This window comes from Amia ocellicauda, chromosome 10, assembly GCF_036373705.1.
Source record: "Amia ocellicauda isolate fAmiCal2 chromosome 10, fAmiCal2.hap1, whole genome shotgun sequence".
Classification (NCBI taxonomy): Eukaryota; Metazoa; Chordata; class Actinopteri; order Amiiformes; family Amiidae; genus Amia; species Amia ocellicauda.
This window is the reverse complement of record NC_089859.1, coordinates 12,556,268-12,700,446: the sequence shown is the minus strand read 5'-3', so window position 1 is coordinate 12,700,446 and position 144,179 is coordinate 12,556,268. Positions and strand designations below refer to the sequence as shown.

At 37.6% G+C, this 144,179-nt stretch overlaps 1 protein-coding gene across 4 annotated transcripts; it reads right to left on the bottom strand.

Moving 5' to 3' along the window:
- Window positions 1-27,283: 27,283 nt before the first annotated feature.
- Window positions 27,284-88,396, bottom strand: pcdh19 (protocadherin 19). Of its 4 annotated transcripts, none has more exons than XM_066715006.1 (5): window positions 85,128-88,396; window positions 79,947-80,079; window positions 54,809-54,867; window positions 52,655-52,827; window positions 27,284-30,116 (listed from the first exon to the last, which is right to left on the bottom strand). In XM_066715006.1, exons 1-5 carry the CDS (start codon window positions 87,275-87,277, stop codon window positions 29,548-29,550), a joined length of 3,084 nt encoding a protein of 1,027 aa, XP_066571103.1. In that variant the 5' UTR covers window positions 87,278-88,396; the 3' UTR covers window positions 27,284-29,547. The 4 variants fall into 4 exon arrangements, with proteins under 4 accessions (XP_066571103.1, XP_066571104.1, XP_066571101.1 ...); XM_066715007.1 differs by having other exon boundaries at window positions 79,947-80,061; XM_066715004.1 differs by having other exon boundaries at window positions 79,734-80,079; window positions 85,128-88,394.
- Window positions 88,397-144,179: the final 55,783 nt, after the last annotated feature.

Here is a 144,179-nt window from a genome sequence, read left to right as displayed (position 1 = left end):
AGAGATGTATGCGGGCTAGATAAGTCCTCACAAGCAGCCCCTCCTTACGAGGAGCATTGACCTGTGAGTGGTCAGGTATACCTGCCACTGTGAAGGCTTCGTAGTAATAAATTAGTAATGATTATAATGTGTAAAATAGTGAGAGTATGAGAGAGAGCGCTCACTGAATTTTGATGCATGCGAACAAACAGTAATAAATTGCTGATGTCAAGTAGGAAACAATGATCCTGTGTATCTGTGTTCAAAAGCAATATGAATAAGCGAGGGTTTTGAAATGCTATAAATAAAAATTAAAATGTGTTATTAGGAAATGATATATGGATGTTGCAACGAGCGAGATCTGGGGCCTTGTCACAGACTGTAGGCATCTGTCCGGGAGTGGCTGTAATTGGCTGCAGAGCACTACAGTCTCATTAATACTGAGCCCAGGGGAAGGACACATTTTTTCTCCTTCCTTGTATTTGGCTGTGACTCAATTGATGTTAAACGTTGAGATCTTCAGTTGCCTGGAGCCTGTTGCCTGGTTTGTTAAAATAAAGAAAATTAAGAAGGTATCATATGGACATAAAGCTGTTTTCCCCCATAAAAAAAGCACAGCAGGGAGATGAGAATATGGATTTTATTTCTTATTCATGCTTTCAGGGTGTCCTCATTAAGTGCAACAGGGACTGATTTAGCCATACTTTGTCATGTTTGTTATAATTGTGCCCAGAAAACGCACACAGTCACTTTATATATAGAGAGAGAGTTAGAATCAAGGATCACCTGAATGACAATGTGATCCCGTTGAAAAAGAGCAGGTTAGTAAAAGCGGTCAGTTCTGTGCAGATGTGATATGACATGACTTAGTTAAACAAGACATCTTGTGATCTTCCACCCCCACCTCTCCAGCACTTAATTTGCTGAGTTTCGATTTGTGTGAAAGGGGGACCAAGTTAGACCAAATTGTCTATTTTAATGAAGACATGTCACACCACCTCTTTAGAGAACTGACCTGTCATACTAACCAGACCTTTTGACTGATCTCACATCTTTATGTGACTGTTCCTGATGTGCATGTTTTGGTCAAATATCACTTGTTTGATTTAATCTATATTGTGTGTTTGACAGTGATAGCTGAGATCAATACATTTTAATGCTGAAGATACATTTGCTGGTATATTTATCTTATCCTTATTTATTTTCTTTAGCATAATTACTGTACATTTTTGGACAAAATCTTTTAGCATCAGTTTGGTTATGTTTATATGGTTATTGTTGACAAATATTTTTTGTATTGTATTTTTTGGACCAAACAAACAACAACCTTCCCCCTTTACCATGATTGAAAATGTATTTTAATTGGTGTGGTTCTAATCAGCACCATTAGCAATTGTGTCTCTTTGTTCTTTCATTTTATTATGCTCACCATACCTACAATAACACCAAATTCTTGGCTAATTTCCCACTAATTTCCTATAGGATGGTGCTGCTGTTTGTTTCATTATGCTCGAGTCTTCTCCTGCCTTAGCTTTGAGACATAACATATTGGATAGTCAGCATAATTACTTCTGTTTAACAGTTTTTGGAAAAATAGCAGCTTTTAATTATGTATATAGTATGTATATAGGCATGCATGTATGTATGCATGAATTTATGCAAACTCAGCCACATTTGAGGAAATGTGTACAGTCTGTTGAACCTCAAACTAATGTCACTAACCATTTACCACTTTGTTTAATTACAACCATTTGGCTTATTTGTATCAAAAGCTCACTAATTAGAATACTCCCTATTTAAAAACCAACTCAATTTAATTAAAAATATTAATTTCAAAAATGTTTCCATCTTGTTATTATACCATTTCTAACCGCATAATATCATGAATAGGACCATTTCCTGTTGAGGCAATTTGGTAGCGTAAACAGCTGTGGAAAGCTGCACTGTTTTATATGTTGTGTCCATGAGAATCAGGGAAATGATATAATTACGAAGAAACTGGATTACAGTGTTAAAGGTGAATAGTTTTAAGGCAATCATAATTAATTGTATCATAATGCACTTTGATTGAAATCTATGCTTTGCATTGCCCTCTGGGATGTGATGAAATCATCCTCTGCTGCTCCATTGCTTGTAGACGCAAACACACAAGTCATTGACTAAATCCAGATCACAATCAACCTTTGGACATCACACTCTAGTGAAATAAAATGACACATATATTCAGTCATGGAGACTTTAAATAAATAAAGGTGACATCAATGCAAAATCAAAAACTTGCTGAAGCACAGAAGTGAATTAAAATGAGGGATAATTTGGAGATTTACATAATTCTGACTAGTGTGTGAAATGTTTCTCAGATCTAAAATCTAAAAATCTAAATCACTGAGTTCTAAATTTATATATAAAAAATATTTTGGAGTTGGAGTGGAATTATAAGTGTCTAAACAATGTATGTACACCGATCAGCCATACCATTATGACCACTGACAGGTGAAGTGAATAACACTGATAATCTCATTATCATGGCACCTGTCAGTGGGTGGGATATATTAGGCAGCAAGTGAACATTTTGTCCTCAAAGTTGATGCGATAGAAGCAGGAAAAATGGGCAAGCTTAAGGATCTGAGCGACTTTGACAAGGGCCAAATTGTGATGGCTAGACGACTGGGTCAGAGCATCTCCAAAACTGCAGCTCTTGTGGGGTGTTCCCGGTCTGCAGTGGTCAGTACCTATCAAAAGTGGTCCAAGGAAGGAAAAGCGGTGAACCGGCGACAGGGTCATGGGCGGCCAAGGCTCATTGATGCACGTGGGGAGCGAAGGCTGGCCCGTGTGGTCCGATCCAACAGACGAGCTACTGTAGCTCAAATTGCTGAAAAAGTGAATGTTGGTTCTGATAGAAAGGTGTCAGAGCACACAGTGCATCGCAGTTTGTTGCCTATGGGGCTGCGTAGTCGCAGACCAGTCAGGGTGCCCATGCTGACCCCTGTCCACTGCCGAAAGCGCCTACAATGGGCACATGAGCATCAGAACTGGACCACGGAGCAATGGAAGAAGGTGGCCTGGTCTGATGAATCATGAGTTCAAGGTGTTGACTTGGCCTCCAAATTCCCCAAATCTCAATCCAATCGAGTGTCTGTGGGATGTGCTGGACAAACAAGTCCGATCCATGGAGGTCCCACCTCGCAACTTACAGGACTTAAAGGATCTGCTGCGAACGTCTTGGTGCCAGATACCACAGCACACCTTCAGAGGTCTAGTGGAGTCCATGCCTCGACGGGTCAGGGCTGTTTTGGCGGCAAAAGGGGGACCTACACAATATTAGGCAGGTGGTCATAATGTTATGGCTGATCGGTATATGTACTGAACAGGATACATTTATTATATTTGGGGGGAGGGGGAATAATCGTTAGAAACTAGGCCAAGATTGCATTTTATCTAGAAAGAATTCTTCCCATTTAGAACTCATTGAATCATTAATGGAATCGTTATAAGCTGAAGAGAGTCTTGCTTTGCAAAATTGATATTTATAACATTGATGTAACAATGCAACATTTGGATGCGAGTAATAATGCATTGTATTCAGTTTCCTCATTAATTATCCGACCAGTTGAAAGCTGAGAAAATAAGTTAAGGCCTTTTGATATTAATTAATGCATCCTTGTTGTGACTAATTAAACTAATTGGGCGGGATTAATAAAACACAAACTTATAATGAGGGTGTAGAAACCCCCTTCAAATTTTCAATCAAATATTTACTGGTACATCCTTATCAGTTGACGATGAATTATTAATTAAAAAATATTAAGTGCACTCAGAGGTTGAATCACTGGAGGAATATGAAGGTCAAATTAAATAGGTTTCCACTTGAAGTATTTAATGATAAAGGAAAACGAAAATTAGCTAGAATTGGTTTAAAATGTCTAAATGTAAAGGGCCTCGCACCCTGCAGTCAAATTAACATCTTCTTCAGTGTCTTTGAGCAAAGTTAATAACTCTTCAATTAACCATCAGGGGTCCAAATTTCATCCTATCTTATTCATTAAGCCGAGGTGCTTCCAATTCATTTAGATGGTGTATCACAGAACTTTTGTATTATTATTATTGTCCCTGAAAAGAATACCTTTTCATGCACAATAGAGGAATATCATTTGTATTTTAATCTGAAAGCTCCTCTCACCTTTGCAGCACTCGCCACGACAACCTGCTCCAGCACTGTCAATCAAATTCACTGCAGGTGACACGAAACATGAATGTTACAAAAATAATGTATGTTTATTATCGTCATTATATTTTACATTACTAATTCACTGTCACAAAGATGGAGTCAGGAAGCTTTGGTCTTGTGCTCAAATAATGAAACATGTTCAGGCTGTACTTCATTTCTCTGAAAGGTCTAAATTGTTGAAAGAAACATTTATATATAATGTCTTCTTCTATTCTCCCTTTCTTTTTGGAAAAATCATAGTAATGGTAGAGATTAGATGCAGTCAATTTACCTCGGCTTTTGTCAGGTGTCACTTCTTTGTAGACTGCTCAGGTATGCTTCCTAGTAGACTTTCTCAGCACCAGTCTTTACTTTTGCAGTTTAAGAGTGTCACACTATAGCATTTCTTCTTAAGAAAAAAAAAATTATATATATATATATATACACACACAGTGGGGGAAAAAAGAATTTGATCCCCTGCTGATTTTGTACGTTTGCCCACTGACAAAGAAATGATCAGTCTATAATTTTAATGGTAGGTGTATTTTAAATTAAATATAAATTGATTTGCATGTTAATGAGGGAAATAAGTATTTGACCACTTCGACTTAGTACTTGGCAATCACAGAGGTCAGACGTTTCTTGTAGTTGGCCACCAGGTTTGCACACATCTCAGGAGGGATTTTGTCCCACTCCTCTTTGCAGATCCTCTCCAAGTCATTAAGGTTTCGAGGCTGACGTTTGGCAACTCGAACCTTCAGCTCCCTCCACAGATTTTCTATGGGATTAAGGTCTGGAGACTGGCTAGGCCACTCCAGGACCTTAATGTGCTTCTTCTTGAGCCACTCCTTTGTGGCCTTGGCTGTGTGTTTTGGGTCATTGTCATGCTGGAATACCCATCCACGACCCATTTTCAATGCCCTGGCTGAGGGAAGGAGGTTCTCACCCAAGATTTGACGGTACATGGCCCCATCCATCGTCCCTTTGATGCGGTGCAGTTGTCCTGTCCCCTTAGCAGAAAAACACCCCCAAAGCATAATGTTTCCACCTCCATGTTTGACGGTGGGGATGGTGTTCTTGGGGACATTCCTCCTCCTCCAAACACGGCAAGTTGAGTTGATGCCAAAGAGCTCGATTTTGGTCTCATCTGACCACAACACTTTCACCCAGTTCTCCTCTGAATCATTCAGATGTTCATTGGCAAACTTCAGACGGGCCTGTACATGTACTTTCTTGAGCAAGGGAAACTTGCGGGCGCTGCAGGATTTCAGTCCTTCACGGCGTAGTGTGTTACCAATTGTTTTCTTGGTGACTATGGTCCCAGCTGCCTTGAGATCATTAACAAGATCCTCCCGTGTAGTTCTGGGCTGATTCCTCACCGTTCTCATGATCATTGAAACTCCACGAGGTGAGATCTTGCATGGAGCCCCAGACCGAGGGAGACTGACCGTTATTTTGTGTTTCTTTCATTTGCGAATAATCGCACCAACTGTTGTCACCTTCTCACCAAGCTGCTTGGCGATGGCCTTGTAGCCCATTCCAGCCTTGTGTAGGTCTACAATCTTGTCCCTGACATCCTTGGACAGCTCTTTGGTCTTGGCCATGGTGGAGAGTTTGGAATGTGATTGATTGATTGCTTCTGTGGACAGGTGTCTTTTATACAGGTAACGAGCTGAGATTAGGAGCACTCCCTTTAAGAGAGTGCTCCTAATCTGAGCTCGTTACCTGTATAAAAGACACCTGGGAGCCAGAAATCTTGCTGATTGATAGGGGATCAAATACTTATTTCCCTCATTAACAAGCAAATCCATTTATAACTTTTTTGAAATGCATTTTTCTGGATTTTTTTGCTGTTATTCTGTCTCTCACTGTTAAAATACAGTCAGTGGGCAAATTTTACTGCTTGTGCTACCAGACCACCCCACTTAATTCCCAAAGGTCTGTCACACTTCATCAAGAATTCTCATTCAAGTGTCTTTTAACCTACCCCTTGATACCGCAGGAATAGTTATTTCAGATGAAAACTCAAAGAATGCATGCAGATAGCCTCTCTCAGTCCATAACTGTGATGTCACCTCCAATAATAAAATGTCTTTAAAGAGGTTTCAATTATGCAGCCTCTTGATGAAACCGAAATAGCTGCTTAACTGTTAAGAGGTGACATCAATAAGAAGGAATTCACTCTGTAAAACTCAAAGGGCAACAGGTTACAAATCTTTTTCACAAAAGTTACTTTTAATGAGGGAACACCCTTCCCCTCCCTTGTGTGTGCTTCACAGCTAGACCCAGCTGGGTGTCGTCTGGTTTGATGATGTTCTCGTTTGAGTGAGGTGAGCAGCACTCTCTTTGGAAACCTATGGCCAGTGTTATAAATTCTCTCTCATAAATGTACGGACAACGTTTCAGGGTTTTATATGACTGCTTGCTGGTGAGAGCAAAAATCTATTTGGAACACAAGTAAATGCCCAGTGTCCAGAATGATCCATTTATCTTTACTTTCTTTCTTTTTCCATATCTATCCATCCATACATTACTCTATCAGATTTTCTCAGAAATCATGCGGCTACAGTATATATTTCCCGTCACAGGGTCAATACTAGGAGATGATAGCAAGGCTCCAGCTAATGAAATCTGAGTCGATGCTTTCCTGCAAAGACATCAACAGAAAGATTCCTTGGGCAAGACTGATGTCCAGGCATTCATTGTTCTCATAGAGCACTAATAAACTAGTTCTCACTCAATTCTCTTTTGTTTCTTATTGTTCCTGTGAGGCACGGAAATAGACCCGAACTGAGAATTCGTTAGGCAACGGGGCATTTGTTCTATCTGGAAGTTTAAAGGAATTCAATATGTTATAAAACTTTAATAATAAAATAAAAATAAATAAATAACTGAGAATTTCACCTGGAAAGAAAAAAAAAATCAATGGGCTATTGAAGTTAAAATCTGTGTGAAACCATCAGTCAGCCGAGGGTTTGAAGTGCAAAGACAAGGTAGCTTTCAGATAAATGTGAGATGTGCTGGGATATGTAGAAGTATTGTGCATCTTGAGAAGAGATCAGAGTTCAAATTGCTCAAGCACTTCAAGTTACTGCAATTTCCATTCACACTCCAGTCATGAAGTATGTAACAACAATGGAAGGATACAGTACACTACACACACTTTTAAATATTTTTCATGCAGTGAGTCTTGACTCGGTGAAACTGTTGAAATGACTTAAGTGTACAGTTTAAATATTACAGTTATTCCTCATTTTCATATCGAGTGTATTTGAGTCCACTAAAGCTGGGCTTCATACGCCTAGATCTTGATCGAGAACCTGAGCTGGTTAAGAAGTCTTCACATAAATTCTCATTACTGAAACTTACATTAAATGCCGTATTCTGAGGTTATTATGAATGAAGTGAGACTTGGTAAAGCTCTGATGAGTTTATTTATTTTTCACACGTTTTATTCTTGAAAATATTTGGAGTGTTTGCCATTTCTTTGATGGTCCTTGAACCCAGTATAAATGTATGTGTTTAAAGGCTCACCAGTGCATAATCACAAACAGAAATTAACTTCATTGCTTTTCCCATGAATTTATAATTATCTAAATTGTCATTTATTTTTAAAAACATGATGTGCGTTGTTGCCATGGCTACCATTTTCAAAGGGGTGTAATTCTCAATGATCTTGACAGAACATAAGGTTAAAAGTTCACAGAGTAGGTGATTTCAGGACTATATTATAACTTTTAATCTCTGAGCAGAAAGGAAGAGAGCGAGAAAAAAACAAAAAGCTTTTTGAAATGGCTTTAAATGTGACAAAGTGGTGAAGTACAAATGCTATCCAGGCAGATTAATTATAACTCTAATTTACTGCCACCACGCCTTTCACATTCAGATCCATCCTGTTTAATACAATGGGCTCGGAGAATCAAAACACTCCACTCTCTGCAGATTCAAAACCTATAGTTATTGCACACCCTACCTGAAATACGGGCTCGTACATTAGAAAGAGAGCTGCCCACACCTAGATTTTATTGCACTCCCAGATTACTACTGCATAGCTGTTCTTATTATCCTGTTGTGCATGAATGCTGCAGAGTGATAACATGATATATTACATGCTTCAGATTATGTAGTATGGTCTCATAACTGTTGCCTTCAAGTGAGAAAAACTGCCAGATTGATTAAGTGTTTTGGCCGTTGCCAGGATCGGACAATTTCCATTTGCTTTTATGTGGATTTAACAGTTACATTTATTTATTTATTTTTACAAAAAAAAAAAATAATAATACTTTATAGTGTGTCTTGAGAATTTGTATACCACATGCGTTCCATGGCCTAAAACTTCTCCATAATAAAGTTCAAGAAAAAGTCCCACTAGTTCTAAAATCACAGTCACTGGATGCAACTTTTAAAGATTTTAACTTTGCTAATTGCAAACAATCTCCACTGTGGATTAATCTCCTCTGTTTTTGCAAAGTATAAAGGAATAATGCTGTCTTCACTGTTTTTCCTGCAGCCATGGACACATACACTTAATTTTGTTATAGGAAACTATAATTATTATCAAGGATTAACACCATGATGCTTAACCACGGTTGACTTAACCACAGTTGATAATAGTTGCGGTCGGGAAGACAAATCTGGTGATTAATATTTTTTCCACTATCCAGGAAGTTGTGACATGACACATCTGAATGAACAGAGAGAGCATAAATGCTTAAATTTGACATCCACCATTATTTGGTAAGTTTTACATTTTTAAAAATGGCTTATATGATGGTGAGAGTGATATGTATCCTACTTATACAGTATAACAACTAATAAAGATGTATCAAACCATGATTTTAGATTTAGTTGGACTTTTGTTTTAGAGAAACTAGGATGAATGTTGTACACATGATTTCTTGTTGAGATTTACATAAGAATGAAGACTATATAATAATGACCAATGTAGGCAATCATCTACCTGGCAGCCAATGTATATCAATGTATTCAATATGAGGCTGATAAAGGAATATAAGGCTTAAAGGTATATTTTGAATGGCTATACAAAATGTGCGTAAGATGTATTCTCAATCACCAATATTGTTATATGAATCTGGATTTTAAATTTACCCTTCACCTGTTCCAATAGTGGAGTCTCATTTGAACAGCTCGACCCACATTTTTCATGATTATGTGATGTGTGCAAAAGTTAGATAACCAAATCTGAATATAAATAAATATTTCAACATCAGATTTTGAAGCAAACCTGTATTATGGAAGCAGTGCCCCATTCCTCACCTCTGGGAGAAATAATGAAGAAGGTTGCTGTACTATGCTGTGCCTTTTATAAATAAAACATATGAGCTGTGACAAAAAGCAACAGTACCAGAAGAAGGCTCTGAGAAAGTATCACCCAAATGTCAGAGATCTTTCAATCTCCTAAAGTTTGCAAGCACATATTTTACTGCCCTTCACTAGTAATCCTCTTCAAAGCTCGTAATACATTTAATTATATAGTGAATCACTAAACATATTCATAGCCTCAAACAAGATTTCCTTCCATTAAAGAATTTTAATTTGACTTATAAATCCCAACATGGCACACTGCCGTGGTATAGTACAATTCTGACTAGGCTCTATGCCCTATTGGAGAGAGGCAAGGTAATGAAATTGGAGAGAATTTACACATTTGTCTGGCACACCTCGACCACTCACTTCAAAACTCTTTCTCAAACGCTGTGCAGTTACTAGTGGAACTTGGCATCCTGCCTCTATTCCCCCCTGTGCCGTACTCCTGTATTTACCTATTCAAATAATCAAAACAGCAATAATTAAGCAAATTTGCTTGGTGCAGGATTATGGCTATTATTGCGGAATTATCACTTCATTAAAACCGGCAAAGATAAATTATCTTGGGTGAAATGTTGCTTTGGATGCAAAATAACGATTTAAGCAAAATATTTCTTAATTACTTTGCCAAGATAGATAAATAAATAAATAAACATTATAAAGGACTGTTTCTCTGAGGCTTAGTAAAGTATTTTTCATATGACAGAATCTCTCAATTTGATGAGGAGTTGTGGAGACCACCTAGGCCACTTGAAAACAGTGATTTTTCTATTAATTCTCAGGGGAATGCTTCATACATTAACATGAATACTGCAGGCATCCATTAATCAACAACAAATATATATATATATATATATATATATATATATATATATATATATATATATATATATATATATATATATATATATATATATATATATATATATTATATATATATATTACGGTATACTTCTCCAGTTTAACAAAGGCACTCACTGTGTTCTGGTAAACACTATGCTTGTTAGATAGCAGAATGTATTTTATATATTCATACGCTGGCATTCCGAATTATTGAGCCAAATGGAAATCTCATTGAAATGCAACATAACTATCTGAATGTGAACTACATCCAGTGTGTGCCCCCTATCTCCCCTTAGGGAATCAAGGTGTTAGTTGGCTAATGACATCCCAAATATAAACAAGCGATGTCTAGACTTTGGGTGACCATGTGCACAATGAGCATTGGGCTTTATCTAATGAGCCACTCAGGAGCCCAGAACACCAGTTTATTCCGAAACCATGCGGGACGCTGAAATAATGTATAGTTTAATACTTTTGGTGTTCCATTTCTTTGTCCCAGTTGCAATGAAGAAGAGGTTTGCTCGGACACTGTTGCAATGGACGACTCACAGTAGCTCACCGGGACTTAGTGTGAGTGATGTTAGATGTCTAGACTCTCTGTCCACATGTGAAATGGAGTAATGGTTGATATGTGGTGCTCAGGAAAGATGGGCAAGACAGATGTGGAGCAGCACTATCAGAAATGGATGTGCCAGCAGAGAAAGGGCCCTTCATCTTATCTACTATAGACTGGAAAGCCCATTTGGGAGACGTTGAAATGGATATGATTGAAACTTTTTTTATCAAACCATTTAAAGAAGGTTCTTGTTTCATCTAGTTTGGTTTGTTTGTTTTCCAAATGCTGCAACAGACTAAAGATTAAGCGAGAAGCTGGGAAACTGTGACCAGGATCTTTTTGTTTTCAGTATCATATAAACCTTCAAAGATAGAATAAGACTATGAAGGGATTGCACAGGCCTAGATTGGGGTTGACTTTGCAAGAGGAATGTAAATAACCTATGTAAAGTGGGCGGTAATGGATTTGAATAAGCAACTAATGGAAATGAAGGTATTATGTTGAGTCATAATACAAAATGTCACAAGGTCACTATATGTCCTTAGAGGTATAGGGATAATATATATAATCTCTAATAAGGGAAGTAGAGTCCTAATTATACATTACACTTGTAGACCTCATTTGGAGTATGTTCAGTTGTGCTCATTTTACAAAAAGGACATTTTTGTAAAAGAAGCAGTTCAAAGCAGAGTTACCAGTATGATCCGTTGTCTCAAAGGAATGTCAGCCAGGTTAAATCCCTTTAGTGTTGAACTAAGGAGATTGTAAGGGGATGTGACTGAAGTATTTAAAATCCTCAAAGATACTGGCAATGTCAACTCAAGGTCTAGGGGCCACAAGAAACCATTAAAAGCAGACAGATTTATGGCTGTTAATAGAAGTAGCACTTTGCCTAGACATATTGTTCCAGCTGAGACAATGGGATCCTTAAGCTTACTGGATGAGATTATGGGATAAATTAGCTACTAGTTAAATGAGTAAGACAAGGGTCCTGTAGACAGCAACCTGATTCACAGATAGCCTTTGTTTTAAACTGGCACAATTATTGCCCTTCAGCACTTCACCACCTGATCCCTCATTCATTTTCTATCATTATCAATATGTGAAACACTCATGCAAGCTATGGAGTGACAACATATCAGATTTCATAACGGAGAGGAGGCTGTCCAGGATTATCTTGCAAATTGCAATTGCTAGAAAGTTGATCATCGAAGATTTCCCCATCAAGCTTATTCTTGAAAGCACCTGTGCAGTCGATAATTGAACTGGACGATGAGTCTTATTTTTCTCTTCTGTTTTAATTAACAAACTAATCTCACATTTTGTGTAGACACTGATGTTTATGGATAGATATAAATCATAGATAGATTAATTGATAAAAGTGACTAATCCTAGACATTAAACTCGGGCACATCTCGCTCCGCACATCTGTTTGCTGTCTCTGCTCTTTTTACATTGTAAACCATGTAGCCAATGGCATAGGAGCCTACCTCTCTTGTTGCATGTGAAATAACCAAGATGCCGGGCAGTTGTCCGGACTTCGCTCTTCTAGAGAAGTCCAAGCAATTCTCTGGTGCACTGGCATTAAATAAAGGGGAGCTTGATCACTATGGCAACCACAGAAATACTATTCTTTTCCTCCACTCACGTCTATCTTTGGTGGCAGATAAAAGCTGTGGAGTTGATTCAACACAGTCAGCAGTCAGGCTAATAAATGTGGGCATCACTTGAGTTAAATAAGGAGCTTTTTGAAGGCTGAAATCATTGGAAGCCTTAGTACCATTATTACTTTGTGGGCAAAGCTGCAATTAGTAATCCCCTGCCCTGCAGTGAACCGCATCAGTTCCTGGTTGATAAAATTAGGGTGTTAAGTGCCAGATCACTACTTGAGCAAGTCATTTGGGAGGTTCAATGAAGATGAAAAAGAAAAGCATGTTATTTTTGGTCGAAAAAAAAAAAGATGAAATGTGTACATCACCCTGCTGATGAGCATCAGATAGGCGCTTCTGTGACCTTGAGTTTCCTCTCGATGAGGATTGAGGATTATAATTAGGTACCAGGAACATAGTTACTAATTGACTGTTGCTGTGCCTTTGAAGGATCTGTGGTTTGCAAGATCTGTTTGATAGGGTGTAATTCACCTCCTTATCAAAGACACTGTACATTTTGTGAACCATTACCAACTGGAAATTACACGCAAATGCAGCACTCACCTCACTTTGGTGTATATAGAGTAAAAAAAAATGGAGAATCAAAGTTGGCAAAGAGTGGAACTCCTCCAATAAACAATACTGCGAGATAATGCCACCACAAGCCATAGGTTTCGTTATCATCATTTCTTCTCTGCAATAAAGTTTTGGATATTCCAAAGTCATGTTTAACCCAGTGCAACTCCTGTGTCTCTTCGGGATACGTGTGTGAGTTCTTTTTAAGTTTCAGTGGAGATCAGACATCAATAACACCACTCATCTTTATTATACAACTGTGTACTCACTAGGTCCCCAAGTTATTTCAAGTCAACCTTAACAGAGAATACATATATTTTAAGACTGTCTGATCTTTTATTCCTTTCAGGGCTGAATCTAGAAAGAGCACTATCAGTGAGTATAGTTTCTGTTGTGGAAATCATTATCTTTTTATATTAAGTCATTTTCTGTAATGTGCTGCCTTAATACTGACAGATTTCCATAGTTGGGAAAAAAAAATCTTCAGTGAGTTTAAATATTTAATTGCTTTTGTTCTTTCGCCATATGCTTGCAAATGCACCTTGTTGCAGACTTTGCTCCCTTCTCTTTTTGTGTGTTTCTCTGCGAGAGAGATTCAACAAGTGTGTGCATCTATGTTTTCTTAATTTGAAGAATAGATACCTAATTGTAAAATGTCAGTTAAGACATTAAATAACTAGCTTTGTTTTTTGATTGTCATATTTGCCGTAAAGTGTGTAGTGCTGTTTTAAAACCTGTCTTTGCAATTATTAATTAGGATGTTTGCATTATTTCCTGTATTCTGTTGATGTACATAAGCTTTCATCTTTAGGTTTCAAGAGATATTTCTTCTTCATCTATATATACAATAAAGTCTGCAATGCTTGTTTCCTAAAATTTATTTATTTATTTGTGCAATCCTAGCTTCTGCATTACATAATAATCTGTTTATTCTATTCTCTGAAGTTCTCACAGGAAAGATCATCTTTGATGCTGTAGCCAAACAGGGGGAATAAAAGCTTTGTGAAATGGGAATGCAAATGGAACTAAGTGGAACAGAAATTGAGTGAATTTATTCAGCAGTTTATTCAAGAGGATGCAACTGTGTGTTAAAATGCAAAACACTTTTCGGCTTGGATCTGTGCATACAATTTCAATTTAATGAGAGTGACGTTTGCGGTCATTAGTTTTTTTCCTGCACTGATATTTAGTTGAGTAAAAAAATGTCAGCCTCCTGAAATTATATTGTTATTCTCATTTTCTTTCATAATTGTGTCAATGCAAATTAAAACAGGCTTCAATTTCATAAATGATTGCAGTGACGATGTACAGAAATATGTCTAGACAGAGTAATGAACGTTTATTCCAATCTATACTCTTAGATTGAGAATAATTTGGTAGCACTTTGTGTGTATCGTTAAAATCTTATTAGCATTATAACATTCGTTAATTGTGTTAGTACTTAAATAGGCCTATATAATGTACATATCCTTATTTCCACATTGGGTCCTTATGTGTCAACACAAGTTTGACATGTTTTATGTAGTTGAAGATACGGGTCAGTTACAAAACCAGGACAAATTATTAATAGTAGTGAATGTGCCTAATTTTGGGGAACTGAAAAATAATAAGAATGACAGAAACCCTGTGAATACATCTGTACAGATATTGAGTTATTTTTTCTGCCTTCTATCATATTTTAAGGTTACCTTAATAGTAAGTCATTCAAACCCCCACCTGTAGACCCAAAGAAAGTTTAGATTGTTAACTTGTGCCCCACAACGGTTTTCATCCTGTAAAAAATGGTGTCCATTTTTCACACTTTCACCCAGAAGCCATTTTGTGGAGCCATTAAATGAGTAAATTAGGTAGACAAAGTGCAGAATATTGAAAGGCAATTTAATTATGAACACCAATCTGCAATCAAAGTCATTTGAAAGACACTTTAGAAGAAAATAGCACTTAAATGTCACTCAGGAATCTGATCATTTAACTTCTAATTACTATTATTATTATTATTATTATTATTATTATTATTATTAATTGGCAGACACCCCTTATCCAGGATGACGTACAGGTTACATGAGTGTTTAGTCCTTCAGCAATACCACAATACTAAAGCTGAAATAATGTGCCTTGCATGGATTCTACAGTAGACCTAACTGACCAGAAACATTTACTGGGCTCATTAAATTAATATAATATATTGATATAATTTTTGGTCCTAAAAATTCAACACATTTTGAAGGTTGACTGCCGTATCTCAGCAACTATTCTTCACTGAATTTAAATATCTGACCTGGATTTAAATCTGTATATTCCGCTAAATAAAATAAAGATTAATCAAACTCTTCAGGTGGGAATTGCTGAATTCTGAAAAATGGTCCTCAAAGATTTATAGAATGTTAACACTTTCAGTCATGCAAGTCTGATCAAGCCCAATCTGGCCTAATTGTAGACTACACTGTTATTTACCATATTCTTTTGAGCAGGAGGCCTTGCTGAAGTCTAAGGTTTGGAGAAATCAGCACACCTACACTAGACAGCGAGCTTGTGACAGCTCCTTAAAAAGGGCAGCATTTCTCCAAGGTATCCACTGTCTCTGTCTCCGTTTCTCTCACGCTCTGTTCTCCCTATTTTTCTCTCAGAAGTGATGCACAGAAAAAGGTTTTTTCTCTAAATGGTGTTTTCCCCTGCCCCCTTTCCCTGTGTATATTTATAATGTTCTTCTGTTTAAAGTGCAGCACTGCAGTATTATTTTATAAAATCCCTCAAGGATAGTCCTCCTAATAACAGTATGCTGTTCCATTAAAAAAAAGCAGGTTGGCTTTTGAATTGAAATTCAGGTTCATTAGCTGCATTCCTGTTGAATTCAGATTTCTGCTCCCCGCGGGGGACAGGAGAGAGACTCCAGGCTGCAGCCGGGGCTGCAGAGCCACGTCACAGCAATGCTGAGAACAGCGAGCATCACTTCGCCCTCGAGTCACTGCCTCTGCCGGGGAGATGGATTGCCTATCGTCTGTGTACTTTCCCCCTTAGCTGTTTGACAGGAATCTGGGTGTTTGTGCTCACTGGGTGTCTGTTGTTGTTGGTGTATTCCTGCATGCTGCTCATCCCCGTGCTCCCCTTCCCCCCAACTTGTTTACATATGTATTTGCATGTTTTTTCCTTTTTTTATTCATTTAAAGAAAGAAATAAAGGAAAAAAGTTATCTTGTTGTTGGTTGTATATGCAATAAAAGATGACAAGATGATAATATAATAAAAAGACCCGAGCATACTGCTACATCCTATGGGATCTTGTGCAATTGCCAGTTTGCTCAAGTAGCTCACAACACACGTCATAGGAATCGGAGGAAAGGAATTACTTTTAAACTAGCTGGGAGGGATTTAAAATAAGCGTTTTGATGAGGAAAGGTGTTAACGATGATATCCATCCCAGTCTAAGCTTGGATCCTTTCCACTGCTCTGTATGATGCTGCAGAACAATGAATACTTCTTGACACATCAGATCCCAATGAGAAAATCGAAATAAAAATAAATATTGGGTAAAACTGATTTTGATTTCACCAAGCATGGTGTATTTTTTTCATCTTACCTTTCGAAATTGAGGTTTCTTCAACAGAAGATGTGTTCCCAGGGTACTTTATTTCCAAGTGGTCCGATCCCAGTCTTAACTCCACTGATAACACTGTGCTGATGTTCTCCTGTGAGATATAGTAAAAAGAAACACATCGCAGGGGACGTTTAGTTTACTATGAAGTACCTCAAGGCAAACCCTCAAACTGCCTTACCTCATGCTATGTCTGGCAGTGTTGAGAACCTCTAAGAATCACCAAAGACACAGACTATTTATTTTTATATATCTTAATCTAGCCCATACACTTTGGTTGGTTGTTCTTTCAGTATTTTTTTTCTAGTTCTAGTTCTAGTTGTAATTCACCTCTAAAATTGTGTTTATCAAATTGTGCATGAAGTATAATTAGCAAGCAAACTACTGTGTACAGGATGGCCAAAAATGTTACTTGGTATCTAGTCATTTTAAGATTTCCTCTTAAGCAACAGAATAAGAGTATTTGGGGAATGCTTTTACAGTCTAATTGTTAAGTGAATGAGGCTAGTTTCATCCACCATTGTAGACTGTGTGTGTAGATACCTTGTGTTTATGAATGGCATCCAAAGCGGGGTCCAGTCTTGTAATACAGTTGCGCTCATCTGTATTCAATGAATTGCTCAAGTTGATGGCAAAGTGCACACCTTTCTCTGCGTAGTTTAGCATACTTGTCTGGAAACAAAGCCAGATGATGTAAACAGTAGACTGTCTGTCTGTGTGTGTTTTTGTGTGCATATGTATTATAAATGGATATTAACTTTTCCCTTTGGTGTCTCCTCTCCTCTTCCTTTGATCTTGTGATGCTTCCGACTTCCACAGTGAATTTCTCCGGTGCTCAATCGGTCCTGCAGGTCTCTTTGCAGGCAGAGCGCTCTTTACAATTGCACCATTTGCACTTGGCATTAACAGCTTACGCAATTAAAAGCTGATGTTTTCAACCTGACCCACTTATTGTACTCTAAACATCTGTCGAATAAAAAGGCATCCAAGGTTTTTTAAAGGATTAATTATGTATTTAGGAAGTAAATGAATATAGCAACCTGGGGTGTAATTCATGTCTCCGGGGTCTGCCTGAGAGAGTGTGAAATAGCTATAGAGATGTAGGGTTTGGAGAAGGATGCACAGGCACTCATCTTTCATATTTCTCATTCTCACAAGGCTGAGGTGTAAGGGGCTTCTTCTCCTACATCATCTTTAAGTTGATTGAAAAGGACTTCAAACGAGCAGTTTGTTTGATTAAACACCTTAACTAACAACATGAATTGCGCCTGATGGCTTGTAAAATGCTAACTTACATGCATTTTACTTGTTCATTTGTTCATCTTTTTGTCTGCAGACATGCTGATTGTAAGAATATGCATATTGCGAGAGGTCTTTCATTTCGATTTTACATTCCATGTTCTTTATAATGCACAACTTTTCAAATTATAGTTGGGCATCTGTAACACATGAAACACACTATTCCACTCTGTTTTCTCACCTATAGAAAAGGTTTGAAGACAATGGCTTGAGATGGGTGGTTGAAACTGAACAAATCATTTCACTTGTTCATTTGATATGCCTGATGATTTTGTCGAAAGTGACTTACACATTCATGTAGTTGTTTTTTTATGGAATAGTTGAGCTAGATTGCCTTTGCTCAAGGGTAAAACAGCAGTGTCTATACCTGGAATGTGATCTCATGACCCTATATGTGCAGAGCCACAACCACTACTCCATACAGCCACACTTAAGTCTCACTACACTATATATATACAAAGTGGAAGGTGATAATATCAAGTCTCTATGGAAGCTACCCAAGTATTTTCTTACCTTTTTGTTTTCTCAGTTTTCACTCTTTCAAGGCATGCTTTTTGTAGTATCTGAAAAGAGTAACATCATTCATTCTCACCTTGTAAATTCTTGAATGTGTGGCTGAGATCATTTTCTAGGAATTAAGATTGTTTAGTGTGCAAGTTAACTGGCATAACATAACTGGAGTAATTAGATCTTCCACCACTATGGAAGCAGAATTTGCAAAAAAAACAAGTAAAATTCAATCAAGGACAATCATTGAGCCTTGGTTTTATTTCATTAACGTAGCCAGTGCATGACTGAATTTCAGCTTTAGTCTCTTGTTTTCTTTTTACCTTTTTTCTTTCCTTTTTCAAGCCAAGATAGGCTGAGATAAAACAACAACAACAATTGACTACACCTGTTTTAGCAAGAGCTCTGTACACCTGTCCTTAAATCTCTTGGCAAATGCAGTTTGTTTGTTTTGTCTGAACAGAAAAGGTTATAAGGGAGGGGAAAAAAGATTAAATGAATGCTGAGAATGTCAAGATATTTTGCAAACAGCATGAGTATTACTGTGGACTCATAACTACTTTAATATATGGAACTTCTTTTGATGATTTTTAACGCATATGAAATGTACACATTACTGCCAAAGTGTATGAAATCAGTAACACTTTGCATAGATAGCACTTCTACTGATGTATTCATTCTTTATCAATGAAAAAACAACTTAAGTGCTAGTTTCTCAACTGTAAATGCCTAATGCATGCCTTATAAATGTTAACCAATCAGTCTTACTTAAGCCAATATTTATTTAATACTAATGTTAAAGTAGGAAACCAAATGTAATGTCATGCTGTCATTTTGTGTGGGCATATCAGCACGGAAAGCAGAGAAGTTTAATTGACCAGCATTTAAAAAAATCCTTTCTGTGTATGTGCCTGAATCTGACATTGTTAATAGTACTAATGGACATTTAAAGATGGAAAACAATTTGAAGTAGCATAATGCATATCACTAGTAATAGCACGTTTAGAATGCATTAATACATTTGTCTTTCTATCCGTAACCTAAAGTGTTATTTATTTATTTATTTTTAATGTGCCACATTAAATACGTTCTGTATATAGCATGACTAATAAGATAATAAGGGCTTATGGAATCCACCTAGTTTTGCCCTCTTTATCCTTTATAAGACTAACAAACAGTACAGAATTCAGAACCATCTACAAAACGAAAGCCTAACTTTTATACATTCCCTTTAAAAAATTAACAATACATGGGCAACTGTACAGAAATGTTCTCCTTTTGACCACTTTTTTTTTTTTTTTTTTTTTTTGGGGGGGGGGTGATCAAACACAGCTGTCCTGAGAATATATTTTATTCACTTTAAAACATGCAATTAATGTTGGAAAGTAAAGATGACTCTGCTGCTTGCACCTGCATTTCTTTTGTCATGATTTTAATTGACTAGAAGCTGTGATTGCCTGGTTATGTGCCAGATATGGTGAATGTTTGATTGGGTTTTGATTAGTGATTGTATCACTCATTGCCTTGCTAGGCTGGTTGCTAAATCCTTAGCTTTTAGTAAATATTGAATTCCTTAAATATTTAAAATAAACCCAAATACATCTTCAAAATCTCCTGTATTCTGTATGTGCCAATGTGCTTGCTTACTTTGAACACATTTGATATTTGTAAATGTTTAAGTTTCTGTAATAATGCATGTGAATTTGTTTTCAGGCCAAATAAGTATGTTCAGTGTGATTTTGTTTCACATTGTCAGGAATATTTCCCATGTGTATTTCTTTCACACTTTCTAGCAGCAAAGTAAAGAGTTAAAGGTCATATTTAACGTTTTCTAATATATTAATCATTGGCTGTGTAAAATCACCAGCTTCACTTTCTATTTAGAACCCATGTGCTAATTAGCAAGAATTAGACCCCCAAATTCTAACTGAGTTAAAAACTAAGCTGTGAAAACGGAGGATTGCAAAAGCAAATTAATTAGAAAACACAAAAGGTGTAACATTTTTCCACCTGTTGCCAATGTTTCATCTCTGTCTACAAGGATTGTATTGGCAAATGAATACCAATCTCACACCAACTTTGTTCTGTGTTGATACATAAGAGTTTTCTCCCTTTGTTCCCAGTTATAAATACTGTATTTGAACATGGCCATGAAGGCAGTGGTCAGAGCACAGCAAGAGTTTCAATATTCAATAGATCCTGCTATGAACTCTCAAGCTTTGTTGTGGTAAAAGTGTACCTTAACTACAGGACAAATGCATGCTAAGATTTTAGTACTGGGTAGGCATAGACATAACCACTGAGAAAATACTGTTAGGTTTGATGAATAGGCCTACTTTCTTGGAAAAAATGACAATCTAGGTTCAGACTACTGGCCACACTACTTTGTTATCCAGTGCACCTCAAACGAACACACTTTATTTTGCATCATTGCTTTAATCAGTGAGATGTTTCTCACTGCAACAATGAATTATTTAACGCAGCCTGATTTAATTAAATTATCTGAACATACACATTCACTTTCACTTCAAGTCCAGCGCTCTTGCTCTCTTCTAGTAGTACTTTGATGCACCAACACTATCAATGTGTAGATTTCACACCTTACTGTCACTATTTCTCTTCTTTCTTAAAAAAAATTCTGAGCTGAAACTTAAAACAAGGTAGTTTGTTTTTCAGTTGAACCTGGGCTATTCCTGTACATCATTTTTCCATTCTCTCTTCCATGCACACAAACACATTTGCACATTCATCTAGGGCTGCCACCTCTGACTTACAAAAAACTGGGACAGAACCATTTCTTTAAAAAAAAGTGCATAGTACTATGATTAAGCCTATGCATTACAGTCTAACATTTGCAGCAATACGTCTTACTTATATTTAAGTAAATGTACGGGCTGTTGCTTCAGGTTGGTCCCTATTCCTAAGAAAAATACATGTAGGATTATTATAACTTTGTGTTAATTTTTTAATGCTATGCTACATTATGTATATACATACTAAATATAAGGTATTTCAGTTAAGATAATTTATTATAATCATCTACCACTTACATTAACTGCAGCACGACATGCCTGACAGTGTGATAATGAAGCTGTCTGAACACATCCTGTAAATGAATGCATCCCCAAAAGTCTACAGCTCTGCAAAGCACAGTGATGTTAGTCTAGGTCACGTGCCTTAAGTGAAATGACAATGGTTGGCATAGCTATAACCAATAGAGTGCAAGCACTAACTTTCTTACGGTAAATAAGATGTGTTTTTGTTTTTATGGGCACGCAAAACCTGGGATGCAGAATTGCACAGCATTCACAAACAGAGGGGAACAACACATATAAACATAATGTCCACAGGAGTCTAAATTCAAAACTTTGACCCACCCGCTAATAGCAAACTACAAACCTGTACATCACAGTGGTTACATTTCTGATTAGAAGAAAGTGGCATCTAACTAAAAATGAAGCCGCTACTGAGTACAATTCTGTACTTTTCTATTAGTGGGTGGGTCAAAGTTTTAATTTAATCTGGCCCTTAGCATTAGAGAGCTGAGAAAAAAAGAACAAAACTAGGATAGGTGGCAACCTTGCATTCCACTGCTATAGCCACACTGTAAAGAAAATGTACTAATTTACAACTACATTTTTGCAATATTTATAACAAAAAGGCACATTTTCCCCCTTAAGATGTGCTCGCAGTAGATATCTTGCTTTGAATTTCCCGTCCATTAATACAGTCCATATTTGAAAACATCTATGGTATGGGATTTTAGATAAAACTATGCAATAAAAATAGAGCTATTAATACACAACCTTACAAGGCGAATCAGTTTGAAATAAAGGGAAAAGAATTGTGCTTTTATATATATATATATATATATATATATATATATATATATATATATATAAAAAGTGAAATTGCATATTACAAGATATGACTCACATTGTTGTTACAGGTCAGTGTTGACTTCTCGCAGATGAAATGGAAATCTGGGTATTAATTGGTTATTTAAAAAGGAATGCAAGAAATACACGGCATTAACGCAGACCTCAGCTCCCCAGTAGATAATGAGCGCAGGGGAGTGAACTTCAGTTCTCAAAGAGTTTTACGTCTGCTAAATAAAAGAATATGGCACCATTTCTCATCCTCACACATACAAAACCTCTGGATAAAATTCTGCAAACTATCAGATTTTTCTTTCTTCGCCTCTGTATTTGCTTGAGCAGCTATATGAACTGACATTTGAAGTGACATGCTCCTGTAATTTTAGCTATTCTTTGCACATTTTTGATCACAAAGCAGACTAGAATCCATCTCTTTGAATTACTGTACTACAGGAATAAGCACTGCTGGTCATTTTTTCTAGACATCAGCCTAACACTTGTAAAAAGGTTACTTACAACAAGAGGGAAAAAAATAACAACTCAGGTTGGATACGCAAGGAGAAGATGAAGTCCTTCAACTCCAAAGATGTTTTCTTTGGGCAGTCCTGAGGAGAAATATAATTTAACAATGAGCATGTCAGCTGCTGTACAATCAAATAACATGAAGCCTAAATTAAGCAGCATGAAGAATCTTTTATACAGGTTTGGACGAAGGAGGTCAAACTCCCAATACCACAAGAGTGTAAAAGAAAAGATAGACAGATAGTTTAGGTCAACTAATCAACCTTCTAGTACTGTATGTCTGTTGGCTGAGCAAGACTAATTCATCGCATAGTGTAGGCTGATGATGATAGTGGCATTGAAAGGCCACACTCTTTAATTCCCTGCCCTGGTATCTGCACCTTTTATTCATGAGAGAGAGGGGATCAACAACAGCTGTCTCCAAACAGTGAGCAGCAAGCACTGAGCAATTAGGGCCATGAATGCTTCTTCATGTCACAATCTGATAGACATTCTGTATGGCAGCTCAAATCTGACCTGAGGGAAGAGCGGCTCATGTTTTGAAGATACAGAACTCCAGTAGTGTATTGTTCTCAGAGTGTGTAATAATGAAGTATCAGTAACTGGATTCAAATATGGTTTAACAGTGGGCAACGGTCTTACTTAAAAAACAGCTCTCCTTTCGGTCTAGCCACACGAACAACATAAATTAGAAACATTAACAGCAGGTTTTTTTGAGGTAATCCTTAAAATGGTGCAAAGTATAAGATATTAAGTAATCTTTTTATCTCTACTGGTAAAACAATCCAATCAGGGTAGCCTGCAGACTTGAGCGATGTACCCATGCTAGGAGAGTTCTTTTAAAAGGGAGATTATCTGTTGACCTTTGCGAGGAGCATTGTGTTAACTGTAAAGCAAGGTAGTTAATTGGACATTTCGCTCCCAGGCATTTAAAAATGAGGTGTATGGAGAGGCACGTTCTGCTGTGAGACAGAGATAACCGGCCCAGTCTGATGTATCTATCACTATGATGTGTTTGTGAGGCAAACCATAAAACAAGTGACTTGGGGAGCTGAATGCAGTAGTCTTTTATTTTCTTCTTTATCTTTTAGTTTTGTTGTCCCCTGCACAACTACACACATGGACGAAACGATTGCATCCCTCTTGTTCTTACACCTACCGTGGGTATGCATCTGCACTACAGGAGAGGGTAGCCTACACTTTGTTAAAGGGAAACAATGCTAGGCACGTCTTGATCATAAAGGGCAACTATCCAAAACGAATCTTTCAAGACCAGATTAACATATCCAAACATTAGGGATTGGCTTCACAGACCCATATTAACCCATATTAAGTCTTGAACTGCGCTTTTTCTTTGTAGAGTAACCCAGGACCCAGGTGTAAATCAGGCTCTGTGAAGCCAGATGTAACAATGGTGATATTAAGGTTAAGGTGGAGTAGTGTCATGAATCAGGCTTTGGTTGAAACATTAGGGCATGCTTGTATCATTTGTCATGTTTGCTGTTGTTGCCTGTTGCTTTTCTTCTTCTTTCAGTGGAATCACTTGTAGTGCTTTTATATAGTAAGAGTTGTTTTTTCCCCCATTAAATAACTCTTGATTCATTAGACTATATTGCACACAAACACAAGCTTGATAAGGAACAGGCAGGGAATCAAGGAGTGTCCGAATGATGGTCCGGTGATGCCAGGTTCTATCGGTCTTTTGTTTGCAAATCCGAGGGGCCGAGGCTGGGTTGCTGGCTGGGTTGAGAGTTTGTCCTGAGATTCAAGCAGCATGAAACACATTGTGTCTTGAAGGGAGACGAGTGCTTGGATAAGTCTCAGATGTATTTGAAGAGCCTGGGAGTAGGAGGAGCAGCAAAATAATTTTGGGCGCTGCGTTTCAAGGAGAAATCAAATGAGCGCTGATTGGCTGTGGGCCACGGTCTGGGCCCTCGTGTTACATTCCTCATTGGTGGATCCCACATGGGATAGATAGATCGCCTGCTGATTGGCTGCTCATCAGGTAGCTGTCATAGCATTTACAACCTCATGTCCTCTTTGATTGTGAGATGCGGTGGGGCCAATTAATTCCAGAACAGAATCGTAGATTTCAATTGTGTGAGGAAGTGTTAAGCTGGCAGAGGTCCCATCTCTGGCTTTCTACCAAGATGTCCATATCCCCCTTAAACCGTGGACTCTAGACACAGCACAGCACATTTATGATGTATTTTATGACCTGCTAGAACTGACCAGACTCTGAAGGGTCAGAGATCTGCAGAGGGAGAAGAGTTAAAGAATCAGTAATTTATATCGATTCTCATTAATTAAACCAACACAATATGCTGTACAGGACACTACACACTCCGGTGCTGGAAAGGCTTCATTGGCTTTCCTGTTACTTTTATAACTGACTTTAAAATACAACTGACCTTTCAAATTCTTCATGGGACAGTGCCATCTTATTTGGTTGAACTGATCTTATATATATATATATTCCCCCACAAACTCTTTTTGCTGATGCTGGTCTTTTAAACTTCCCTCACATTCAGGGGAATATAGTCAGGGTTAGAGCCATTGCATACAGAGCTCCCTGCTTGTGGGACTCCTTGCCAAAGTCCTTGACAGTTGTAACCTCCTTAAAAAGAGTTGAAATAATATCCTCTGTCTGCTAATGTTTTTCAGGATCAGTTGACAAGTGAAAGATCTCAACATTTCATGTCGCCCTGGGTAAGGGCATCTGCTATGAGAAAATAACAATAAAAATAATTTGCTTCCTTCTTGACACATTTCACAATTATATGAGCACCCCACTGCCAGTTGGGCATAGGCACTCAAAGTGACGCTTCCAGCCACATGATGGGAGTTTCCCAAGGCTACAGACAGTCCTGCTGTTCCCGTGGGTTTTGCACTAATTTGAAATAAAGAGTGCTAGTTTTCCTCTAATTTGTATAATTGTGTACCTTTAAGGGGTAACACAACCTTCTCCTTTACAGTACATCAGCAACGTTTTGAAAAAGCAGCCCCTGCAAAGCACTGTTACAAGATGCTAATGAGTTTTTATTCTGAAATGGTTTTAGAAATGGTTGCCAGGAGTTCTATTCAAACCCAGACTGGGTTGAGCTTTTGCAGCCCGGCTGCTTTGCCAGTTTGCCGTCTTTCTTCTGCCATCTCGCTTTCCCTTCTCTGCCGTGTGGATTCCAGCTGAGATCCAAGTGTAAAATTAAAGAGGAGCTGTGTGAAATGCCTCAAGTAAACAAGCATGCACACATGATAAATGTAATATGTTTTGCAATTAGAAAGACATGGGAAAAAGAAACTGCTTGAATATTTAGATGCACCTAGATGTAAAACCCTGAAAAAAATGCCTATTCCACAATGAATGGGCTGGATCATTGGCAGAATCCAAGCAGTATTGAGTCTTTTTGTTTTCTTGGTAGTATTCTTAATAATTTCTTTCAAGTCCTAGTTGTAATAGTCTCTCCTACCGTGCCATTGAGAAATGTAAAATAGAAAAGCCCCTATTTTTTCAGTGGATAAAAGCCTGAAATTAAAGAATAGCCTATACTTTTTTTTTTTTATTATTAATAAGGTGGTCCTACAGATTTCTACATTCATTTCTGCATGCAGTGATCAACAATATTGATCTCAATATTCACAGCTGTAAATGCTGCCAAAGTGCTTCCACCAAGAATGAACTCAGAGGGGTGGAGACTATATTTCAGTTTTGTATTTTTAATATTTAATTTTGTTCACAATACAAACTTTATTCCCCTTAGCAGTGTGGAGTATGGCGTGTAGATAAGTGGGGGGAAAAAAATCCTCATTTAAATGCATGAAACTCTGAGGCACTGACACAACAAAATGTGAAAAACATTCAAGGCAGTGTAGACTTTCTATAGGCACTGTGTGTGTATATATATGTTGAAAGGAGATGATATTTATTATACACAATGTTGAGGTGAGCAAAACAAAGAGACACACAAAACCAAATAAAAGCTTAAATCCTTGTAAAGCCCACTTAACTTGAGAACAGATCCCTCTCTAAACAGATAACTAATAAAACACACTCAGCAATCAAATCCACAAATCCATTTTCAAGTCTCAGTTCATAAACACAGTTAATTTTCCAGTAGATCATCCTCTTTTCTTGCATTCAGTCTCTCAATTTCTCCCACTGTCTCCCACAACATCTCCCAGGGCTTCTGGGAAAAGCAGTGCTCTTCAAGGCGTCCATTTTGTGCCCCTGAAACACAACGCATACACGCACACGCACACGCACACACGCATTATACTGCCTCTAAAACTATAGGGAAATGTATGTAATGAAGACAATCAGTGCATGTGTGTGTATAAAAAGACAAGAAGCTAATTGGAGAACATTTAATAGTTTAATAATAAGCTGCTGTATACATTCAGTGATTATTCCGATTTTCATGTTGCCATAAGCTGTTGGTGAGACCTGCAAACATTCAGCTACAAGTTCTATTTCATTGTATGCATTGTTCTTTTTCAAGTGTGTTTCTCATTGCAAAGCAACTGAAAACCCACAAAACAAGTACTGCTTTTTACCGTACATTTTCTTTTTTCTGTATTAAAGTAATTGTTCAAACTTAAGCATATCCATCCCTCCCAATATTACACAACATGTTTGTTTATTGTTGTCCCCACCAACCACTGTTTATTATCATACAGGGCTGATTATTCCTTTACTTGTTGGGAAAAAATGATCCAAAGAGACTGGAATAGCACAGCCGTAGAATGTTTTATAATTCAGGTCTTTAATTTCTGAATTGTATTTTCCTCTGTCCTCTTACACTGGTTACAGTACCTCTTAGACTGTCTTCTGGAGGCAGAACGCTCTCCCAAGCTGTGAGGACCTTAAAGCTATGCATTAGTACCACAGAACAGAACCTTGGATAAATTACATAGAAACAAATCAGCTTAGAAATGTGTGGAACCATTTTCCCAGCTCACAAAGCTAGTTTTGAACTTTTATTGTTTACTTAAATATTAAGGTTGAACAATCCCCTCCAATATCTTTTTCTTCTTTTTTTTTTTTTTTAGTTTTGCATCTTCTTTTTGGTTTCTTTTTCTATCTCACGCTAAGCTCATTTTAACGGATACACTACTGTAGGTGCTGAATTATATTTTTAAAAACGTTTTTTTTTTCTATTTGCCCACACAGCTCACAGAAACTTGATGGCACGAGAACTGACCAATAAGAAACTCTTTTACAACAAGGTAGACTGCAAGTCAACAGTTGCCAGGGGTAACATAGTAAACAGAAGTCCAAGTTCAATTTTAAAATTAAAATAATTATAATCATAATAAAATCAAAATGAACAAACAAAAGAGCCTGTTAATTCAAGTATAACTTACTAATAAAATAACTATACAGCATTAAATTTCTCATAATACATGTTTAAATTATTTATAAAATATATTTTGGCATATATGTCTTTTTTTCTTTTTTGTGTTTGTGTAACAAAACGCTACTTTAGCTTCAGTTGAACACCAATGTTTATTTATTCAGGTTTTTTTTTTCTTTTTTCTTTTTTTTGAAAGGAAACATTAAAGGGATTGTCACATAACAACTGGTTATTAAAAATAATAATAAACCCTATACAGAGCTTCACATACAGCAAGACATGTGAGTGATGATCCCTTTTATATCCTAGCCCCATACTCAGAATTTCTGGAATTTCATACTGGAGAATGAAGTTCTAGTTAATTGTACTCCATCGTGTCCAGATTCATCCGTGAATAGGGACAGGAGACTCGTAATAAATTAGTCTTTGCATCTCCATTTAGTTTGAGGGATCTGTTCGTTACTATTTTCCAGTTTTCAGTGGACATCAGCTGATAGTAAGTGTTCAGTTAACTTCATCAGAGCAAACAAAATATTTTAAAAAATACTGTAAAGACCACGCACAGCGTTGTGACTGTGAGAGAGGCTGGAATGTCTTCAGGGAAACATTGAGGGAGACTTTTCAGAAGAATGGAAACTTTGGGGCAAAATGAGAACAAAATAGCCAAGAAAGGCTTTTCTTCTTTTTTCTTTTTCTTTGTTTTTAATAATACTAAAGAGCAACCTAGGCAGCAGTAACTTGGAAAATACAACTAAAAAATAATAAAATAAAAATATGTAAATATTTGTTTTTGTCCGTTCTCACACAAAAAGGTCTCCTGGAACAAAAATACAATGAACTGGCAGCATGGAAAAAAACAACTAAGAACAAAAAGGCAATATCAAAAATCAATTAAAAAAATAAATAAAAAAGGCATGATTATGCTTGTATCCATTTTCACAGGAGTTTCAACTCTTCAGTTGTCTATCACCCCCTTTAAAAATTTAGGAGGATGGGGTTTGGCATGTTACACAGTAACCAACAGCCCTACGAGTCCCTCTCTTGTGGACAGTGAACAACAACAATACAAAAGCTAGAAGGACAAATCCTGACCGACCCCTTCTTTTCCCTAGACATCCAGCTCAGCTTAGCTGATCCTTTATGGAGTTGATCCTCTTCTGGGATTCACCTTCCTCAGGTATGCAGTAGTAGTTTATTTTATGTTTCCGTACATGTGTATACATATTTCTTGATCTCCGGATTCCCCCACCCCCCCTTCTTTTTAAAGAACAATGTCCTTCAGCCGTTTACCACCAGGGGAGTCTTTATCTCTGCTGTCGTGGAAGAGCTGGTTGATTTCCCGCACCGCCGGTTCACTGTCCTTCCCCTCGGGCTGCCGCAGCAGGCTGTGGTTTGCAATCCTCTCAGCGTCGCGGCAGTGCAGGGTGTTGTAGGACGCGGGGGGCTTGGAGCAGAGTGGGCTCTTTAAGTGCACAGGAGAGGTGATGGGGCTCACTGCCTCCCGACCGTTCCCAGCCTCCCGGATGGCCCCATTGACCTTGGGGCTGCAGAGGGGCGGCTCAACTGTCCTTTTCAATTTCATCTCGCCCCGCTCCACATCCTGCCCATGCTCTGAGCCATCCTTGCCGAAGGTGGCAAAAGTCCTTTTGGTGCCACAGTCCTCATAGTGCGGGACATCCACTGTGGGTGCCTCTATGGAGAGGGCAATGACATTGCGACCGTGCTCTGGAGACTTGGCACGAGCTGGCATGGGCACTCTTGGCATCCAGCATCGGTCTGAGTGGCCAAGGATGCGACACTCATCCTGGCAGTGAAAGCTTTCACCGGGATCTGCAGAGATATAGAGAGAGGGAGAGAGACAGGAAAAGAAACGTTAGATCTCTACCCTACCTTTTAAATGTCACTTTTCCTGGCAGATTATAAAACATAATTTGCTTTCTTATTCTTAGACAAGCTATGGCTCAAGTCCTATCTCCATGCAGCCTCATCTTATTGAGTGTGCATTTGACTTCGTATGACAGGAAAGAGAAAACAAACAAAACAACAACAACAAAAACACAGCAAGGCGCTCTGTATCAACCAATTAAAGATGGATTGTTAAATCAAAAAGTCCATTTCCGCCTGAGCATAATTGGGTTTTTGCAGCAAGACGCGATGAAAGCCAGTGCTTAAGCAATGAAATCACATACTTCAATGTAAAAAAATAAATACAAAAAATAGGCTTTTTTCTTGCTTATTTCCTCTTATGTGGTGTATGGCAGGGTTATAAATATGTAATGATGTTTTAACACTGTTGTGAAAAAAGATTTGTCTGAATCTGTATTACTGCACGCAGTCATCTTTTTGTTGTGTCTGCAGAAGGACCTTCAAGCAGATTTCACATCATTATACAATATAAAGCCATGCTCTTATGCTCGAGTTGAAGAGTCTTTTTCTCTTTCTTCTCCATTATTAAACACAACTGCATTTCGTAATTTTCAAGTCAGTTCTCTTTTAATACTGCACCAGGAATTCTATAACAAACAGCTGTCTTTGCATTCCATAAATATTTCATTATTGGCCATCTGGATAGCTAACCTTTCTATCGCTGGGACATTTGAGTATGTTTTTCCATGAACACATAGCTGGGTCACTTTCGCGAATGGATAGATAGACACGCAAAGGCATAAGTGTGTACAGGTGACTCTTGCGTGTTCTGGAGATGTGAATTCAGACAGCGTGGTAGCATTCCACTGTCACACACTGTGTAGTTGCACCTGTGATTACAGGAATCATCATTGTTCAAATGAGGTGAGCAAACAGGTGAAAAACAATACTTGTGATGAAATGTGTAGCTCTTAGGGAAACAGAGTTGCTTAATTTGTTTCTTAGAGTAAATATAGCTCCTTGGGCTCATGGGATCTGGTGTGCATCTATATAATTGTTGAGAAAGATCACCTATTAGGTTTGGGCAAGACAAAACTTTTGTAAAAGATCATTATTATTATTATTTGTGACTTACATGTGTTTTCAAACAATAACATACAATGTTCTAATTATACACAGTACATATTTTGTGATGACATATTTTTGTGTGCTCTAGTTTTTCTTGATTCATGCAGTTCTTCAAGATGTGTCCCTGGATTTTACAGCTTCCCAAGAAAAATTAATCTGTTTTTTCCTGATAAAATCAAAGTAATATTTTCTGCAGTTCTAAAACCCATAACATTATATTGAAAAGAATTAACCTTGAAAATCCCAATAATGTTGTATCGGACCATAAAATCTTTCCTATCTTGCCGCCCAAGGAATGGGTAACCAAAATGCTCTGCTTATTGTAAAGCAAACTGTCTGAACTAGTACATGTAACCAAAAGCAAAGATAGTCAATTATACTTGCTACTTTCTTTACGTCTGGGCTCTTTGAACTAGGGATAAAGCTTGTATGTTATGTTTTTTAGATCAAATCCCACATGTGCAACACCACAGCAGTTCCTTTAATACATCCTCCTCAACAGGCCCAAGGTCACTGAGAGAGCTTGTGGGGAGAGTGTCATTGACCCAAATGTGCATTTATATCTGGCATTCCAAACTTGACAGATCACCCAATTAAAGTCACTAATTATCCTTTTTTTTTTTTTTTTTTTTTGCTTTTCCTATTCTGAGAGGCATGTCGGCTTTCTGTCATGGATCAATATTTAAAGATCGAAAGTGGGCTCAACTCCATGGCATTCCGGTGGCATGGTTGCCAGCACTGTCTTCCTTAAACTGTGATCTGATGAGACTGACTGACAGATTGCAGGTTTAGAGCCATTTTAACACTCGGATGTCAGATAGCATTTAAGGAGCCGGGCCTGGGCACATGGCGAGAGCAGCAAAACTGTAGGAAGCATATCAGAAATGCTTAGGCCAGGAGTCTGGGATCTAGGGATCTTTGTTAATGTTTTATGAAAGGCTGCACTGTGGATTTCTTATACCTCAGGGAAAAGTGGCTGCATTTAAATATCAGTTGGGGTTTAACCTTTTAGAGACTGAAGCTGACCACAAAACTCCCACACCAACACACACACACACGCTAACCATGACAAAGGGCTTATCCTTCCCATTATTTACATTTCTTTACAAACTTTGCCATGCGAAAACGAAGGTGCCACCAGTCCCGTCGGAAAACAAGAGCGAGAAATAATAAATAAAAACTGTACCACACTGCAGAAAGTGGCTCAAATTTACTCTGTAATTACCAGACCCCGAGAACACACACAAGACCACATCTTGAAAGAGCTTTTCATTACCGATTGTCAATTTTGTCACCATGGCAACAAAAGTAAGCCACGACATTACAGAACCCCCCCCCAACACACACACACACACACACACACACGCACACGCATGCTTAGAGGCTAGGCTAGTACACCTGCTGAAGAGATTCTTCTCAAGAATTCCAATGAAAGTAAGATTCTTTAGGTCTCAGTCAGATGGATTTATCAGTATCCGGTTGTTCAATATTAGGTGCTTTTAATGGATTCCTATCGAAAATTAGATCTTGGCTGGTCTTTAAAAAAAAAATGCTTACAAATGCAGAGTTACGCTCTGAATCACACTTCTACACACTGGGTTGAACACTTGTACCTTATGAATAACTGACTTTTTCTTCTTCTCCTTCCGAAAGTGAAGGCTGTATTAAGAACAGTTGGGGGTCTCCCAGGGAGCAATTTAGCAGTAAATGACATTGCTCTGAAAGCAAATCGTCATTAATTTAGCAGCTCTCTCATCTCGCCTCTGTGTGTGTCACAGATGTGAGGGCTCAAAAGTCTGACACAAAAAAATAAAATCATAAAACAATATCAAATAAAACGACAGTCCATGGACAAAAAAACCTGAAATCCTCTTCCTGTCTTTCGAAAGTCATGAATTTAATGCTAACAAACTAAGTAATTAAACGCTTAGCAAAACTGATGCATGAATTGGGCAAGCTGTAGCGCTACAGAAGGCACAGGCACCTCCAGCTGTGATTGCCTATTGAAAAGCAGCAGGAAAAAAGCTTGCCAATCAGGTCTAGAAACAGACATTAAGTACAGTATGTAGTTCTTTATTAGTGGAAAGATTTTCTATACAGTATTTAATATCTAATTACTGATTAAAACCCATTGGGAATTACATACTGCTTGAATAAAGTGCTTTTTAATGTTGTGAATTAAAAATAAAAATAAAATAACATTTTAAAAAGAAAAAAACTCCTGAGACACTAACTCCCTAGGCACTGCTGACAAGGACACAATTTCACAGTTTAATCAGAATCGGAGTTCAAAGAATTCTTAGTCATTAGGGAGGATGTGATATATATATATATATATATATATATATACACACACACACACACACACTATAGGCAAAATCTTCAAATGCACTTAGAATGCATTATGATAGACCTTGTTTTGAAATGTACCCTGTTCTTTATTCGTAGATACTTGAAATTACACCGTACTCACTGCACTAAGATCAATTCAAAACCATCAATTGTCAGGTGCCTTATAAAATGTATTGCCTCCTGCTTCCCTGCTTTGAACTTCCTTCACTCTTGTGTCTATATTGAAATTATAATATCAAACCGCACTGGCTGGAAACACTATCGATGCAAGAAGCCAAGACTTTTATGACCATTTATGTGTCAATGTAGCTCTTAGGAAGAGTCATCAGAAAAATGTGCCATTCATCTTCAAAGTCTTGCTTGCACATAATTGAAATCTTTACAAATCCTCAGTGATTTAATGCTCACTTTTTTATTTTTTTGTTAATGTACCAAAGCAACAAATTAGTAGAGGACTGGGGTTGGAATCCCAAAACATGACAAGGATAACGGTTTATTTGAAGAAAAGATTCTGAAACTTGGAGCCCCTGCCAGGCTTTCAGTCTGTTGGCAGGGGTCGATTTTCTGCCTCGTCAGCTCTGGAAAACAGACATCGCTTTCCCTCCAAAAGCTGAAAATGATGAGGTTCAAATGGTTCTGTAATACTACAGGAAGGGTGAATTCAGCTTGAGCCCAAAACTGAGAGAGAAGCTTTATTTGTTAAGGCCGGGGCCACTGTCAAAGCTCAGGGAGACTTTACACAAATAAGTAGAACAAATACTTAGGGAACCTATGAAGCACAGTGGGGATTCTCCCTGTATATGGAACAAAGTACATAAATGTATTTTATTGGATGACAGAACTACTTTATTTGACAATGGGGGGAACAATACTGTGCATTTGCAGCTTTGGTCTGTTTTAATGAGTGTGGTTATGGTTTTTATCATTTAAAAAAAGTTTTACTGTGACAAAGGTCTGTTGAGTAGAATAAAATACCTAGGTAGACTAAAGACCAAACAGGACTACCACAGAGAGGTTGCTGGAAAACTGAAGATAGGTCTTTTTTTGTTCCTCGGCAGCCTCAGGGGAGTTTAAAACACAGACGCTGATGCAGCGCCTAAACGGTGGCAGATCGTTTTGTAAGATTGACAAAAAGTATATTAGATCCCTTTTTTAATTGCAACTGCGTCACTCTTCATAAAAAATAAACACAATCATACATAAAGTGACAGTAAATCAGTATAAGTAAGAGATGGATGGATGGAAAACAGGAACACTCAGACATGTCTCACTCGGGTCAGGCTCTTACACTCCCATGCAGACGGCGTCTCTTGTTATGTACTGTAATGGCCAACAGGATACCTCCTGAGTTCCCGTGGGCATACAGCAGTGGCAGAAATAGCCCGGCCATCTTTTCTTTTATTGGCACCTAGAGAGAGGCACCGAAATGAACTCAGAGGCTGCTCATTCTTTGTCTGCCTGTTTATTTGGCTAACAAAGGGTATTCGTCTGCAATTGCCTAGCTCTGCACTTTTAAACAAGGCCCCAAACTGCTTACAATGAGCAAAAATCCTGGAGCTAATAGGATCCCTAGATCACTGGCTAGCTGGCCAAGAGGAAAACATTGTCCCTGCTCCTGTGACACGTCGAAACATTTGAGATGCTGCTGGCTTTATTTTAAGGGCCTTGTCATCAATACAATTCATGTATATTAAAATGTTCCAGGTAGTTTAATGAAATAAACATTGTGGCCAAGGTTAACTGAAACACCTATAACAAATATCTCACATTGCATGTCTAGGATAGTGCTCCAAACAGTAAAGTAGCATAAGATCTCCATGTACCTTTAAATCTGCTAGGACTGTCTGGTACTATATTAAAAAAATAAAAAATAACACTGCAGCTGTCTGATTTAAAGTGTCCTGCTTTATTAAATGGATGCAGCCAGAGAAAGCAAGCTGTTAATGTTTGTTTATGACTTATAACTTGATATATTGGTAGTTCTCTCAATTAAGCACTTTATTCCTTTAGTTTTAGTTCTTTATTTCTTATTCGTTTTCTCTAGCAATATAATCATTACAATATATTTGGAGGTAGATGGGTGTGTCATCAATGCCTTTGGTTTCTTAACCTCTTTTATAAGATGCTGGTTAAATTCCCTTCCTTACAGTTATATCAGATCAGACTCTGTCCTTGTTTCTCATATAGTCTTTGGCATTATTGTGAAGGCGTTGTCATTAACCTTTAAATACACTTTTCTGTGGAATTCATGTTAAATTAATCATTGATCATTTTATGTCATATGTCTGTGAAACACTAATACTCCTAATGGACTTTCACATGCAGATGTCACCAAACTTACAGTGTGTGTATTAAATCTCCCATTAAAAACACCACACCGTGACAAGTAAAGAATTGAAAAGAGCCATTCAATGTCAGTCCAGCATAAAGGTCAAGCTCAGTGTCCTTCCTCCATTTCTAAAAGGAAGTCCAGTCCCATTAGGAAAGGGATCGGCTGAGTAACTTCTGCTTGAACCCGCCTGGGAGCATCCAAATGGCTGCTGTCATCCCAAGTTTGCAATCCTGTTTTCCTGCCATAAATCACATGGAAGTGGAGTCCTGTGAGACTTTCAAATGTAGTGTTATGATCTTGTTTCTACTAAAAGTGGAAGCACTTACATAACCAAGACCCAATCGAACCCCACACCTCTCCCCACTGTATCTCCTGTATCTCATTCTGTCCTCAATATCTCTGTCCAACCATCTCCATATTAATGCTTTTCCTAAATTACTCAAAAACATCTTTACGGTTCACCAGTCAGACAACCTCCATGCCCTTCTCACAGATATTAATTATTAACAAAATTACAGTAATCCGGCAGTCCTGTGAACGATGTCTTACAGATGGTAAATCAAGGGTTTTTCGGCTACTTATATTTCATGGTTTTAGTACCAGTCAATTTATCAGGAAGTGAATCATGATCGGTACTCTTGAGCTGTGGTGAGTGTATCTGACAGCTAGTCACTGCAATGAGACCGCGCTAGAGTTGTTTAAAAAAATATTATAAATAGGCAGGGTTAATAATATCTCCGGTCAACAGTATGGTCTTTTTTTTGTTTGTCTGTTTATTAATTATTGTAAAAGCCTCCCAGTGATGCATGCCAACGTTGGTGTACATGCACCTCAGACGATAAGTAGTGAGGCTCAGTAAAAGAATGAGTTAATAAAGTCATGTTGACAAACAATGCAGTCACTTTAAATTGGTACAAACAGCATCTGTTTAACGGCCGTGTAACTGCACCAAAAAGCATTTGCAGTGTTATTTTATAAATCATGCTGTCATCCCAGAAATCCTATACAGTTCAATAGAACAACTGCAACCAAACATACTGCATGATGCGCTGACAGTGAACGTGCTGTTATGATCCACAAGCTTATCAAGGCTTTGTCCTTTATTATTTCAATTATTTCAGATATTTATTTATTGCTTTTTAATTTTTTCTGCACAGCTGTTGACATACTCAAAGATTAATATATTAAAGCAGCTTGGACAAGTCTCGGCTATAAAGCAGGGTTGAGTGAAAATGTTATGCTATTGTAGTACTTTTTACATTTAATACTGAATAAAATACTTTTTTCAACTTGAAAGGCTGAGAAGAGTATTGTGGCTTTAGACCAACTGATATCTGAATATTAAAATTGCCAGTGGATAGCCAGCAATACACATTTAACTATGCTTAGATAGGATAATATATACCAGCATTGGCAGATGCAATAAATGGCTTATCTGCAATAAAAGTCTTAACTGGACAATCGTCCCCTGGTGAAATGTAACGCTTTGCTAAATAACCTGATAAAATAAATAGGCAATTAACGCTACGAGTTAGAAAATAATGAAAGCCAATCCAGTCTGGACCTCTAAGAGGGCTGAAGGATTGCAATATATCAATGCCATGCAGAAAACATGAAGCTGAGAGGAAAGCAAAGGGGTCTCTGGAGATGAGCATGGCAGGGATAACACTGACTGCTGCCACACTTAAAGACAGCAACCATATTGAAGGGGATCTTTAATTTACAATGAGCCACAAACCACTGTTTCAGGGGGTCAAGAGAAGCTTGTGAGGCACATAATAAAAGCCAAGGCTGCATGATTTATTTCTCTAAGTCTCTGTCTTTGAAATCCCAGATGCTCCTCATTAAATCTCAAAGAAAAAGAGAGGTATCACCCTGTGTATCCCAGGGGAACCCCAGGAATTAACCTGACTCACTGCCCACCCTTTGTTCTGTGAAGGAATTGGAGATTCAGAAACATACAAACATGCCCTCTCTCTCTCTGACACACACACACTGACATATATGCACACACATCCACATACATATTCCTCTCTTTCCTTTAGGAAATCTTCATATAAATTGTAACAAATGTTATGTGCAGTGTTTAAGCTTGACTGAGTTATCTAGCTAATATACTGCTAAACCCTGTAGTCTGTAAAGAGCAGAAGGGATAAAGCAGACAGTAAACTGTATCTTAGAGGGAAAGTGCATGGGTCTGGGGCTTGGGGGAGGACACAATACTCACTGGTTGGCTCTTAAGAACTGGATGAAAGCATGAAATAATTTGGGAGAAGCAGATAAATTCAATTCATTAAACTTCTGTCTAATCCCCTTTAAGCTTGGTTAGGAGTTTACCCATTGTACCCATGGTTTACCTGTTACAATTTATTTGTTTTCTTTAATAATCACCCAACCACAACAAATGTTTAAAATCTAGTGGAAACATTAAATAGGATGTATGAAAAACCTCTTCCAGTATCTCAAGCACTAGCTGTAGAAGTTTAAGTTGTTTTAAAAAAGGGTTAATTGATGTATTTCACATATCACAGGTAACTGGCCTCAGGAGCAAGGAAGGCGACCTATTTTCATTCTCAAGGGGCAATGGGTATCCAAAATGTGATATGAATCAATGATAAACACACAATCTAAGCTTTTTTTTTTTTTTTTTTGGTCGACATTCTCATCCAATTCTCATCACAGCGCTCACACGTGGGAAAAGGGATTCAACAGGATTAAAAAGGAGGAAAAAGGTCAAGCTGCCTAATACACGCACCTACAGGCTGCCCTTCAGATTAAAAACCACCTGCCAAATGATAACGATATAAATTCACTGGGAGTAATCACCATAGTCCTAATCTGTATGGAATTATAAAGGAGAAATTTTGAGGGTGGGAGATCTTGTCTCCCAAAACATTATACTGGATTGTGTTTCACTTGAATAGTACATGTACACGCACAGAAAAGAGGTCAACCTGACAAGTATAAATAATGACATTATGTGACCTCTCCAGTGCACTTCACACCTGTTTGAGGGCTATTGATGGAACCATCCACAAAGCAGTATTAAGTTAATTCACTAACTACACTGACTTGGCTGAGAGAAGATTTTATTTCTACTCATGGGCGACCTAAAATAAATGAATAGCAGTCAGTTGTGCTAGTTGATGCAAAATAAATATAAAGATTAAGGGAATTGCATGAGGGAAACCAAGATCATTGATGGAAAGCTGGGATGCCATCACTGTGCTGGATTGAGTTTGCAAACCAGCATTTGGGAAAAGTAACAAGTGAGAAATGTAAAATATTTATAAATTGATATTTATTTAAGTTCCTGACACAATTCAATGCCTCTCTGTATCAAGACAAGCTCTTGTTTCTCATTGAAAGTCTTTGTTTTTGTTTTTGTTTGTATGCAGCACATCATGTTAACTTATGTGAAACACTGCTATAAAGGACAGATGTTGGTACATGTGAAACTTTAATATTTAAATTAGCGGACTAGGGATTGGAATATGCCACAATATGACTACAACTGAAAAAAGCGTCAATTATATAGTTGATTTGTTTAATTTGTATTGTCAATTGTTCTGTGTATATCTTCTTAAACTGGAAAAATAAAATGTGAATTACCTAAATTTACTCCAACAATCCTCATTCCAGCACCAGAGAGATGCAAAAACATACAATGACTTGCTTCAAATTGTGCAATGCAAGACAATCTACTTCAATAGTGCAAGGCCAACTGCACAAATAGCACAACTTAGACATCAGATGGGAGGACTGATGCGCCTCCTGCTGACTTCAAACCCACCCTAACCTAGGGGCACACAGGCCTTCAGGTAGAATCCAGGCCACAGTCAGCTAATACTATTGCGGACTACAGCAAACTGTGGAACACAAATTAATACTTAAAGCTGAGTGACAGGAGGGCAGTGTGACTGTTGAGTGAATCAGTGTGGCTCAGCAGTTACAGCTGAAGTACTGAGCGACCCTGCCTCCAACTAACCATCTTTCCCATAATGCCTGAGTCATGTCAACTTGCTGTTTGTTTTGCAGTGTAGAAATGTCATAAAAGTGGGTTAAAAAGAGAGAAAAAAGAAAGAAAGAAATGGTCTTTATTCTGCAGAAATAACTTTGAATACCCAAGTGTATAGCTGCCTGAGACCAGAAATAAACCCACCTGGACATCTCAGGAAACCTAAGCTCAACAAATCAATGCGGTCTTCCTCGGGACAGCTGGGTCCTGGAAGAGAGCTGTGTGCTCAGCTGGAATACTGAGATCTCTAGACTTTATTTCCCAACAAGATGTTCCCTGCTTGACTATAACTGTTACATAATTAATGTAATGTGAGTTGTCATTCAGGCATATACATTTGTGTCAGTGTGGACTATATATTTTATATTTTAACTCGTTACTAAGGCAGGCATACACTTTCCTTTTTTTTTTTTTTTTTTTTTTTCTCCAATTTTTCTTTTTTCTCTTTGTCTTTAACAATTTGTAGAAGTAGGGCAATGAATGATGTTAAAATGAAGCCCACAACCCATGCATGCAGAAGCATTTTAACATTGATGCCTCAAGGGAAGGCAGAACCGCGGTGCCCAGTGTCAGTTCTGGCACTCCGCTTGATCTCGACATCGCAGCTGTTCTGGGCAGAGACACACAAAAGTAGCAGACCTGTCCTACAGAGACTGCAATGCGAGTCAGTGGTGACAATATGAAAGAGCTCCATTATCCCCCCACTTGGTTGACATCTTTAACCTCAGTGCTACAGCTGCAACAAAAAAAAAACTCTCAGTTCTGCTTAAGGGCGTTTTTGCTTTTGTTGTTTTTTGTGGAGCCAGTCAACCTGCATTTAAAGCCCTAATCAACCATCATTAGCTAATGTAGGAACCTCGTTATAAGGAGTTTAAGTATTTTTAAGTCGGTAAACATAAGATGTTTTTTTCACTTTGTGTTGTGCCGGGAAAAAATTAAAACATGCAATTTTAATATGCACTTTGCCTTAATGTTTATTGTTTTGTTTATATTTTGCTGTTATTAATCAATTAAGTAAAATGTTTTAGGAAGAAAATAAATCTTAATACAAATTGTAATGTTCTTATGCTTGCTCTTTGCAGGTGAGGTGGCAACTTGGTGCTGCTCTGATTTATTAAAGTATTTTAATACTTTGCTGCTTGTTTCTTTAAAACTTGCAATGGTCTAGGTAGTGTTTATAATGCATTTTATTTGACCTAGAAACCAATTTAAAGTTATATTATATCGTGTGGTGAAACGTGTCGTCATGTGTATGCGATTCCTGGCTTGCTCATATCAGACTGTAATCAGCAACGACAGACAGAGCAATAAACTGATAGATCCGTGAATCCTGCTTGTGTTGTGTCTCTGAGGAAGCCGCCCGGAGAGGAAGTCCTATAGATTACACGCACACACCAGAATGGCAACGCAGAGGACGGCATAAGAAGTTACACCTGTTTAATCAAACAAAACAAGTATATGGAGATTATCTTGAAATAAACCAATAAAATGTAATTTGTTAAATGTGGGTTTTTTTTTAAGAGAAGGACTGATTTAAAGTTAGGCAATTCTACCTTTAATTTGTTTATAAAACCAGTACAAATACAAGACTATGGATATGGATTATCATACAACATAGTAGCCTATATGTTTATTTACTTCTATTTGTGGACCACAAAAAATATGTAATATCTGCAATCTGATGGAGTAGGTTAGACTGTTATTAGAAAAAGTTATTAGAAAAAATGTACCCGCTTCTACCAAATGCACCCTTCATATAATGAACAATTGGTATTTAGTGTGAGAATTGTATTAAATTTCAACAAGCCAAGTACTTTGCAATGTTAAGCGATCCCACACAAAGATGTTCCCTTTTGTTAAAACATAACAGTGCACCACATTCCAGTTGTTCATGTTCTCAGCTCAGATCTCTAACGCCTTTCAAATGAGGTTTGTACGCTTTTTCCTGCAGCTCCCTCCAACAGAAATAAAGAGGGCAAATGTGTGTTCCATATGTATTATTATAATTATTGTCAAGACATTGCCAAAGGTTGCATGGAAGATCCTGGGAATTGCTATGAAACTAGCGTGTTTGAGCCCATAACCTCACCGCCTTATACATACGAAACACTGCTCCTTGGCCTTCACTTCAAGCAATGCACAGGCCTTAAAAAGTGGCACAACACCAAGAGAAACAAAAAACCTTAAACAACAGCAGCCCCTGGCAGATAGGAGTAAGATTAAATAACCAGTTTTTTGTTTTAAAGAGTATTATATTTTTGTTTTCATTTAACAAAATAAAAGGTACATTTCTGTGTGCTGGTTGTAACCGGATATCCAAGTCTCATTCCCAAATTTTTGGCCACATACTGGGCCATGACATTTATTGCCCTTATCTGTAGCATAAGGAAAGTTATGTCTCTTGAGAGCTCAGCCATGACAGTGTGTGCCTGGGGGGGGTTTCTCTTCTTGGCAATGAAATACCCTCTGCACCAGGCAGGAAATACCCCCTTACGGAGGAGGGGCAGGGGGCAAAACCACCTCGAGGGGGCATATGTCAATAATAGGCTGCAGAATATAATGGTTTAAAGCTCTGTGAATTTGTAGCTGCTGTTTATCTGCTGTTATGCCCTAGGCTTCAGATAATGCTTTTCAAAGGGATTTTCAGTTGAGAGCTTTGCTTGGTGCTCAGGAGAAAATAGATGATTAATAATAAGAGCAATAAAATCAGTAATGATATCAAATTAGCTTATGCTTCACATATGCCTACTATGTTATTTATCAAGTCTTTATGTAAATTGTGTTCTTTTACAGGTCGGTGCACCTATTGTGTAGTAATACCTGTAATGCAATGAATTCTCAAAAGTAAACTGACATTAAGTTAATAAACTTCCCACTGAGAAATTTCCTGTTTCGTACGTATGAGGGAAACATTCATGCTGATTAATTATAATATTTATTGATTTATTTAGGCAGCAATTCCCATCAATATTATATATTTTATTATTATTATTATTATTATTATTATTATTATTATTATTCTGAGGTCCATCCACTGTCCATTCTAGATACAGCAGGAAAGCAGAGCCCTTATTAAAAACCTCATATTGGAGCATTTCTGTATGCAGTAAAACTTAACAGCCACCCTGTTCCATTACTTTTAATTTTCTTTTTAAGGGGTTGAGGGGGAGGAAATCTCAGACCATAAAGGTTAATAGGCTGCCTAGAGGGTAATGCATCTGAATGCCATTCTTTCAGTAATGGCAGCTCTCACAGCAACAACATAGTTAAAAAAAAAAAAAAAAAAAAAAAAAGAAACTCCAATCATAGGCACTGTATCTCCTTTTGGTGTAAGATTGCTTAAAATGAGTGGGGGAAATTACCTATGAACCTTTGCTGGAGCAAGGACAGTAGAGTAGAGAGAGAGAAAAGTGTTGCATTGTCCAGATCAAAATAGACATAAGATCTCCAGTTTACGGTTTTAAATCTGCTGCTGCTTCATCCGATTTTCAGAATTCATCATGTTAGCACCGTAATCTTAGTCGGCAAAACCGGAGATTGAAAAGATAGAGTGAACATGTAATGCAAGTTTGACCCAACTGGACTTAGAGCTTCATATGATCCTGTATTTTCATGAGCTTAGAGAGATACAGGGGTGGCAACAATTGCAATTATTTCTGGTTTATGGCTAATGATTGAACATGCTTTTTCTTTAAGAAAGATCTCAATTAAAAATAAATGTCTAAAAAATGTAGCTGAATATACATGAGCCTGGTAAGATATGGAAATGGCATCTGCCCAGGGTAGTAACCTTTTGCAGCTCGTAACTGCCTTAATTATAGCACAAAGGCAAGACCTATTAATAGGCAACTGGCTTTATTATACTGAATTTCAATACATTTTATTGTTGTGTGGGGAAAGGTGGAACAGATGAAGTGAGAGTCCTGGCTGGACTGCCAAAACCAATCCAAATGCAGCAACAAAAGGGAAAGTAGCACTGCTCAGTCAGAAAATGAAGAAGAGCCACACTGTCTGCTGTTTCACGTTAACCCAGAGAACAGGATTTCTAAAAAGCATATAATTACGATCTGTAGATGTAGAAAAAGGAATCAGACTTCCCAGCTGCAGTGATAAATGTAGGATTGCATTGCTTTAAAAACATGCTGCTGACAATGTCCATGCTGGAAGACAGCTTTTCCTCAAGCAGCACTGAATATATGCTTAATTTTTCACTTCTGAAAAAGGCTCTATGCAGAATATTATTATGCTATAGTGTTATTTATTTTCATAGAATCCTTATAATGCTTGCTTAAAAGTATAATATCATATAAATGAATAATGGAAGAAATGCTTAAAGAATATAAAGTTATAGAATATTCTCTTTCTAATTACCGATATGATATCTGCACACATTTAAAGGAATAATAAAGTCAAATATGTCCTTAATCCCAGTGTGATTACTTCCAAACTGAAAGTCAAAACGTCTTGATCCACTTGCTGTTTATAATTACATGTACAAACAAATGCCAGAGAGGAAAAATAGCATTTCTATAGATATGTGATATTTGAATAAGTGTACCCTGTTTTATTTTATTCCACACTGGACACTGCAGCTTTAAAGTGGATACAGTGGATATGCTACACCTACAGCTTGGCCCAAATTCAACCTGTATTCTTAGGTAATTAACTTATTGTGGTACGCTCTATTTTGGTATTCATTAAATTGGAAATTTCTCTTGAGTTTTTGACTCTGATTTACCTTTTCAATTTATGCATGCCCACTATTTACTTAATTAATCTACCTACTATAAATAATACACATAATGCCTCTAATCTCACCTCTGAGTCAACACTGTCCCTCACTTTTGGCAAAACATCAGCTCTCTACCTCCCACCATTGACTCAGCAGAATCTAGTAATATCACATTCTAAAACTTAAAAATAAAAATAAAGGAAAAGCAGGGGAGGGGGGAACAATGTTGCTTAACTTTTTTTTTGCTTTTAGTAGAGCTTTTACACAGCCAGGCCGTGATTATGAGAGTTAATTCACTCTGAAACGAGAGAGCCTGCTGGAGTTAATGGAATTTCGCTGCGGATTTCTGTGGGAAGCCTGCCAGACAGTCTCAGCCCCAGAGGGATCCCTATCTTGTGTCAGTTATCCCGGGATCTGAGTAATGAGAGCCTAGACCAGGCAAAAATGAGCCATCCGTGCTCACACTGCTCCTTGGTGAGACCTTCTGGTGGCACAGGCCCAGGCAACCACAGGTTTAGCTCGCCGTGCTGCATGCAATTGTCTCAGGCCAACTGCAGTGAACTGAAGTGGCTTTGTTAAAGTAGGTGGTGATCTGCGATTTTCTGACCCGCTGAAAAGGCTGCTGTATTTCGCGGTTGAGGCTTTGGAGCTCAGATCTCATAGATGCATAGCGAAAGGTCCTTAAAATAATTAGGAGATTGGATTTAAGCCAAGACTATTTAATGCTGCTGATAAAAGCTTTGGTGTACTGAACTTTTTCTATTTACCCTAAACTATCAATGCATTGACAGGTTGTGGTCTACTATTACGCATGAAGAGCTCCAAATCCCCTGTCCTGTCCCTGGCCTTTGGTCTCCCTGGACTCAGAAACTGCCGACGTGCAACCTCCTTTGGTGACCTAGGCAGTTGTGTAGTCTGCAGGGGGTATGTGTCTGAGTGGAGGTGTCTGTGAGGGAGTTCACACCACCAGAGGGATCAGACAGGCAGGCAGAGGGTGGCAAGGAGCAGAGAGCTGAGACGGAGAGCCGCCTTCTGCAGACCCAGCAAGCAACTTGCACCCCGTGTCACACTCCAATCAATCCACGCAGTTAATAAGCCCTACAACAGGCTGTATGGCTGGAGCTGCCACCAGGCAGCTCCGATTACAAGCAGTGTGTCTCTCTCCAGCTTCCCCCCCACCTCCACTCCATCTCTCCTTCTCTGTTTTTCCCTCTCTCATTAACCTTTTAACAGGTTCCTCACAATGCAGCCACAGCACACCCAGATCTCTCTCTCCTCGGAGACAGCTTGAATCAAAAAGTGAGGAGCTCAGGGATGCCTTTCTTTCCTTATTTTTCTTTATTTCTCTCTCAAACCTCCCCAATGATCATCGGCTTTCAACCTCCCTTATTATGTTACATATGGACTTGATCCGAAAATGTTCCCATCTGGCATGAATAATACAGTTATATATTTTCTGCAAGCCATTGCAATTCATGAGATTGTCTGAAGGGATTATTTACACACCTTGATTTAAAAGCGAGATGGATAAGGGTTGAAATTTCAGATTCAGATTCAAATTTTCATTTTCTTCACACTGAAAACTCGTATTCACTTGAAACCTTTTTGGGGTTACAACAGTGTAATTCTAAGTACAGGAATAATGAACTATTCGTCTATATTTTTCCCTACTCTAACCAATGAATGAATTACTATTGGAAAAAAATGAAACCAGTATTAAACCCTCTCATCTCAGAGTGAATTTACAGACAATACCCTCTCAAAAACAACTTGTGTTCACATCAGGTAGGGGTTCAGCTTTTTTTGAAGGCCTGAGGGTTTCCTAGTTTCTGATCCACTTTATTTAATGGAGCTAATTCATCTTCCCAGGTCTTAAACTGATAGATATTTAAAGATACCTGCAGAATAAACAACACAAGACAGTAGCCCTAGGGTACAAAACAAATCGAGTATACAGATAAACAGGAGAACAAAACAAAACAAAAGATGTTCAAAAAGACAACAAAGCACCATAGGAATTTGTAAAGCATTTCATGGCTTTTGACGTAACAATGTAATATACAATTTTAATTCTGCAATGATTAAATAATCAAACTACAGGGAAAAAAGGAACCCAATTGACAATGCCTCTATAAAAGCAGGTCAAACATTGCCCTAACCTGACAGCAAATTCCAATATCAGTGATATAAATCTGCTCCTACAAAGGTTTTTAATAAAAATGTATTCCCGCGTCCGTCTTTCTTATTCTGACCCCAGTTCTGAAGGTGGCAATCAAATACAGAAAATCAGCATTCTGAGGGAACAGGGGAAAAAAACTGCTCTCAAAAAGGATGAAATTAAATAGATATAAAACTGCCCTTACTTTAACAGCACAATCACCACTCAACTACCAGTCACAGCCTTAGTACATCATTAAAAGTACAACAAAAGAACTGCTAAAAATAATACATCTGTACGCAGGCTTTTGTGAAATGCAATAAGTCATAAAATTGGATACCATTTTTTAATTTCTCTTTTAATTTGCTTGTTTGTGTATCAATGAATTTGAAAAGCAATGATTTCCAACTACTATATTATAAGACAATATATCATTGTGTATCTCATGGCACAGTTTGCCTGCCTTCTTTCCTTTTCTTCTTCCCTCTCCACGCTACAGTATTCTAAGAACAGAATTTCACATCTGACTAAGCAAATCAACATAAAAATGGATAATCTCAATATCTAGTTTTTAATTAAAAAGATCAGAAGACGACGGGTGAAAGGATTTTATTTCAACAGAGCGCTGTAAAAAGAGTTTGATGTTTAATTCAAATGCATGTTTATTACAAACATCTAGATCTTGTTATGCACTCCTGGGATATTTGAGAATGAGAGGAAAGATGCATACCTGTCAACAAAACTATCTTCTTTTTTTCCCCTCTCTTCCTTGGAACCTCTTTGCCATTCTTCCACTACACTGCCACACATCCTGTTGCCGTCCTAATTTTGCAGCCATTAAAAAAGTATGTATACACACATATATAATCCTATATTATATCTTGGGTGTGTGGTGTTGAAGAAACATGTTATTTCTTAAGCATGAGGTGAAGGAATGCAAATGTCATTGAGTATGTATGTATTTGAAATGTTTGTGTTTTCACAATAAAAAAACATATTAGAATCAATTAACAGCAGTAAGTGCACTGGTGACCTTAACAGTAATGGCCTGCGATATACAAGCTCGGGGCATCTGAGCAATGCTAGCCTGTTGGCCCATTTCTTAAGAAACACACCCATCGGGAGCAGAAGGAGTCTGGGCAGGGGAAGGATGATGATTAAAAAGCTCACAGGGGCAGAGAATAAAAAGCGATGAATTACAAACGAGTAGTGCAGGCCCCAGCTGGTGCTAATTGAGCTCCTGAGGGTCTCCCAGGCTCCTGTGCCGGAGTGGAAAGAAAGAGGGAAAGTTCCTGTGACAGCGCGGGTGGAGTTCTGACAGAATAGAACTGACAAGGATTTTTTTTTTTCTCAGTGTCCCCCTCCCCCAACCGAGGGGTCTGATGGGGGAAAATGGAAGAAAAAAAACATATCAAAAGCGCTGGAATGTCAGAGCACTCAGGACACCTGCTGTGTGTATTCATTTGAGGCCTGGAGACAGTGGTCAGTCCATAAACAGGGTCTTTGTGCACACCGTTACAGAAATCTGAGCTCAGACCTATAAAGGCACGCTGACTGGCCATCTTTTGGGCGACCATACTAAACCATCCCAATACTCCAGAAAGAGTTCAAATAACTAGAATGGAGATAATTCATCGCTTTAATGCATCAGGGCCTGTGGTAGTTCTGCCATAGCCCTCGATTTGGTAGTGTTCTTTGAGTGCAAAGGGAAATAACAATTCTGAGCTCCATTACTAGTTGATAAGCATTTAATGGTGAGAGCCCATCACCAAAATAAAAAGGATGGAGTGCTTTAGTTTGCATTCTGGCATGTTTGAGTTGAACTGATATTTTCTGGCAGTTATCAGCAAACTCAAATGAAATATTAATCGCTTTAACTCACTTAATTGGGCCAAAGTGGCAAGATCTTTCTAAGATTGGCCTCATATTACTTCTTGTTCCCCCCATCTGCACCAAGCAGATCAGCGTGATTGACACTACTATACTTCCATCAGTGAGCTAAGGAACCTTTGAAAATAGTAGTATTTTAATATACTTTCAGGGATGTCATGAACAAATAGAATCTAGTTTAAAACCCAGCTTCAAAACCATTCGTTATCATTGTGTCTTTATCATTTACTGTCTCATTTTATTTGTGTCAGGGATGTAGTTCTGTGATGTCCTTGGAGATTTTTGTTCGCAACCTAGGGTCAGTGCATTTGCTTCTACAGTATGCTCCATAAATACTTTTTTTTCCTTTCTCTCCTTTTTAAGAACTGCTGTTTACCTGGGACTCGGCTAGGCTCCTGTTTGCATGGCTGGCAGCAGAATTGATAAAACACACTGCCTGAAGGGATAAGTCACTTAATGAACTCAAAACATACAGTTCATGAGCTCACAGCCTCCTAAAGAAATGAGACCAAAACCCATCCTTGCCCTCGAGGTATTTTGTTATCCCTTCCAGCACAGAAAAACTCTTGATTACAATGCGCTGGAACGCTAAAACAAATCTCCCCAAGGTCTCTGGACAGCTAGATAGGGTGAAAATATGCTTTTAGTCACTCTGGCTCCCTGCCTTTGTTTTTACAATCTCATAGACTCACCTCTAGGTGAAGAGGTCGTAGATACTATAATGTTGCCTTGAGCTACAGTCCCTGAACACTCTCGCAGTGTCCCAACTGGATGTCTGCTCTGCAGCGACAGAGCTGCCAGAGACTCTAGACACTACTCTCTTAAAAAAAAACCTGTAGGGGATAAACCAAAGAAAGAAACAAACAAAATGGAGACATGCTAAAGAGTTGTGCATGTTTTGTAAAAGATAAGGAGTGGACTCAAAGAGTTTCATGGGTCCTTCACATGTATTATTCCCACCCTGTTGCTTTGGCATTAGAGCAGGAGGGGGGGGCTCATTTTTAAAGGAAAATGGCTGCACTTCCCCTGTGCAAACACTACCAGGCTAAAGTGGTGCTGCGAGAATAGTAAACATTTGAGCTGTAAAGTGTTCCTGAGAAAAAGGGAATGGATTTTATAACCCAGTAGCCCTCTGCTTGTGTGTGTAGGCTCCATAAAAATAAAAAAGAAATAAAAAAGAAAGGCTTTGTAATGAGGGTTCTTTTTTCCTTTGGCATCTGCTCTGTTTAAAATCTGTCGCAGTCCCCATAGAGACAAACTCCAGCTCTGAAGTATTCCCATTAGGCATTTTCAATGGCTGCGTTTTTTTTTTTTAGTTTATATATATATATATTTTACATTAACAACTGCTACTAATGATTTATGTCCATTGACTTAGTACTAATTTTTTAAATATATTTTTTAAACTTTGGTTTTAATTTGTACTGTTTCCGTTATTTAAATCCCAGAGTATTATTTTTAAAATGACTTTCCTAAGGCCAAACAAATAAAACGCAAACAAGTAAAACTAAAACTAAAAAACACGAGTGTGTGAAAATATTTTGTATTGTCCACTTCAAAATGTCAGTGCCACCTGACCAGTGACCAGTGTCAATTCTGCCCAGCTAAGCGAGCCTTTTGTACACTTTAAATATATAATTTGCCTGTTCAACTAGCAATGGAATGACAAATCCATTTGCAATGTCATTCCATTTCTGTATGTGTAGGTGCCTTTCATGAATCCATTTAATAATTATTAACAGTACTTGTTTTGCTGTAAACTGAGACCTGCAGATTTTCAAAGACAGTAGAAAACATTTTAAAAAGTAATTTTGTTGCTGCTGTTGTTCTTGAGGAAAAGGCATATTATGTAGTAGAAACAGTTTGAATATATAATGATAAAAATACACAATGAAACAGTTCAATTAAAAACTAAAATATATCATGCCACTGTAACCAAATTTAGAAATGTCAATTGTGGTCTAATAAAGTATTATTGATTCACTAGATTATCTGCTTAGATGACACAGTGGAGATATTTAGCCTTCAATGAAAGTAAAACACTCTTGATCATGTAAAATAATTTAACTATTGGAAAATTCCTACAACTACAAGCATAATGAAGTAAATACTATAAAAGGAGCCTATCTTTAGGCTGTGAAGTCATTATCCTTGTTAACCGATAAGCAACCAGCTGTAAAGAAACCTTAATCACTACAGTATGAAGGTGTGCGGCATCACCTTCGAGACTAGAACCACGGCTCCTTCAGGATGTAGGCCTACGGGCTTCTGACCCACAGAACAGCTTGTACCCAGCCACAAAACAATACTCCATTTTGCTTCTTGTTTATTTTTAACAGCAGAAAAGAAACTCTTCAATGCTACACAAACACCTGAAAAGCTCAAACGTTTTCCTATAAAATAACTGTAGTCAGTAACTGACTAATACAGATCGATCATACTAAGACCTTCTGACGATGGTCTCCATAGGCAGGTATCTGGTCTTCCAATCGATCAGTCGATCAACACATCCAGAAGATGACCAGCACATTTTCTTGCCTTAATTGCCATGGGTGCTGCATGCTGGAGTGTTAACAAGTTCTTAATTGGTTCTTCAACCAATTGCCCACTTTTCTTCATATGCCGTTTAAATCCTAGATAAATCAATCTTATGAATTATTTCTGAGCCGTGAGGAGATTCTCTTCTCTCCTTGTGTCTTTATTGCAGTAATTGAACCTTTTTTCTCTTATTTGCTGAAAATCCTAAAAAGAACAGAGATATACTCTACATGCGGAGCAGTCTGGGTATTGTTTCATAAACATTTCAAAGAATAGGTCTGAGAATGTAACTGGATAAAAAAATATATATTGTCAACAGTTAACAATGAAAAAATAACACCATCTACTTTAGTTTAGAATACGAAAGTTGAGATGATCAACAGAATACTAAACTCAAGTTTTGTGTAGTTTTTGTTTGTTCCCATTTGCCAAAATAATATTTGCTGTGGGTGTTTTGTTATTTCTGTGGCAGATTCCTGCTGTGTTAGGGAGTGAGGAGGTGAGTTGCTACCATGACTGCTACTTTTGCTTATTACTAAACAGGAGGCGCATTTCATATGATTTCATTTCCCTTTGTCTCCTTCTGCGATTAGCAAGCTTTGCCAAGCCTAAATTACTGCCTTAACATAGTGTATCCTTCTCCTTCTGGGCTAAAAGAACCAGACTCCTGTAGTATATATGTCTTCAACAGGTTTTTCCTCCCCTTCTCAAGTACTGCATGACTAAATTCATCATTGCTCTAGGATACTATTATAGTGATTGGCAGCAGTGAGTACTAACATGACCCCCTAACAGGCTCTTGCCAACAGATCTGATGTCTTTTAAAATGAAAAAAAAAAGACTTCAACATTAATTCCATGCTAAATGATTCCTCTGAATAATGCATGAGAGGGAATATGAAATGCAGATTTCCACCTTTAACCTTCATCAGCCTAATTGCTGCCTTTCATGTAGACCTGGCTTTAGCAGGCCAACAACAACAATAACAAAAATCTATATAAATCTGTTTCAGGACTTTTCCAAAGTTGTAATAAAGGAACTATGAGCAATATGTGCCTGTCAAATATCTTATCTGTCTCTGTCTTTTCAAGTTCAGACCAGCTGAGTTCCTCAAAAGCTAATAACTGACTTTGTAACATCTCTTCCTTTTAAAAAAACACAATTTCCACTTCACACTTCACAAAAGTGACTACAATGAGGGAATATACTGTCAATCTACAGATTTAATACACAACAGGAATTACATACAAAAAGCACAGAGTGATCACAATGCAGTTCCGAGCTCTGTTTAGGGAACCCTTTAAGTAGCTAACCAGCCTCTAGTCCCACTGTGCACCAGCAGGGAAGTTCTTACCTTGGTCTGGGAGCTGAGAGCCAGTGGATGGGACGCTCATGTTTAGCACATCATTAACAGCTGTGTCAGCGTAAAGGCCTCTCTGGACATCGTGTTCACTGTCAGTTTGGTCACTCTCTTCATGGCCACTGTCCTTGAGACTGTTCCCTTCCAAGTCCTTGAACGTTGATGTGCTGCAATATGGAACAAAAAAAAACAAATAAACAAAAACACACAAAAAAGCTGATTCGCTGTCAGTTCAAGATCTATCAAATAGTCTCCCTCTACTGCACTTTGTCCCTCTCTTCCTCTTTTTTTTCCCTGTAGAAAGCAGAACCTCCAACCCCAGGAGCAAGTCTGTCATATGCAGCTGGGGTCTACGAATAGATCTGATTAATCATTGGACAGCCAGTGCTCAGGAGCTTCTCCTGCTCAACCCAGACTAAATACAGGGGTTTTATGGGGTTGACTCAGTGGCACAGAAGGAAAGTCTTCTTTTGGGGTCAATGAGTGATAGTATCAGCATCTACCTTGGACAGAACTGGTAAGCCAGCTCTACGACAGATGTTAACGTAATCCCCTCACAATGTGGCGGAGACTAGCTGTGTGCTTTCAGTTTAAAGAGCTTTTTTATATCCAGGTGATTCAGGGGGATGCTGTTTGGCTAGTCCTAATATGGATAACATGGATTTATTATATTGTGCTGGCTTGAGCTTGAGTGGAATTGGTTTGTGCCGAGTGATGTGTACAAATATCTACCCCTTTCACTCCTGATGCGAACCTACAAAAGCATGGAAAGTAATCAAATGTAAATTCTGATAACAATCATATTCAGTGTGAACTGAAGCTGAAACAAAAATCTAATAATTTTAATAATCTTTATAAAAAGTGCTTGGATTCCCTTCATATACTTTTACTACTGCCTTGGATTGCATATTATCCCTTTACAATTACATTGCTGATCCCCAAAAAACTAGCTACATGCACATGGAAACTAACTTAGTTCTGATATTTAAATAAGTTGTAATTATTTAATTAACCAGATAATTCATTAATTATTTGTATAAACCCATAGAAATACACACACACACACACACACACACACACACATATTAGGGCTCAGTGAAATGAAAAAGAAGCAGATTTTAACACATTTCCTCTCTTGCTTTATTCAATCAGCACACTGTACAGACTCCAGTAACAGTAACATTTGCTTTCTGATGCTATCAATGTAATTGCACCTGTCCAAAAGTACAGGCAAGGCTTCCTAGGGGTATTTCTTTGTACTGAACTGCAGAGTCTGCACATAAATGCTCTTTGTTTACATAAATACAAGGTGTGTTTTAGAGAGAGAAATTGCCATAATGGGTTTACACATACTCAAACAAGACAAGAATGTTCTATTCCTTCAGGTGAAACACAAAGTGTAATCATTGTGTTGGACCTTTTATACAGCCCCTGGGCTATGGTAAATTTCATTTGGGGCTTTGCAAAATCCAGGTGACTCCAGGGACTTGAGGACCGATTTTCTGGCTTAAAAACAAACTCCTTGTCTATTGTTCCCTTCAAAGCCAGTGAGGGACTGGTATTAATTTCAGAATGCAGTGTTTTTTCCGTTTCAGTTTGAAAACATAACCTACTTTGACTTTAAACAGAGTACTGAGTCAGTCTAGTGTTTGTCAAGGCACTTGTTCACAGCATTTTTAAATAATATTTCTCCTGATGAGAATATGTTTTTTCTTGATTAAAAATATGTGTTAACATATCATTGTTTAATATGCAGAAAGTCATGAATTATTCCAGCTTTTCTATTTCTGTTAATGGGTATAAAACATTTGAAATGAGAGTTAAGATCCAGGAAAGTTAAAATATTGCATCAAATTACAACACTAAGAAATGCATTTTATGTGTAATTGTTTTATAAACTAGTACTTAAAAGCATGTAGTAATTGAATCCTATTTTCTGAGGGTTACTGTTGAATGATTATATTCTAAACATTAACATTACTTTGACTGACATAATGAACAAGGCTAAGGTGATCCCTGATTTGTGTGTGTGTGTGTGTGTGTGGGGCGGTGCTTCTTCTTATATATCTGTAGCTTGCCACCAATTTAAAGGCAAAGAAAGAAAACTCCAAGGGTGAAAAAAATTCTAATTTTATAATCAAGACGTACCTTTTAATGAGGTGTGCTCTGCTATTTACGTAACTGGAGTCAATGGAATAATTCTCAGTCTGAAAGAGAGGGAAAAAAAACAACAACACATGCTTAATTATGTAGAAACTAAATATAAAACGTATTACAATCATTTTATGAACTTCAATAACAAAATGTAACATTTTGTGTAACAATTTTACACAAAGGCCAGTGTGAGCGGTTTCCTGTCTTTCATAGCAGGAGCGGTAATTACACAGTACAGTCTGAAGCTCTGACATTCACCTTTAACATTAAGCACAGTCAGGCCTGAAGTTTCAAAATGGAGCCAGCAAGGGCAGCGATGATTTGCAGGGGAAAAGAGTTCCCACACATCTTGCGAGATTTTTTTTAATTAATAATACATTTGACATTAAAATGTTTATATTATTATTATTTGATTTATTTATTAAGGTACGTGCTAACAGGAACCCTGACCCACACTCAAAGACATTTCACATGATTATTATCATCATCATTATTTCATAGCATGTTTTACATCATAAATAAGTAAATGAGGACTGCGATGGGAAAAACAAATGTAGTGGCATGTTAAAAAGTGAAGCAGATGCTAAGATAGTGTGTGTCATATGGTCGCATTGTCACAAAGCCTTCAGAATAAATAAAAAAAAAAATACAATCCTCACACTTGATGTTTTGATCAGATGCAGCTGTTTACCTTGCTGAAAAAGAAGGCAGCTGTTTCTTTCCTCAACTCAACTAAAATAGTTTCTGTATCTAACTCAAGGGAGATTACAGAACGTGTCAGTTAACTCTACTCGAGAGAGCAGTCTGGATCCCAAAGAAGTCTGGGCAATAACGAGAAAGGTTAATGCATGCAGCACAGAGAAGTAACTGATTATCAAATGAATCTACTGTAACCCCCAGATGCGCAAGTCGCTATTTTGCAAGCCGCTAAAAAGCATGATTTAAAGTCGCCCGGGGCCTTGGTTTAATTTTTAGGGGCTTAATGTTGCTCGCCTTCTGAGTCACTCTTGATTCCTGTTTATGCCAGTGCAGCAAAGTTTCTGACGTGTCACCTTGGTGATGCTGTAACCACATCAAATTAGAAACTCAGCAACATATTCGTTCCCTTATGAAAACTGCGAAGCTCAGTTTTAAACGTGCAAAGAAACCACCCGCGCACACAGAAGTGTGAACAACATTGGGCCCAAGGTTAATTGGCAGGTAGAAATCTATACCACTAGAGAAAGTTGGATCATGAAGTGATGCTATTCAACCATTTTTAATTGAAAAATTATTGAATTAGATTTTGCAGCACTGTGGTGTTTATATAATTTAAAAAACAAACACATGAACAAAAAAGTGTTTTTTTTTGTTTTTTTTAACCAGGCTTTATAACGTCACAAGTGGCAAAGTATAGAATAATAGATAAAAGAGCTTTAGATTTAATATATATTATACAATATATATTTTTTCATAAATCTTTGATTCCTCATCTTATGCTCTGTGTTGCTGAGATCAGGCTGAATCTATTCTTGAGTTGCAAGAAGAATAACCAAGTAGCAATAAATTTAGACTTATACTGTCCAATCCAGTCTGCAGTGGTAGCTCTGCTAAAGTAACATTTTTATTAAAAAAGGAAGCCGGTTTTTATGATTTTTCATCTGTGCACTTCTCAATCATCACTAAAGCAAGATAATGTTTTAATTACTTCAGCAGCTGGAGCAGACCACCAATTGAGATTTGCAGTGACGATGCGATCTGGACGCGCTGAAGGTTATCATCAGGTTTTGTTCCTCACAAATTAAACCTTAACTCATTGTTATCAATATGATAATTTGTAAAAGCATTTTTAATTAACATTTTATTAGCGCCACTTAATTTGGAGTGTAACTGTGTATGCTTACTGTTGCTGCTATGCACAGTGACTCACTGCTTTGTTCTTGTTGAGCTTGACACTATTAATATTAAGGTAATTGCTATTGCCAATTATTTCCACGCTCTTACGGGATGCATATTTTTTTTGAATGCGCCACCTGTGCTCCAATTTGGTCCCTGTGAGGACTCATTATAGTGCCTCTCTTTCGACACTGGCACCCAGTGTGAGTTTAATGAATGGGCACAACACAAAGTAACAAGGAGAAACTTAATTAAAGAGATAGTGCAAATTTACAATGAATCACAATCCAAAATGCTGTCTATAATTAGTAAAGATGGAAAACATCATTAATAAAGTCTCAGGTGTGCCAAGGTGTATATATTTCCCACAATGCAGCTGGGTTGTATTAAAAGGGCAACTCAATCTCTTGCCAATCAAGATATATCAAGCATTGTGTTGTTTCTAGTTTTCATTTGTTAAATTCCCCGAAAATATATATTTGCTGTTACATAGCACCTTATTCTTTTTAGTGCTAGAAACTGACTATAAATAACAGAATCCTTGAGCAGCAATTTCCTAGGGGGAGAAATGCAACACACCATTTACTTCTGTTCACCACATGCTATCATTAAAATGGAGTTCATGTTAATATCCGATGCTTTAAGGGTGAGTTTCAGGGCCTAAGATGTGAACAGCTTCATTGCGATAAGACTCTTGTAAATGGTTACTTAATCAGGTTGCACAACTTTTGCTTTAACCGACACCATTTACACAGATGATACCTTTTTTCCTAATGCGATGGATAATTGCGTCCTTTTAATCTAAAATGGAGAATGTACACCAGAGACAAAAGAGAATGGGCTCTAAAAAAAAAATGGCCTGAATCTGGAAGACCTGGGCTGAATGGCAGAGTCAGTAGGGAGAGGAAATGAAATCTGAGAGGATGAACAGACTCCAATTCCAATTCTGCACTTCCTCTGAAAGGCTTGGTATACACTCAAACCCGCAATGATTTGGGGAAAAAGCAATCGCGTTGGTTAGTCACCGTGTTATTTGATTTGCTTTCCCACAGCGTGCCGATTTGTTCCGCAGTTTTGATGCAAGTTTATTCATTGTGCAGGTAATACAACTAGGATGAGTGGAAAATGCAAGGGTGGGCTATAAATGCCACAGGTGCTGAAGGAAAGCTCACTGCTGTGGGGATCACACGCAATGGCTTTTTGTACATTTTGCTTTTTGTTTTTTTCTAAATCCACAGAGACAGTAATTAAGTATGTTAACCTAAGAATCCCCACACACTTGTATGCATAAAATGAAGCCTAATACCAAATTGCTATGCTGTAATTTTAATAATAATATTAAATAGTAATATTTATGAAACAGACATGTTACCTCTAAATTCTCGCCAAATGTAAATTATCCCTTCACATCCTTGTTGAAATTGAACTTTTTAAGTTTTGCATGTTCGTTAAACAAGTAATTTCAAAACCACTGCCCCGAGGTTTCTTAAAATGGTGTATTAAAGCTTCCTTTAAATATTTTTTTGGGGGGGAGGGTATAAGTGGTTCGTCACTGCCTAGAAATAGTGTTTTTAAAGGATTTAGCATCAAACACAAATATTCGTGTGTTGTGACTTGGGAAAGAAGCATATCTGTTTAAATCAAGATACACTTTGAGATCTGTGTATAATTAATTAGTAATGAGAGAGAGGGATACCTAAAGAGATGGGTACACTCAGAGCTGCTAGGTTTGCTGTACAGTTTACAGCAAAATCAATCATTCTAATGTATTGATATTCTGTGGAAAAGATGTGACAGTAGAATCTCAAACACTCAATTGGAACTGCCACTCCAAAAATGTATAAATATGTAAACAGTTTAATTTAACTACACCTTGTAAAATGTTATTCCAATACTTAGATTATGAAGAGGTAAATGTATTCACTCTTTAAACCAAGTCTCTGTACTGTAGGGTTCCTGATATTTCATTTACAAACTGCTGATATGTCGACTACTGAAGCCAAATACAGTACCAACGTTTTCTGTTTACTATATTTTCCTCAATTTTTTATTCTTATTATGTTGTCTTTTCTTCCCTGTTGTTTTTCTAACTCGTCTAAAAGCTCATTCATAGCATCCCTTGAGTCCACAAGGAAAATGTACTGCATAATGAGATGAACTGTGTGTGTGTGTGTGTGTGTGTGTGTGTATATATGTATATTATATATATATAATTATTTATATATCTAGGGAATGGGTAGTACTCGAAAAACACAGAAAGAAAAACATATTGCTGTGTCTGCACCTGTGAATCCAAGGGTTTCTTTCCTTTAAATAATAATTATAAAATGAAAAACAGCAGTTACAGGATAAGGCTGTTGCACACTTGGGGTATAAATAAATAATTAATGGTTGCGATAGTGAACAAAACTAATAAAATATTTAATCCATAAGGCAGGACTCTCACACAGTGAAGCGTGTTGTCCAGCAATTGGGTGCTGAGTGGGTCCTGCTCAGACTTGCTTATGCCATGTCTTCCACTGTATTTGTGGATGGAGGCACACTTGGCAGTGTTGTAGCCACCCTATGTGCTTTCCCTGTTTGTTTCTACCTCCTGCCTCACGTTAACCCTTTAGCTCAAGTTTCACTCCATCATGGCTCTGTCAGAAATTGGCCCTTTTCTGCCCGAGCAAACTCGTGGGCAGTCATTTAAGCATACAGGCTACCAGTAATGGCTTTACGATTGAATGGAATTAATGAAGGGATCAATACATTATACAACACATGCATCCATACCTTACACAATTTCTTTCCATACAAGTGTCTACATGCTCATATTATACAAATATTTACAGACAGCATTTTACTGTACGGGAACCAAATATATTGTGCAAAAAGATGTTTACTGCCCACCCTATGCAGCCCAATACAGATTTTATGCATTTTCACAAAAACTCATTGGTTTTATCTCACCAGAATGTGGGAGCTCTTTCATATTAGTCTCTGCTTCCAACCCCCATTATCTTCTAATTTTGTATAGATTCTTTGCTGTCTCATAGGTTACGGATTTCCATTCCATTCTAAAGCTGATGCCCAAGGGAAGCTGTGAAAAGGGTGCATGAGTGCCTAAGGCTCACCTATTGCTCTGGACCAGATTACTTTTCCAATGTCTGCCTCTTAGGTAAAGCATGATGAATAAGACGACTTGTTAACATTTTATATAAACTGGTTCCTAACAAACACAAATTACGAGTAATCAATCATCGCAGGCCTAAACCACAAATAACCTGTCATATTCACCATATCCTTACACTACATCACCTGTCAATTCACTCCAAACTCAATTTGCACAATCGTGAATCAATCTTATAACGGCAATGAATTATAACCGAAAGCAAATGCAGTAATGGCTTGTAAGGTCTGCAGTTGAATTGTAGGCAAGTTTTAAAATCTAACCCAGTCAAAAGAGAAAATTGTGTTTTTATAGCCGTTCTGTTCCTTCTCCTTGATTCTTTTAGCACATTCGACCGTAAATGTTTTTCTCGTGTTTCACAATCAGACACTGCTTTACACACAGATGAATTAATTTATTTTTACAAGTTTAATAAACTAAATTCTCCCATTTACCAGTTTTCACCTGACAATGGCAATATCTAATGGCAACAATATAGAACAAAATAAAACCCTGTTCACAAACCACTCACTTTGAATATTCCAGTCTTTCTTTCGTAACAGAATAGTATTTGCACTTTCATGTTTATATTACACGTCAACCATAAATAACAACACGAAGTGGAACATATCTTCACTATTTTACATCTGAATTATATATAGATCATTTATGTTTTTTTCTGTAAGAGTTCCCATTTCCAGGATGCAACTATACTTGGACCTTGCTGGTCCCACCTGACTGCATCCAGTTAAGTTTAGATGAATTATGCATACATTAATGGCAATTGCATTAATAAGTCATATGGTCATTGACAGAGAGGCCGCCCTCATCATTTCAAGATGATGTGCACAAATTTCAAACAGGCAGAACGTATTTTGAGTAACATTTATATATTCATTCATCATTAAAATCCCCTTTCCAAATAAAGTATTTTGCAATCCAACCAGGGGAATGTTGCACTGTCCCAATATATATATTTGTAAATCAAACAAATATATGCCGAAAGGTCTGAAATGGGTGTTGTTGTAAACCCCTGTGTAGCTTTCAAAACATTTCTACTCTCCATGGAAATGTACTTACAGAATCTATCACCCATATTGTGACCGCATAGCCCTGTCATAAAGGACATTCCAAATTCTGATATACTGAGACCATTTATAATAACCAACTTTTTTCTTTCACGAAAATAAAAAATAAAAAAGCAATATCACCTTTACATACCGAAAGTCGGAAAGCCAACTTTTATTTAATATTTTTTTTTAATCTCATTTCTTTTTCAAGGGATGAATAAGCTTACTGTACTTGCAGCCCACAGAACCTAATCAAACCCAAAACCAGTAACGTCCCCCAGGCTGTCCCCCAGGATTCACGTTAATTTGGATGTCAAGAGGAAAACCTTCACTCCTTCATTCCAAATCCCACGGCATCCGTTTTAAATCACCTGAGATGTGGATAGCAATTCCCCAAACGTACCCTAAATCTATCTTCTACAAAAATGTGGAGAATTTTATCCACGTAGACAGATTATAGGGCTGCTGATTCTTACAAAAATAACTGTGGCAGGCAGAGCTGTTAGCAGCAGTTATTGCCTTCCATGTGAATTAGAAGTCAGCAAGTGAAAGAACATCTTAAGTGATGGCCCTTCCCTGCCCTGCATTTGTCGAAGAAGGTTAGAGCCAAAAAGGTCACTTCAAACTTAAAGTATCATGAATTCTCAGAGTTTTACACGGTGCATTTTAATTGCCAGATCATAAAGTGAGACTGCTCCTAGTACTGGTATATAACTCAGAGCTGCTTACTTGTGTACAAATAGGCACCCATGTTTCTGACTTAGAATTAGACGTCTCTGAGTCAGCAACACTTTAGAGGAATTAATTTGGAAATGAACAGACACCTTGCGTATTGTAATTGTTATCGCAAGCCATGTTATACAGGGTATACAACAAGCCTCCGGAGATGCACTCTGTAGATAAGTGGCCTGTGCAAGTTCTTTAAAGGAAGAAGACATTACGTTTGTAAAAAAAACTAAAAAACACACTTTTCTCCAATACGTGACTGTAAACATTTCTGCTTCCCTGCATAATTGAGAATTTAAGATCTCAGCATTTCTAACTGCTTTTGAAGATGCATGATTTGAGCTCCTGCTTCAGTATTTGACAGTGCTTTCAAAATATGCAAAATTATTATTCATAATAATAATAAAATAATACAAATAACGCAATAGGTTGTAGCAAGCAGAACTGTCACAATGTTCACTGAGCCACCAGCTGTCTCCCGTATCAATACCAAGGCTTGAATTCTGTGAGACCTCCTCAGCCTCTCACATCATGATGATATATCTTTCCAGATGCTTTTATTTTAATGGAAATGTGCGACATTTCACCGTTGATGCCGAGGAGCATACAGATGCACGTATGTCGGCCTGAGACTGAATAGAGAGATGAGCTCACTCCGAGATGGATTGAGAAAGTTTTATTATTGACACCCTTTAATCTAACATTATAAAAGCGATGAGTCACGATTTTCACACGCATCAGAGCCAAATTAGCAAACAGGGAACTACAGAATGCCTACAGGTGGGACTTAATCATCAGTCTGTAATACCGAGTACCCGGGCGATTATTCAAACAAATGCTGTTTACACAGTAGTCTGAATGGGAAGCACAGACCCATACATTTACTGAGATGAAATGGAAACAGTAGCACACTGGCTGGCTTTGGTCTTTATATTTAGGATGATATTTTTAAGCAGCTGTCGAAAACCAGAGACAGAATCATGTTTACCCCTTATATATACCCCTATAAAAACACAGCCTATTGCATACAACTATAAAAGAAAAATGTTATTTGAAAGCTGATGCTAATTCATCACTGTATAAACGACCACATAGGATTTAGAAGCAATAAAACCATCAGGCTACTTTCACAGAGCCCTTCCAGGTGGCCGCCTGGTTAATCTCCTTTAAGAGTGTTGATCGAAATAAAACGGCAGAACAAAAAATATTTAATCTTTCGGCCATTTGAATAGCTGAGCTTCTTTCTACAACAATGCAGCATTCTACGTAGAAGAAAAGATTTTTTTGAAAAGAGGAGAAAGATGCTTGATATGGCTTGTTATTGAGCTTTCCAAACACCTGAAGGGCTAACCATTACCCATTGCCCACCTACAACCCTAGCTCCGCAAACTGCACTGACCCTTCTGTTGGTATCCATACTTACACACACACACGCACACAGACTAAGAGAATGTGGGAGCCAATGAGCTACGTTCTGCTTAGCCTCGCATAGGGAAAGCGAAACAGCTTGAGTATTCGTCTGAAGGGCCAGGGCCAGATGCACTGGGCTTGACCTCGGAGTTCATCTGGGATTCCACCAGCTGAAACACACAGGGATTAGCCACGCTGCTTTCAATTAATTTAATTTGCATTCGGCCTTCTTTAGGTCAACTGGGCTTTTGAAAGAGGAAAGCAAGGGGTCATGCAGACAACAAACGAGCCAGGGCAAGCCAACGCGGTCTCACCGTGGCCTGCAGAAGAGTCAATCTGATACAGAGAGTGAGCATTCACGGCATTAAGGTACCAAATGAGAAATACCGGTTTGTTTGTTATACTGTGTTACAGTTTGAGTTTAACACTGTTTCTCTACCCTGCAATAATGTGGCTCTTATTTGCTTTCATTTGAATAATTATATCTGTTAAATTACTTCTTGCAGTGATTTCCCCCTGAAATCTGGACTTCTGTTTTCCTTCCCACAATAAATAAGTTATAGGAGCTGTTGGTTATCAAAGACGCCTGAACAGTTCTCATATGCAAAGCAGTTATCAAGGCAAAACATATCTTGAGGGAGGTAGTTTATTTATGTTGATGTAAATTGTAGAGGTCCTTTTGTTTTTTGTTTAGTGTGTCAGAAACAAATGTAAAATTAGATTTTTTTTATTTTTTTGTCTGCGAATAAAGCAATGTGATGATTTCTAAATCTTGTTATCTTATGCACTTTGATATCTTATGAGGTTCATGTAGATGGTCTTGGTTGATTGGAAAAAAAATATTTTGCTTTTAGATGGTATGGTTTATTAAACTCCAAGACCATATTCTTACACAAAATCGTCATTCCTTTGGTTGATCAATGTACATGTTACCAAATGTATACCACAAAGGTAAATACAAATCACCAGTGTGAAAATTACAGGCCGCATCAGAAGCAGTTATGTCATTGTTTAGCTATACACACATATGCACACACAAAGTATGTTGTGATTTGGAGGTACCGAGTAGTTAAGAGGTTACTTGAATTCCTGACTCCTTGTAGAAGCTAATGCACTAGGCACCCAGTGAATTTGTATTATTGCGAGCAGATAAAAACAAAAATGTTCTAAGGACTGTAATTGCCTTGTATTGCTCCACTTTTGAAAGGAACACCAAAGCCGTTCAAGGCCATTAAGCACTCTCCACTTTTTTTTTCCTTTTTGCTCCCATCAAAGATATCTGTGTTAAAAATGACATCTATGTGTTTTTTCTTTTCTCTTTTCGTAGCAACTTGAATATCTGGGTGCTTTTGAGTCTCATTAAAAGTATAAGCAATGCCCTAAATACAAAGGAGTGCACGAACTATATCTATTCATTTGTTTTCAGACCTCTGAACATAATGCTTCCTGTTGTAAGGGATCTGACACTACAAGTGCGAGACTTCGCATCAACAATTTTTGGAATCCAAGTGTAGTGCTTTATCTTTCAACCATACTTTTTTAACTGTCATTTGTTGAAGGGAAATTATGTGAAATATGAGGCACAACAGCACGATTCTAGCAATGGTGTTTACAGAGGCACAATGACTTATTCTTATTACGGGAGCTGCTGCACCACATAATTACTTCTGCCTGTATGTTGCAGGGTTAAACATAGGAATGAGCCGTTTCAACGATGTAATTGTGCCATTATCGCTACCTCTAATAAATGAGTAAAAGACATTAGAATATCATTCTGAAGTGCCACTCTGCCCCTAACCACCCAATCACCACAGAAACACAAGAAGCTCAATTTGATGCCACTGTCTGATAGTAGTCGTTTGGGTCACAGCCAAATTTTCATCTCTGCTTAGAAGACATTACTTTGGGTTTGCAGGGGTTGATGCAGTTGCCCCTCCATATTACTTGCCTGCAGAAGGGGGGAAGAAGAAATGCATTAATTACCCTAATTAACCTGGCCCCTGCAACACGAGTTCAGATCGTTGTACTGAGGGCTGCTTTGACTAACCTGCCAAGAATAGCATAACTGTCCTTTCAAATAAATCCGAGATAATTACCAGTCTAGTTTACAGGGCTTCTGTGATGGTAATAATTAGCACTACTGTATGAAAGGTCACGCTAAACAATTTAGTGAGGATGCTGGCTGCATGGAGATTGGGGTAAAAGGGAGAGTGGAGCTCATCAGCTCTTCCCTTCAGCCCAGAGAATTGGGATTTCACAGCAAGGCTCTCGATTTTTTTTTTCTTCCCTTTTTATCTCTTTCTGCTGAGGAGATACTAAAACCAGAATAAAAAAGCAGCGAAAACAAAACAAAAAAATATACCACAAGCAACAAAGTGTGCCCAATTAAACCTGAATTACTGACAACTAAGTGGGGAATGAAGAGGGATTACCTTTAAGGGGGAAAATAAATCTATCTGTGGTTAATACGAACTTAAGACCATACAAGAGACTGTATTTAGCTATTCATTTTAAAGCCAAAGCTCGTAGATCATGCAAATTCTTAAACAGTAGGAACATTCTCATTACTTGGAGATAGAATAATGGAGCATCAGTGAACGATTAAAAAAAAGTAAAATGTATCAACATTTTAACTTCCCTCAGTTCATACATGACTGATAAAGCCCTGTTTATGAATGTTGTCTGTGAACTAAGTTGCCTGCAGTTTGAACTGGGATTCTGAGGAACTCGGGAGCAATTGCTAATGAGCAATGGCACTGAGAAATGAGGTGCAACATAAACAGGGGTTAGTGCGTCTATTTCTGTGAACTCCCTCTGCAATTCAAGTTACAGTCTTCACATCTGTTCCCACAAGAGGGACCAGCTCTTTCTCCCATCCTTACCAATGAATGGCTTGCATTTTCACACCGTTTCAAACAACACATCGCACACAGAAGCTGAGAGGTGGGTGCCTAATCCCCAGTGCTCCTATGACAGACAGGCAGCAAAACCACTTAATTAGTATTGTCTAAGAGAGACTAGGCCTGGTATAAGAGGGAGTTTTCTGTCCATTTTCATACATTATTTGCAATGAGCCACTGCCTCTCTAAAATAAGAAGGACTGCAAATAAGCCTTTGGTCAAAATCGATTTGGTATTGAAAATCAAGGTGACATAGTAAGAATAGCTTTTAAAATTTATGAATTCTATGCAAATGCACACTATAAATGGTAGCCTTATCATTTTAATTTGCAAGACACAGGGAAATTCACATAATTCTTTATTCCCAAGAGAAACCATTTTATCTTTCCAAAACAGGATAAACAACAGTTTCAAATGAAAATAAAACATCTGAGGTATTGAAATAAAGGCTTTCAAATGTTCTTAAAATGTATTACTGTCATTATCACTTTTAGGAGAAAATACCTCTTTAAATGGATCCTCCATGCTCCATCTTTTCAAATATTACTATGAATTAATATCTCCTTCCAATTCTGTAATAATTTTAGCATTTTTTTTTTCCCCATAAGAAGCAAAGAATGAAAATCTGTAGCCTGATTGAATTGAACTACATGTGCTTGGGCATGCATGCATGTATGTGTGCGTGTGCACGCAAGATGGGGAGTGTTGATACAAACTAAAAATGGCTCAGCTGTAAATCAAACTCAAAACCCTATCTAGCCAAAAGAACAAACTATTTCATTCAGTCCACACACACACACACAAATGTTTTTGATGCTTTGGGGATTTTTTTTCCCCCTTTTCATTATTGTTTGATAAATAGGCTTCATAACATGAATACACAAATAAACTGTCATATTTGATGACCGTAACCTATCTTCTTCCATTTCTGAAGTCTCTAAGAAGTGTTGAGGGAAGCACTGATAAGCACCCCTGATCCTTTTAAAGACGTTTTCATAATCCGGTGGAAGGGAAGCTGCAGCTTTAAGAGACTTAGTCTGGATTATTGCTAGTCCTCCAAATTAAACCAAAAGTCAGCTTTTTGTAGTTGCTCATGCAAGCTGCAGCTTGGCACAGCCCACCAAAACAAGGCTGCTGGAGGGCTATAATTAGAAATGCTCTCTCTAACCCAATAACCGGGGCTCAGAGCTCCCAGGTAAATGGGCAGCCAAACCCAGTTCTGTCTATGTCTTTCCCAGCTGGCCTCACACAGCTTCAAGCCTATTGTCTTTCCTTCCCCGCACCTGGCACCCTTTGCTATTCATCTTAGTTCCAGACAGAATTCCCAGCCAGAGTGGGTGGCATCAGTTTTCCTCTTGTCTCAGCTTCTCGTTGTGACACGGCCAAATCTGGGCTTAATTTAAAACATATAATGATAATAATTCTCAAATACACCGCTTTGTGCCACTCTTTGTACATGATTGCAAGTCGAGTGCACACAAATGCAAACCAAGTGCACGTGTACTGGAGGGGAATTACTTTTGGATGCGCTGGTGAAAACGAGCCAACAGTTGTATTTCTCTACAGTGTCCAAAATGTCTGAGGACATGTGGAAGGTGTGCAGTATTCACCCTGCTTCTAAATGCAGATTTGAAAGGAAAACAACACTGTTTTGGGCTGAGGAAATGTCTCATGAGATAAAGATGTACTCACATAATGTATCATGTCATTTATGATGTGGATTGTAAACAGTTAAGTTTAGTTCAGTGATAATAGTTTGTCTCCACAGGAAAGAGGTTTCAAATGCAAAAGAAATACTGCATAAACTCACTACACGAGCAAATCCCTTCAGAGGAGGCCCACTATATATTACTCTTTGTTACAATATCCCCTAGACATCTGCAGATTCAAGCGCATGGTGACTCAGACAAAGTAAATTGTACCTATAGACCTGCAGCTGTACTGCTGCAGAATTACACTAGCTCCTCCAGAGATAACCCACTAGTCTGTCTACCCAAAGCAAGCATAATGTTTGTGTCTCTGGGTGTGTGTGTGTGTGGGGGGGGGCGCAGTTGGGTGGGTGTGGGTGTTAATGTGTATGTGTCTGTGCCATTAGTGCTCTTGTCTGCTTTGTTTAGGTTAATGATCCCTCAGCAGTTGTTTAGTCAAAGCAGAAGACCAGACTCCATGGTGCCCTGGTCTAATTTCCCCTAAAGAGACATTAAAGCCCTATCATTATAAGAGGGAAACAAGTTGCAAACTCATTCCTCCTTCAGACATCTCCTTTAGCATCTCAGTCAGTTCTGGCTTTGATGGAGAACAGTTGCCTAAACAAGAGCTAAATAAGACCAAATTGAACCAACAATTGTAATTAGGAGGGCGAGTTACAATGAAGCATTAATCTGTTTTTTGTGTGTGTGTGTGTTTTGTTACTTCTTATGCTTAAAAAGTCTGAAAACAATGACGAATGTGCATCCAATTTAAAATAAAATTTAATTCCCAGAGTAAAATATTGTAGTTACCTCCCATCATAGAAAAACAATTCGGCAACAGGTCAAGCTACTATCAAACTATCAAAGTTGTATCTGTGACTTTTATATATATATTTTATACAAATATTTTCTCTGTAGAATCATACCCTCGGAAACTAGTCATTCGAGTTCTAGTGGAAATATTAATTTTGCAGTCCTATCTTTTCAGAACATCAAATGCCTACGTTCCAATACCATCATCTTCAAGGTTACCCAAAGACAAGCCTGTACAAGACCGAGGTGCCAATATCCAATACTAAATTCATATCATCCATCCCACAAGCTGAAACCACATTCAACAATTAAATGAAAAGTATTTGCCACTGCTGCAGACTTCACTAAAGCATATGTGGCTTTCGGTATTGACTTGTATACACATTTTCTTTTGTGCTCTGGTGTGGAATCTCCAATTGATAACGGCTGTGAACACTGGACTCTAATCACCCCTTTATTTCCCACAAATTCTCCACTTTTCTGCTGTACACGAGAAAACGTGACACCAAAAGAGAGAAGGGGTTTTCATGTTGTCACTGTGACACTGAGGGAAGTGTTGCTGTGAGGCCTGTACCCCGTCACACCCCATTAAGTAGGATGTGTGAGGCTGCTACAGCTCATTACATGCTCTGCCTCCTGTTCTGGGGATGAACAATGCGCAATTACAGTATCCTGCTGTTTCACAGTAACCATACTTCTGTCTTTCTCACTTGTTTACCGCCATGCTATGAACACATGCAAAATAAATAAATAAATAGTAAATGAAGGCAGTGCATATGTAATAGGGATGCTTTTCCCCACCCCACAGAAAAAGCAAATAATACAAACACGTGCTATAGAAATAATCTGTACCTTGTAGCCTTCAGATATTAAGATATTGCATGTTTAATGACTTTTCAATTACATGCTATACAGTGTCAATTTGATATATATAGCCTGGACTTATTCATTACCGTTTGAATTTTGTTCTTTCAATTTACTGTACTCTCCAATATTTATTAGCACTTGGGAGGCATCTTGTATCATTTGGTTAGTTATTTTAATATTATGCTTTTCTTCAGAGTAAGATTTGTACCTGACTGTCAGGTATGTTTATCCCCAGGAGCATTTCCTATTTTAGGAAGCAATATAATACCTTTGACTTTTGATATGGCTTTTTAGTTTTTCCTAGAGGATGTTATCTCTATATTTGGCATTAAAGTATTAAGCATTAAAAAAGGACATCCAGGTTTGTCTTTGGAACGCTGGAGCCTTAAGTGATTGCTATATTTCATTCTACATCATTTACATCAATGTGTGTCTGATGGTAGGATTGTAATGATTTTGCATTGCAAAAAGGCACATCTGTAAAGTGCAAACACAGAAAACCTTGTTTGACATCCTTATTCCCTGCCTCCCCAACTCCCCCCCATCTCTCCTGCAAACCTGTAAATCTCCATTCTACTCCATAGGATCCGACCGTCTTGTAATGCATGCAGAGGCTGACATTTAATCAGATAAGGGAAAATGTTAATAAACTTCTTCCTTCCTTCTCTTTGTTTTAGGCAAAAACAGGACACTTTAAAAGGTCAGTCACTGCTGGTGTCTGGCTTTGCTGCATCTTAGAAATGGCCTTTCACAAAGTCATGCTTCACAACTCATGTCATTACAGCAGTCTGTTCTTAGATTGTGCACATGTAGTCTGTGTGTATCGTTACATAACAAAGTTCAAAAGACACCTCGTCAGCGTATTGAAAGCAATCAGTAAGTTCAGGTATGATTCTTTAATTACTGGGTACACAAGTGGAACCGCAGTGGAATAAATCCTGGACTCAGCCCATTCCCATCCTGTTAAGCATCTTTATTCATGAATTTTAATTAATACCTTTCTACTCTTGCATTTGAGCAAAATTAAATTCTGTTGCTTTATCACTAAGTGTGCTCAAATAATGATGCTAATTCAAAGTTATAATTAGATTTTTTTTAATGTTTCATATCCAAGGGATGGTTAGACTTCAGCTTTGTTTTTTATGTATTGGAGGATTTATTTATTTATTTATTTAATTTCCCCAAAGAGAAACCCCCTACACAAACGCACTACACATCTTTTCAAAGATATTCTATAACCCCAAGTCACTCTTATCAGCTTAAAGAGCGAAACACATGGGGAATATTTGTCCAATTTTAGAAAAACTGACAGCGTAAATTAAATGGAAATGTACGTTTTTCAAATGCTGTCAGAAATTTACTAAAAAGCTGTAGATAATGAATATTCATTGACCAGGACCCTTTAAACTTTTAATATGTTATACCGCATTTGAAGAACATATTTCCTACTAGTACACTGTCAATTAAGCGAATGGCAAAGCTGTGTTTCATTGTTAACGTCTTGATGATTGCCAAAGACCGCTAACTCAACCCCTCTAAATGCTTGTGTATATTGGCACAAGCAACTAAAAATTTTAAATATTGATGAAGGGAATGGTGCAATGCAACAGCCTTTTGTCTAGCCCTATGGCGAAGGCAACTGGTCTAACTTGTGTTAAAGAATCTAGGCCGACCTTTCGTATCCTATTAATTTAACTGCAGGCGTTTTGAAAACTGGCACTGAAATCTGTGCTAATGAGAGATGAGGTTAGGAGGGGGAAAAATCATTTAATTAAGTTATTTTTTCTCTGCTGCAGTCCCCTACTTGAAGATTTTTTTGAAACCAATACAGTTTTATTGAGTCTTTATAACTACTAACACTCTTCAGATAGCACTAATATTCATCCTGAAATCAAAAGTTGATATCAAAGAGAGGGTGGCATATTTCCAGCTATGTTTAGAATTGAAAAAAAAAAAGTGTCAGAAGATTTGTCAAGAGATATATTAACCAGATATCAAGACGTTGTGAGCTGTGGTTGTCTGAATGCTTTTAAAATTTGGAATCATGTATATTATTTATTTTATGTAGTCAAATTTCTTCATTTTATTCTGTGCTGAGTTATTTTGGTTATGGTCTTCTTATGTATATATGTATTTGTCTTAAAGAAGTCTCAAGCAGTACAATTCAAGGCATACATTCATTCAGCATTTTTAAAACAGATACACACTGCAGCAGACTTGGTTGGTTTCACCCCCCCTGGAAATTAGATAACGACTTAATTTACATTCAGTGTCTGTGCTCGATGTGAACCTGTAAATCTCGTTTGGCGATGCTGGCATGTTAGATGATAAGGTAGAATTGATACTTAATTTTATCCTCAAGTGTTATGAACCTCTGTGGCTTTAAAATAATTTAAATTAGCAACTGTATTAATTCTGAAGCAATGAAATATACATACTGCCGAAAGACATCTGACGTAATATATAATTTTTCCACTTGTTTTTCCAATTATTTAATGTCAATCCTCTTATGCACATTCTCAGTAATCCATTTGTTATAGTTTCATTTAGTGGTATGTGCTGACTGATTTTGAGAAGTTTGTTTTGAAAATCACAAACCGGTTCAGCAGAAAATTAAATGGAGGCTCGCAAAGAAAATGCACACTAGGATATCCAACCAAGGGTGGAAGCAGCCAATCATGCACAAGTGTCTCTCTGGAGATGATTACATTTTAAGGTTTTTTTCTTTTGTAAGAAGATAAAGTGTTAAAAGTAATACATCTCACAGCCACTTAAGACTTCATCACCTTAAGTTGTTGACGTCAGTCACCATGGTACTGCCTCCAAGGATTCCTTTATTACAACATTCATCACAGAGAACACAAATATACTTCACCTGCTTAGATTTCCCATATTATTCTAGAAACAGTTGTCATTCATTTTCTTTGACATTCTAAGCAAATCAATTACATTAAACAAGTACTGACCGTAAGCAGCCCGTTTAATGCACCTCTAGCCTTGTGGTTGTATTATTAATCATATTTCTATGTTGTCACATTTTTTCTGTGCAATTTTATGAGTAGCATTTATAGGTGCTGCTTTTGGATGCACTTGACTCTTCTAAGTATTTTTACAGTGTGCTTTCTTATTTTAAATCTGAAATAAGCATGAAGGGAACAGCTGATAAATTATGAATATCTTACATAATATCAAGTAAAAGCAGTGAATACAATACAAGAAATTGACAGGTTATTTCACGTGTTGCCATGGTGAAGAAACGGTGTACAACTCCTTTGTGACTCTCATTACTTGCAAAATTACTGTATCAGCAAATCTAATCTATCTGTGGAATAAAACATAGCCTTCCGAACCTATGTAGTTAAAAACTCAGCAGTCTAGAAAGGTTTACTCAGACTTTGAATGAGAAGAATGTTATTCCTATGTTTTCACTTTCTGACATTCTTGAAGTTTATATCAATCTGAGTGCAGCCGATAACTACCTGCTCTCTCCCTTTCCCTGCTTACTTTTTATGATAATGCAATATCACTCAGAAGGATGGTCCACTAAAGAACAACAAAGCAAAAACGAAAGCATTTGGAAAAACATACAAAAGGCAATGCACAGATTTTTCCAGGCTTTTGCATGCAACTGAATATTCTCTTTGACAATCAATGCATAGGATCTGAAGAAACCAGTAATAATATATTGACATTTTTCCTCTGAGATAAGAAACGCTGATAAATTTGCTAACCTAATATCATACATATTTTGTATCGATTACTTCCATTGACTTTTAGGTTCGCTTTCTGAACCCGTCCACAACCAGCACTTAACATTTTGTATTACAGTTAAAGAAAGCCTGCCATATAATATATTCTGATTTATTACAGTAGTCATCATGAGCTTAGCTGATTACGGCTTTGTTACACATAAAAATGCCTGTTTACACACACAGGCAAAAATTATAATGTCCCTGTCACCAGGGAGTTTTAACCCTGAGGGAAGTACTGAAAAGGGGCAACCATACGTCTACCAAAAGCATTTTCAAGCAGGTCTTCAAATTCAGATTTCTGCACATTAGTGGAGAGGCTAGATGCTGTGATGTCGTCCCTGTCTCCTGTCTTTCTAGTCATTATTTTTAAGCTTGCTCTACATGAGGCTGTTTTATCCCAATGCACAAAGTGAGCTAACATCACATCTTGTTATGAGAAGGATGTAGTGACATGCTTATGTCATTCTGTGTCAAGCAACGCTGTTTTGACACTGCTGCTTTGGACGGCACGCACTGATCCAAACAAGAGGTCGGGGGCCTGGGGGCATGTGGTGGGGGACACATAGGCCGTATTTCATATTTGCTCGCGTGCCTTTCATTAAAACATATTTACACTTTTCTTTAAAATAAATAAATAAAAGTCTTGGCATGCATTTGTGTGTTCCAGCACAAAAAAGCCTCTGACATTTCTCAAATACGAATGAACATTTCCTAGATTTCTAGGGTGTTTTGCAAAGGTCAAAAATGTGTTCTCTTTGCTCCAAATAGCTGTACAGTCCTCTCTATTAGCAAGACTGAAAAGACAAGAAAAACCCTGTACCTGAGACTCTAAATCAGAAGAATCAAACATTATAATACATTTCTAATGCCTCCTCGTTAATGCGAGCAAGGTGCCTTAGAAAGCACTTGAGATGATGTAGCTTGACATTCATTTGAAGCAGAGACACAGGAGTTCACAGTACTTTGACCCACTGAGTACACATGAAAACATTCAAGGGCACGCAACCAAAGTTGCCATTTACTGTTATCTGCGATTTAATTTATTTATTTTTCCAGAAGATTGGAATTTTTCTTTCTTTATCCATTATGTGTGGGACTTCTTATTGAAACTGTTTAAATCTTTCTATCTAATCAGTGATCCCGAGCTCAATAAAGTCTTTGCACAAAGCCTCTCCATGAGACAATGTACCGTGACCTTTACTTTATCTTGTATGGGATTTAGACAGATTAATTGGATTAGTTTGATGAAATTTAGAGAAGTGCAAAACCTTGCATATTTAATTAATGAAAACAGTTGGGCTTAAAAGAAGAACCACCCCCCCCTCCACCACCACCACCACATTTCACATCACATTTTCCACATAGTCGGAAGCTAATTTAAAAGAATAATAATACATAAAATCTACAAAGAGTGACGGAGTAAAAACTTGTGTAGTCACAAGAAATCAAATACTGGGAGAAGGCAAATACTTGCTTTCAACCCATTAAATTAAAACAACAACAACAACAAGGTCCTACACTGACACTTTTATTTTAAGCATCAAGGTCAAGGAAAACAATCTGGCAAATCGAGGCAGAGAACAATTAAGAGCCATCTAAGGATGAACTGCTAGTGTAATTAGCATGTTTACCAAGTTTATAGACTAGACATGTTTAAAGTGTCTCTCAGAACAGCACACCAGGGACCAAGACAACAGACATTTCCATTCTCACACGCAGAGGCAAATACTTATGGTGCTACACGGTTTGAAATCCCTTTGAGTTTCAACAGCACTTCAAACTTCACTCACAGTGTCCCAGCCAAAAGTCTGTATGACATGAAAACCTTACTTTTAAAAGCAGAGGGAACAGTAACAACAAGAACAACAAAAAATGAAAAATGTGCAACACACCAGAATTGTTTGGAGAATTCCCATGGTTCAACAGAAGCACAAGCTGATGTGAATAAATATGAAGCATATTTTATCATTATCCATCATTATCCAAGTAAAAATAAATAAACACATATACTATATTTGAATGTATAGATACACAGACTGATAGACTGATTATGGTTGATATTTCCTTCTAAACATTTATTTGATTTAACATATCATTTGAATGAGGTTCTGCTCCTAAATGACAGTAAGGTTCTACTGCATGTATAGTTTCCTCCTTTGGCATTGAAATGCTGGCAGGTGCCGTTCACATATGATTTCTTGAGCCACTCAATGCAGATACATATTATAAACATGTATGCAAAACAATAGTGTGCAACATCTTTATTTAAGTGCTTCCTTGTTCCCTTTCATAGTGTACAACAACCTATCCATGCCTGTTGGGATTTAAAAGTTGTAACTTAAACAATGCAAGTTGACAACAATTTGACAAGTTCTTTTGAATAGAAAGCACAACACTATAGGCAGCCCGTTTGTAGGTTAAAAGTTGATCAGAACAACTGGACTATTGACAGCTGAAATTTATATATATATAAATTTATATAGTAGAAGTATAATTCAGGCATAGGATTAAATTACAAGCACTTGTATTGATAAACTGTATTTGCAAAATCATGGTTTAAAAGTCTACAATATTATGTTTGTGAGACCTTCGAAAACCATTTAAACTCATAAGAAACCTGGCCATGTTGTTTTTTCATCTGCATTCTAGACCACTGTAATGTGTGTAGGCGGACAATATATAACATATTTTAATTACTCATTTAATTAAGGCTTTGTGTCACTTTCATCAAATGCAGAACCTACCAGTTGCACTGCTTTCAGCTTACGCACCACTGACTGCTCAAGGCCTCAAAACAAGTGCAGTGATTTCAAATGTGACTTTTAAAAATATGTCTTCATAGCAAATATCAAATTAGCCTTCCTTATCAAGCAGAAAAACATACAAATTATCCAGTACCTAAGTGCCATATGCTTACAATGAAGTTTAAGTAGCAACCTTTAGTGAAGGGGAATGTAAGCATCTGGAAAAAGAGCACTTCTACTTGCATAAAAAAACACACACAAAAAAAACGTTTTTATTTAGCCTACATATAAAGCTATCTTAAAATTCCAATAAAAGTAAATTATAAATAATTATATGTTTTTAAACTGTAAGTATTTAAAAATGAACATGTAAATGGAACTTAACAAAACCATTTTCCGATTAAATGGAAAAGAATAATTAAGATGTCGAACATATGTAAATGCCTTGTTAAACATATGTTCAAAAGTAGATGCAGTCAAACAAAATAAAAATTGTATGAAACTGAGGAACCATGCAGAAGCCTCCTACCTATTTAACAATCTACCCAACTAACTAGGAAGCCAATCCAGCAATGTTGTACTCAGGTCAAACAGGGGAATACATCATCCTTTCCACTACGATTTCCTTGGGAATCACTGAGTTACATATCTTTAAGAAAGCACTCCTTTTGAAACAATTGTTTAACCACAGAGAGTTCCTTCAGGGATTTACAAACCACTTCTCAAGGGTAAAAAATTATAAATGGTCTGCAATTACTTGAAGCTTACAGTGAATGTTTCAGATATTGTCTATTGTTGTCCCTGGTTTGTCCCAATTACCTAAGTGTCTTTCTGCCTCTTTGAAGAGTAGAGACTCTGCCCCACAGACAATGTCTCCATGCTTGGCTCCAAGCCTTCGGGCATCTCTTTGCCTAATAGAGTTTTTGCACACCTGACTCAGAAACATCTCCCCTGGTAATCCAGCTCAGGAATGTTAAAGCGCTACCAATCCGCACAGACCTGTCAGTGCCAAGAGTACGGCCTAATCCAAGAAGCATCAAACCCACTGCGAAAATGATGTATGATTTTAGTTCCAAATCTCCCGTGGCTGGTACTAGGGAATTAGATAAGAATTCTAGGGAAATTAACTGTGGTAACATTCTTTCTCGCGTGGGTTTTATCAAAGCCTTTTGTATTTCTCACCTGGAATCACTGTAGCTCGATTTATTTTTATACAATATATAAAATGTCTCTAATTAGTAATGCCTGTGAAAACCAATATAAAAGGATGAAATATGAATCATTAAGAAACACAATAGATAGATGGAAATGTACAAAATGTAGGAAATGTATACATGGATTATGTTTGTATGCAAATACTTTTAGAAATTCTGATATGAGATTTGTACATCTAATGCAAGGGTCAAGGAAGAATTGTAGGAGTATGTGGTATGGGTTAAGGAAGATAGCATAGGCACAGGTGTGAATTTCTAATCACACAACAACACAACAACATTTCAGTCACAGCGAGAGCTTACTCAACACTGCCTGAAGAGTCGAGGGTTTTCATGCCCCAACTTGCTGCCGTCTATACTTCCTGGAATTAAATAATTGTTTATATCTTGTAAAATAAGGATGTCATTATATTGTTTCCTAATACAGCTGGATTTACTCAATACACTTGTTTCAAAACAGCAGAAAACATTATCACCCTTAAAACACCTATATGTAACCTAGAATGCACCAAAGAGTTCTATAATATGTTCCAGAAATTGGTTTTGCTTTTCAATTCTTAAATCTAAAATGATCTAAAATAACCTCCACTAGCTAGACTAGACAGACATCAAGCTATTGTATTGTTACTCAGCCCCAAACTTAAGGAGTGAAACGTATGGTTTATCTTGCTGTTTGCTGTTTACCCAAAGCATCACTTTCTTGAAGGTTCTTTATCTTTTATGTCAGACACAGAAGGCATCCTGTGCCCAGCCAGTGACCCCCTCACCTTGCCGCCTCCTCTCCCCTCTCTCTCACTCAACATTACTACCTTCTTTCCCTCCTTTTCCTTCACCATGGCTGTCAGCGTCATGTGGAGGGCAGAGAATAATGAAAATGCATATGCAAAGTAGTGTAAGGTAGCCACAGACAGTGATCAAAAATTTGAAAATTAGGAAAATACGGCTGGTTCCAAGACACCTGGTATCGCAGCGCGCTCTCTTCTGATGTCAAATATCAGATGCTTAAGCTTTGCATATTAGATAAGCAACAAAATCAATCTGCTACCTTATTTGTTTAGTTTTTTTCCCTCTTTTTCATTAACGTGGACAAATAAAGGTTCTCTAATCCCACTACAAAGGGCCCTTCATTGGATGCTTAAGCCTCAATACCGTATTCAGTTTTACACTACAGTATAATTCCTTTGTGTCTCCATCCATAGTTTATCCTTCTGTTAACCTCCGAAAAGCAGAGCATGACCTGCATGCTACCTGCAGATAAATAAAGAAAAAAACATCAGTGTCACAAGCTCTGCCACAGCTGGACTATCTTCATATTGACGGGTTCAAAGAGCTGCATCCGACACTCCTTCCTGCCCACGGGCACATAGATCTGACTCGAATCGCACAGCTAATAATCCACTCCTAAGACGAGTGATAAATCAGCTTCATGCTAAAAGAACGTCTCATTGATTCCAATGATCAGCGATACGGAGGGTGGGAGGAAAATGAAATCAACCGATCCATCAATGGCTTGCCTTTTACCTGAAAGAGCTCTGCTGTTGGAGGGGGAGGGGGGTGTCGATTATATGTTTCGTTTCAACTGAAAACATCTACTTGCTGTTCATTTGCTTGAGCAGAGAGGTCGGTGTGTCCATTGATTTCAGTAGCCCAGTTCATAGAGGCTGAAATCCATAAGCTAAGGATCAGGTGGTCTGTGCACAGCCAATGTCAGTTCCCATAGCCTCTGCAGTGAAGCTTTCTGTTCAGACACTGAAATCCTTTTCAGGAAATAAACCGCACTGTTGACACCCACTAGTTCTCGTATGAACACCGTATGAAATGCTATATTTTTTTCTCATAAAAAAACAACAACAAAGATAAATTGCTTTTCAGATTAGCAGCTCATAGACAAATGAAAACCGTATTCAATTTAAACTGGTCTTGTTAGGGATATTTATGTACGTGTTTGAGTATTTTAAAGAGCTTAAATGGATGTATGGTTCAGTACTGAAGAGACATGGATTATTACTAGTTAAGTATATATGAAATGGCATGTGGTAGAATTTATATACCCATCAATTAAAGTGACAAATGTGCAGATTCCTATTGCTCTGCACACAAAAAAGAGAAAGTAGAAAAAGCAAATCTGTTTTGACAAGTTTCCAAAGCATTCTGGCATGGTTACCGAAACCACATCTCTCCCATTACCCAGTTTTTGTAAAATGGTTACAGGGCATCCTATAGTAATTTCTGCATATCCTGTGTAAATCAATTTGTATGAGCAATTAAGAACAGATATATTTGCCACTATAAAAATACAAATTTGATTAGGGGTGTATTTGTCAGTTAATTATCTGTATCATGAGGAACAGACTATTTACCTAACCTCTCTGGTGTGTGGCTGTATTCACCTGTTTTGAATGCGCAATAATAACTAAGCTGAAGGGCTTGCTGTTTCAAGAAATACAATTTAACAAATGATCATCCAGTATGTGTTTTACACAGATCAAAATACTGTAACAATTGGAGAAGCATACATTGTAAACATCCTCGAAGCTGAACTATTGTAACCTGATGAGCAGCTTCGGACGGCACTCAAAAGAAGGTTTAGCCAACTCTGCAATCGTTCTACATAGGCCATGCCCTTTGAAAACGCACTAGCTCTAACCAGGCGATCTATCTCCCAGGGTGGTAGCTGCACACTTTGTAGGACGGAGAGGGTCTCACCTCTGGCAGCGGCATGCCGTTGATGATGAGGTCAGGTTGCTGTGGCCCCTGGCCGGTGAAGGTATGGTGATAGCCGTGGTTGGGGGCGGCATTGCGCGAATTCTGGTTCTCCACGTTGAGGAAGGTGCTCTCGGAGCGCCTGCAGCCCAGTGGTAAGCTCTGCTGGTGGTAGTCGAAGTAGTTGAGCGAGGAGGTGAGAGACGAGCAACTCACCACGTTCATCTTGTCAGTCTCCTCCACGTCTCGAGGCACCAGCCGGATGTCGTTCTTGCTGATCTTCTTTTTCTTGTTGGATTTCTTCTGGTTGCCATAGGAGTACTCCGCCACCCTGCGCAGATAGAAAAAACTGAACAGGCTCAATAAAGCAGTGTGCTGCTTTCACCACCTGCACAGATAGCTTGGGGTCAAAAAGTAGCCCTGTTCACGGGACCTGCAGGCTGTTGCTAAGCTTTGTGCAGCTGATGCTTTCATTACAAAGTTACAAATTACAAAGATCATTTGTTTTTTTGTATTTACATCTAGGCGTAGTTCAACCGTTATCTCCCTTCAACAAACAAAACATAAAATAATGCAATATACCCACACAGAGATAGACACACACAGGCACACAATAGAACACAACATCCTTTGTTAAAATATGCAAAGAAATGTAAAAGGTAAATTTGTTTTTCCTTGCTGCTTTTGGATGTAAGGGCACCATAAATTCACATGTTGTTGAAACCAGCCGCTGTGGTTATTTCATGCAGATACGCTTTGCATTTTCATTCTAATCAGTGGGAAAAAACAACACACGAATGAAAGAAGGATACATCTGAAGGATACCTTACCAAATTAGGTTGTGTTAATCAGACTCTATAAAACAGCATTCAATCCAGCCTATTCTACTTTCACCCAGACCTATATGAATGAGTCCAGCAAACATAATCTATTTACATCACCTTACACAATATACTATTTCATTTTTTAAAGCCCTGCAGAACTATATGCACAAACAAAATCACCACAAAAAAAAAATCGTATGTTAATACTGCATCTAAAAAAACTCTCACGCTGCATGAATAACACCCTTAACCTCAGGAGGTTCACTGTTCTGTGCTCTAGATTTGATTTTTCATTGAGATGCAGGCTGTGTATGCTTTTTCCTCCCTTTTCTAGTGGAAAAAAAACAGTAACAGACGATGAGCCTTATCTTTCAAAGAACATATTAAAACAGTTTTCTTTGCGTGATTAAAAACATATAAAAAGAAATGGTGTGTCACTTGGGTTTGTCTTCATACCAGGATTGTCAGATTCTGTCACTGTTCTACTTTAAATCAACAGTAAAGGGATAATAAAAACTTGGACAGAAAACTGGATAGAGAATGCATGTTTCAGCACTTAAAAGCACAGCACAGTGCTAAAAATTGAATGCACTTTAGCACTAACAAGCATAACAGTAAAGGATCCCTGGCAATACAGAAAGGTAAGATTTGTAGAAAATGCACTGGGGGAAATCTGGATTGTTAGCATGTTCTTAGCTTGTCAGTTAGCATGTTGTGTGCATGTCATTTCATATCATCTATTTTATTGGCTTGTTTATTTTCAACATAGTGTTATCTGTATTTGATTTTGTTTTGTTTCATTCAAAGGAAATCAAAACCATATCCTATGCAAACTGGGCGGATCGTTATGAAAAAATAACATTGTCACATATCTAACATTCTGATGAAGGATAATGTGAACTGAGTGAAGTTAATTAATGTAAATGCCTATGAGGAATGCCAAGGGTAAGTTCATGAAAGTCAGGGCACCCACTACAAAGACAAGACTGAGACTGACAAAACAATGGGAAAATCATTCCCTAGGACTGTCCTTCAGTGGTATTTTAGTACACCTCTCCACCAGGAGTCAGGAGATTAGAATCTGGCAGTCACAATAATGGTAAATTTGCAATATTTTTCACGGAATGCCCCAAGGCAGTTTCCAGCAAAGAGACACTAGAATGAGTTAACCCACATGGTCTGTTACACAAGTGCTACTGATAAATGGCACAGCAAAGCGAATTCAGATCTTGTAGATTCAATAAGGTGCTCCCAGTAATGCAAGTGTACCCATTCATACTTTGCATATTTCCAAAAGAAATACAATACTTCTGCCTGCGTGTGTGTTATTTGAATACGATTTGTATTTCTTACTGCCATATTGAGGTCTATAACACGATTTTGTTTTGTTCTTTTTTAATGACATTATGTTTTCTACATTTTTAATTTGTTATTTTACAGAGACTTCATTTTCCATTATTTTCAGTCAGGCTTATATACCTCAACAGTATATAACAGCTACTTTCAAAGCAATGCAGCACATCTGATTAAATCCAGTATGCAATGAAATGTGGATACCTGATGAAGAATGTATGCTACTGCAGCCATAAGTGTAACATATCCATTATCCACGTAATGTTACATCATATTAACATCTTTCATCTCAACATGACCACAGCTCTGAACAGTACCCTCCCTATTGGGGACTGAAATTAGTATTCACAAAGCTTTTAATAGGCGGGTGCACAAATCTAGTCCATAAGGACTAGTCCATAGCATTCCCATTGAAAGACAATTATGTAAATTAACCTGCTACTCATCGAATCAAACATAAAACTGTATGAATGTATGTAGTTTTATCTACATACCGGGTGCTTGTAAAATATATACTCCTAGCAGACTTTATGCAATTACATTACAAAAGATATCTACCGACTAAAATGTGCAGATGTTTTTGAGTTTAATGTCATGTGTAAACACTGTAAATATCAAGTTGGAAATCATCTTCTAAACCAAAATGATGGATTCATAATAAAATAATTGCTTTTATGATGAATAGAGCAAATCATATTCTGTACCATTAATTGTCCTTTTTTTATCAAATAATCAAGCCTTCATTTTAAACCAAATCCAGACCCAGATACTTATTTTAAGATAGCTGTTGTACAAGTACAATGCAGTGTGAGGTGAATCCACAGCGAATTTGTATTAACACTAACAAAATTTAGATACATAGCTAAATAGACAATACTTACAGTGCAGATTTATTCAGGTTCATATGGTTATGCTGGGAAAACAGAATAAATGGAGAGGTGGAAATAAATGGCCCTGGGCATATAATGGTTAACATTGTTTATCAGTAAAATTTAGCAACTGGTTCTCTCTTGGCACATTGCATGTTACCTGACTTTGGACAGGGAATTCAAGCAATGAGCCGAGGCTCCAATTAAGAGGCAAGGAAACCAAATATATCAAATTGTCTTGGGGGAAAAGTGTCTGCAGTCATTATGTCATTCAGGTATTTCTGTCATGTTAATCATTAAAAATGTGAGTACAACTACAGCAGAAAAACACAAATACTGGTCAATGTGATAATGGATTCCCAATTAAAACACCACAACAACATATTTTTTCTGGATGGTTTGTGTTCCGCACAGCACAGTCTAACAACTTACAAATTAACGAGACACAGTAAATAAATCGGCATGAATCTGTATTGGAAAAGGGGGAAGTATAGACCTGTGGTGGACACAACTGCGTTTTGTTTGCTTTTAAATGTTTGAGCAAGGCCAAATGGAGTCCAATTATAAAGCTGCAGCATTTGTTTTCCTGTCCATTGTTATTGACAAGCTATTTCATTCATCTGCAGTCCCTTTTATTGGGAAACAACGGGGGAAGTAAAAAGGGGGTCGTTTGGGGTCGGCTGTCTCTTCTGGCAGCATGAGATCTAAGCGTCAGTCTGTCTGGTACTAGCTACTCACTTGATATTCATTAGGGACAGTTATTTAAGCAGTGTATGTACCGTTTCTTTGAGACTCTGCCTGGGTATTTCAACGGTTTAAGAATAGGTCGTGCAACAGAGGATGATATATGTTGCTTTGTTGATCTAACCCCTCTCCCTCTCCCTCTCCCTCTCTCTCCCTCTCTCTCCCAATGTCCCTAAGTGCACTTTTTCTCTTAAAACTGCACATGAAATTGAAATTGTGAAACAGGGAACACGTGCATGACATCAACCATGATCCAAGTACAAATCATATTTGATCTCAACTATGAAGTTTAATATGATGTGAAAATGTTCCACCGGACTTCATTTCCTTGTAAGACTCATTCAATGTGCCTTTTTTAAGAAACTGCTCATGCTTTGTACACAATGACCGAAAAAGCCATTTTATTTAACTGGGGTTGTGGTTGACAAAGGAGGGGAGGAAAGAGATCTGATCCTGTGCTCTAGCAATAGTATGCTACCAGGTAAAAAAAAAAAAAATTGGGACACACCCTTATTATCCCCGGCTAAATTAAGTCCTTTTACTTATCTCCTATTGCAATGCAAACACAAGCATACAATAGGCTACTGGTGTGTGTGTGTGTTCTGTCAGTAAACCAATAAGATATGATAATAAATAAATATAAGGGTGAGTACGATGTTCATCTATGTTTTATAAAACAAATGTTAACCTATAATTAATTAATATTAATTAATTAAGTTAAACAATTAGCTTATCTAATTGACGTGTTTGTAAGCATTGCAAAACCCAAGAACAATTATGAGGCGTGGAAAGCCGAGGAGGATTTACAAAGCCAGATTTAGCAATGCATGGCACACGTCCTCAGTGCTGGCCCATAAATAAAAACAGGGCGGGGGGTGAGGGAGACCACTGAGACATTTCTCCAGTTTCACAGAGGAAGATCGCAGCTGTATTCAACTCCAAATCATCTGGCAACTGCATGATCCATTAAAACTGAAGGATGGCCTTAAGCTGTCATTCTCCCATTTTCACCGAGTTTAATTAAAAGAAAAAAAAGATAAACGGGTGAATAAGAAATGCCTTTATCGAGCATTAAATTAAATTTTTAAGTCAATACGGTATACAAGTTATTACCACAAAACGGTCAAAGTAAAAAACGCACAAAGCCACACAGATGTGACGTGATGTGATGTGATGGAATCTGGCAGTCGCATTAAAGGACATATAACAAGTAGATATGCCACTGAAAAGCCATTCCACATACCTATGTATCTTTCTATCTAACAATAAATACAATGATTAATTGTTAGCTTGTCTTGCTGAATTGTCTATAGTATTTGTGGGGTTTGTTTTCTTTTTACTGTTTTGGTTTATATGATTTGGTGTAAAAAGTTTCAATTAGTTAATCGTTTGTTTATTTTAACCTATCTATTTATGTATGTGCCTGTGTGTGTGTTTGTGTCAATATTGCAGTATCTAGGACTGTATCAAGTTACTTTAAAATCTTTGCATATTTTAGGTGATAATTGTGACGGGGTGAATACAGTCCAAGGACAGCTTAACATATTAAATATATAATACATCTGAGATGCACACATTTTAAGTTACATCAAGAAGTTTAGTTTTACCTGCAGTTGTAGGTTCGGATTTCCTTGTTGTCCCTTTTGCACTTCACTGCTACAAAGATCATTGTGACAAACAGGATGGCAGCAATGGAGCCCAGGGCAATGATGAAGATGAGGGACAGATTGACGGGTCCTATAGACTCCTGTGCGTCCAGGTCGGGTGAGAGGTAGATCACAATAAAGGCGGAGGCCGACAGAGACACCTTGCCGTGGTCGTGCGCCACCACGGTGATCTCATAGGTGGTCTTTGCGTTCTCCCCAAACATCCGGGTGGTGCGCACCTCTCCACTGACCGGGTCTATTTCGAAGAGGGCCCTGTCTCCCTCCGAAATGGAGTAGGACAATCTCCCATTTTCCCCTTCGTCGTAGTCGTCGGCTTTCACCTGGGTCACCAAGTAGCCCACTCCTGCGTTTCTCGGGATGGACACCTCCGCGGTGCCATTGACCAAAGGCGGGGTGGTGATGATGGGAGTGTTGTCATTGACATCTAAGATGATCACCCGCACCGTGGCGTTGCTGGTCAGAGATGGGTTCCCCCCGTCTTTAGCCAAAACCTTGAATTCAAAGGATCGGGTGTGCTCGTGGTTGAATGACCTGAGGGCGATGATGTCCCCTGTGTTGGGGGTTATGGACACATACGTGAAAATGGGCATGTCCCTGACCTGCGATGGCACGATCTGGTAGGACACGCTGCCGTTCAAGCCCAGGTCGGGGTCCCTGGCTGACACGGAGAGAAGGTAAGCCCCCGGGGTGTTGTTTTCTTGGACAATGACTTGGTAAATCGGCTTGGAGAAATGGGGGTGATTGTCATTCTCGTCTGTGATTTTCACTGTGAATGATTTGGTGGTTTTCAGAGAAGGGACGCCACTATCTTCGGCTTGGATGGTCAAGTTATAGGTGTCCCTCTGCTCCCTATCCAGCCGGCCATCTACCAATATGGTGGAGAAGCTCTCGTATTCCTGGAGTCGGAAGGGGACGTTTCCCTGCAGCCTGCATTGCACCCTGCCATTGGCCCCCGAGTCTCTGTCAGATACCCTAACCAGGGCAATGACATACCCCAGAGGGGCATTCTCGCTCACTTCCACCATCTCGCTGTTCACAGACAGCAGATTAATGACGGGCACGTTATCATTAGCGTCCATCACGTTTACAGTCACTTTGCAATGCGCCGGGATGGAGTTGGGACCCAGATCTTTGGCTTGAACATCAATCTCATAGATATTAATCGACTCATAGTCCAAGACCCCGCTCACCGTGATCACCCCGGTGCGAGGGTCGATTTTGAACACGTCCCGGGTTTTCTCTGAGACATAGCTGTTGAAGGAGTACACCACCTCGCCGTTGGTGCCCTCGTCGGGATCTGTTGCATTCAAGTCAATCACTACTGTGTTAATAGGCGAGTTCTCCATCACATTGACAGTGTACACCGGCTCGTCAAAAACAGGGTTGTTATCGTTGGAGTCGATTACTTTGATATTGAGCTCCACGGTGCCAAAATTAGGAGGGTCCCCTCCGTCCAGGGCGGTTATCATGTAGCTGTAGTGGGACTGCGTCTCTCTGTCTAGAGTTTTCTCCACCACCAACTCTGCGAAGCGGGACCCGTCTCCCCTGGTCTTGATCTCCAGTCCAAAGAGATCATTCGGGGTGATCTCGTAGGTTTGCACCCCAAAGCTGCCCGAGTCCGGGTCGTTGGCTCCCTCTAAGGGAATCCGGGTGCCGGGAGCGGCTGTCTCGGAGATCTCCAGGTCTATGTGGTCGGTGGGGAAACTGGGCGCGTTGTCGTTAAGATCCTTGATTTCCACTTTAATCACGCATATCTCCATCGAGTTGGACATCACTTCCAACGAGATGAAACACTTGGGGGACTGTCGGCAAAACATATCCCGGTCGATTTTCTGTTTCGTGACCAGCAGTCCGGCGGGGTTAATGTCCACCAAGTGTGGCGCAGAATTGGAGATGACCCGCAGGGAGGGCTGCCGGGGATCAACTACAAACCCGGCATCTTTGGCGTCCTTGGCGATGTTAGCGATCACAGTCCCTGCTCTCTGCTCCTCATCCACCGAGTATTTCAAATTGATCACAGCATCGGCCCAGGACCAGCAGAGAAGAGCCAGCAAAAGAAATTGTATCAAATCCATTTCCTTGGAGGACATTATACTTGTTGATTTGTCTTTTGTGTTTGAGCTATGTGGAGCAGTATCTCACATCATTTGCATGTGTCCACGTTAGCGCATTTCATTGCATGTTTCCACTGCGCTTATTAGATAAAAAGTTATTATTAAGCCAACGGAGTAGTGGATTTGCGAGGATACATGTATCACTGACCCGCTCCTTTATCTGAATGACTTACTAGGTAGCAGATCTTCGTTTCATCGACTTCATTAGTGTGGAATCGTGTTATTCCGCGGGTTGCATTGCAATAAAACAAAAATATATAATACCAGCATATTTCATACAAGAATCAGATTTTTTTTTTTACCCATGTAGTTTATATTACCTTTAAACTAAAAGCCAGGCAGATATGTTATCACGATCATGATCACGACTAATAATAAAAATAAAAAAAACGAGTTAGGTTTTGTATTTTTTTGAATAACGACAAATAAATTGAATGCGAAAATTCCTTAAAGCCGATCCACGGGGGGTGTGAGAGAATCCATAAAAAAATAATAATAATTAAAAAAAAATGGAAAAATACTTATCACAGCATTCAAATCAATGCAGTAGTATCCAGGGGTATTTTTTCATATAAACTAGCCTTTCAGCGTTTGGTGCGTGCACATTTTCTTCTTTTTCAAAGTATGATCTTTTTAAAACTGTGCTGCCGTTGAGCAGGTGCAAAACGGGGGAAAATCCAGTGGAAACAAGCAGCCTGGGATCTGACAAGACAAGCAAGACGGTGCTGTTGCACAAACACGTCTTAAATCTTCCAGTCCAGTCCACAATCACCACAATGTATTTTTCCTTGTGCCAGAAAAGATGTTTCTCGGAGTATTCAAAGTGTTGCAGCTTTCTTCCTTCTTTCCCCCCCCCAAAGCTCATGAAACAGTGTTTTCCTTGGATGCGAAGGTACAGCTGATATAAAATCCAGTCCTGGTTCATAGGCAGTTCTGATACATAATTACAATAGCGGAGTAACTCTAACACGAAGCTGTTCTGGAGCGGCTTGCGGCGAAATGAAACGCATACAGAAAATCCAGCCTCGCATGCAGTGCAGCCGCCGACCCTCCCCGGCGCTCAGCTCGCATCTCCGGCGCAAACTGCCGGCTGCGCAGCCCTGCGCGCCGCTCAGGCTCAGGACCCGCACCCCCTCCGCCAATCACAGGCCGCACCCGGGGGATTGATTGGGTAGTGGGCGGGGCCACGGCAGCTGCGGCTGAAACTCGGCAAACTTCCTTGCACTTTTTTTCTTTTTTTTCCGGAGCTTGGAGTGAAAAGATAGCATTATAATGGCTACTCATCTGTGCGTTTGCTTTCCCAGCTACTATGAAGTCCTCCAAGTCTTTGTGTCTCTCTTTATATACTTACAGGCCTATATAGATAGATGCATGCATCTTCAGTGTATATGTATGTGAACAAGTTATAGTCTACCTATGCAATGTGAGATGTGTAAGTTGCCTACTTTGGTTGCATGATAGATTCTGTTTCTGTTTTTATTCTTCATATCCGTCATGCCTTTATAATGCTGATGCCGGTTTCCCTCTCGGTTGACAAGCTTCTACTGACGGAGCCGTATGTGTAGTTGTATAAAATCAGCTCATCTGAAACCGTGAGCTCTCGTTACAAACTCCTACATGCTTTTCTATCTTGTCCAAGACTGTTTCAAAGTTAAGCCTCCCATACACACAGCAGCACCAAGACGCACGCATCCCTGTGCACAATGCAAATGCCGCACACATACCAAAGTGGGTGGGCTAGGATAGGCGCTTGAGTTGTAAAACTGCACACAAAAGACTGTCTTGCACCGAAATAAAGGGAATAAGGTTCATTTTTTTATTGTGTTACAGCTGTGGCATCTAATCTATGCCACCTTTGTGTGTGTGTGTGTGTGTGTGTGTGCCATTCACAATCACAAAGTATTTATTAAAAAGAATAGCCTTGCAGGTGGTACTTTTTATCTATGTAAACAGCTTTTATCGTCCCGTTTTTCTCCTAAATAGACATTGAAACGGATGCTTCAGCAGCTTGCCAAAAGCGGGATAATAGCCAATCCTACTTGAATATATTAGGCTGTATTCACTCAGGGTGACTTTGCTCTTTTAAATTACAAGGGAAATAGGAAAAAGTAGCCTCCTCACATACAATCAGAAAGTTCTCACTTAGCCTATACACATGCTGTCTAAATATTATGTTTGAAATTTGCCATCCAGAACCACAATACCTCTTCAAAACTCTTCCCAAAATGAGTCATCCGTACTTTATTAAACATTTAAAGTCGTCGACAAAAGTAGTTACATACAAACCATAACAACAGCAAGGAAATGCTCGGCTTTGCAGCAATGAGATAGATGGCCTTGTTTTTAACTAGGGTTCCTATCTGGATGAAGGTAAGGAAGTGCATAATACAAGTGTGCTCCAATTCGCTTTATTTCGGGTGGAAAACCGCAAAAGTCCCTTAATTATACTTGATAGTTGAGAGTACAATAAAAATGTTGTTTCTGAAAAAGTTCCACGTATTCATCACTTCCCTGTTTTGTTCAGCCGCTGCTGCTGATGAGAATACAAATGAATGTGTGGAGTTTATTTTCTCCCTTTATAAACATCAAACTGACTAAAAGGTGTCTTACTCCCGGGGATGAATCAAACGCATTTGATCACATTTCCAAGTATTTATTGCATCCGCTGCCCACAAAACGCTTTTTTCCTTTCTTGATCTAGTACTCGTGTTCATATTCAACACTTATAGCTTTTTTTCTCACGCAATTGTTTATATATTTTTGTCACACACGCACACACAATGTGAGGATATTTAAAGTCGGTTATTGCAGGGTGGCTGAAACCTTCATCCTTCCATCTTATTTGGATTCATATTCTTTTTGTATAACAAAGCACACTTTATTATGTATTATATTAATTAGATTAGAGTTGATCCCAAACCACGTTCTCAGGTTGCATGCTTGTGTTGTGTTGCTTTCTAATATCTGTTTTTTTTTTTTATTTTGGTAATAAGTCAATGCTATCAGTTTGTTGTTTATTTCTTTACAGATCAAGGTCAGCAAATAAAGTCTATGCACTTGTTTTACCTGCTCCTGGCAAACTTCACCCTGTAAGACAAGGGCCTGATTTACTTAAAAACGTTTGACCCACTTTACCAGTCACAAATTACAAACCCAGAACTTAATGACAGCTTTTCCCTAGTGGAACCCCCCCCCCATTAAGTACAATGTTTGTCATCTGTAATACACAGAGGTATTGACGTAACTCCGGCCAATATCACATGGTATATTGTAACCTGTCGTGATTCATGTATTAAGCTGAGATAATAATAATAATAATATCATCTTAAGATGATACCCAAAAGTATGCAAAGTAGGCCAATTTGTACAAAGACCAGCCTAACACATTATTTGGCAGTATCCTGTTCTGGTGATGAGTGAAACATTGAATTGTTTCAAAAGCAAAAACTGGAAAGTTCATATACAGGTGAAAAGGAGAGGCCGACAATGAAAAAATGAATGGTACTTATGGTGTCAAGCCTAGAATATCTGGAACATCTGTAATGGGATGGGCCTGCTTTACTTTAAATAGATTGCAAAGATGGGAGTGACAGAAAATTGCCAAGGCACACTACTTTGAATGTATAACTATTTGTTGAGGGCTAATCAGACATAGAAACAGAAGTCCTAAGTAAGAAAATAAGATGAGGGCCATACAATCTCCCAAGGATGCATGCAAATAACTCATCCTAAGGTACAAGCAAATGAGTGTATGCTGTAACAGTTTAGTTTATTTAGTTAGTTTAGTTAGTTGCATCAGTTTGGAGATAGTGGTTTGGGCTCTGACTCCTGTGTGGAGGGTCGTGTGTTCACTACCAGGTGGTGCCCTGCTGTTATTCCCTTGGGCAAAGTACTTTACCTAGATTGCTCCAGTAAAAACCCAGCTGTATAAATGGCTAATTGTATGTGTTAAAGAATGTGATATATTGTAAGTTATCCTGGATAAATCCGTCTGCCTAGAAAATAAATAATACATACGATGAAGCATTTTGTTGTATTCCTATTATGCAGTCTTTTAATCAATTGTAATTTTGGGATTTAGGACTTTCTATAAATGTGTTGCATCTAGAAGGTTAGATTATAAGGTGCAAAATGCAATTAGCAGCAACGTCTTTCTTTTGTAATTTTCAATATTACAAGTGTCTTGCTTTGGGGAGGGGGGAGGGGTATAAGTCAAACAGGCAACAAGCTTTGAGATCAGTTTTCACTGGTGTCATTTTAAAATGAAGCAATCCTTCAGTGTTATTATGTTTGGGAGACATGAGGTCAGTTGGTGCATGTTATTATTATTATTATTATTATTATTATTATTATTATTATTATTATTATTATTTAATCATTAGTTTCAGAGGAGGGTTTGGTATGGCATTCCACGATCTTAATGTGTAATCAATATTACCTAAAGGAAAAAAGTTACATTAAGAGAACCATAAGATGTTATGGTTTAAATAGATCCCAATGCATTTATTGATTTATGAAGATTTACATACCGCCTGTCTATTAATGGAGCCCACGCTTCAGCACTCAGTTCTTGATAACTGCGCATGAACTGCGAATAAAGGCTTTTCATTCCTTTCAGTTTGGCATTTGCAATTGCTAGTACTGGAATGCCCTTTCATTCTTGTTGTGAGTCCCTGTATGTATTTAGGTAAACAGAGAAACACAAAACAGTTGTTGGTGATTAAGGACAATTCACTAGAAGTAATTGCAGTGTTTGGGTTTATTCATGGCAGATTAGGTGTGTCTAAAATAAAGAAGAAAGGCCAACAGTGGTTGGAGGCAATGCAAATGTATGGCATTTACTGATATTGTTATGTATAGGAGTGGAGCCAGGAATCAGTTACAGGTATTCAATGAAAGGAATGTTGTCTGACATGCATACTTACAGGCTTACAAAATATATATATAAAGGAAATAAAATCTAAAAGAAAGAAATGTTGAGGCTTATGAAAGGAGTATTGTCCACAAATTTCTGCCACGTAAGGGTAATCGATACATGTTTTTCTTCTCACATTGAAACTGTTGAGATTCCTTATGTGTTTACAGGGTCAAATCTTTGTGTATGTCTTAAAAGACACCTGGACAAAAACAGCAACTCTTTCAACTTCATTTTAATACTTTGATCATTTATTAGAAGTGCTTTGATTTGTCCTCATGACAAACTCAGTACCAACGTGACACTACTGTTCCCATTCTGACATTTCAGATCAGCATTTTACTCTACCCAGCGTGTGCCATTGAGTATTGAGCTGTCTTTGTTGGCAGGAGATTTTAAAGCAGTTGGTTTAGTCCACTCTGATAGTTTTGCTGATTAAGTGGACATACCCTTCCTTCAGATTGTCCAACAATTTATCACCAGCTGTATTTTTAAAGCAAGTCTGATGATAGAATCTAGTAACTCCCCATCACCCTTTCTCTTTCATTATCCATAATCAAACTAAAATAATACACCCTTATTGGTCAGGATATTGTCTGGCATGATAACTATGCATGTAGTAATGCTTGGTTAATAGTCTCCTGCAAAGAACAGCTCGTTTAATAGAACTGGGGCATCAACAGTGGATGAACTAGCATCCAGATGGCAGCAGACTTCCTACAGTTAATGTGTGTGCATGTTGTTTGACACTCATGACTTTTGTGCGTTCGAGTCCCCATTTTTTAATATTCCTGCATGAGGTCTGTAAACTTCTATTTCACATGACAGCCACAAAGAAGTGCTTTTTGTACTTGCAAATGCATATTAAGGCAAAACTGTTCGACTAAAGGCCTAGAAATAATGCCAGCTTCACATCCTGAAATCTGTTTAACTGTGTCAAATCCCAAACAGAAGTGAAAATATGTGTAGGTTTCTCACTTCCTGGGCATCTAATATTCAAGCACCACGTTTCACAAACTGCATTGCACTGACACATTTATAAAACCTATATACAGAGTATTGAAAAAGAAAAAGGCTTATAATAATTTAATTCACATTATAGTCTTCTACATCCTATTGAATGTAGAATGTGTGCTATTCTAGTTTGCTCCTCTAACGTTCATTGTCTTTATTATAAAAACGTAAATAGTAAATTACAATAATAATTTACCCTCCTCCACTTATTTTTACAGGATTTGTAATTGAGTGATGTGTTTTGTTTGATTCGTGACTTTATAAATGGATGTAGCCTGGAATGAATGCAAAGGAAGTCATATTACTAGGGCCTGTTTTAATTTTGTATATTTATAATGTAAGCTGCAGCCAGCAAATGGGTTTGTGAGTAAACAATTTTTTTTGAAACCGTTCTAATCTTGATAATCTAAGGCAGGAGTCCCAAGTATTTTCATTAAAATACAAAAATAAACGTCTGTTTGAAACACAAATGGGGAAAATTACAGAGTTTGAAGAAAAGGCCTCATGTCGAGGAACTCAAGCTGTGTTGCCAAGCGAACTGCCCCTCAGACGCACACCTATGCGACGTGTGACGGGGAACAGAGCACACAGAGACAAATTGCAATGTTGATTATACCTTGTCTCCGAGCTCAATATGTGAAAAAAGTTGGAAATAATTCCATATTTAAAATGGATTGCAAATGAAGTGTCAGGACTGTAGTGTTTGCTTGTAGCGTATTAGGAGGTGTCAAACCGATGTTCTCTCCAGAAGATGCACAGTGCGTAATTTCTTTCCATAAACAGTAACTAAAAGGTGTCAGATGTTTAAACATATAGTGTAAAAGGCAACTGTTGTCTCTTGATGTATTTATGTGTGTTTACTTCAGTACTTAATCACTGGTTTAACTTGGTTAAATACAATTGGAGCGTTGTTCTGTGTCATTTCAGAGGTGACATTAAACTATTTATTTATGTATGTATTTATTTATGCTGTGATATGTATACTGTTTAAAAGGGATTATATATTAGAATAATTTGAATTGTTATTGACTCATCTGAGTTTCAAGAACGTATGGATCTAATCTATGGAAAGGATTTATTAAGTCATTTAATAGAAGGATTAATTGTTTCTTTATCAATGAGTGAAATGCATGCTGGGACTTGAGTGTTATCAATACACTACTAGGAAAATCCAATGTGCAATTTACTGTAGCTTATCTCTGAATGCATTCATACAAACATGTAATGTGTACTCCTTGGACAATCAGTGTTAAGAGATTAACATGAAGATATTGAAATAATACTAATACAGTTATTTTTGGACACCTTTTTTAATTCATGAGGAGGGACAGTAAGGAACTAGTGCATTAAAGACAGATGCAAATTGTAACCAGACCACCCCCACACCCTGAATAAAATGTGAAATAAAGTAAATGTGCTTTGGTGTGAAGATCCTGATCAATCTGCCTAAATACGTCTCCACTGCATTTTCAATTCAAATCGGATGATGCTTGCTGGCTTGTGGTGAAGTATGTCAAGATCTTACTGATCAATACAAGAGACCTGGCGCCTCCGAGATTTGATTGAGCAGGAGAATAGAGTCTGCCAATGAGTCTTTGCCATTAACAATCCCCTTGGGAACAAGAAACGGAAGAATTACCCAAATAAAATAAATATTCACTTTGGAAAGGCAGTTGGGAAGAAGAACCTAGAAAGCCAGAGAGTGTGTGTGTGTGTGTGTGTGTGTGTGTGTGTGTGTGTGTGTGTGTGTGTGCGTGCGCGCGTACATGTACTCATAACAATTGTTCACTTAGTTACATGTTCTTTCTATGTGCATGGTTTCCCAAAAATGCTCCACAAAGAGATGATTCCAAATATGTGTGAAATAGCCACCAAAACACTATTTTGGAAACAGTTTGTCTAAACAACAACAACAACAACAACAATACTAATAGATAGATAGTGGGATGCCTACTGATAGGTCTGAATTGGTTAGATTAAGCAAAACTACCATACCAATGTTACTATCTCAATCGCGTATGCATACATATAGATACTGGGAACATGCTTGGATCAAATGTCAGTTTTGTAAAGGAGTTTCGATGTGTTTGAGCCATTCCATTGTATCATTCACAGTTACAGTCACAGTCTTTCCATGTTTGTAAGCTTTATTTGCCACCAGTTTGAAACATATTACATGCATAACTTCACATATTAACATCAAAGACAAATACAGAACTCCCCACTGATGATGGCCCAGATCAAAGCTGAACAAGCAGCCATGTGGCAGTCCTGTCCCATGATTTCTCCTGCACATTATTTAAATAGATCTTTGCATTATGAGATGAGCTATATTATTATTATTATTATTATTATTATTATTATTATTATTATTATTATTATTATTATTAGTGATAACATTATAATATAAATAGCTCTGTGTTAATACCAGTCTGATGCAACTTATTTAGCAAGTGCAGCTGTAAAATCTAACTCAGAGTCCTGCCACTGTATAAGTATGAATGCAAACGCAGCCTACAGACAGGCACCACGATTAGTATATTACAGAGTACAGGATAAAACAGGATTGGTAAGAGTCCGAAGACTTGGCATATAGAAGTGTCCTATTGAAGATGCTTATGCTACTAAAAATAGATTTAGCCAGCCCCAGTTATGTCTCTCTCTCTCTCTCTCTCTCTCTCTCTCTCTCTCTCTCTCTCTCACTCTCTCGCTTCAGTAATTTTGATGCTGATAATGAACACAGACCATTTCGAGGGTAAATCCGCTGAAAAAAGTCACAAGGGTGACACCTAGTGTCCATATTCGGAGTAACTAATACAGTTCATATAGGTGCACTCATTTCAGAGGTGCAAGAAAATGACCGGTTAAGGTTAGGTCAATTTTTGGTATTTTTAACAGATTGAAATTGGGGAACTGGGCTCTGCAAAATAAAAATAATTAGATTTTTAACTAAAATGATAATTGTGACAGAATTGTAAATACTACAACATGTAGACAGCAAAACAGCAAAACATCTACAGAGGTGGCTAAGACTGTTTAGTGCTAATATGCAATTGGATAATTTCATTCAAAAAATCTACAATTGCTTCATGAAATGCTTTAGCTGGATGTGGCTGTGGGGAAACATGCCCTGGAAGTACACAGTGTATTTGACTGAAGAACTGTATGTTTAATGTTTAAAAACACACAGGTACACATCCAGACACACACACACGTGCACATGTTGGTGCCGGAGACATGAGAGGGGAATTAATTGGTAATCATTGTTGTTGGAGCTGCTTTCTGTATTTGCTCTCTCACAGGCTGCTTGTGGTTAGAGATGCGATGATAAAGCACAATGATAAAGGTCTTAATAATACAGGGACTGGTGATTAATGAATTACATTTAGTTTCTTCTTCACTCTGGTTCTCTCTGGAAGATTTTCAAAAGTCCTCGACCTTGAAAAAAATTAATGGGACTTAACTACCGAGGATCATTTATGTAGCCAAACAGAGAGCTGACTTTAGCAAAGAATATTAAGCATGGCCTTGGGTCTGGAGCAGAGAGGCCTTCTGTTAGAGAGGACGTTTTATTATTTTGGAGAAATGGGAAACTTTCAATGAATTTATCAGTGAATTATCTTGCTGTGTATGTAGTATCATATAGATCCTGTCTCTAAAGGACCACTTTTTCATTCTTTTGTTATGCAGTAAATCATGAGCATTTTCACATTGATCTAATAATTACCCTACTCCTCTTTAATTTATATGAACTCAGGTCTTATATTAAAGGCAGACCTATACTTTGTAATGCACAACAACTAGGCTAGCCACAGCAATTATATCTGCCTTTTCCTTCACCTGTTGCCTATATTTTATTTAGTTTATTTATTCATTATCTCCCTCTGATCCATGCCAATGTATCTACTTAATGTACTTGGAATATTGCTGACATGTGTTGAGTATCTTTATAAGTCCCATAAATGCTTGAACTTTAAAATTATTGATTAAAATAGCTTGTTAGCTTTATGTCATTTATAATACTTATTTGATTATGCTGCCTATATAACATTTGCTGTAGCTGTGCTGTAATATGACTCAGTGAATTGCAATTGTATTAGATAATATAAAATAAGGTTTCAAATCAATATCGAGGAGTCACTTATTGGTCAAAGAGTTTCATTTTCAGAAACAGCTAATTTCTTTAGAATACTTCTTTTGAATACCAGAATACTTAATCTTTCCAAAGATGCGTGTGTGTGTGTGTGTGTGAGCGTGTGTGCATGCGTGTGCATGTGTGTTTGCGTGTGTGTGTGTGCACGCGTGTGTGTGTGTGTGCACGCGTGTGTGTGTGTGTGTGTGTGTGTGTGTGTGTGTGTGTGTGTTTTGGACATCTGATGTTCAGTTGATATAAACTGATGCAATGACATGTAATTGTTGACCTCTTCCAGCTTGATGCGATTTCTTGAAAGTATCAAGTATTCTGTTTTGTATATGTGTATGGGTACACAGGGGTGAAAAATAAATATCAGGATACACCCACACATACTGTGAATAACTGTATTTTAAACAGCTGCCAGTTTGCTTTAAGAGAAAAACAATACAGGAAAACCAGAATCTAGTGGGTAAAAATAATAAATAAAGACTTATGCTCTTGGTAAGACCAAGGGTACTTCTATAGAACACTGTAGTTCAGCAGATCAAGTTTATAACAAGATTAAAGGCATTGTGAGACTGCGATGGCCAACACTGGAGACCTCATATCTCTCTTGAATGAAGTTCATCAAGTGAGCAGCGTTCTTGAACAGTCCTACACAGAGTTCAGTTTATCGACTGCACGTCTGATCTTGTCATTGTGCTTTCATCAAAACACTGATCCTGTGTCTTTAACCGAATGAGAGATTTCTTTATCGTTTGATGTTGCACGAGGCACTTTGATACAAGGTGATGATTGAGGGTGGTGGCCCTGGTGAAAGATTGTGAGCTTGCGTTGCCTCTCTTTGTTTCACCCCTCTGGTAGTTAAGTTGTAATACACACACACACACACACACACACACACACACACACACACGTTACTTCAAGTGGGTGCCTGTGCACTTATGTTCGTACACCAATGGCCGAGCTGCTCTACCCCAGGCCTATATGTGCAAAGCACGTGTGGTGTGTCTTTAATTCTTAAAGAACACAGAATGGATCCTCAAGGTGGAAGTTTATTGCCAGTTTTATCCCCATAATAAATAATTAATGAGCGGAAACTAAAATTAAACTCCCAGCATGGGATTTGTCTCTTTTTTTTCTTGAACTGCAAGTCATGACCAGAATTTACTTCATTACCTTAGAGCAAACAGTTCCTAGACATTCGCTGGTATACTGTTCCTACACTGCATGATATGAAATCTTTAAAATGTGTATTATTTAAACATAGGTGTTGCAGGCAGTCTATGCATTTTCAAATATAGCGGTAGGAAATACACGTTTTATATGTTTTACGAATTGCAATCTCTACAAACACTGAACACGTACAGAAGCATGAATTACATATTTCAAAATAGCCACACAAAATGTACATCAAAAAACTTAAATCCACGTAAGCTTGCTGTCTTAGTTGAAGTTAGGTTTGAGAAGCAGCTTCATCTTCCATTCAAAGGCACATAATGGATGACTTATGAGTCAGTGTAACCTTTATATTAGCCCTATATCTGTGCCATATGTTCTAGAAATAGGTGTATCGTGTCTTATAATTTATTGTCCTTTTATTACATTTATTTATGAAGAAACCATAAAGATTGTTGTTGTTTATTACATTAATGTATTTTTAACAAGGTAAATGGAGCATAATTTCTTGATTTCATTCTTTATTTCAAGGTTTGGGTTACTATGCCTACCAGACTTACTAAATTGAGTCTCCAGTGAAAAGTGCCGGCAAATTTAACTGATAAATTACAGTAAATTCAGGACTCGGAAACATTCAGTGACAAGGAAAGTGTCCATTAAATTGAGTTTATTGCTATTCCTAAAACAGGATTGTATTGCTGTTAAACGCGGTTATTGTTTCTCTCTGAAGCAAGTATCTGAGTGGACAGTTTTTTTAGGGTTTTAAAATCATCCCTTGATATTTAAGTGCATTGAGCAAGAGCCAAGTTAATGAAGGGAACTTGTTTGCCACAGATTCTCCTTTTCTTTTTTTCTGTTTAGTTGTAAGGGAATATTTCTAGAAGAAAACTGCATTTCTCAGCTGTGGACTTGTTTACCTGATAGGGATGATGCAATTTATTGTGTTGATATTGCATGTTAAGGTCACTTAACTGAGAAATATATAATCTACGTTGCTACATAAAATAATGATTAGATCACTCAATGACAAATGTGTAGAAAATGAATGCTTTATCTAAAAAATATGTTCAGTCCGTCACTTAGAAAATATCTCTTTGTTGGTTTTCAAGAAAGCTGAATTAGATGACAAATGAAAAATACTGAATACAGTGGATTGCAAAGGATGACACACTGGCAAACATTGATCACTTTAGATTGGTAATGTAAGCCACAATTATTATATCTAAATAATTTAAGTCTTGTTGATTGTGTAACACAACTGCCTTTACAAAAAGTTTGTTGACAACAACAGACAAATATGGTTTTAGAGTATTAGACATATAGTTTTCCATGTAAATTAATAATTATGTAATATTGGGAAAAGAAAGCGATGTAAAAGACTTTGATAAGTAGCAGTCATATTGCCTTATAGGTTACTCAGTCATATCCCACAATTTGTTCGCCCAAGATGGGCTGAATGTTCTTTGATCTTGCTAAAGTAAGTGATGCATAGGGAAAGGGCTTTAATATGTTTCAGAACCATTAGTTTTAATGGTACTGAAATGACCATCAAAGGCAGGGAGCTGTAGCAGTTGTGCTAAAATACATTACAAAAGGGTAGCATATTAAGAGACAGGAAAGGGAATAATACAACATTTTGTGACAGAAATGGGAAAACTAGATGAATTGCAAGTAATTACTTTGAAAATCCTCTTAAACACAAAAACCCCTACGTATCCGGCATGCAAAAAGTTAATTCCCGGCTCCCCCAAAGCATGTTTAAGATGATAGTCTCAGCAATGAGCACGATGTTTTTAAGAATCTCTATCATGTCAGTGTTTCTGTATTCCTTTACAGAAAACTTTGCGGGTGGGTGGAGATAGTTTGTGTGCTTTGCTAAATAAAGCCCTTCAGATGTGTATACTGAATCTTCAAGTCAGGGCTAGAGACATAGAGGAGACTGGAACACCACAATCTCCTTCTGTTTTGAACTTTTTAAAGACATTTTGCTTCAAGCCTTCAGACGCCAATGCACAAAGTTCACATAGAATTTGTTATTATTCCTGGTAAAGCATGCCATACATCTCAAGATCCATCCTGCCATTATATTTGTAAAGGAATATTTGAGTTTCTCTGACTGTCTGTATTATCACACTCGGGTTTCGGGTTTGGGAATTTGGAGCGATTTCTCAAAATGTTTGCCTGTGCGAGATGAAAGGACAGACCGTTGTATCAGAGACCCCACTTGGCTAGACAGGACTATGGCACGCATGTCCATAAGACTCACTGCCCACAAACCTGCTAAAGGACAACCTCCTCTTCAGCACAAGTGTAGCATTGCTGAGGTTGTGAGATTGAATCCCCAGCTGATGCATGGAAACTATGTAAATGATTAAAGTGGTGCCCAACTTTCACCCTTGATGAAGCCTTGTTTTGGTGTATCAATTAGCACAACATGGCTCCTCATGTGACCAATATAAAGGGAACTCCAGCAGGTTTGGTGGCGTAGTTCAGGAAGAGCATTCTCTAAATGGGGAGATTGCAATGGGCATACGCAGGCATTAATTAGGGACATCAAATCCCCAGCCCAAATATTCAAAGCCTCACACATCATTGATTTATAAAGGGATTGGAATGGCTTGAATTGCTCAGATGCAATGGACTAAATTTCAGTGGTCATCTCGAGAGGGATGGTAGAGGGAAATTTGTTTTCCACAACTGTATGTTAGGTCAGGGAAGAAAACCCATATATAGTTACACAGTATATTGTGAACATGCTGTCTGCAGAATGTTTTTACCTGTTTCTATGGGCATGAGATGTACCGACACAATCTCTTCTTGTCTTTCTAAAATATGTAGCACCATGGAAATCCATGTTTTTCCCTTGGGGTATGGTCTCCTCTATTCTTTAATACTCTCTAGGTGATACTGTTGTGATGAGCACAAAGACGCGGTAAGCTCTCATGTGTATTTGTTTTGTAATCGAGACAATGATGGTGACATTTCTTTTTGCAAATTGACATTTACCTGAAATGGTTTCTTCTGGTTCTTTGATTCTTACCTTCTTAGTTTTGTTTCAGTACGGTTGTCCATGTGTCCCTATAATTTGTTTTACTACCAGTGTTAATGTAGTATGTACAATGGAATTGAATACAGTTATACTGAAAATAACATTTTTTCTTATCTGCAAACAGCATTACCCTGTGGCTGATATGACTGTGATTTTAACCATTTGCTACAGATCCTATTCGTTCTGCAACAGCAGAGCATTTGCAATCCTGTGTGCTTAGTGTCTGATTTGGATGTTCATGTTGTCAAATATTATGCATGAATCTCATGACTTTCTAGCCAAGGTTTTAATAGAACAAACACTTTTGCCCAGCATTTTATGCTTCCTGGCAATGTTTTTACAGGCAGACTGTTAAACTATTACTCTTTTTATGAAACCATATCCTGTGCTGCTGTAAGAAAGAGAATCCCAACTACATTTAATGTATTTTCCTGGTGCTGTTCTGTTACAAATGTGGAAGTGTATGTGAGGTTTTTCTCTTCAAAAAGAGAAAATAATTTAATATGCACTTTATGAATTTATTAAAGCAATTAATGCTTGGTAACCCGATAACCCATTTGCTTCTGAAGTATAAGAAATATGTGCTATTTATGCATGATTAATTAGAATATTTATGTACTTTGATTACAATTAACATGTCATCTTTCTTACATTGATGGCCAATTTCCCATCAATGCTGAATTTTTAATGTCCCACATGTGTGATGATTTCTATATAATTATCAGCTATTCAGATTTCCCCCATATCGTAAATGGTTTACTGCAGTTTCTGTGCTATTACCCGGCAATTGAAAGTTTACTGAATGAAATGTAACACCACCATTACGTATTCATCCGTTTCAGGTATGTAAACAAGTTTCGACCACCTATTCACTGTGTTTTATAAACCTAGCAATTAATCTCACAATCAAAAGACAGGTGTTCACGGAAGCTTTTTTTTTTTTTTTCTCCTCTGAAAAATTGTCATTCTGGAAAAAATAATTCAAGGACATTCATTAATAATGTGGTTCCTTTTCACACAAAATAATTTGTTTAATAACAAAAGAAAATAACACATATTAAATATAATGCCCTGCATTCCATTGGTAACAAGACTCATTGTGAAAACATCAGGTTTTTACAGAGTAACGTCTAGCTGTATGTTGTAAATTAGCTCTGAAGTCTGGTGTTTACTCAGTGTCTAACCTGATTAATTGGTTAACTGGTGAATCAAGCACCTGGAAACACTGAGACAAGGTGGGGCAAGCAGCTATCAGACTAGTTTCTGCAGACTTAATACCCATCTCCTTTTCCCACCTCAGGTATGTTTACAGCTGTATTGCTCTGTAAACAAATTATATCAGCTCTGGTTATTCTGCTTTAATAAATTCAATGTTAGGTTCCTATGCCGAGCGCAGAGGTTTCTTTTGGTTTGGAATGTTATTTTTTCTGTTTGGTTCGACCAAACCACTGCAACCAAAGTAAAATGTCACAGGCACCCAGTGAAAAACAACAAAATAAAGGCACATTAACTAAAGGGTTACAAATCCATATTTAGCAGCACGATTAATTGTGTAAGTGTGTTTGTGAGTTAATATGTATTTAGAGAAGGGACTTAAGGCGGAGAAACATATTGCTTCCATATTTTTAAATCCGTCTATCTAATGTAATATCTATTCACCCCCCCCCCCCCACCCCAATCGGCTGATCGTGAGTCTTTATCCACTATAATTCTCTAAATCTCCTTCAGTGGGTCTCCCTGTTCCATTGTGTACAGGACTCCTGTTGAGAGTGAAACTGAAAATGGTGGATTATTTCTCCTCTGCTCTCCTTCCTTGTGTGTTCTTCTATTCCTGTCTTTTCTTATATAAATTGCCAAACTATTTCATTTCAATGGCTCTTGAGTAGCTATGAAAAAGAATATGAATAAAACTTGTATTCATTCTTTTTCATAGCTACCCAAGAGCCATTGGAATAAAATAGTTTTATTATAAGAGCATGGCATAAACAAAAATAACAAAAAAGATGGAAGAGGCTGTGGTAAAAAAATAATAAATAAAAAACAGAACAAAACAAAAAAACAGTTAATAATAGACTACATATTGTTGTTTTGCTTTAAAATCTCTCAATTCTAACATTTTTTATGGAAATGAACAGTGTAAAAAGGGTTAATTGCTGAATCAAACTACTTTTCTTTTGTCTGACCTTCCACATCCATGAAAAAGTTCTCCCATCCATCAATGAGCAGCACATCTTCCTAATTTGTGCTGCTGGATTTAATTAGAAAATGTCATGTGCCATATGTGTTTATAATGATATACATATCTACATTGAAGGGCACTAAACAGGGAAAACTGAATAGAGAAGTGGACTTACTATGTATGTGGGTAGTGCACATACATAAATAACATGAATGAATACATCACGTTCCATGCAAGGGTTTGCACATTGTCCCCAGGCCTCATTCATATGCAACCACTTTGCCATGAGGTCAAGACCTCGTTAAGACCGTAATCATCAGCCACATGCTCTTCAACTTTAAATGTATTATCAGTATATTGTTATTTCAGGAATCCTGATTGGTCAAAAGTGCCCACATGTTATGGAGCCACTGATATCTACATGTGAATATCCTTCTTATACATTTGCATATCTGGATTCTGAAATATCCCAAAAAGATGCCCTTTGCAATTCGCAGCCTTTTAACATGAGGCTGAAAACACATGTCCACAGAATGGGTGTATGTATATGGCGATCATCTACAGTTTAAAATAAAATGCTGTGTAAATAATCATAATAACAATAATCAATATTCTTTTTTAATAAATAGGCATGGTGCATTAGTTTGTATATCGAGCATTAGAATCTAAAAAGATCACATTTGTCTGTGGTATTGACTATTCCTTGCAGGGCTCTCTGACTGTGAGGGTTTTATGTTGGAATAATATGCTTAATACAGTACATCCTTAAATTGGGAGCCTGTGTCTTTATAGAGCAAGCAGGAAAGTTCAGAAAAATGGCTCCTAATGATGCTAAAGTGTTTTCATGTTTGTGAAGAAATGTAAACCTCCATCAGAAAAAAATACACATTTGTTACTTAGACTAGTGTAGCAATACACAGAGAAGTATTTGATTGTGTTTTTTGGAATCCCACTACTCTTACAGACAACAATACTTCTTTGAGGTTGAGATGGCTTAGCATGCACTGTATAAAATCCATCTGTTTCTGTGGATGGCTGGGGTGTGTTGGCTAATGCTACTATAACAGCTTTTAAGAGATCTCCCTTTTTCCCTGCCGATGTTAGTAGACTGACAGCATAGCCCTTACTCATATTGAATTAAATATTGTTCTTTTATAGTAGAAATTCCTCTTTTCTCATCATTAAAGGGAAATTATCAAGTACCCGGTGTGTGTACATGCTGTATGCGTATCTCAGCTCTGACATGCTATTTGCGAGGGGCTATATCGAGAATTAGAATTTTGTTTCTATTCTTGGAAAAAAGATGTGTATTCAAACCTTTTTATAAAACACCTTGCTGAGCTTGAATTAAAAAAGAGTAGAAAGATTCAGTATGTAAATTTGCTCTCTTTAATGCCTCTGGCGACTAAATGTAGCTTCATCACCACAGAGAATGTGACACTTTCATTTGCAGATATGTTTGGTGAATGAAACAGAGGGATATACAGGGATCAGTTTCTTTTAGAGGATAATTTCCTCCCTGCAAGAAACCTGTAAGGATTAAGGAAATGGCATTTGAAAGGTGTGACATGCTGTTTAGTGTACACTAATTGCACATCCAGTATTGAAAAATCCACGTTGAGCAGATTGTGTTGAACATTTTGGGGTTCATGTCATCATTTATGTCAACATGTTACATCTGGGTCCATATCTTCCCTGAGCTTTGATCTGTCTAAAGCAATAGAGCTGATCTTAACACATTTAAACCCTGATTGGTATATTGTCTTGTGTGCTACACGCCCAGAAAGTGTAGGAATGAAGAAGTTTCTATACAGTCCCCAGATTATTAAAAAACTTATAATGTCATTTTCGCTTTTGTCGTTTTATTCCCCCTGTTCAACCCTTTTTGTGGTATTATTCCTCTATTTAAGAAAATGACCTATTTATTTTAATCTTGCTGCAGTACTGACATGCTTCATTCAGATATGCTAAACTGTGCTCTTGTCTGGTGACACTTGTGATTTAAAAGCTGCAAAACACATGGCGTTTTAAGACACGATCCTGAGGGTACATTTTCTTTGTCTCACAAAGCTCAAAGCCACCCCTCCTATTTTATTTGTTAGGGGTCATATATTGCCTGTTTGCAGTGATGGCTTATTTCGGGTGGGTTTGATGGCTATGCCTCAAGGGACTTTCTAAGATAACAGATAATTGTACATCTCCACTGTGGGGTGTGGAAGAGAATGCCATTTGAACAAGCATATTGTGGCTACACTGAGATGAAAAGGGAGGTATGTATAAGGAGACATGTATTCACATGACACGTCCCCCATAATTTGCATGTCTATAAATACACTGAATTTGGGATATGTATCTTCTTTCTGTTTTGCAAAGGACCTGCAATTGTTTTTCATCCTGTGATATTATCATTTTAATGTCAGCTATTACAGTCAGCTAAATTAAATATAGTGAATCAGTACTAAAAATCATGTAGCTAGCAAGATAAAACATTTTTTAAACCAAAACTCTCAGTGTAAGGAGTGGAGAGTAACTGAATATTCTAATGAAACTATGAAATTTTTTCACCTGCACCAAAACAGGAACTGGAATGAGTATTTAGTTTCAACCCAAAATCATAAAAAAAATTGTAATGTACCATACCAATTCACATTCCTCTGTCTAAACAAATGAACGCAATTTGTTTGTTTCAAAACTAAAAGGATCTAGAAACAATAAAGAAAACACATTTAAAGTGCTAAGAGTGCTAAAAAGAGGCTGAATGTATCGAGAATCAGAAAAATCATGCCGTGGCAACCTTTCATGTGTATCATATCCACAACGTCAGATTGTTTGCCACAGACCGGACCCAACATTGTGATTTCCATGTAAGACCTGTCTGAATACCTGATACACATTCCATGGGAACAAAAAGGTGTAACTGCATCCTGCATCTCTCTTCCTTTTCCCTCAGTGGGTTATGCTTCATTAAGTCAGCGGCACGGACAGTTTACCCCCATTGGAAAATATGACCCCTGGCCTTTCTTCAAGCCACGGTCTTTAACTTTCAGATTAAAAGACATTAGACTTCTGACAAGATCCACAGCTGAAAAAAAATCCTATCAGCATACCTTAATAAGGTGAAGTGGGCACATTCTGCAAGCATTATACCGCACTTCCTAGTTCTGTCCTACAGTGCGATTTCGTGCTTGGATGAGCAATGTTCATATAATGTGGACTACTGTGATTTCATTGTTTCCCTTTTGTGGTATATAAGTGTAAATCTCAGTAAATATGTTTAAGAATATTGTGTGTCTCAGGAACAATGCATTTTTCTCTTTAATGGTTTTTATGTATATATATATCCCCCTTTTAAAAATGTATTTACATAAAACGACATAGCATTTTGATTATTACTATATTGTCATTGAGGTTTTTCATTTTGTCAAGTCTTCCGGCTTTTGCTTTTGCCTGTTTTTTCTCAAATAATAGTGAACAGAAAAGAAAGAAGAAAATGTGCATTAAGCAAAAAGTTTGTATTTTGTGCTTATTATTTTGCCCCCTATCTGTTTAAACCAATGATTATAATATTATTCTCCAACCAATTTAATAGAATGAGAAGACTGAGAACCTGCTTAGGACACGCATACTCCTGGGTGTTGATTACCTATAGTGAAGTCTGAATCAGTGAGTTATGCATATTGTATGTATAATCAATTCAGCTAAAGTGAATTGGGAAGGACTGCTCATAACAGGCATTGTAAACACAAAGCTGTGTTTGCAGATGGAATATTAAACATATAATACTTGTGAAACACTGTGATTTACAATGCGGCATCCTAAGGCAATGAAAGACATTTTTTTACTTTTAGAATGTTTTAATGCTACATTTATTACAAACCATTCTCTTTGCAAATAGTTTAAACAATATATTTTTTGATCATCTGTTCTGTGACCAGTAGAAATCAAAGCAGTTTAAGTTCCATGTTTACCTCCTAAAACATAATCCTGTGGCAAATGTGCAGTTAAATAATTAATCTAGAGATGAATCATTAAAATAAAATAAAAACACATATAAGCTTAGTGTTATTTTTTAAATTCTTTGAAAAACAGACCGTATGCTTGCCCTGCCCTGTTTCAAAATGCTTCGTCCTTTGTGTTAGATAAGAATGTAATATGATACACTCAAAGCTCAAGACTAATCTGATATTTCACCTCACAGAGATAGAAAAGATATAAAAACGTATTATGAGTGGGAAGTAAGAGGATTAATTTATGGAAAACGGATGTGTGTTCAATTTAATCCAGTCATACTTAACCCTTCCAAGCTGCTTGATCTGCAACATGAACAAAGAATTTAGTTTTTCTTCAGTGCAAATTCCAGCAAATCTCTCTTAGATAAAATTGTGATCATGTTATAATCCAGTCAGCGTTTGATTAGAAACTACCACACTCTACTACACTTTCCGGATTGAAAATTTAGATCAAGCCGTGACAACGCCATTCTGATCTTAACACACTTTATGCACTATGGACCTTGGTTTATCTGGAATAGGGAATATTTTGTATGATTTCTGTTGAAAATAGTTGAAAGAAAGAAATTAGAAAAACGTTTCACAACTAACAAAAAAGTCGACACATTGAGAAATGAGAAAATTGCAGAGTAAGGATTTGCATCTTATCTTAGTTCCTTAGTAGTTGCTTGTAATGAAGGATAGTATAGATAAGGTAAATTACTCAGTCTGAATAAAAAAAAAAGTATAGTATCACATCCTAAAATAGTCCATTGCAAAGATGTCAAGAAGAAGAGCTGGTAGGGGCTTACATTAATTCCCAACATGGAATTTGTTCCCTCGCAGCAGTTTCATTTATATTCGACACTCCAGTTTGATCGGAATGATTAGTCAATTCATATACATGTGTGTGTGTGTGTTTGTGTGTGTGTGTGTATGTGTACTAATAGTTTACTTGCTCACTTTAAAAATAAATCATAAAATGGGGAGAGAAGACATGCCAGGGTGGAAGAAGTGAGGCGAATTACAAAAACCGAACACGAAACCTGTAATCGTGGCCCTACGTCCACTGACCTGAAACATAATTGCTGGTAACAGAAACATTCCATGTTATTTACACTGGATAAAGTATTTCATCAAGTATCTGAATTCTGGAATAAACAAGTCTTCCCTTGCGTTAGTGCTGTCTTGAGGGCAGGGTTTTGTATTGTTTGCAGGATTGAGCTTTCAGGGTATGGTAGAATGACCTGAGGCGGGGTGAAACACAGGAAGATACACAAAACCAGATCTAGGCTCTCTGAGAAACAGCAGGCGTCAATCTCAATTACTGTTAATCTGCTACCTATCAAAATGTTAAATGAATCGCCAATTAAAAAGAGAAATGAAGTTGAAGGTATGCTCAGACTCTGACACCCTAATTAATAGCTTTGCTCAAATGAGGAATAGACTTTTTGTTCACGTAACCTTTGCCTTTTTTTCCACCATATGAAGTAAAAAGCATCTCAAACTGTGTATTTGTTTAGCTGCTTCCTCCTGTTTATAATGACATTTCTTGCACTCAGCATGACATGCATTTTTATGCTGTGTTGAGTAATACACAATTTATGCAGCACGTCAGGGATGTTTCTTTCATTACTGTGTAATGATTTAGATACATTTTGTTAGGAATGTGCTAGTTACTAATACGAGGTCTTCTAAGTTGTTGGCGGGTGAAAGTTTTGTTCTTTTTCATGTTTTTCGAAAGCTTGACATTCTTGACATTAAAAAAGTCATTTCACCTGTTGGCCTATCTATGCTTCAAGAAGGAATGCCCAGGGATGAGTACTCAGACTCGAACCACGGTCCTTGATTTAGTTAAATAATGGATGTTAGATCTTGTTACAACAACAAAAAAATCTTAGTTTATTTAATTTATCATAATTGTCATATACTTTTGGGATTTCACCAGTGAAGATCAGTCTTAAGAAAATGGTCCATGTGAGGGCACAGCCACTCTTTGATTCACAGGCAAGTTTTTCAAAAGTATTTAAATTACTATAGCAGTTGCAGAAATGTTTTCTGAAAACAGATGCTGTCTTAACATTAACTGTCTGTTTTTCAGTTCAATTTAGCACTCGGCAATTTGATTGTTTATGTTGTGTTGCCAGCTAGATCTGGAAATAAAACAAATTGCTTTTGTATCTCCAGATTTACAAGACTTTGCATTTTTTTGCATTTGCTGGACGCACTCTTGCTCTCTCCCTGCAGAGGTCGCTGTCACCTTCCTTTCTTACCTACTCTAGGACAACAAACAAAATACCAATCAAATGTCCTCTATGTATTTAATACAGTGTAAAAAAATGCTCTGAGTCACACTCTGACTCTGGCCAGAGGAATACTTGACCATTTCTCCTGTAGTCTAGTTTCAAGTGCAGGAAATCTTGGTCTCTGAAGTCCTTTCCTGATTTGCAATTCCAGCTAGGCCTTGTGGTATTTCATGAGACTGAGGTCAGGACTCTGAGCAAGCCAATAAAAAGTTTTCTCCTTCAATTGCACCGTGTTACACTCATAGCTTTTTGACATGGCGTTGTCATGTTGCTAGAGTTTATGAGCATTCAGTATAAAACTCTATCACTGCTGGCACGGTGCTGTCAAGAGTTTAAAAAGATGTACTGGTGGTCATAATGCCCTTGAAAAAATAACAACAACGTCAAGATAACACATGACCTTTTGTGCAATCTATTACTGGCAGAATGAGGCTTGTCTCAGTACTTGTGATAATATGATGTATCGTAAACAAGATGATTCTAATTGACTTTCCTCTAAGCTGGTACATCTGTGCAACCTCTGAACTTAATGTCATTTTATTTACCCAGTTGCATGAATACTCTTACGTTTTACTTGCAACATACCAGACTTGCCACTAAAAAAAACAAAAACAAAAAAAAAACCTCTTCATTTAAGACCTTCATGCCAGTTGATTGTGTATGTGTGTAAGACAATGTGTTTGTTTTTCTCTGTTTTTGTGGATGGTAGGCATTTTCCAACTAATATTTTTACAGTACTGGGTAAATGCCATCAGCAAGACATATCACCAGTGAATATAATATATAGATCAGCATAGTTCTATTAGTTGTGTTGATAGCTCTTAAAATATGCTCCAGTATATGATGTATACATCATTTAAGGGTAAGATATGAATGACTGGATAAGCCCCTCATAGTTATTTAGTGTAGGCAATATTCAGATAGGAAAATATGGAACTCACTGTTATGGAGAAATCATCATTTAAATTTGATTAACACATCAATGGTGATGAATCAAGAGAGAGTTGTCTTGCTCTGTGTCCTCCATATCTATCACATGAATTTATACTTTCCTAAACCATTTTTTCCCTAGCTGAAAATTCAATTGTGCCCAATGTATTAGCTCATGCATAATTAAAATCAAATTACTGACACACTTATTATAAAATGTTACAGTTTGACAGATGAAGATATTGATTTTATTTTAATTTCCAATAAAAGTTAGCTTATTAAATCATACAGATGTGTGCAGGCTTCATTCCAGTTGAAAATGGATAGCCTTCTCTGTCTTGACAAGTCAAGTGAGATATTTGTTTCCCAACTGTGTGCAGAGAGGAATGAATATTTAAGAGCTCTGGGTTAAAAATGTTAGTGCTTGAATTGTTGTTTAATTAATCTGCCATATAAACAAATGCTTGTAAGTTCCTATTAAGCATAATTAAATTTCTTACAATGCTGATACTAGATATTGTTTTTGTTGTTGCTGCTTGCTTTCTCAGCTAATATAGGCATGTAGATAGTCAATTAGTACAGAAAGCAATGTTCCCAGTTTCCAGACTCACTGTAACTGTGACCAGAAGATAATAATAATAATAATAATAATAATAATAATAATAATAATAATAATAATAAAATAAACAAGGGAATTTGCAAAGCAAAGGCATATCAGTACTAGGAGAGATTACTTAAATTGATATGAAGAACCTAATACCCTTGCCAACACCAAAATCCGAAGACACACTCACTTCACAACTCCATCCATTATAGTTATAATAATAATAATTCAGACTCTAACGTAAGGCAAAGTTCCCTGGCAAATGTAACCCTGACCGAATCCTCATTCCTCACCTCTTCTCCTGAGGTGCCATCAGCAAAGTTCTGGAGATTAATTTCTATTTCCCAGAGACTCCAGGACAATGCTATAGGAATGCCAACCCCCAGTCAAAGAATGCCCATTACACCTCAATAGAAGAAGCTGAGTTGCAAATATTTTGTTGTGTGACAGAGTTATTTCCCTAATTAAAGCACATACTGATGTTGTTCTATGCATCAGTGGAGAGGCAAAGTAGTGAGGCAAAATGTTCTTTAGCTAAGCTGTGGGTAGACCCATTCTGGAGCATAACTTCACATGACATGTGCTGTGTAGGCTCCTCTTGTCCAGATGCAGTAGGCCATATGGGACAGGACTGTGGGGACCAGTATCAGAAGGCGGTTCGCTCACCCCCACTCCCTCATGCTAGCCAGGGCTTTGGTTGACATTCTTTCACTGACAGTTTTTTCCTTCTTGTGAAATGCAAAGTGAAGCCTCTGAAAAAACTCATGGGATTCCCCTCCCATACTTCCTCTAACATCCAACCTCCCCCCATCCTTGCATTCATTAAGAATGAGATCTCCATTTGCTTGACATGTCCCATTTAAGAAAGCCCTTTCGTGTCCTGTTTTTTTGTGTCCGGCTATCGTCAGCTGCTCAGCAGATGAGGTGCTCTTTCTCAACGCATTTCTGTAAAAAAAAAAAAAAAGGCACAGGCCTGTCAAGTTTGTGCAGCAGATGAGGGGAACACAGAAACCAATCTGCATCACAGTTCCTCCTTGACATATCTTGTCAAGCACGTAGCACCTGATCATGACGCGTTTAGTTTATAGTTTAGTTTTTTAATCCTCCGCACTCAATACAAGGGAATTAAGTCTGACCCAGATTAAAGCACGGTCTTCCACGACTGGATTGAACACTCAATGCATTGCCAAGCAAATTTTGCAGTGTGAATTATGACCCCTATGGGACAGTCTGAGCACTGATGGAGGGATTGTGCGTTCCTGGTGTAACTCCGGCAGTTGTTGTTGCCATCCTGTGCCTGTCCCGCAGGTCTGATATTCAGATGTACCAATCCTGTGCAGGTGTTGTTACACGTGGTCTGCCACTGCGAGGACGATCAGCTGTCCTTCCTGTCTCCCTGTAGCCCTGTCTTAGGCGTCTCACAGTACGGACATTGCAATTTATTGCCCTGGCCACATCTGCAGTCCTCATGTGTCCTGAAAAAGGGACATTTATTTTTTTGCTGAGTGTATATATATATATATATATATATATATGGGTCTATATGGCTATTTTATATTTACGCTATTTAACAATGTTAAGAAGAAATAGTAAAGTGTTTTACATAAGTATATTACTAATGTCACAGGTTTTGTCTTGGGTAATTGAATATTTGATTACATTTACTTACATACTGTTTTCCAGTCATGCACTGGAATCCCCATTACTTTCCCATCACAATCAGGGTGAACCTTAATTAAAACGGGTCCTAGCAGGATAACACTGAAATGAACTTGAATTATGACAAATAAGTACTCTGACATGGTAATGGAACTTGGCAAACATTTAGCCCATTTTCTGTCCAGTTTCAGCAAATGGTGGGACAAGTGTTTACTTTGTATTTCCATATGATTGATCCGTCCAGTTTGAGAATGAATAATCCTCCCTATTAAGCACGGAGATGGCTTGTACTTCTGGACAATTCAGCTTTTCATCATAAGGAATTAATTTTTGAAATTAGTGCAGTAAGGCATATAAATACAGTGGCACGATGGACAGGATTTGACTTTATCCATCTCTGTGACTGCACTCATTGTACAAACCTGGAAAGGGAAAGGACATACTTATTTTCCACAGAGGGGATCGTATCAGTGCTGCACCTTGGTCAATCCCCACCAAAGACAGGACCATTTCTAATACATCTTCAATGTGAAATGAAATAAGTCCTGAAATGAAAAATGTGTTATGTCACGTGTTTTAATTGTACGTGGGAATGAAATATTAAAAGCAGGACAGGATCAGTAACCATTTTAAGATGTTTTTATGATGAATGATTACTTGTTCAGCCGAGCTGTATTTGCATTGGAAATGAAAATGTAGAACAAGATTCATGGTTTGTGCAGCTGGAATTTAATACCACTCTGTCGGCATTGTAGATTCAATTCTAATACCATCATCTGCAGACTTTTTTATATATGTATATATTTTTTGTTTTGCTTCTCTCTTGTTTGTTCCTGTTTTGTTTATTTATTTATTTTGAAAGTCTGTTATTTTCTATGCAAGTCTTGTGCACAGTCCCAAAGGTTATTGTATATTAATTCAGCTTTGTATAGTTGTTACTAATAGTGACATCTATTAACAGCTCAACAAATCCCCACAACAATAGAAAACACACACAGCAAACCTTGAGCTTGAGTTACATTCAAGTAATAAGGTTTTATCTACACATTAACTGTAAAATCTTTACAAGACTTTACAATAATGAGTATTGGAGCCTTGAAGTATACTCCCCTGAGTCAAAACAGTAGTGCTTCATGCATGGCAACATAATAAATATCAATTATAGTGAGGAATTAGATTTAATATTGCAATTTTTAAAATGTTATTTAATAAGCCTGAATGAATAGAAACCAGATATTTAATCTCACTAAATTTAAAGATGGAATAGTGTTTATTTAAAGGGTTGCATATTAATTTTTATTACTGCACTGGGTGCAACACAGGCTATTAGGCTTGGATATTATGTGCATATAATCTAATATGCAAAAAGATGCTTATTGGAGTGTTTTTCTGCAGTCCCAGTTATAAATTCTGTTCTCTAGTGTTTCTGGCATTGAGATAATATGAAATTGGCTTTAAAAATAGTGTGATATTTGTAAAAGAGATTTTTGTTTGTTTGTCTCTTCCTGTAATTTTGTCAAGCATTCACTGTTTCAGATTAATATTGACAACTGACATACTAGTCTGCATAATCTTTAACTATTGACTGAATAATATATATATATATATATATATATATATATATATATATATATATATATATATATATTTTTTTTTTTTTTTATGTGACACTGTAACTCTCAATTTAAACAATTAATCTTTATTCACATTTTTCAAATTCTAAATGCTTCATTATACTTTCACAAATTGTCACATGAAATTGGTAAAAGACTGTATAAACAAATGGTCTTGTGCGACATTTGTGTTTGTGAAGCTTCTCTTGTTCCAAAGACATCCTTAATCTCTTGGTTAATTTGCTTTCTGATAAAAATTAAATTAATGAATTTGTCACAAGAAAGAAAAATAAATCTTAAGGAAGGAATTCAAACAGCATGTACACCACATTGCAATATATAATTTGCAGTTGAGCAGTTAGTTTTTTTGCTGGTGTTATTTTTGGAGTCTGTTCAAATTGGAAGCATATTGAGATGCAGGATTACATAAATACAAATTCAAAATGCAATATCCCACATATAAATAATTAATCCTATATATATATATATACACACACACACAGTTAGGTCCATAAATATTTGGACAGTAACACAATTGTCATCATTCTGTCTCTGCATGCCACCACAATGGATTTGAAAGGAAACAATCAAGATCTGCTTTAAGTGTAGGGTAGTTACATCCAAATTGGATGAACGGTGTAGGAATTACACCCATTGTTATACGTGGTCCCCCAATTTTAGGGGCTCAAAAGTATTTGGACATACTAACATAATCATGAATTAAATTGTGAGTTTCAATACTTGGTTGCAAATCCTTTGCAGTCAATGACTGCCTGAAGTCTGGAACCCACAGACATCACCAGATGCTGGGTTTCTTCCCTGGTGATGCTCTGCCAGGCCTGCACTGCAGCTGTCTTTAGTTCCTGCTTGTTCTTGGGGCTTCTTGGGGTGAAACGCCTTCAGCTTTGCCTTAGAAATCAAAACAAACCAATCAGAGACATAGCAAAAACAATAAGTGTGGCCAAATCAACTATTTGGTACATTCTTAAACAGAAAGAACGCACTGGTGAGCTCAGGAACACCAAAAGGCCCAGAAGACCATGGAAAACAACTGTGGTGGATGACAGAAGAATTCTTTCCCTGGTGAAGAAAAAACCCTTCACAACAGTTGGCCAGATCAAGAACACCCACCAGGAGGTAGACGTATCTGTGTCAAAGTCAAGAATCAAGAGAAGACTTCACCAGAGTAAACACAGAGGGGTTACCACAAGATGGAAACAGGAAACAGGAAGACCAGATTAGAGTTTGCCAAAAAACATCTAAAGAACCCTGTACAGTTCTGGAACAAAGATCAACTTGATGATGATGGAAAGAGAAGAGTATGGTGAAGGGAAGGAACTGCTCATGATCTGAAGCATACCACCTCATCTGTGAAGCATGTTATGGCATGGGCATGTATGGCTACCCAGGGAACTGGTTTCCTTGTATTTATTGATGATGTGACTGCTGATAAAAGCAGCAGCATGAATTCTGAAGTGTTTAGGGCTATATTATCTGCTCAGATTCAGCCAAATGCTTAAAAACTCATTGGACGGCGCTTCACAGTGCAGATGGACAATGACCCGAAGCATACTGAGAAAGCAACCCAAGACTTTTTAAGGCGAAGAAGTGGAATGTTCTTCAATGGCCAAGTCAATCACCTGACCTGAATCCAATTGAGCAGCATTTCACTTGCTGAAGGAAAAACTGAAGGAAAAACGCCTCAAGAACAAGCAGGAACTAAAGACAGCTGCAGTGCAGGCCTGGCAGAGCATCACCAGGGAAGAAACCCAGCATCTGCTGATGTCTATGGGTTCCAGACTTCAGGCAGTCACTGACTGCAAAGGATTTGCAACCAATTATTGAAACTCACAATTTAATTCATAATTATGTTAGTTTGTCTAAATACTTGTGAGCCCCTAAAATTGGGGGAGAACACATATAAAAATGATTCCTACACCTTTCACCCAATTTGAATGTAACTACCCTCAAATTAAAGATGAAAGTCTACATTTAAAGCACTTAAAGAATGTTTCCTTTCAAATCCATTGTGGTGGTGTACAGAGCCAAAATTATGTGTGTGATCCAATGATGGTCATCTATAGCAGTGTTTTTTTCTGTTTATCAGGTCTTGTTTATTTTTATCTCTGATTACATCTTCACAGCAACTGATCTTACAATACCACCAGGGACTGAATAAGCCTCATTCAAAATCATCAAATCCCTGTAGGGAGGGTTTTGCCTTAAACAGCCTGCAATTTCTGTCACAAATCCCACCCTTCTTGAATAGAGAGGTCTCTGGAATCCCTCCCACCATTTACCTTTGTACCCCACAGAGATATTTGCCTCATAAAGGTTGATAATTACAACTCTAATCTTTAGTTTAATGGGAAGGTCTTCATTCTTAAAAATGTTTATAGGGATACTTTAATCCTATACTGCACTAGCAGTTACTAAGGTAGCCTCACTCTTGTATAGTCATGGTATATTGCCTTTGCTGCTTCACTGTTATGCTTTGAAAAAGGAATCCCTGAAACCACCTGTTACTCTCTCTTTGCAACCTTGAGGAATAAAAGACTTTGTGTTTTTCTCTAACAGGGACCCATTCTGTAACAGGGGAAAACTGCTCAGTGTCTGAAAGAAACCTTGTTAGGAAATGTGACGAATAACAACACAATCAATTGCAACCTGTCCTGGTGGCATTAGTACAAGCTTGTATGTTGGGTTTGGTTGAGCCAGACCTCAGGTCAAAAGCTATAACAGCATTTTTGCTTTTTGAAACATAATTGTCATGTTTGTCCTAGCCTGGTCAAGATTTCCGATGGCTTTTGGCATGTTCAACAATGCGTTGTTTGTCCAATGTCCTTCAGTCAAGCAACATTGGCTTGTCCTCATCAATGTCAGCGCCTGTTTACATGTCAGAACTGCCACCCAGCCCCATCCTGACAGAATCTCTTTGGGTTTGATCAGCTTTTGAGTCGGCTTAATCTTGTCAGCCTTGACAATGAAGCCTGATCTCCTCTGTTCTTTTCAGCGCCAAAATCAGTTTCAAGCTCAGGCTATTCAAACAACCCTGATTCTCTAAGAATCCATAATCATTCCTATTAAGAATTTAAATGTATCAAACATTTTGAAGTTAAGGCACTGATCTGCATTCATCCTAACATAAGCCGGCCCAAGTGAATACAAAATGGTCCTGTTTTATTCCAATAGGCCTTTTTTGAGGGTCTAAATTATGCATAAAGGATGGGGGAAGAAAGAAAAAGTCATTTATTTTTCTCAAAGAGACTGCAGACAAAAAGTCTTTCTGTGCATTTTGGAAATGCTAAACTGAGTAAGAGACAAAGCAGCAGGATCCAGCCTTACCATAAGACCCTTAAAATCCTCAACAGAGGGCACTTACTGGAGCCATTTGTAATAGAGGAGCTCTTTGAGTATATTTTTCTCTGCGAAAAGCCTCCGTTCCTTGGGAAGGACATGGAGTGTGCTTTCATCTTGCACCAGTGGCTGCTCATCTACAACAGAAAAGTACTTAATTTGTCAAAGATAACACATTCTGCTATGAGAAAAATGCATACAATCGGTTCTGTATATAGTGGCTAATCATTATTTGAAAAGATACCAGGTAAATAAATAAAAGCTACAATACTAAACACAGGCATCCATTTTACAGGAATAAAGGAATGCATGTATAGGAAACATCTGATAATTTGAGACACAATTATTAGAATCATACGTCTGTGTCTACAGTTTCAAAAGTAATTAGCATGATCAAAGTATTATTTATAGCACCAAAAAGATCTCTTCGATTTCAATCACAGATCGTTAAAACACAAATAAATCATATTAAGTTTTAGATATGTTTCTCCACAATATGAAAATATAGATAAGCAGCATTTACATATTTGTGTTAATGCTCCTCATTAAACCAAGCAGGGAGTTGACTTTTGAGTGTGAAACAAGTTAAATTGGAAAACAGTTCTATTGGGTAGAAATATCCTTCAAAAGCAAATCCTGTCTGTACCTGCAATCTTATCTGAGTTCCTACTCACATTCACTGAGATCTGTTACTTCGTTTTCCAAACTTCAGTTGCTGTTTGTCAGAGCAGAGATGTTATGGCACTCAGAAATGTACAAAAAAATGTGAGATTTACTTTCTGCCATGAGGAACAAGGTGCATACTTGGATATGTTTTTTTTTCTCTTCCTCTAGATATTTTCCTTCTGCAGACTTGCCTATCAGAAAATATCAGATCATCATCTACCAGTTTCTCTTTTGAAAATCCCTGATAAAATGTTATCTGCAGGTGAAGTGTGCTTTTCGATGCTAGAGATGCAATAAAAGTCGGTGACTGAGTGCTTTGCTGTTTCGCTGGAAAATGAATAAAAGTCACACAAGTTTAAATATATAGAATCCCACGTACAGTCAAGGGCTCATTTCCATTAAATTTCATTGAGGGGAAAGTGTTTTATGTGCATGTAAATCTGTTCAATCGTTTTTCCATCTTCAGCAATATATTTAATAAAATAAACGCTACATTGCATTAGTTACTGTATATTTATAGCTTGAATTTATTGAGGTTTTTTAACATTTTTTTGGCAAAGACTTAATGGAGTGGCTTTAGCTCCTTCAGAGATGCACAGGGCAAATTGCAAAGTACATGCATTGATACAATACCTTCTGCTGTCCAGAATACATTAGCAGAGGACATCAAGGGAAAGATAGATTTATGTAGGTCCGTGTACCAAAGTCCATTTTTCACCATATTTTGTTGGTAGAAAATTAAACTGAGCTCTAAACTGCCAACCCCCAATTGTCTCTAAGGTATAATAATTCCCCAAATCTGACACCGTTTATTATCAGTCCAAACTCACTGTCATTTTAAAATGGTATGTCATTTATCTCTCCTCAAGAGTTTTGTGAGAAAATATAACGTAGTAACGTAATTTGAGTAGCAGTTCATAAATGTTTTTTTTTTTCAGACTTGAAGCACACTGTTTGATCCTCTGATTGACACTGTAAGTCATACTTTTCCCCAATAGAACCTGAATATGCTAGTGTACAATTTATTTCACCAAAGGGGTTTTGTGATGCCTGATATTTTTTAACTCCCTACAACAAACAACCCAAAATATAAACATGTAACCTAACGTTGACATACAGATGATGATTATTATTATATACTTGTTATTATTATTATTACCAAGTTGTGTGTCTCAAAATCTACACCTGTTACCTGAGATTGAACTGCATTAGCAGCGGGAATACTAGGAGTCTCACACCTTCGAACACAAGCTGTTTAGCTTATAAGAACTGGCTTGAAAAGCAGAGCACCGGGCAGAGTATGCAGTTCAATCCTAGAGGCTGTGTGTTACTGGTGCAGAGGCATACCCCTCTGAGCACCAGGTCTGATGTATTGAAAATTGGCTGCGAGTTGAAAGAGAATTGGTGAGAACGCTGAGCAGAGACTTTTGCCTGTACTCTAATGATGGCTTTATCTCCCACATGCTTCAGGGAGGAGTACTGTTGGCAAAAGGCTCTGCGCTAGGTATCAAAACTGTTTCTCTCTCTCTCTCTCTCTCTCTCTCAATCTTTCACATCGCATGTGAACTAATTTGGTATTTATCCTTAAAAAATCACAAGTGCTTGGAATTTTCTGCAACAACCCCATCCCACTCACCTCAATTAGCAAAGACTTTTCAAAGGCATTTCTGAGATATACAAAAAGAGTAACACATACCTTAACCTTCACCCATGCTTAGTTAAAGTGTTTTACGATTGAGCATTCCTTGACTATGTGTTAACTTGAGCCTACTGTACATCTATATAGCATAATATATGGCATGAAATAAGCAGTTAATACTTGCCGCACTTTGAAATAAGTACACCTATTGTGACAGAATTCTTTAATGTGAAGCATTATTTATATTGCAGTGAAGCTTTGAATGTACCACTTTTCTTCTGATCCCTTGTCTGTCACAGAATTCAATTACTGTCTTTGTATGTTTGACATGTACAATGCAGTTGCTCAGTATATTTAAGCACTGCTGGGTTCTTTCATGCGGTTGGTTGGTTCTCTGTCAGACATTTCATAAAATGGGTATTTTGGTGTCTGGTTTAGGGAGAATGTGCATTTAAATACTCTTAATAATGGTGTTGCTTTAAAACACCTTGGTCAATAGGCATGTAATAAGAATCTAGGTAGAGCCTCTTGTATGCTGAAAACATAAGCAATTTGGTAAACAAAAAAGAGCAATTTTATTTTATTCATCTATGTATGCACTGGAATATCAATGAATTCCTGGCTTGATTGGCTGTAAAGTGGCTTAATGATAAGCACAACTGCCTGGATCAAAACCTACCATGCAGATCTGGAAGATATTACTTTTGAAGTTTATCAAGGGTCATATACCTTAAAAAAAGGGAAAGAGAAAATAACTAGGTGTTAAAGTTTACTTTATTGATCTGAAAAATAACAGCAAAAGCACACATGCACAAAAACTGTTTTTATCTGCCATTCAGTGATTCTTTTCACCATAGAGTTTTTAGTTTTAATTAAAGTGTCTGCAGTGCTGTGCTTGTTAACAGCATCTTACAGACCTGCGTCTAACAGCAGCTGTTTGGCAGTGTGCAGAAGTGGCAGGGATCACAAATACCCGCCTGGAATTAAATCTTCCAACTTGACAGAGACAGATGTTATGCAGAAATACTGTTTCAATGAGAAGCTCTGTATCTAGAGTGGTGTTTGGCTACAAGTCCAAGAGAAAGAAAAGTCTTGCACCAAATCTAAGCTTTTCACAGATATTTGTGTTTATTGATTAAAAACTAAATAGCAACTTTCGAGAAGACAACAAATAACAAAACAGAAAAAGAGGCTCATATGCTCAAAATGAAATGCATATTAATTGCAAAAATTGTGTTCTGATCATTTTAAAGTTGTGACACTTGCAGATGAAACTTGGAAAGTATTTTTTCCAGTACTGCAATAGATCACTGACAGTCTGGTGACAGATACTAGGATTTCTCACAAGCATAAATAGGGGATATGCTTATGTTGCTTTGCAGGCTTAAAATACGAAAGAAAATAAAACCCTTGAGCAGTTTTGATTTGACTAAACTTACGCTCTGTGTGATGTGTGTACAAAACTTAAAGTACAGCCATGAAGGCAGATCACCTACATACTTCATTTGTATGTGTGCCTGAGGGAACCCTGTGCTTTCTTTGTCTAATCTGCAGTGCTCAAGGTGGTAGAGCACCTTACAAAATGTGTGACTTCCTAAAGGCAGTATGAGTACTCAATGCATTTCATTTTCTTGCTTTTTTAAGCAGAGCTCTGTTTTCAAATGAACAAGAGAGAAAGAAGAATTTTCTTCAGATCCTCATGTAAAGATGCTCTTCCAGACAGTTTCTTTACAGCTTCTGGAGTTCAGATGAAAACGATCATCAGTTGTCTAGTGGTATCTCTTTTTATATGTGCAGTTACCACTCAAAAACTTTTCTCATCCGTATAAAACAAATAGAATTCCATAATGATTTTATTTTAATTCTACCTGCCATTATATCAGAAACATGTCATACATACTCAAACAATCTGTTATTTTAGGAGCACACAGAACAAGTGAGAAAGAATGCTGTAAAAGTTACTTAATTTTTCTTTTTCTTTTTTTTTTGGATTGGACAAACAACTATAGGCGAAAAAATACATATGTCACCCCTCCCCAGTCCCAAACACACTTTATACAAGGGGCTAGGGAAGTTTAATGTCCCTTTAAAATAAGCCTATTGAAATTCATTCTAAATTAGGCCACAGTAGAGGAAGCAACGCTCCACGTCTTTGAAGCAAAACCTGAAACTTGACAAGCCCAGTCATGGATGAGATGCTTCTATTCGGGGTCTATTAGAGACCTGCTTATTAATTCTGCAGTGAATTACCACAGCTTCTGTTTTCCAGACCTTAATCTAGACTTCATAACTGGTACATATGGCGCAAGTACAGTTCATTACCACACCACAGCCGCCGCTTTTCCTTGCAGTAATTTAATTCCAATAAAATGGCAGGTGAACTGTGACTGCTATGATATTGCTATCCACATGTGCCTGGCACAGGTATCGATGTGTCTAATATGATACAAGCAGCAGATGAATTATACTGGGGATTTAGTCTGCTTTCATGCAGTTGCAATCTTGAAACGTAACTTAAACACAGTATTTTAAATATACAGATATTTGTTGTGAAATATTAGTATGTGTGTGCATTTCTCCTTTTTAATGCATCATTCTAAGGTCTGGAATTTTGATATTAATATCAGAAAAACTTCTTAACCTACCAGTTCAAAGTGTAAGAATATTTTTTCACTTGTTTTCAGTAGTCTCCTTTCACAGGATTTTTTTCTTTAATATGGAAATACATGTTATGTGGACTTTTGCATTTAAAGTAAGGATATGCAGCAAAATCACTGCTGTTTTATTAGATATTGTGATTAACCCTTCCTAGGTTTAAAGGATGACTGTGAGCTGTTCTCTCTTCACAATAAATTAAACTATGTGAGTGCTTTTTAATATAATGATTTAATGTAGTATGTGTGTCAAGGAGGATTCAAGTAGGGGGTTTATAAAGTAAAATCAAACAAGGATTCAAACTTTGAAGGAAAAGATTTGGCAACTCTGAGCACCCAAAGAATCTAGGATGAAGTTAATTTGAGAAAACTGAAATGAAGTATGGTTGAAGGTAATGAGGTAAATGAAAGTGGCAAAATGAAATATTAAAATGGCATATGTTTCTGTTTACTGTGACAGGTCCCCATTGTGCATGGCTGGTAACACGTGATCAGTAATGCGCAACAAACAATGCACATTTGTGAGCTTTTCCAGAGATCTTTGTTGAGACATTTGTGGAAGTGCAGAGTGGAAAAATAATAGTAATTAACCAGAAACGGCAGAATCCCAATATTAATGTACACCAGAGGGGGAAAAAGGCTATGTAATTCCATGATTATAACTTGTAATTACCCATGGCCCTAAGAAGATATTACTACTGTATTGACTTAATCAAAGCATAACATAGTTTAAGCCCTCAGACTGGAGATTCAAACTACTGTCCCTGGTATACCCATGCCAAAACACCATCCCCAGGAGCAAGGGTGTTTATAAAGTATCCAAGGGAGTAAGGTCATCATAACAGGCACATTATTCAAAATTTACAATGAAATAACATGAACATGAATATATAAATATATGCTGAATGCATATGCCAAGCATTTTATAAAGTAGTCTTATAATCATTTATGCCCTATAATGTAGAAATCTTCTTGAAAGCATTTACATAATGATGCATTTTAGCCGATGCACTAAACAAGAATGGTGAACTGCATTTCTACTGTTAAACATTTATACTTTATTCTTCATTTGACTTGCAGGGATGTGGAATGTGAGCTGTAAAATACAACATTTCTGTCTTGATTTGTAATGCAAAACAAACATTCCTTCATTTTGAGTAGGTAACATTATTGCACTAAACTGTAGCCTGTAGTGTGGTTTAATGGTAAGATAAGTAAGGGATGCTGTAACTGGTGCCAAATTAAAACTGTCACTGATAAGCTTTGTATTTGTTTGTATGAGTGTGTGTGTGTGTGTTGTGGGGTTTGGGGGGAGAAGTGGGATTGGATAAATCACTGCAATTGTGAAATATACATGGCTGGTGCCTCTGCTTCTACAGAAGTCAGTCATGGAGTGAGGATACTGCTGGGAAGTTTGTAATTATTTACAAAAACATCTGTCAATCATCCATGTTTGATTGAGCATGAATGGGGAATTGGGGATTTATTTTGGTGGATTAAAAAACGGTCACTGTCAACAGAGACTCAGAAGCAGAAAAAACTGCAGCTCGGCAACATACATACATACATACATACGTGTGTGTATACCTTTCTATATATGTATGCATATATATGTGTATATGTGTGTGTGTGTGTGTGTATGTTTTTTATCCAATCGTTATTGTTTTTTCAATCACTTTTTCTTTAAGCTCTCATTCCATTTGGTCTAGGTCGCTAAAAGTAAAATACTCAAAAATAATGAAACGCCAGTTGTTTACTGTTAACTCTGCAATATTATGCTCTAAAAATAAACCTCTACATTCAGTTACATTTTAAATGCCATTGAGTACATAAATATTTCAGCATTGCAGCGTTCCTAAAGATAACATTAGAGATTCCTGTGACTTACAGTGAATGTATTTTCTATACTGTATTAAACAATGGCTCACTTCATTCCTCAAAAGTTCATCTATCATGGTAAACAAATTCAATCCTAATATCTGCAATGAGTGCTGTGATGGCAGTCATTTATAGTAACTGCATTTGAAGACGAGTGTCAGAATGACTGTTAAATGTCTGTGTGTAAAAATAGAACTGTTCCGGTCAATACATTTTAGCAGCAATATGGTATTGCACTTGTATTTAGCTTATCCAGCATTAATTTGGCAAGTAGTGGCAATAATAGGTAATAGGTAATAAACAGATAACAGGAAATAAATAGGATTCTCTCTAAGGGTGATCTGAGATTAGGTGCCTTGATAAGTATGAAATTATATCTGAATTTGAGTCAGCACTTCCAGCTATGCAAAGCCTCTGATTTGTTCTTCTTGTATTGTTAGCTTACAAAACTGAGGAAGAATTGCAGTTATATTTAATGTATAAGAAAATTATAATATATTTATAAAATATATTTATATTTTATGTATATTAGAATATTTCTATTATATATTTGTGTTTGACTCACACTAACATACAGAAGGAGAGTGGTGGAAAAGCTCATTTATATGAGCAGAAAATTTGACGTTTTAATGTTTGTAGGTATAAAGAAGGTTTTGTACATCATTTTAGGCCTGGAAAGCTCACTAAGCTGCTGTAGAGTGAACTCAAGAGAGAGATGGAGTTTTGCTGTGAGTTTTGCTGTGAAATCTGGCTTCGTAAAATAAATCCTTTGTACGGTTTAGCTGAGGTTTTATTAGAAGATAAGGTTATGGCTATGGTGCTAATTATAGACTTTATTTTTGATATCCATCTCCCCCCCCCAAAAAAAAATTAAAATAAATAAAATAATAATAATAATAAAGTGGGTTTTTACAGGCTCAGAGGTAATGTTAGACTCTATTATCAGTGGGATTGCATTTATAACTGATGGAATTGGAGATTAGCACATATTCTTTTATTAAGCTGTGGGGCTTATGTGTCTGCAGGATGCTGCAAAGTGTTTGTGTTTTACTTTATTTCATTTTATCTTATTTTGCTTTTATTTGATGCACTCTGTCAGCTGATACTGGCAATATTGTGAAAACAAAAAGCTGGGTAAGCAAAGACCGTTGTGTCTTTGCTCTGGGGAAGCAGTCTTAGTGTGTAGGTAAGTCTATGGATTTACTTGTTCTGCATTTATTCCTCTGTGACTTTCTGAGTCCTGCATGTTTATACTGTTAAACAGTAGGATGTCAGAGATTTGCTTCCCAAAACACTGGTGCATGGCAAGGGCATGCGTCACTGTTAACATATATCTCCAGTGTCCAGTGTCGCTTATGTGCTTTAAAATAACCAACACTAACAACACAAACATGTTAAGATACAATAAGCAAATACAATTAATCATTAGAAGTGGGGATCTCACAAAGAGGTTGTATTTTAGGCAGCAATAAAACACAGTGCAAGAATTGGCTCACAATCTTTTCTAAATTCCATATTTTGTTTCAGTTTGTTAATATATGTGCTTGTAGATGTATGCCCCTGTCCATGACCATGTTTTGGAAGATTAACAAGGGAAAAGCCTGTCTATCCACAGAGCTCTACCAATGTGCCTGGAACATGCCCTGCAGCCAGTCAGATAAAAGCTGAGAGGGTAGTCTAGTCAAGCATAGTTACCCATCTCCAGCAGGTTTTAATAGAACAGGTAATATTTACTTAGAAATATAGTTACACCACCTTAAAAGGCAAGGAGCGAAACACAGACGTTTACAGACTGTAGAAGGATGTTTGTTAACACAGCCCTAAATGAGGACTTTCTACACTGAGAATAGCAGATGGGTAATGATTGAGAAGTATGGTTTGTTGTACCCTCATTAGTGTGCATGTAGTTGATTTGTTTTTTTCCAGATATAATTTTGTATAGATTTCCTAATAACCATTGAAAATAAACAAATGCAGACGAGTGGGTAATTGTCCCATCGGACACAAGGACAAATACTCCATGTGAACATCAGTTAACATATGTTCTGTTTAGTACGCCATCTGGAAAGTTCTCTCAATTACTGCAGTCTGCCAGCAGGTGTTGCTGTGCATTGGAATGCGGTCACTTTACTATGAAACAGGTAAGTTAAAACGTGCTCGGCTGTATTCAACAACCATTGCACATCCTCAGCACAAAACAATCCAGTGGGCTATAGGACTAGATAGCAGCATCAGAATTCTACGGGTCACAACTCTAATTGTAATGATTAGGATATGCAAACTGTTGTCCACAAGCAGAGACATCCTTAACTGACTCCTTATGAGAGGGAATTGTTTTTCAGCCCTCAATAATTAAGGCCGCAAATAAACAGGCTTATCAATTGCTTGCTTGCGTAGCTTAGGGAATTACAACGGAGGCCTGCGTTATTAAGTGTCACCTCGAGCAATTAAAACAACTGAAAGGGGAAAAAAGAAAAAGAAAAAGCAATGGACAAAGTTCAAGCAGAGAGCACAGTGTCAGACAAGAAAGGCATTACTTCAGTAGGACGATAAGATTGTCTTAAGCCCTGTTCTCACTGTTCACTTAAATTAGACGGTGATGGCTCTGATCACTCACACATCTGATCAGAGCTGATTAGTGTTTAAGCACAAACATTTAAAGCACAGATTAAAGCTGTCGGAGAACGTGTGGCTTTCAGCCTTCACCTAGTGAGGGGGACACAGGCAGGCAGTTTCTCAGGTGACTGGATCTTAAGCTGCCGCCCTGCAGGTATAAGCAGCAAGGTGTTTTAAGAAAATGTTTGTGGGCCACAGCGCACAGATGTTGAGGGAGTATCTATTTTTTTCCCCCCTTTATTGCTCTTGTCTAGGAAACAGGGAGCGGAATATAAACGGACTCACTACTGCGTACAAACAGAACGACCAAAGGGACGTGTAGAGAAGAGCCCAACCGACTCTTCTGCCAAAGCCCGTAGATGCCAGAACAGCTGTAGTCCCTGCCCAACTGTGGCTCTTTACAGGATCCATTAGCTGCAGTACAGCAGTGTGGAAACAGAAGCCTGCAAACCTGTATTCTAGTGCCAGTAATAACTACTTTACACAGGTGGCATGGTTTTAAAAGCATGCTTTGTGTAAAATTAGCTTAATTACCATGCTTTATTTGATTTGGTTTTTAATGTAGAGGTAAATATCCCGTGGAAATTCACGTAAAAGCTCAAAAATGTGGCATACGTTATGTCATAAATTAAATGTTAAGCTTATATAAGTGGAATCTCCAAAACAATGTATTTATTTGACTGATGAATGCCCAAGCCAATCAATGTACTTGGTCTCTTTTATTTTGTGCAAGAATAAAATGTCTATTTGATGGGACAGATACCTGTTCTTTGTATAGATGAGAAGAAAAACACTTTCTTAAAGATAGGGGAAGGTACCTACAGAGAATAGTAAAGGGTTTTCATTAAATGGATTCAACTAGGAGTCTTTCAGAATCATTTACAAACCCGCATGACTGATAAATAAGTATAGAATGCCTAACTCTTATCGAAGGCAGCATTGGAGTAGCTCTGTCTGAAGAACCCTGTGAATGTATTTATCTTGAGACAGTCCTTCCAGAACCTGCCGTTGCTATTTAGCATCTTTGTGACTTACTAATGTTACCACAGAATAATGTGGTAAATGCGCCCCCATCGTGTTGAATTGTGAAGATCCGTTCCGACAGCGGACAAAAGGGACTCTTTTCCTCAGCCCTGCAGTGACACACGTGTCTGCGGTGTGGTATAAGCTTACAAATTGTATTATGCATAATTTTATTTTATTTTTCTCTACATTGTAATGGACTAATAAAATAAATACACTTATTTTTTTCTATAAACACAGGAACAAAGACGTTATTAACAAAAGTAAAGTAACTAAGGCATTCCAACTAAGCGTCATCTACTGGCTGGGGGGATTAAGGTAATGGTTCAGAAAAGACAGTAAGTGACTGAGAGCCTCCAAAAGACTGTCTCCATTTGACACGATAATGAAATTGAATTATAAAAGAATCTTAATCTGCTCTATGAATTAAAGTCTGAGTACCTCCCAGCATTTCAATGCAGATGTTTTGTGAAAGCCTCAGTTCCTTATTTTGCTAAGTTTTATCATTTACTGAGTTTAATAATCCACTAATTGTAAAATCCGGGAAGACATTAACCCGCTTACGACAAGCATGGACATTTAAATAGTCTAGGGTAGTATTAAGATTTAATACATTATTTTAAAATTTGTTTTCTCACTTTTTGTTATATATATATATATATATATATATATATATATATATATATATATATATATATATATATATATATATATATTATTTAGATTGTGTGAGTCCAGTTTATGTATGAACATTGATGATGGAGGAAAATATAGTGTTAACCACCTAAATAATAATCAGAATCTTTATTCTGATCTGTGTTACTGTATTCTGGTGTGAAAAGGAGGAATCTGACACTATAAACAATTGTATTACACCACTATAATACCAATTAATTAATCTAACGCCTAAATAATCTTCAGAATCTTGCAATGCAGTGCAGGAAGGACAAACTTTTCATGAAAACCAATTGTATTACATAAGTAAAAATTAAAATTTACCATTGTCAGTTTTGGTTATGCCACACAGTTTTGCAAGAGAAACACATTACAAATTGGATTGCAAGTTACATTACAAAACATCAAGGCAAGCTCAGATTTTCCACTGAAATTAAGTTTTGTTTTAAAGTGTATAAGGAGGTGGGAGAGTGGGAGGGGTTGGTTTGGTGCATAAAATGCCTATATAGATGTGACTTGAAAAGTTTGTGAAATACTGATTTAGTGTACTGTTGAAATTAAACCAGCGGAAAACTTCCTTGTAGAAAATGCCTGTGTGCTCCTTTAAAATCATAACAAATGGTTAAACCAGCTAATGTAAATAACATTGTATCTGTTGTTTAACATACACCGATCAGCCATAACATTATGACCACCTGCCTAATATTGTGTAGGTCCACCTTTTGCCGCCAAAACAGCCCTGACCCGTCGAGGCATGGACTCCACCAGACCTCTGAAGGTGTGCTGTGGTATCTGGCACCAAGACGTTAGCAGCAGATCCTTTAAGTCCTGTAAGGTGCGAGGTGGGGCCTCCAAGGAGTGGACTTGTTTGTCTAGCACATCCCACAGATGCTCGATTGGATTAAGATCTGGGGAATTTGGAAGCCAAGTCAACACCACATACCCGGTCAACTCGTGATTCATCGGACCACGCCACCTTCTTCCATTGCTCCGTGGTCCAGTTCTGATGCTCACGTGCCCATTGTAGGTGCTTTCGGCAGAGAACAGGGGTCAGCATGGGCACCCTGACTGGTCTGCAGCTATGCAGCCCCATACGCAACAAACTGCGATGCACTGTGTGTTCTGACACCTTTCTATCAGAACCAGCATTCACTTTTTCAGCAATTTGAGCTACAGTAGCTCGTCTGTTGGATCGGACCACACGGGCCAGCCTTCGCTCCCCACTTGCATCAATGAGCCTTGGCCGCCCATGACCCTGTCGACGGTTCACAGCTTTTCCTTCCTTGGACCACTTGTGATAGGTACTGACTACTGCAGACCGGGAACACCCCACAAGAACTGCAGTTTTGGAGATGCTCTGACCCAGTCGTCTAGCCATCACAATTTGGTCCATGTCGCTCAGATCCTTATGCTGCCCATTTTTCCTGCTTCTAACACATCAACTTTCAGGACAAAATGTTCACTTGCTGCCTAATATATCCCACCCACAGACAGGTGCCATGATAACGAGATTATCAGTGTTATTCACTTCACCTGTCAGTGGTCATAATGTTATGGCTGATTGTGTATGTTAGTACAGTAATTGGTTTTGAGACTGGCGACCTAAGTCGACGTAAGTTGATGATGTTGAAGCATATCATTCAAATGTCCTTATTCGAAGCCATCATGAAAATTGAGGAATAAGCAGTAAAGAGTTAAATTATTTTATTAAGTTATTATTAAGATATTAAGTTATTTGCCCTTCGGAATGTACGGTTGTACCAGCTGCTGTCGGGGCTCAAATGGATACTGCCGTACTGGTACTTCCTGAACTTTGAACTTGAATTAGAAAGCCTGTACTTTTCTGGGGGAAGCTATAGGCCTATGGTAACCATTCTATGCTATAAACACTTTGCAATAATTTGGGCTGCAGCCTGTTATGTTTTTTATGTACAGATATGCACACCATAAATATTGCGACACCCCCCTCCCACCACCAATATGGCCACATACGGGCGAAAAAGCATGAGGAAAGCCCAGGGAATTTAAGTAAATTAGGATCATTTTAATTTGTGCTTTGTTTTATTGTTTTATTGTTTATTGAATGACACTGTGTGTGAAGGTACAGTGAGGGAAAAAAGTATTTGATCCCCTGCTGATTTTGTATGTTTGCCCACTGACAAAGAAATGATCAGTCTATAATTTTAATGGTAGGTGTATTTTAACACTGAGAGACAGAATAACAGCAAAAAAATCCAGAAAAACGCATTTCAAAAAAGTTATAAATTGATTTGCATGTTAATGAGGGAAATAAGTATTTGACCCCTTCGACTTAGTACTTGGTGGCAAAACCCTTGTTGGCAATCCCACTCCTCTTTGCAGATCCTCTCCAAGTCATTAAGGTTTCGAGGCTGACCTTTGGCAACTTGAACCTTCAGCTCCCTCCACAGATTTTCTATGGGATTAAGGTCTGGAGACTGGCTAGGCCACTCCAGGACCTTAATGTGCTTCTTCTTGATCCACTCCTTTGTTGCCTTGGCTGTGTGTTTTGGGTCATTGTCATGCTGGAATACCCATCCATGACCCATTTTCAATGCCCTGGCTGAGGGAAGGAGGTTCTCACCCAAGATTTGACAGTACATGGCCCCGTCCATCATCCCTTTGATGCGGTGTAGTTGTCCTGTCCCCTTAGCAGAAAAACACCCCCAAAGCATAATGTTTCCACCTCCATGTTTGACGGTGGGGATGGTGTTCTTGGGGTCATTCCTCCTCCTCCAAACACGGCGAGTTGAGATGATGCCAAAGAGCTCAATTTTGGTCTCATCTGACCACAACACTTTCACCCAGTTCTCCTCTGAATCATTCAGATGTTCATTGGCAAACTTCAGACGGGCCTGTACATGTGCTTTCTTGAGCAGGGGGACCTTGCGGGCGCTGCAGGATTTCAGTCCTTCACGGCTTAGTGTGTTACCAATTGTTTTCTTGGTGACTATGGTCCCAGCTGCCTTGAGATCATTAACAAGATCCTCCCGTGTAGTTCTGGGCTGATTCCTCACCGTTCTCATGATCATTGAAACTCCACGAGGTGAGATCTTGCATGGAGCCCCAGACCGAGGGAGACTGACAGTTATTTTGTGTTCCATTTGCGAATAATCGCACCAACTGTTGTCACCTTCTCACCAAGCTGCTTGGCGATGGTCTTGTAGCCCATTCCAGCCTTGTGTAGGTCTACAATCTTGTCCCTGACATCCTTGGACAGCTCTTTGGTCTTGGCCATGGTGGAGAGTTTGGAATCTGATTGATTGATTGCTTCTGTGGACAGGTGTCTTTTATACAGGTAACGAGCTGAGATTAGGTTACCTGTATAAAAGACACCTGGAAGCCAGAAATCTTGCTGATTGATAGGGGATCAAATACTTATTTCCCTCATTAACATGCAAATCAATTCATAACTTTTTTGAAATGCATTTTTCTGGATTTTTTTGTTGTTATTCTGTCTCTCACTGTTAAAATACACCTACCATTACAGACTGATCATTTCTTTGTCAGTGGGCAAACGTACAAAATCAGCAGGGGATCAAATACTTTTTTCCCTCACTATATATCTCAGTGTATCTCTCTCTCCTACTAGCTCCTGTAAGAAGATGCTTGTTGAACCCCAACACGTATAGAATAACTGGGCAGATATACAAAATGTTCAACGAGCACATCATGAGAACTGAGAAGTTGTTTCATTTGGTTTTGTTGGTGTTCAATGAGTACCTTATTACAGTAGCTATTTTTAATTTAATTGAACTTTTGTCTTGCTGTGTGTAATTGCTGAATAACATTGAGAAGGGATTAGTCCTTCTCACTCTGCACTTGTTCTTTTGGTGAGTTTATTGCTGTAAGAGTTTGGGGAAAAAAGCTTATTCTATCCATATTTCTACTCATTGTAAATGTTTGTCTATTTCGTTTACAGTGATCAATACCAGAAGCTGTTTTATTTTGTGTTGTTTGTGTTCAACGAACATCTAATTACGGGATCACCTTTTTATTTTATTTTGGTTTTGTTTACATTACACTGTGAAAGTCACAGTGTCACTTTCAGTTGTGCTTGTTCTTCCGGTGTGTTTACAGCTGTGCGAGTTTGGGGAAAAAAGCATATTCTTTCCATCTATCTTTCTAGTAGAGCAGAGAGATTATTTTGATACAACCGCTGACTGCAGAATTAAGCTCTGGGCCCCCTCCCATGTGCCTACTCAGTGCAATGTTGCCAACGTAATTGTGAAACGACGTAAGATGACACAACGATATTTTTGCCATTTTTAAGTAATTTTTCTTTAGTGTAGCTTGTTAGGAACTTTTAGTCTATTTGTTGTCTATATTTTAAAATTATCCTTACTAAGGACTAGACAAAACCAAATCTTTGACCTGCCTTCTAACTGCAATTTACAATTCAGTACCCTATCACAGTTGAATGGATTGTTAGAAGCCACTTGATCTTATCTATCAATCAAAACATGATAGGATACAACTTTGTAATTTGCGATTCGCGGGTGGGTCGAAATTATGATTTGGTTAAGCCCTAAATCTATAACTTCTAAAGGTGTAGTGAAAAGTTGGTAACCAGTGTAGTCTGGCCAGGACAGAAGTGATGTGTTTTGGAGCAATTTAAAATCCTAGCAGCTTAGTTCATTATTTTAATTATATTAATACATTTAAAAATATATTTTGGATTGCTGCTCATCCAGGTGCTGTTGGATGAGTACAATGAAGATTGATGTTGCTTGGTAAAGTCCAAAATTGCATGACAGATGCAGTGTATGTCATATAGTAATAAATTATCATGAAAGCTTATGACAGGCTAGTGATGAAATAGACTATTTTTTATGATTCGTTAAAAGTTTTGATTGTTAAGAAGAGCCCCCTGGAGAAGTTATGTCTCGTTTGCAAAGAGCTCCCTAGAGGAGAGAAGCTTGTTATGTGTCACGTTAAAAAATGTTCTTAAATCATCCTATTATTAGAACATAAAAGGTAGCATCCATGTTAACTTCCCCTGCAAATAAAATAAAAAACAGAATCATTGGCATAACATTTGATTCAACTCAATCAGGTCTCTTTTGATTAATAAAAAATAAACATGCCTGAAACATTCATATTCTCTTGCCGGTGAATGTTTAACTTTTGAATTGCATTGTATATATATATATATATATATATATATATATATATATATATATATATATATACACTCACCTAAAGGATTATTAGGAACACCTGTTCAATTTCTCATTAATGCAATTATCTAACCAACCAATCACATGGCAGTTGCTTCAATGCATTTAGGGGTGTGGTCCTGGTCAAGACAATCTCCTGAACTCCAAACTGAATGTCTGAATGGGAAAGAAAGGTGATTTAAGCAATTTTGAGCGTGGCATGGTTGTTGGTGCCAGACAGGCCGGTCTGAGTATTTCACAATCTGCTCAGTTACTGGGATTTTCATGCACAAACATTTCTATGGTTTACAAATAATGGTGTGAAAAGGGAAAAACATCCAGTATGCGGCAGTCCTGTGGGCGAAAATGCCTTGTTGATGCTAGAGGTCAGAGGAGAATGGGCCGACTGATTCAAGCTGATAGAAGAGCAACTTTGACTGAAATAACCACTCGTTACAAACGAGGTATGCAGCAAAGCATTTGTGAAGCCACAACACGTACAACCTTGAGGCGGATGGGCTACAACAGCAGAAGACCCCACCGGGTACCACTCATCTCCACTACAAATAGGAAAAAGAGGCTACAATTTGCACAAGCTCACCAAAATTGGACAGTTGAAGACTGGAAAAATGTTGCCTGGTCTGATGAGTCTCGATTTCTATTGAGACATTCAGATGGTAGAGTCAGAATTTGGCGTAAACAGAATGAGAACATGGATCCTTCATGCCTTGTTACCACTGTGCAGGCTGGTGGTGGTGGTGTAATGGTGTGGGGGATGTTTTCTTGGCACACTTTAGGCCCCTTAGTGCCAATTGGGCATCGTTTAAATGCCACGGCCTACCTGAGCATTGTTTCTGGCCATGTCCATCCCTTTATGACCACCATGTACCCATCTTCTGATGGCTACTTCCAGCAGGATAATGCACCATGTCACAAAGGTCGAATCATTTCAAATTGGTTTCTTGAACATGACAATGAGTTCACTGTACTAAACTGGCCCCCACAGTCACCAGATCTCAACCCAATAGAGCATCTTTGGGATGTGGTGGAACGGGAGCTTCGTGCCCTGGATGTGCATCCCACAAATCTCCATCAACTGCAAGATGCTATCCTATCAATATGGGCCAACATTTCTAAAGAATGCTTTCAGCACCTTGTTGAATCAATGCCACGTAGAATTAAGGCAGTTCTGAAGGCGAAAGGGGGTCAAACACAGTATTAGTATGGTGTTCCTAATAATCCTTTAGGTGAGTGTATATATATATATATATATATAGGGAAGTAAATGTAGAACAATTCAGATTTTATTAAAACAATTATATTAAATAGTAAATGTACATATAATAGTATTTTGAAATTAACAGTTCTCTCTAAACAGTTCTATCTAAATATTTTAGTTTGAAATTCTTCAAGGAAAATCAAACTATTATACCTGTACATTATTTTAGCTATGCTATGTTTTTAAATACTAACATATTTATGAACCTTTGTTTCAAGGCAAGGCTATGATATTATGTATTTCTTTATTTATTTGTTAAGTGTTGTGGAAGACAGGAAAATATTTATTCAATAACACTTCTCGAAATGGATTTCCCCAAGAAAGCTACTTTCTTGCTATCAGGTCATTGATGTTACATACAAGCTTAATTTAAAATAGCAATGAAATTACAGGTGTCAGAAACAAAGCATGTATTCCTGAACAATGTCGATCAATATCAATGGCCTTTTCTTAGGAACTGCTCTTTTATAAGATTGCCATGATTCTGAGTTGTTTTTCCATCAAGATAATTGGAAGGAATATTTGGAATAAGCGCTTCTGTGCACAGAACTGGTGGATTCTAAGGACTAGTCTGTCTCTTTCCTTCACTTTCTTTCCCTTAATAAAACAGTTCCCAGTAATTGGATCCACGGTCTTTCCAGTGGCATTTTTTCTGATGTCTGACCACCGAGTTTACAATTTCCTCCCTTTTTTAAGTTCAAGCTGCATCATTATAATCTAAAAAAATATATATATTTTCAGCTGCTATGGTTTTGTGACTACATGTATAAAATCTAAAAGATCGTGACTGTGTGGGGGGGAAGCAGAGAACAAGTGCAAAGATTAAATATTTTGGCATTATTATTCAAAGTTCATTCTTGTTTTATTCCATATAAATATTAAACATTTCCAATAACTATAGTGAAATAAATAATAAAAAAGGCACACACATTTGAATTATATGTGATCTGTCAGTTTTTGTGTGTGTTTTACATTCTAAACCTACTTGGATATTTACATTTTTTGCCTTATTTTTTCTATGTAAAGATTATTTAACACATTTCCCTGAGCATACACAAACAGAGCAGATATATGTGTGGGCTCAGACATTTGCAAATCATTGTCTTTGCAATTACACTAGCCTAAACATATTGACTTCACATTGTACAATACATAGCGAAGATCCTATATGTTTAAAGCCTGATCAATTATTTTGCTTTAAGTTGATATGGATCGGTTGTACGTGGTTAAATATAACATTTAGATCTCACAGTATGCACACATCAGCGCCAGGTGAACTAAAACGAAACCTATATTGAAAAAGAATCAGGCTCTGCAAAATCCTGATAGAGGTGTGAGTGAGGTTAATAGGGATATATGAGAATTGTGAAGACGAGATCATGGTCCTCCTGGCTTGTAAATTGATTCTCCTCCGGTAGACCTGTAGAGGAAACCTAATGATATAATGAAGTCTATTTGGGAGAGTAATATCCGTCATTGCAGCTGATTTTCAAGCAGTAATCAAACAGAAGCAAACTTAATGACTAGCCCTCACGGAAGAAGCACATTTAACTTGACATGCCATATATGGAAGAGAGGAGAAATGTAAAGAATGAATGTATAATTATGAGCGTATGCTGGACCATCTTGGAGCGAGATGTCAACAGATATCAGGTGCAAAAGAATGGTGTGGTCAGTCTTTAAATGGGAGACCTCAAAGGAGAATTGGGCAGTGGCTGCTGGCGGTCAATGCTTTGGACAAGAGATTGCAAACTAATGCCCCAGTGTGATACCAGCAGGACCTGGGTTGGGAGGTGTTGTGAGGCACCAACAGCCTGCTGCATTCAAGGCATTCCATTATGGAAGAAATTAATTCTCAAATACAATTTAACTACCCTGCATTGGGATCCTATGGGAGGAACGGTGCAGTGTAAATGCAATGTTTTATTATTGTTAATTTAACACAGTTTTCTCTGCTTTAACTATATTTCATAACGCACCTAAAGAATCAATGTATTGTGATTTTATTTAGATTTTCTCTAAGTCACCCACACCTGTACAGATTTCCCATGGAAGTGTTGCTTTAAAGAAAGCCTTTTGTGATGAAAGCAATGTCTTGACAGTGAGTTATGTTTCAGTCGGGGCATTCTAACTATGCTGTAGCCAAATTGCAAGTTACAAAGACAGGAAAATGCAGTTGAACAAAAAGTTTTCAAATGCATGAAGCAGGGAATGGGAATCGATGAACAACATTTTAAAGGTCAAGTTTTTTTTGTTTTTTTTCTTCTTTACACAGTTACAAAACCAAATTTGCGTAGCAACATTACAATACGACAACCATCGTATTGTAATGACTTTCCAAGTACAGATATCAGCAATGATCACAGCTGAGTCAGTTATGCAAGAACAAAAATCACATTGATTTCAAGAAAGGTAGAAGATTAAGGGGAAGCGAGGTGGTAACTGCTGACAATTTCCAAGCTGAGGAGCGAAGATATGTTTCTGAATTTATCTGCAAGAGCTAATTGTTACTGGCTTGCCAGTGAAATTCTTTGACATCTATGCTTCAAACTCTAAGCCTATAGAGATTGCAGGAGGAACAGAACGACAGATAGCAGAAATCCTAAGCTATATCTGAGCATCATCAGTGTAGGAGTGTGGAACTGGAGGTCAAGCCATTGAATAACAGTACACTGGGGAAAAGTAGATCCTCCAGAACAGAACCATGTGGGACATCACACTGCTCTGGCAGACCAATGTCTTATAATGGAGACACATTGCATGCATCCAGACAAGAAAGAGCTCATTCACTTATGTTTTTTCCAGAGAGACCAGTGTATTTTGTGGATGGTGTCAAAAGATACAGTTGGATCCAGGAGAATAAGGGTTGGGTTGTGTGACTGTTAGATCACTAGTAGATCACTGAGAGTCTTGACTAGTGTAGCTTCAGTGTTGTGGTGCACCAAGAAGTGAGCTGAAAGTGTTCAACAAACAGATTTATAGCTCTCGTAAACACAGTGTATAAATTGCCTATGAATTGTACAGATTCATTCTGTATCATGTACAATATATACAGTATGGATTATTCCACTTTTTAATTTCAGTTAGTCTGTGAGCTAAAATTCAAAGCTCTTCTGGGCCTAACTTGAACCAGAGACCTCCAGGTCATTTGGCTTTTTTTGGAAGAAATTGTGATCAATTCTATGAGGTGAACAACTTGATGGAAGACTTAATGATATTATACCCAACAGCATTCATTTAATTGGTGTTCCATGGCATATATACCACATTGACATATCCTGTCAGTCACCTGGCTGTGCATGGGAAAAAATACAAATTTAGTAATGTCTGGATATAGAATTTAGGCAGGACATTTGAATTGCAAATCTAGTAGCTTAATAATAGTTTTCCCAGTAGTGTTTTGTTGGGACTGTAATGATTTGGCCTATTAGTTTCCCTGTCTCTACTGTCTGCATATTCTTTAAGGCTAAAAACATTACAGTCATGTATATGAAAAGCCATTTCCACCTTCCGGTAGAATATTTTTTATATTCCAGGCCTCAACTTCTCTTAAAAGTTGTCTTGAGTCAGATTTAAAGCATTGCCAACTGAGTCCCAAGCTTAATAGCCCTTGTCTTATTTAAGCAGGGTATACTGCTTTAAATATGAATTGCAGATGCCCTTTAGCTTGAGAGAGGAGCCAAAAGATATCTAATGAGCCTTTCAGATTTTACTGTTAAACCTACCGTAAAACACCCGGTGCGCAAGAGACTACAATCTCCCTAATGGGAATTTGTCAGATTAAAATTTAGGCTTAATAGACTAACTAAAAAAGTAGCATTTATGCGGTTTGATTAATAAATAAATAAGGGATTAGACAGTTTTCAAGGGATAGATTAAGTTAAGATTCTGATCTAGGATTTAAAGTGCTGTATTAAGTATATACAATTTGCATTTTATTCCCTTTGTTCACTGGCTCCGTTATGCATTCTTAACACCATAGCTATTCATTGGAGTTTGCAAATACCCTTGTCCTAATTCATTAACATCAAACAGAATCAAGGACAGTCTTTACAATGCTAACACACTGATGAACGGATTGAATAAAACCATGTTGGAGTTGTCCTTCATTTTAACGGGTAGGTAGATAAATGGTGTCAACAGTGTACAGTAGAGATTATAATTATTATAAAGTTCAATACATGTTTTTTGTTTGTTCCAACTTTTAATCTAGAAACGACATTTTATTATGAGAACGGTTCTAAAGCATGCCAAGAGAAGGACATTGCTTTTACAAAGTTGTGCGCCAACTTTGTGGCTGTAAAACTGTAATGGGCATAGAAATATGATATGATTTAAGAGAAACAGGTAATGATGTAGGATAAATTGATGTTATTTATATGTGCTAGTTGGAGGAATGAGCATGTTATCATTAGGAAAATAAGCTTGTCTTGCTTGACAAGAGCCAACCACAGCAATTAGAGCACTTAAGGATACATTGAAAACTTTACAAGATACACAATTTATATTCACAAGCGGTGATGCTCATTACAATACACAAATAACCTCTTCCACTGGAGGCTTAAATTAATGGTAATTTTATGATTACACACTGGTTGGTTTAAACATGCTTCAAGGACTAGTGTGAGCATTCTCACTTTGCAAAGTTTCCTTTTGACTTCAGTTTCAGTCATGAAAACCAAAGGAAGAGTGAGATAAATTGTGGTTATGTGGGAAGCTGCAGAGCTGACCGCCCCATCTCCGGGCTTCACTTGGAGATACTATATCAGGGTGGTGTGAACGAGGCTGACATGAGAAAGAGGCATGAACATTAATTCAAAATCTACCGATTTGTTATTGATTCAATTTTAAATACACTGCTGATCATTCAGTTATATCCCCACTCCCCTTCTTGTAGTGTTGCAGAGCCTTTAATAGAAATGCTCTTTGCACATGGTGTTCGCTTGTAATCCGAGCATGTTATTTCATGCAAGTTTAAAATAAAGAAAGAGTGAATGTGGGTTGAGACAATATACATGGGGGAACAGGAGGCTTTTAAAATGTAAATTATTTTGCATAGTGATGCATACTTATCACCCCAGCCACATATTTACATTTCAGTGTGAGCTTTTGAAGGTGTTGGAGGGTTTGACTTGGCCATCTTTGTGAATGATATTAGCTGACAAAGGTGTACACTGGTGTGTCTAAAGGTATCATTAAAAACCTGTCTTAGGATATCCAATTATAAAACAGTAATTGATATCCTGCTTGCCCTATTTTTTTTTTAAATGTTCTCCTTTCTTTAAGGTGGACTAAGGTCAATCTGAAATTCATCAAGCATGTATTATGTCAAACTCCCTGAAGACTTTATAGCATTCACTATTCAGAGAGCTTGTTAAGCTTCTCCCTGTGACTGCTTCCAATCTAAACAAAAAGTCAGATTGGCATCCCTATTTGCCTGGCAGTACACTTTTCTTAGGATTGTGGTCATTGTTTTACAGAAGCATAGAATCATTGAATCATGAAATGTTATGAAACATTGGTGTGGTTCAGAAATTGATAACTGTCATCTAATTTTGGGCTAAAATGAAGGCCAGATCCTCTCTCTGAGAACACCAGTATGTTGGGATAATAATCTCTTTTCCATATTCCTGAAAACGAGTAAGTATGATGAGAGGAGAAAATGAATATGGCCTTGAACGTCAATGCCAGTCTTCACTGTCTGATCAATATATAATCTTTATTCAGTCCAATCCATTAGAAAATATTAGGTTTGCAACTTTTACTTTGATTCTGTAAAGCAAGCTCACTGCAGCACCTTTCCTTCAAGAGCTAAATGGTTCACAGCATAGTTGATTTTTAAAGACTGTATCTGGTGTTGCCTGAAATATTACTGTATGAACAGGTTTAAAACCACTGCTGCAATAACAACCCCCTACCAGCAAATGAGAGCTGTCTGAAACAAAATAAAGAGAGTGGGATGCTACTGACATAAACAAATTATCTCGATTTAGATGAAGCAACAGCTGAATAAAGAAGTCAAGCACTCAATATTATTTATATTGGAATATATATAATTTCAAAATTATTACTATGTCATTGTGTTTCAGGCAGGCTCTCCAACCACGCCATTATTGATGGAAATGAAGTTACACAAGTTTTCCGCTCAATCTGCAATTATGCACAATCATCTCTCAATTAGATCTATCCTGTTTTATTACAACTGTCTCAGACAATTTGGGCACTGCTTGAGACATTTCCGTTGCCTCCATTATGAATTGAGACACGATTATGTGTGGTCTCATTATTAAATAAGTACGGGATGTAAGATGCAGACAGAAGTACTAAACTGGATTGTAATAGACGCCATCCCCATTAAAGGCAAAGCATTAACAACATTTTTTTTTCCTATTTCTTTATTTATGTTAATATGGCTACACTGTTTACATAGTTTGAATTGCATGATTAACTGGAAAAAGCTAAAACACATAAGGGACAAAAGCTATCTTCCCTCACTTCTATTTCAATCTACACAGAAATTGTTTTTTTTTCAATTGGGCATATCTGAAACAACCCTCTCACAAGCAAATAGTAAAGTAGCCTGATGAAACCAAATTAAAACCGTGAACTACACTGAACGTACACTGTGAAATATTTATTCATGTAATGGGAAACGTTTTACAATTAACTTAAAATAAAAGATATAAAGCCAGAGACACACTTACACCCCCCCATCACAAATGTATCATTAATACAGCCAGCATTTCAGTCAATATAACCACAACTTTTTAGAAGATTCTGCTGAATGGCACCTCCGTTAACAGGACTGTCTGTCTTTGCTAAATTAAACCCACGTTTGCAGATCAGCGTTTATAAATGGCTCATCATTAATAGAGTTTAAAGATACCTTTATTAACATGATGTAGGCAGTTTGCAATTATAATGTTCTTTCTTTTTTTTTACAGTATATCTGAGAGCTGTATCCAGGGCATAAATGAACAGAGAATTCTGAGCCAAAGTAATACTAATTTGTGTCACTGACTATCAGCAGTTTGATCTATCAGTATAGTATTCAGAAGAATGAACATAAGATGAACTCATCAATTTTGGTCTTTAACTTGCAGCATGGAAATGATTGCAGGGCATGGTGATTTTTAGAGGGTGTTTTATGTACAGTTCAATTAGTAACCAATGGCCTGATATTCTAAGTAGCTATTTGTATTTGTTAATTACTGTGTATACTGCAGAAATACCAGGTAGACTCTCGGTTGATATTTTGGTGTTCTTGTGGTTTAATTCTCCAGCAGAATGCTCATCTAAAGCTAGTGCTGATTAAATACGTTTTTTTTCTGTTTCATGGCTTCACCTGTACTTGCTTGTTTGTCTTTCTGTGACATTTCACAATCTGTTTACATTTTCAGAAGCCTTATCTCTCCCTCCAAAACAGACAACTTCAATGCAGTTGCACTCAGCTATCTCTTGGAAGATTTAAGGCTGTTTTTCAGGTTTTGAATTTGGCAAATATGTAACACATTCGAGCATCTTTATCACGCTGACTTTGAATGATGGAAATATTCTTATAAGGTTGTTGCTTTAATGTTTTATTTTTAAAGTAATTTAAAGAATATATGATCATCTGAAAGTGAGATTTCATGTTTCATGCTTCATATCAATTTATTTCTTACACAATCTTATGCAGCTAAGCTGTGTTAAGGCAAAATTATAAGTACTCCGCAATACATGACTGTAAAAGAAAGTCTTTTGAAATAATGTTGCTTCCATCTGAAAAGACCAAATGGCTTTGCGTTGTTTCAATACTGTTCAAAGGCTTAGCTCCTTTTCAGAAAAGCTAGCAGTGCCAGCTATTTTATTGTCTGTACTGAACAATAATGTGCTGCTGTTCTTCTGTATAATTTTGTGTGAAACTACAAGTGACCTTGTGCTCAGCTCTTTAAGCATTCATTTCATCTCACACAAAATGGGCAATGCTTTTATCAAGAGCGATGATTAAGGAAGAGAGTTTGCATGAAGTTTTGTACAACAGAGAGAGAATCACAGCGAAGAAAGACAGATCAGTCAGAGTCTTTATTGCACAGTTCTGGCCCCGTTCCCATGTCTGTGAGATCTTTAAATCAAAGTGGCATGCATGTAAAATAGGGGAAAAATGATGATGAGCTCAGTATTAAATCTTTCCTGTATAATGCCTGTTTTATGCAAAACCTTAGTTGCAGAATATATCCTATTTTTTTCTTTCACTTAACTCAGACATACTGGCCATTTAAAGGTCCACAGTCACCTGAAAACAATATTACAGATTATTCCATGAAAAATCTTTTTAAAAGCCTTATTGTTTTGGACAGCAG

What these genes read in the sequence shown, in the direction of transcription:
- pcdh19 (XM_066715004.1), bottom strand. Translation starts at nt 87,277, where the DNA reads ATGTCCTCCAAGGAAATGGATTTGATACAATTTCTTTTGCTGGCTCTT. An exon ending in AGAGCACACCTCATTAAAAG is followed by an intron (nt 52,828 to 54,808) that starts GTACGTCTTGAT and finishes TCCATATTGCAG; the next exon opens with CACATCAACGTTCAAGGACT. An exon ending in CTCTCAGCTCCCAGACCAAG is followed by an intron (nt 30,117 to 52,654) that starts GTAAGAACTTCC and finishes ATATCTCTGCAG; the next exon opens with ATCCCGGTGAAAGCTTTCAC.